The 144,179-nt window shown below is 45.2% G+C and overlaps 1 long non-coding RNA gene and 1 pseudogene across 1 annotated transcript; both read right to left on the minus strand.

The window, feature by feature from the left end:
- Window positions 1–9,271: 9,271 nt before the first annotated feature.
- Window positions 9,272–88,113, minus strand: LOC120846779 (annotated as a pseudogene).
- Window positions 88,114–124,997: 36,884 nt separating this feature from the next.
- On the minus strand, window positions 124,998–135,641 carry LOC120846773. Its single transcript, XR_005717103.1, has 5 exons — window positions 135,563–135,641; window positions 133,368–133,397; window positions 130,865–130,897; window positions 126,107–126,145; window positions 124,998–125,029 (listed from the first exon to the last, which is right to left on the minus strand). It is a non-coding gene; the product is annotated as an uncharacterized LOC120846773 (long non-coding RNA).
- Window positions 135,642–144,179: the final 8,538 nt, after the last annotated feature.

Here is a 144,179-nt window from a genome sequence, read left to right on the forward strand (position 1 = left end):
AGGCGCGTCCGCTTTGACCTTGAGCGCATCCTATGGCTTCAGTGACGAAGCATCTGCGTTGCTCTGCTTTTCTTCCTGTTTTATTTCTGAGGCGCGTCCGCTTTGACCTTGAGCGCATCCGCTGGCTTCAGTGACGAAGCATCTGCGTTGCTCTGCTTTTCTTCCTGTTTTATTTCTGAGGCGCGTCCGCTTTGACCTTGAGCGCATCCTGTGGCTTCAGTGACGAAGCATCTGCGTTGCTCTGCTTTTCTTCCTGTTTTATTTCTGAGGCGCGTCCGCTTTGACCTTGAGCGCATCCGCTGGCTTCAGTGACGAAGCATCTGCGTTGCTCTGCTTTTCTTCCTGTTTTATGTCTGAGGCGCGTCCGCTTTGACCTTGAGCGCATCCGCTGGCTTCAGTGACGAAGCATCTGCGTTGCTCTGCTTTTCTTCCTGTTTTATTTCTGAGGCGCGTCCGCTTTGACCTTGAGCGCATCCGCTGGCTTCAGTGACGAAGCATCTGCGTTGCTCTGCTTTTCTTCCTGTTTTATTTCTGAGGCGCGTCCGCTTTGACCTTGAGCGCATCCGCTGGTTTCAGTGACGAAGCATCTGCGTTGCTCTGCTTTTCTTCCTGTTTTATTTTTGAGGCGCGTCCGCTTTGACCTTGAGCGCATCCGCTGGCTTCAATGGCGAAGCATCTGCGTTGCTCTGCTTTTCTTCCTGTTTTATTTCTGAGGCGCGTCCGCTTTGACCTTGAGCGCATTCGCTGGCTTCAGTGACGAAGCATCTGCGTTGCTCTGCTTTTCTTCCTGTTTTATTTCTGAGGCGTGTCCGCTTTGACCTTGAGCGCATCCGCTGGCTTCAGTGACGAAGCATCTGCGTTGCTCTGCTTTTCTTCCTGTTTCATTTCTGAGGCGCGTCCGCTTTGACTTTGAGCGCATCCACTGGCTTTCGTGACGAAGCATCTGCGTTGCTGGGCATTTCTTTGTGTTTTATTGGGAATGGGAATTTAGGTGCCGTTTCATCAACCAATAGGAATTTAAGTGCGTTTTTGCCGGCGGCTTCACTCTATAAACCGTTTAATACTTTCGAGTAAAAAAAATACACTCTTCTATTTTAGCGGCGGAACTATACTTCGTTTCACCTTATGTTGTACCGCAGCGAAGGCTAGAAGCGCGAGCTCATAGCGTTGGTAGCTGCCCTTGGTGCACGAGAGCTTGTGCCGCCGAGATGTGCCTTAGAGCAAGGAGCTCGCGCTTGTAGCCTTTCCTGCGGTACATCATAAGGGGAAACAGAGTATAGCCGGTGCGCATATGCACGATCGCTGCTAGCGTCTTGAGCTTATTAAGGCGAAAGCCTTGGAAGTCTCATTGTTCAGCCGACCTTCAAAGTCCTTGAGCGAAAACACGTCGGGACACAAAAGTACAGTGTTCTAGACGGGGTTGTAGTGGCAAGAGCGGCGGCCGCTTTGTGAGGATTTTGCGCGTGGACGACACCATGGTGCTGGTGTTCTGTGCCCTAGGAGCGCGTCCCCGTCAGCCCCATCATCAGCGCTGTTAGGCGCTTACTACTGTGGTTTGACTGGAGCTTTTCGCGGTGCGAAACAACTGCTAATGTTGTTCTGTATGCTCTGTTTCACCTTATGATGTACTGCAGGAAAGGCTACAAGCGCGAGCTTTTTGCTCTGGGGCACATCTCGGTGGCACAGGCTCTCGTGAATTAAGAGCAGCTGCCAACGCTATGAGCTCGCGCTTCTAGCCTTTGCTGCGGTACAACATAAGGTGATACGAAGTATAGTAAATTGTAGTTCTGCCTTTGGACTAATGCCTCTAGAGTGTGTGCTATCCTCTACTTGAAATATTCCGTTGTTTTCAGGAAGATTATTTAATTAATATCGACTCCCCCCTTCCCCCCCCCCCCCCCCAAGTACTGACACATTAAAGTCCCTTGATAAAATTCACGCTTTCAAGTACCGCCAACCATTGTTGTAGGAACGCGCGAGACACGTGCCACGAGCGGGTGCTCCGCCGCCATTCGCTTCCAAGAGCCGTTCATTTCAGTGCTGCGCCGCCATTTGCTTCCAAGGGCCGCTCGAGACACAAGCCTCGTGCACTGGCGCATTTGACGCTACTTGCAAGACAAACACAAACACATCGAGGGGCTTTATGACACATCGTTCAGCAACGCCATCACTTGGGCTGCAGGCTTAATAGCTGCGAAAGAAGTTCTACGGTGCTACATTTCGGAGAAGCGTACCGCGTCACCCTCGTCGTCCTCTTCGTTCATTGCACACGTGCCATTAATTCTCCTAGGGCACAGAACTCCAGCGCCACTCGCGGTATCTACATCGACCGTCTTCACGCGCTTCATTGTAAGCGGGCGCCGCTCCTGCCACTACACCCTCTAGAACACTGTAACAAAAGGTACCAAAAAGTTTACGGGGCCACTCAGGCGAATCGGGCGCAATGAAACTAAGAAGGATGACAAAGCGAATTAAAAGGAATTTAAAGTGAATTACGAGGATTTAAAGCGAATTAAGTGTAAGTAAAGAGAAGTAAAAGTAATCAATGGGAATTAAGAAGGACTATAGAGCGAATTAAGAGGAATCAAAGTGAATTAAGACGAATCACAGAGAAGTATGAGTAGTCAAAGCTAATTAAGAAGGACGACAAAGCTAATTAGGAGAAATCGAAGTGAAATAAAAGGAGTCAAATTCATTTAAGAGGAGTGAAAGCGAATTAAGTGGATGACTAAGCGATTTGAGGGGATGACAAAGTGAGCTAAGGAGATGACAAAGTGAGCTAAGTAGATGACTAAGCGAATTAATATGATGACTCAGCACTTTGATAAGGATGACTCCACATATTCAGAAGGATGACTCAGCATATTAAGAAGGATGACTAAGCACATTAAGAAGGATGACTGAGCTAATTAGGCTGGCTAATTGAAGTGTTTAATCATTGTGGCTAATTAGTACAGATGACAAAGCGAATTAAGATGCTCGATCACTTGGTGTAGCGTAGAAGTGGGCGCCTAAATAGCGTTGGACGGCGAAATAGTCACGCCGAAAACGGAACGCCGACGTCGGAAGATATGTCGACGGTGTACGTGTATATAGCGCCGCTGGAAGGAGTAAACATGTGCAAAGACGCCAGCGCATCCAGACAACGTGTCCAAACAGGTGCACGCCTTGTGGGGAGTCATCGGAGGTGCCGTCAGCTGTTCGCGTAACGGGCATGTCATTTTTGTAGTTGCCTCACCGGCGGATAGAGGGCGCTGACGCACTCGCCACTTTAGGTTGCTTCAATTTAGTTGGTTTCGGTTTCAACGTGCACGCGGCTTTGTTTCTGTTTTACGTGATTTTTGCTTAATTTCGTGATACAATTATTTCCCTTGTAGCGCACAATCAATAAAACAGTGGCATTGAGCCACTTTGAGGACTACGAAGTGTTTTCGGCCCTGAATTGCGGGCTTTTTGTACAAACTCGTTTGATGTATCTTATTATGGTATCTGAGTAAGGTCGGTTGCGAAACGCCTGACTAATGTACATGGAAGATTGACATCGTCTTTGGCCGTATCCGATGATATTAGTTTCCAGAAAAATGAAATAATAAAGAGGCTAACACGTGAATGCAAAGAAGCATATCGATAGCTTGATTAGCAATGTGCTTAATCAAGCAGAACGGATGAACTCGCGAGCTTAATACTCACTGTTTGGTTTTCGTGGGCACTAAACTTTTAGTGAACTTCGCAGACTAAAAACGTATCGTGTAATGACGCCGATAATTGATATAAACAAGTAGTATAGTATCGACCTCTTTTATTTATTTAATTTAATTCTGTATTCGAGCCTATTTTGACAGGCCGAGTAGCAAATTTCTTAGAATGGATGCTCGGGCGAGTTGGGTATTCATATTGTGGGAGAAGCGCTAAGTAGATTCACTCACCCTCAAACTCACACTCACACTCACACCAGAAAAACGGTCATTCACGTCGCGCTGACTTTCAACTCAAATTGTATTTTCGTCTTCTTTCGTTTTTTTTTTTTTTTTACCCGTTTTAAAATTGTCATCTCACTTCGTTCTCTTCTGTACAAAACAATTAGCAATGTCTATCGCACATTACCTTCGAGAATCAAGAAAAAACAATTCTTTTTCCGTTAGCGTTATGGATGGACTGCTAACACAGGTGTCACTTCTTTTTATGATGTGAGCTGCCTCTATTATCTCACGTGTTAACTGATGATGGTTCTTTGCGATTATGGTGCTAATTTCGAAGTCCGCGGCGCACCCACAGTCACGGCAGTGAATGCCCAAAAGTCATGTTTAGCTAACTCAGGACTTTTGGGCATTCACTGCCGTGACTGTGGGTGCGCCGCGGACTTCGAAAATAGCACCATAATCGCAAAGAACCATCATCAGTTAACACGTAAGATAATAGAGGCAGCTCACGTCATAAAAAAAAGTGACACCTGTGTTAGCAGTCCATCCATAACGCTAACGAAAAAAATTTGTTTTTTCTTGATTCTCGAAGGTAATGTGCGATAGACATTGCTAATTGTTTTGTACAGAAGAGAACGAAGTGAGATGACAATTTTAAAACGGGTAAAAGAAAAACGAAAGAAGACGTAAATACAATTTGAGTTGAAAGTCAGCGTGACGTGAATGACCGTTTTTCTGGTGTGAGTGTGAGTGTGAGTTTGAGGGTCAGTGAATCTGCTTAGCGCTTCTCCCACAATACGAGTAGCAAAATTTTTAAATTACCAACCCTGCTAAAGTACTCATAACCAGCATTTCGCGATATTAGCCCTAGGAAGTAAATTATTTTCATACGAACATTTGCTTACTCAACATGTGATATAAGTCACCGGCCCGCCAAATTAAACCTTAATGTTCTTAGCCCGAGACTGAGGCAGGAAAAGACGAAATTTCAAAGTAGAAGAAAAATGAACAGTCGAGGACACGTCTCTAACACAGCTAAAGACAAGTTTATTTGGGCACCCTTTTACATACACTCCACGAACTTCACCACAGAACCTTCTCGACCTTCTCGGCCTCCGAGAAGGTCGCCTGTGCAATCACTACATTATCACAAATTAAACCTGTCGTTTGTCTTCGGCAAACTTGGCCAAGTAAAATGAAAGGGCGCAGGAGGAGAAATACCTCGGAAAGTTTGGCTGAATTTTAGCGCTAGGCACCACTTCACGGACCTGTGTGAACAAATATTTATTTGTTTGAACAGATTGGCTTTGTAAATCTCGGCGTCGCCAGCCACCAAAAGTAAACCTCTATTCTCCATCGACAATCCTGGACTCGGGTGATCGTTATGCAGACGGCGTTTCTTCGGATCTGTTTGTTTGTTTATTTTGGGGTAAAGAGAAAGGGGGGAGCCAGGAGATATGTGGGCCTCCAGTCAGGGGCAAGTCGCTACCTGGCTTTTTGGGAGATGGGTAAATAAAGGAAAGACGAAGAAGAAATGGTTATGTACAAGTTCGAACATCTGATGCATTGTCGTCCAAAAGCCAACGGCTTGTTTAGAATGGGGCTTGTGAGAAAATGACTCCACAGCGAGCAGGAAGATAGCATCCACTCCCATCGCAGTGCCGATCCGAGATGGCAAAGTCCGTCAATGTACCGCGGAGGTTCCCATCTCGGCTCCGCACCAGATCAGAATGTCGCTAACTTGCTGTGCTACCTATTCACTCGCATACGTGAATTTAAACGTTGAATACTTGTCCTAGATCCGTCGTGTAAGTTTTGTTTTGTGTCTGCGAACATCAGAGTCGATCGGAGAGCTCACTGTCCCGGCGATATTGGAGGAGAGCACGAAAGGAATTTTCAACTATTCCCCGCGTTCCACTGGGGTTCAAAAGCTCTTGGGCAGTGGAGTGGGGAAGTCCAACTGCAGCGTAGGATCGCAATAGCACTTTTCGGAGATCCTCATGGGTTGGACACAAAAGTAGTGCATGGGTTGTGTCTTCAGGATCACCACAAGTTGGGCATCCGGGATCTGTCTTGCGGCAGTACATATGGAGACGCTTTGCGGTATGCGGGCCGCCAGTTCGAAGTCTGTGAAGGAGTGATGCCTCTGAACGTGGGAGTTTGCGTGGGATGCTTGGAGGTGGCCTTCCTGTCGCAACCCCTGTGTGGGGGTGTTTTTTTGCGGATGGTATCCCGTATAAAACTGTGTGCTTCATTAAAGCGATCTAAAATGTATGTAGGGCCACCGTCATTATGAGCCCGCGCAGCTAGCTCGTCTGCTCTCTCGTTGCCGGGAATTCCAACATGGGAGGGAATCCACTGCAGAGCCAAACTCCAGCCAAGGTCTTCCACCGTTGCAGCTGTTAATGCTACTCTATTTAAAAGAGGGGTGGCCCTCTCGAGGCGTTGACGTTGTTGTAGTGCGCCTCTAGAGTCCGTGAGCACCACAGCTTTGGTTGGCGGGGTGATGTTTTTAATGGACTCAAGCACTGCCCAGTTAGCAACAAGTTCTGCAGTAGTTGATGATGCCTCGAAGTTAAGCCGGCCAGACACTTCGAAGTCTATTTCGGGAATAGTAATAGCAACAGTTGCTGTTTTCTTGATCGCATTAACAGAGGCGTCCACGTATACGTGGATCCAATCACCGTAAGCTTCCTCCAGGCGTTCGAACGCGATCGATCGGGCGACTAACGTGGGGACATTCGCCTTACTTTGGAAAATTGGTAGTGTTTCCTGTATCAACAGGGGCGCTCTCTTTGAATGTGGGGGAGGTGGATATAAATATTCCCCTGGTGCTCCAATCTCGTGCTGAATATTGGATGCCAGCTGTCCGAGGTGAGAATTTTTACGGGCCAACAGGTGGGAATTAATATTGTCCACCGCAGGAACACTGTTAATGCGAGCAATGTGACGCATAGCTCGCTCCTCAAGTCTTAACAATAGAGGCCATTCTTTTGCCGCAACAAGGGTCGGGGTGTTTGCTGACGATGGTGGAAGTCCGAGGCAGCAGCGCAGCGCCTTCCTGTGAAATGTGTCAATGTTCCGAATCTGGGCCCTTCCTATGTTTAGGAGGGGCAGGGAGTACAGGAGCCTCGACATTATAAGACCTTCGTAGAGTTGTAGGAGAGTACGTTGCGGCGCTCCCCACAAAGGGCCTCCGAGATGTCGTATGACTCGTAGTAGCTCAAGACATCACTCCAAAGTCCTCCGAACCTCAGGTCTCCAGGTCACGCGGTCATCCACCTGCACCCCAAGATAGAGATGACTACCAACTCTCTTAACAGGAGTTCCATCAATCATGAGCCGCAGTGCGTGCTCGGCTGCTCGTCCTATTGGTCGGTAAAGGAGCGACGCGGTTTTTTCTACTGATAGTGACAGGCCGAGTTTTGAAGTCATCAGAGCCGTAGCATCTAGGACTACTTGAAGTCGATTTCGGATAGCTACGGCACTTTCGGAGGGACCATCGCACCACATGGCAACGTCGTCGGCGTATATTGCCATGCCGACATGGAGGGTCTCGTTGTTGGTTGGAAGGCATTGAGGAAGCGATGCCATCACCACGTTGAAGAGTAAGGGGCTGAGTACAGCTGCCTTGGGGAACACCTTTGGTGATTGGACGTGAAGTGCTAGTTGCACCAGGGATCTTGACAGTGAAGCTCCGTCCAGTGAGGAACGACTCTATGAATGTGAGGATTCCACCACAGATACCAAAGTACTTGAGTCGCTGAATGATGATAGAATGAGGCAGTGTGTCGAACGCACGACTAATGTCTAGAAAGACACAGTGCACCATTCGGCCAGTGGATTTGGCTTCTTCTAAGGTCGACAGGAGGTCTCCTATCGCATCGGCTGTGCACCTCCTTGCTCGAAAGCCCGCCAACGAAGGTGGGAAAGCATTCACTCGATCTAGAAGCCACGCAAGGCGCCGGAGAACCATGCGTTCTAGGAGTTTTCCAAGGCAGCTTGTTAACGATACAGGCCTGTAGGATGAGATTTCGTCCAATGGTTTTCCTTGTTTAGGTATTGGAATGATTATTGACTCTTTCCATGTATTTGGGAGTGTCCCATCTTTCCAGATGGCGTTGAGTTTTTTCTAGAATGTCGGGGTGATAATCAGGGTCTATATTTCGGAGAGACTGATACGTTATACCGTAAGGACCTGGAGCACTCTTCCTTCTAGTGTAATTAAGTGCGTGCGCAAGCTCTGCCAACGTGAAGTCGGTGTAGCTGGCCAATGTGCTCTCGCTGTCTGGAGGGACACTGCTGAACTGCGGGGCATTCAATGTTTGCTGGTGTACAGGCTGTGTAGTAGAGGACCGAGCAAACTCGTCCGCCAGATGCTCCGCCGCTTCAATCATTATTTGACCTGTCTTGATTGCAAGTGTTGTAATGGGATGTCGCGGAATTTTGGCCCCTTTAAGAGCTCGAACGAGCCCCCACGCCCGTCTTCCTCCCCCAGGGCCACTCGGCGATGCACAGTCACTACTCCACTGCCACTTTTGCAGCTTTTTTGTGTGGCGACGGAAGCAAGCATCCATGCGGTTGTATCGTACCCAATCCCATAAGGCGTCCGTATGCAGTGCCCTTCGTTGGGCTTGTCGTCAAGTGGCTCAAACATTAAGCCACTCAAGGTCAGGTGTGGGACGTGTCGCTGGAATCTTAACAATGCGGGTTGCGCGTTGCAAACACTCCGCAATGCAAGTAGTGATGTCTGTATAGCTTTTACTATCTGCGGCGGAAGTGAAGTATTGGCGAAAAAGGTCCCAGTTAACCACCTTGCACTCCTTGATGGTCTTCGGAGCCGCTCTGGGGTGTATCACGTTGATTGGAAAATGGTCACTTCCGCCCGTGTCCGGCTCCACAGTCCAGAGAGCGTCGATTTCTGCCGAGACCAGCGTAATGTCCAGGGTGCTCGCCTTTGTGTGCCGTCGGGAGAATGTAGCCGATCCGTCGTTGAGAGCTCGGAGATTAAACGCTGCTGCCGTTGTCTCTATCTGACGTCCTCGCGTATCCGTGCAAGTGCCACCGCATATTTCATTGTGAGCATGAAAGTCTCCACAAAAAATTAAGTTTCCTCGGCTTCTGTTACTTATTTTTTCAAGTGGCTTTGTGTCCCAGAGGCCTTGTGGCGTGACGTACGCTGATACAATTCTCGTTTCATTCTTTCCCATTCTGATCGTCACTCCAACATACTCTTCAGATGGTGAACAGAGGTCCGAAAGGTCAAGCTCAGAGTGATGTACTTCATCTCGCACAAGTATAGAGACTCTTGATCTTCCATTTGGGTTTATAGCCGCGCTATGATATAACACCTAAGGTGATAAGCGTATCTCTCCGGGCATGACATTCGCTTCCTGAAGGGCCAGGACATCAATTTTCTTATCTGCGAGGAATTGCCGCAGTTCAGAAAGTCGAGTGCGTAGTCCGTTTACATTCCATTGAAGCAGCGAAGGAAACAATGGACCACGCCTGTGCCGTGCTGTGCCGCAGTGTTGGAATTCGCTTGAAGTTCCACACCTAGAGGCTTCTCTTCGTTGGTAACGATGCGCACTTGTGTTGAGTGATCCTACTGACAGCCTGCTAGAAGGTGAAGCATTGTCTGGATAATGAATGCAAGGGTACCCGCCCAGGAGGCTTCAATTTTTGCCAAAAGTGCAAGTGCTATACTGGCACCTGCCTTTATGATTGATATCCATCCAGGAGCTTCACTTTCCTGTGTCCCTTGGTTGCTAGCTTTGTCTTCTTTTTCAACTTGGTCTTTTTTGGCACAGGGGCGTGTCAAAGGTCCCGTGTTGGGTGATGGCTGATGTATAGATTTTTCTGACGAACCTTGCGTCAAGATATTGCCGCGCGCAGACTTGCAGAAGGTTCTCGTTTATTCTTGATGCGAACATAACTTCTATCGTTTCTGTTGTTCTAGAAAGTGCGTGTTCATTCTCGCCCCAAGCGCGCTACGCTCGAACCTTCCCCGCCGAATCTTCGAGATAGTGACTCATTCTAGATAAGAGGCCGCCCGCGACCTTGTCGAGTCAGTTTCGCCCCAGCGTTCGACTCTGCTGTAACGCCGATTTCGACGCCCGCGACGCTCTCTTATTATCTTTTGTACCCTTTTATTTTTGGCACAAGTTCGCCACATTAAACGTTCATTTATTCCTGTTTATTTCTTGTTTATTGGTCACCACCCGTGACATTTTGGTGGAGGTGCGGGGTAATCGCATGCCCGTGCAGCGCTCCCCTCCCAGTTCCCGCAGTGCAAGTACGAACCCAGCTTCCCGAGGACCGAGCCCGAGCGAAGACCAGATCGAGACCCGATCCAGTCGCCGCACCCAAGGTCTACCCCCGGAACACAGACTTCTGCCATCCCGGACCAGGCAGCCAACGAGGCCGACGATGGAAAACCAGTCGTCGCAGAACCCGTCCGCCGCCGCCGTCGTATACCTTCCGGTCTCACCCCGGACTCCGACACCATTCCACGGGGAGGTCCACGAGGATGTTGAAGATTGGCTGCAACATTACGAACGAGTTGCCCGCCATAACGCATGGACACCGGAGCAGTGCCTCCAGAACGTCTACTTCTCTCTGGGAGGCACGGCACGCACGTGGTTCGAGAACCACGAAGCGTCCATTGCGTCGTGGGAAGAATTCCAGGCCGAGCTGCGACGGACCTTTGCCAACCAGCACCGACGGCAGCGTGATGAAGAACTCCTGCGAGCGAGAACCCAGGGGCCGACCGAGAGCGTCACAAGCTTCGTCGAAGACGTTCTTCACCTCATGAATCGCGCCGACCCAACCGCTCCCGAAGAGAAAAAGCTGCGGGTCTTTAATGCGCGGTGTGAAGGAAAACATCTTCGGTGGCCTTGTGCGGAGCCCGCCTACCACCGTCGAAGCTTTCATCGCCGAAGCAACCAACATCGAGCGCGCGCTTCAGGCACGTGCTTCCCACTACCAGCGACATCCAGGCGTCGCTGCACCCACACTGCTTAACGGCGAAAACACCCTGGGTACACCGGACATCCGGGAAATTATCCGAGAGGTTGTCCGGGAGGAACTGCGAACGTTGCTGCCAACTACCAGCCGTCCGCCAACCCTTTCCATCGCCGAGGCTGTCCGAGAAGGAGTGCATCGGGCGCTCCAACCAGAGGTTCCCGTCACCACGGTGGCACCGGAGGAACCGACGTTGAGCTACGCTGCGATGGCCCGACGACCGCCGCAAGCTCCCTGCCAAGCCACGTCGCCACCCCGAAGAGACGCCCCAACGCCGCAGTACCCCCGACGAATGGAAGATCAGGCGCCGAGGAAGACAGACGTCTGGAGGACGGCCGACCGACGCCCGCTGTGTTACCACTGTGGGGAAGCTGAACATGTGTACCGCCGATGCCCATACCGACGACTCGGGCTGCGCGGGTTCCACCCGAACGAACCGCGACCCCGTTATGGTGAACGCCCTCGGGAAATCGACGAGTACCTCCGACGACCTTAGTCCCCCGAGCCTGCGTTCCGCCGAGAGTTCCGGTCACCTTCGCCACGACGTCCAGCTTCGCCGATGCACCGACCCCGACGTGAAAGCCTGTCGCCCCTCGCTCCACGCCGGGGAAACTAGGCGCGGCAACCCCTGGAGGTGGAGTTGCCGAAGACGACCGACGCCAAGATCCTCCACGCACGTCGGAGGGCCCCCACTCGAACGCTACCAGAGACCGAAACGACGCCCCTGCAGCGGTGTCCAATAACCTAAATGTCGTCATTGACGGCCACAACGCATCAGCACTCGTGGACACCGGAGCAGACTACTCGGTCTTGAGTGGAAGGCTCTCCCGCCGCCTTCGCAAAGTCATGACGCCGTGGGATGAACCCCAAATACGAACCGCAGGAGGACATCTCATCACCCCGTCGGAAGGTGCACTGCTCGCGTCGAAATTCACGGCGAGACGTGTCCGGTAAAGTTCGTCGTTCTACAAGACTGTTCCCGAGATGTCATTCTTGGCATGGACTTTCTGTGTGAATACGGCGCCGTCATCGACCTGGGTGAGAACAGACTGACGCTGCGGAAGCCTGTTCCGCCTTCAGAGAAACCCCAAACAGGGTCAGCCGCTGTCCGAGTCGCCACCGACCACGTGAACCTGCCGCCGCGATCAAGTATTGTCGTACCCGTCGTGGCAGATACAGCTACCTGCGGCGAAGTTGTCCTAGAAGGCAACCTTCAATTGCTCCTGGGAAGAGGAATAGGCGTCGCAAGAGGGGTAGCAGAACTCCAGAATGGCCGCACTGTGGTCCTCCTGACGAACTTCCGAAACGAAGCGCAACACCTCACGAAAGGGGCAGCCGTTGGCCACGTCGAGGAACTCCGAAACTCCGCGGAAATCGCCGCCATTGCTGACGAATCCTCGCCACCTCAGCAAGACAGTACATCGCCAGCGCAGCTCGACATTGACCCTAAACTTCCGGGCCCGAAACGACGTCAGCTGATTAACCTCCTCGCCGAATACCGCGACTGCTTTGCGACGTCGTCCAAGGTGCGCCAGACCGCCGTTGCGAAGCACCGCATCGTTACCGAGGACGAAGCGCGCCCTGTGCACCGATCTCCATACAGAGTGTCCGTCAAAGAAAGGCAGGTGATCCAGGAGCAAGTTCAAGAGATGCTGAACAACAACATGATTCAACCCTCAAGCAGTCCTTGGGCCTCCCCAGTCGTACTGGTTAAGAAGAAAGATGGGACGTTTAGGTTCTGCGTGGACTACCGGCAGCTGAACGCAGTGACGAGGAAAGACGTCTATCCACTCCCCCGCATCGACGACACGTTAGACCGGCTGCGCCATTCTCGATACTTTTCATCGATGGACCTGAAGAGCGGCTACTGGCAGATCGAAGTCGACGAACGGGACCGAGAGAAGACAGCCTTCGTCACACCGGATGGGCTGTACGTGATGCCCTTCGGACTAGGCACGGCGCCAGCAACTTTCCAGCGTGTCATGGACACCGTACTGGCAGGACTGAAGTGGCAGAGCTGTCTCGTCTACCTCGACGACGTCGTAGTGTTTTCCGGTGACTTCGACGAGCACTTGCGACGACTCCGAGCTGTTCTCCACGCCATACGGACCGCCGGACTCACCCTGAAGCCGTCAAAATGTCGGTTCGCCTATGACGAGCTTAAGTTCCTAGGTCACGTGGTTAGTAACGAAGGCATTCGTCCAGACCCAGAGAAGACTCGCGCCGTCGCAGCATTTCCAGCGCCAAGAGACAAGAAGGCCGTGCGAACGTTCCTTGGGCTATGTGCCTACTATCGGCGCTTCGTTCGAGATTTCGCAAAATTTCCGCACCGCTCACAAACCTCACGAAGGACGCCGAGAAGTTCGAATGGGTCGAGGAACAGCAGCAGGCATTCGACGAGCTGAAGCGACGATTGCAGACTCCTCCTGTCCTTGGACATTTCGACCAGGATGCGGAAACCGAGATTCACACGGACGCAAGTAACGCAGGACTTGGCGCGGTACTGGTTCCAGTACAAGAGGGCACCGAACGAGTCATCGCCTACGCAAGTCGGACATTGTCCAAGGCGGAGCGAAATTACTCTACGACTGAAAAAGAATGCCTTGCGGTCGTCTGGGCGATCACGAAGTTTCGTCCGTACTTATACGGAAGCCCGTTCCGCGTAGTCACAGACCACCATTCGCTCTGCTGGCTTGCGAACATCAAGGACCCGTCAGGACGCCTTGCGCGATGGAGTCTCCGACTACAAGAGTTCAACATGACCGTAGTCTACAAGTCAGGCCGCAAGCACAGCGACGCCGACTGCCTGTCCAGAGCTCCCATCGAAACACCTTCCGACAGCAGCGACGACGATAACGACGAGTGTTTCCTGGGCGCAGTGAACACCGACGACATGGCCCGACGTCAACGAGACGATCCTGAGCTGCGCGCACTAATGGAGCACCTGGAAGGGCGTGGGAGTGCCATACCACGTGTTTTTTCACGAGCCCTGCCGACCTTCGCCATTAGACAAGGAGTTCTCTACAAAGAGAACTTCGGCAACAAAAACATGACGTGGCTGCTGGTAATCCCGACCGACCTTCGAGAGGAGATCTTCCAAGCCTGCCACGACGACCCGACGTCCGGACACCTCGGTTACAGCCGGACACTGGCCCGTATTCGTGAAAAGTATTACTGGCCCAAGCTCCCTAAAACGAACCACCTATACACACGATCATGCCATGAATGCCAGCGACGAAAGAAACCTCCAACGAGGCCGGCCGGACTCCTGCAGTCAATTCCTCCGCAAACGGCACCCTTCCAGCAGATCGGAATGGATCTACTTGGCCCTTTTCCGCCGTCGACGTCGGGAAATCACTGGATCATCGTCGCCACAGATTATCTTACGCGGTACGCCGAAACAAAAGCCCTTCCTTCCGGATTTGGAGCCGGCACGCTTGGCGACATGCAGCTAACACTACTGTTGTTCACGCAGGTTCTTACGTCCCTCAGAGCAACTGCTCCGCTCGGCGCGGTCACTAAAGGGGATGCTTTTCCGTACGTACCCGAACCTTCTACGACGGTTATCACCGGACTGCACGTGCCGCCGGGCATCGCCGAAGAGGATCTGCCAGTCATCACCGACTGCGACGGCTCCTTCGATAAGTCGATCGTCGTACTGGATTTGCCAATCTTCTTCGAGCAAGGGACACCACGTGTCTTCGTCGATGGCTACATAGGCGCACGGCACTTTGACTGCGTGGGATTTGGAGCCGGCACGCTTGGCGACATGCAGCTAACACTACTGTTGTTCACGCAGGTTCTTACGTCCCTCAGAGCAACTGCTCCGCTCGGCGCGGTCACTAAAGGGGATGCTTTTCCGTACGTACCCGAACCTTCTACGACGGTTATCACCGGACTGCACGTGCCGCCGGGCATCGCCGAAGAGGATCTGCCAGTCATCACCGACTGCGACGGCTCCTTCGATAAGTCGATCGTCGTACTGGATTTGCCAATCTTCTTCGAGCAAGTGACACCACGTGTCTTCGTCGATGGCTACATAGGCGCACGGCACTTTGACTGCGTGGGATTTGGAGCCGGCACGCTTGGCGACATGCAGCTAACACTACTGTTGTTCACGCAGGTTAGTCCTTACAGTCCTATCTCTGTTCGAAAGTCCCTGTTTGCGTTGCCGGCTCCTCCCACGTCAGGTGCTGATACCTTCTGTGGCAGACGATTGAGACTGCGTATATCTCGCAAATATTTTCGCCTCTTTGCACATCGAGTACTTTACCTGTTTCTCTTGTTGCTACTTTCCGGGGATGTAGAACTTAACCCTGGCCCCCTTGACGCAGTAGAAATTGACCTTCTTAAAAGTTTGCAGAGCGGTCAGGCTTCCATTATGAGTAAGCTGGACGCTATCGACAGTAGGTTTAAGAAGCATGAAAACATGATCGAGGAAATAAATAAGAAGCTTGTTGGTACGGAGGGGAAAATCGGGGTCGTTAATCAATTAGTAACAGAACAAGCAAAGCTAATTGAGCTTTTGGCAAGACAAATTAACGAATTGGAAAACAGGAATGTTGATCTAGAAAACAGAAGTCGTAGGCAAAACCTTGTTTTCTATGGTGTGGATGACACGAATAACAAAGAAACATGGAATGAATCTGAAAATCTCATTAAAAGTATCTGTAAAGACAAGCTCGGTGTGGACCTAAAAACGGTGCAAAGGGCGCACCGTGTAGGTCGCTATAATGAGAACTTTAAACGACCAATCATCGTTAATTTTGCCTCCTACAAGGAAAAACAGGATATTCTGTCTAACGCCAAAAAGTTCAAGGGATCAAACTACAGTGTAGACCAAGATTACTCGCCGAAAACCCGTGAAATTCGAAAGAAACTTTGGGAATATGCTAAAACAAAAAAAGCGGATAGTGGCAACCGTGTAAAGCTAAACTTTGATAAGCTCATCGTAAATGATAAAGTGTTTACATGGGATACGGAAATAGAACAAGTTGTTCCTGTCAAAAAAGACTGACGCCCCACGAAAAAAGGAAAAAAAGAAAAGCGCGTTCATCGTGACCTAGTTGCTGTTGTAATAAACTGTAGAAGCATCGTAAATAAAGTTGACTAATTGGCAGGCTTAATCGACTCAGTAAAGGCTGATATCGTGTTCGGAACCGAATCATGGCTAGACGCTTCCATAAGTGATAGCGAAGTCTTTCCGAAAGGGTTTGTTTCTTATCGAAAAGATAGGTCACGCCTCGGCGGGGGCGTTTTCTTGTTGGTTCATTCATCGCTGAGATCATCCCCACTCGAACTTGGTCATGACGCTATTGAATCAATCTGGTGTACAGTCACGTTACCTGGTAGCTCTTCCTATGTTCTTGGATCGTATTACCGACCACCGAATTCGGATCTTAGTATAATCCGATCGCTATACGACATTGTTTCTGAGGCCTCAAACCAAATTATTCTCCTTGCGGGAGACTTTAATTTGCCTGACTTAGAGTGGAGGGATGGCACTTGTGTATGCACGATTGGTAGCCGAAATAATCTTGAAATGAAAAACATTGTGGATACGTTTGGGCTTCAGCAGTATGTGAGTGAACCAACAAGGAATAATCACATTTTAGACCTCTTGTTTTGTAGCTCTCCCTATCTTATTAACACCGTTAATATTATCCCTGGTATCAGTGACCATCACGCTGTTGTGGCAAATATCCAAACTGAAATCAAACGAGTAAATTCATGCGAATCGAGGAAAGTCTTTTTCTTTGAGAAGGGCAATTACACTGGGTTTTCTGAAGAGCTTCTTGACCGCCTTCCCGTATTTGAGTGTCTCTCTGAGGAATATGATGTCCATAATTTATGGGATGTTTTCAAGAAAATGTTGCTTCAATTAACGGATAAATATGTTCCCTGCATAGATTCTAGAAAGCTAAAAGAACGAAGAAAACCATGGGTAACTTCAAGTACTCTTAAGATAATTAAAAAGCGAAGGAGAGCATTTGATAGATATAAGAAGACCAAAAGTAGTAATCACCTTGAAAAACTGGCTGAGCTTACGCGTGAATATAAAAGGAGCATAAAGGGTGCTAAGGAACAATATCTTAATACACTCAATGACAGATTAAAAACCAACCCCAAGCTTTTCTGGAAGTATTTAAAGGGATGTGGATCGGATGCAGTAGGAATAAGTGAAATTACATATAATCAACAGACAGTTTCGGATGATACAGAAAAAGCAACGTGCTTCAATAATTACTTTCGGTCTGTCTTTTTGCCCAAACACAACTATGTTAATCCATCCACTGTTAGTACCGTGGAATCAATGCAGCCAGTTGAGCTTGGCATGAGTGGTATTGAGAAGGCGTTAAAGAACATAGATGAAACAAAAGCAACTGGACCGGATGGCATTTCTCCGCGTGTACTAAAGCGATGTGCTTACCCAATTTCGGTTTACCTTTATTTAATTTTTTCCAAGTCACTGGACACAGGACTTTTGCCAGATGACTGGAAGGTAGCTCATGTCGTCCCTATCCATAAGGGGGGGCCAAAAAAAGATGTCGTAAATTATAGGCCCATTTCATTAACTTTCGTCTCATGCAAAGTCATCGAACATATTTTATATTCAGAGGTAATCGGTCATATGATAAGAAACAACTTGCTGATTAATGAACAACATGGTTTCCGTAAGGGGTTTTCATGTACTACGCAACTTGTTGAATTTTATCATGACCTTGCATCTGATGTCGATGAGGGAGGGCAAATAGATTGTATATTCTTGGATTTTAGAAAAGCGTTTGACACGGTCTCACACTCACTTCTTCTCAACAAACTAAGAATGTTAAATCTAGACTCGGCTGTGCTTAGATGGATAGAAAATTACTTGTTCCAGCGTGGTCAATGTGTAGTACTGAATGGTAAGAAATCTGATTACGTTGATGTAACATCAGGAGTTCCACAGGGCTCTGTCCTGGGTCCACTTTTGTTTTTAATTTATATTAATGATATTTTTGTTGGAATTTCCTCTTGTATTCGACTTTTTGCTGATGATTGTGTAGTGTATAGAAAGATTAAGAGTTCAGATGATGTCGCCCAGTTGCAAGCAGACCTTGATCGTATTCAAAGTTGGTGCTCTACGTGGAAAATGAATTTAAATCACAAAAAGTGTGTTAACCTTTGTTTTACAAAGAAAAGGAAACAAATTGAATCTCAGTATTTTATAAATAATAACCCTATAACCAAGGAACTTACTTACAAATACTTGGGTGTCATATTGTCATCTGACTGTTCATGGAATGCCCACATAGAGGAAGTAGTCTTAAAAGCTGGCAGGGCAATGAATTTTATCCAACGTAACTTAAAATGCTCACAACCTAACTTAAAGACAACTGCTTATTTAGCATGTGTTAGACCCATTTTAGAGTATGCATGTGCTGTCTGGGATCCAGCCCAAAAAACGTTGATAGATAAGCTGGAGAAAATACAAAACAGGGCGGCTAGGTTTGTTCTTGGACGATACGGGAGGAAAGAAAGTTGTACAGAAATGAAAAAAATGTTAAACTGGGAACCACTTTCCGTACGTCGGGAAAAGCTGCGACTAAAATTTTTATACTGAATAGTTAAAAATAAAACGGGAATAAATAGCGAGACTTACTTAAAAGAACCCTATTATGTTTCTAGTCGTAATGATCATAGTCTTAAAATTAGAGAGTACCGCGCTAGGACATGCATGTTTGCAAACTCCTTTTTTGTACGAACAATTGCACAGTGGAATCGGCTGTCTGAAGAGCAAGTGTGCTGTTTCAATGAAGACGTGTTCTTTTCATCCTTGTAACCCTCCCTGCTGTAACGCCCTCGGGCACTGCGGGGTAATCATTGAATAAAGAATAAAGAATAAAGAACTGCTGTGGAAGTTGCCAAGTTTTTCATTGAATCCATCGTCCTCCGGCACGGCGCTCCCGAAGTCCTGATCTCAGACCGTGGATCCTCGTTCATGGCCCAGCTGACACAAGAAGTCCTTCGTCTCAGCCACACCAGCCATCGTCGCACCACGGCGTACCACCCTCAGACCAACGGGCTGACGGAAAGACTCAACAAGACCATCGCCGACATGAATTCTATGTACGTCGACGTGGAGCACAAGACATGGGACGAGGTGTTGCCGTACGTCACCTTTGCCTACAATACGGCCGTGCAAGAAACCACCGGGGTTACACCCTTTCAACTGGTTCATGGTCGCAAAGTGACGACAATGCTGGACGCAATGTTACCCCACGAACCGGCTGCCGACGGAAGCGACGACGCCCAGGTGGTTGCCCAACGGGCAGTAGAAGTCCGTCAGCTCGCCAGAATCCGGATTCAAGCCCAACAACGTATCGACACTGGCCGCTACAACCTTCGTCGCCGGGACGTCCACTTCCAGCCGGGAGACAGGGTGTGGGTCTGGACACCGATCCGCCGCCGTGGTCTCAGCGAGAAACTCCTGAAGCGCTACTTTGGACCCTACAAAGTGCTTCGTCGACTCGGGGATCTGAACTACGAGGTGATGCCCGATGGAACACGGACTTCATCACGCCGCCCTCCAAGACCAGAAGTCGTCCGCGTCGTGCGCATGAAGCCGTACTACACTCGATAGGACTGTGGACCTTATGTGTTCCAAATGACTCTTTAGTATACCGTTATTTCTGTTTGCTTTGTTTTCGGTTTGTGCTGCATCGGGACGATGCGCTTTTAAAGGGGGGGGGGGGGGGGGGGGATAATGCCGCGCTCAGACTTGCAGAAGGTTCTCGTTTATTCTTGATGCGAACATAACTTATATCGTTTCTGTTGTTCTAGAAAGTGCGTGTTCATTCTCGCCCCAAGCGCGCTACGCTCGAACCTTCCCCGCCGAATCTTCGAGATAGTGACTCATTCTAGATAAGAGGCCGCCCGCGACCTTGTCGAGTCAGTTTCGCCCCAGCGTTCGATTCTGCTGTTACGCCGACTTCGACGCCCGCGACGCTCTCTTATTATCTTTTGTACCCTTTTATTTTTGGCACAAGTTTGCCACATTAAACGTTTATTTATTCATGTTTATTTCTTGTTTATTGGTCACCACCCGTGACAATATGACTGATTGTGGGATTGGTGTTCATCTTTTCTTTGACGTTTTGGCCAGTTCTTTCGAGCGCTGAAGCATAAGTGTCCTTACCAGTTCCTTCTGACTTTGACTCTGCTCTTCTGGTGCCCTCGGTGGTGTCCCTGTTCGTTTTTTGACGGAAGATGGCGGATCTTGCTTCACGAAACCCTACGGTATTCATTTTTGAATATGTAGCTACAGAGTGTGCTTCCTTCCACTTCGGGCATATGTGCGATGTAGCCTCATGATTGCCGCTGCAATTTATGCATTTCACTGAACTGGACGTACATCCCTCAGCTGTCGGAACGTGGTTCTCGGCACATCGATTGCAAGCTTGGGCGCGTTAGCAGGCGATTTTTTTGTGTCCGAAACCGCCGCAGTGGTGGCATTGTATGGGCTTCTCTTTGAATGGGACAACAGAGTGTCGCACATATCCTAGTAAGACATGGCTCGGAAGGTGGCTGCCGCTGAAGACGACTTTGACGACTCGAGATTTTCCAAGTCGTCGCACATTGGCAATCTTGGCTTGTGATCGTAAGTGTTGTGCCAGTTCTTCATCGGTGACATCCGCATCAACGTCGTGAATTACTCCGACGCTTATTTTGCCTGACAACGGAGAGTATGGTCGAACTTGGATACCGCATAGTAGTGTATTGTTCATCAGAGCTTGTGCTCTATGTCCGTTTCGGACGTCAACTGCAATAAGGTTGAGTCGTTGATTGTAGCGCACTTGAAGAATGCATTCTGGACCTATCTTCTCGAGAGTCTGTGTGACCTTGAGACTGCTAAGGGAAGTTAATTTCTTCTCTGAGTTCGTCGGCGCATATACGACGGTGAGACTGTTGGAGACGTTGTTTGGCACACGTGTTGTGCCAGAATCGGAGAGTGAGTCATCACTTCGAACACGTTTCCGATTTCCAGAGATTCACCATTGTCCTCCAGAGTCGTTGTCCTGCTCCATGTCGGAATGTTCTAAGTTAGAAAATTCGGGTCAGGCGTTTGGAGTGGCAGCAGGCCTCGAGATCGATCTAGAGGTGGCGCTACTGTCGCGCTATCATCATCATCAAAGCGGGGATAGGACAACGGCCGCCCCATAGGCTCTCCACGTTCGCGCGCGAGACGGCGTAGATTCTTGCGTTTATTTTGTCGCATACTATAGGTGGGAAAACAATTCTAGCTGAAAAGGGTGCGGTACTGTTTGGTGCTTCAGTGAAGATCGAATCGTGTCGCCAGCGTGCGGCTTAAATTTAAATAATCGCTTCTGTGGGTGCTCTAGAGCCACTAAATGAGCTGCTCTTAGAGTATCGGCACTCCGTTCCCAGACATTGTTGTGGGCGCTGCCATTTTGGGGCTTGTGCAGAGCAGACGCAACTGCCGATCGTCTTGATTCAGAAGTGCGACTTCCTCAGCATTATATTCGGTGTCAGGAAGCTCTTGTAATATTGATTTGCTCTGTCGCGAACTGTTGAAACATTTGTGGAGGACCTAAAAGCGTTGCCTGTGATTTCAGATAGAGCTTCAGATAACTGGCAGCCACGATTTTAAGCCACAATATGGCTAAGTGTCGTTACTCTGAAGCGTAGCTTATTTAGTGGCACTAGTCTGCTCTAGGCTGACGTTGGAAAGCATGGATCACCACGACTGACGGATGTCTCCGGCTGAACTGGAATATTTATGTTAAACATTTCATTCTTTTAAAATGGATGTATCGGTAATACAAGGTGTCACAAAAAAAAATCACACGCTAAAATGGCTTGCAAAAACCAAAAACTTCACGGATCTTGTAGCAACTTTTCATGCCAATGCCTTTAACTGATCACATTGCTGCGTTTAAATTTCAAGTCGGAACGCCGAGTAAAACAGAAATAAGAATATACAACGTAATTGTTTCAACGGCGGAGTGGCAGCTGTCGGGGAGACACCGAATGACGGACATGTTTCCTTGCCTTATCTAGAGATGGCGCTACGGACTCACTGGACGCTGACTGGATGGGCCGAGTGATAAAAGCACGCTTTTTTATCCGAGTTTTTGGTTCCGAGGGATATTTGCCAAAATAAAGTTGTTTGGGTTTTCAGGTAAGTTTCACAGTGCAGAAAGTGTCACGCCATAAATATTACTTTATAAAACCGCCCAATCCTGCTCCAAAAATGACGTATCTTCGTCCGTGACGGTTCTTGTTTCGTGCATCGTCTGCGTTCGCAGTCTGACGTTTGAATGAGACACGAGAGGCCGCCAGGAGTGCGCCTGAAAAAGCAGCGATCTGGTGGCTCTGAAAAACGCCGCTGAAATCTGAGCAACGTTCTCCGTAGTTGCAGTCAAATGCCTCATGCACACTGGTCACTGGAAGCTGGTTACAGTATGTGGATAAGGCGTTTGACCGCAACTACGAAGACCGTAGCTCAGAATTCAGCGCCTCTTTTCAGAGCCACCAGATCGCTGCTTTTTCGGACGCACTCCTGGCGGCCTCTGGTGTCTCATTCAAACGTCAGACTGCGAAAGCAGACGATGCACGAAACAAGAACCGTCGCAGACAAAGGTACGTCATTTCTGGAGCGGCATTGGACGGTTTTATTAATTCATATTTATGGCGTGATGCTTTCTGCACCATGAAGCTTAACTGAAAACCAAAAGAACTACATTTTTGCAAATATCCCTCGGAACCAAAAACTCGGATAAAAACTCGGCGCGTCCAGTCAGCGTCCAGTGAATCCGTAGCGCCATCTCTGGATAAGGCAAAGAAACATGGCCGTCGTTCGGTGTCTCCCCGACAGCTGCCGCTCTGCACACGAAAAGACCTGGAAAAGACTAGAGTTCTTCGATAGGGGAGCAGTTGCGCATTTGTTTTCCCCGCGCCGCCACGCCGCTATTCGCCGAGATCCATCACGTGAGGAGCAAAGCATCCGGCGCCGTCCAAGAAAGCCACCTTTACGGTCGCTCCGCCGAGGTTGCTCGCGCCCCGACGTATGTTCCCCTGCTTTCGCCTCCTCCTCCTCTTTTTCTGTCTTCCATGCGCGGCGGCGCGCGCGGCGTCACTATTCGCCAAATTTAGTCACGTGAGGAGCAAAGCATCCAGGGCGTGCAGGAAAGCCGGCGCTACGACCACCCGCCGAGGCTGAATGCGCAACTGTGCTACCGTAGGTAGCTATATACAGGAACTCTAGAAAAGATCACTTTTGTTGTTTTCTCATTTTCTTTGTACTCGGAGTTCCGACTTGAAATTTTAGCACAAGAATGTGACCACGATGTATTCCAGAAAAGTTGCTACAGAATCCGCCCAGTTTTCTGTTCTTTTTTTTTTTTAATTGTGCAATTTTTTTTTCGAATATCATAGGAGGCCTTGCAACGGGGGCAATTGTGGGGCTGTTTGGATATATGCTCGTGCCAGCCCGAACGCTTTCTCAAAAAAAAAAAAGAAATACAGTGTTTTTTTTTGTTTTGTTTTTTTGTTACCGTGAAAATAAACTAGGCATCAGCGAACGCTCATTCTCCGCCAAATTGTAGCGCTAGAGGACATAACCAGATGCCAAAGTTTCAGCCCGATCCGATACCTTATTCAAAAGTTACAAGTAATTTTCTGAAATGTTCAATGAGAAAATGGAGCCCATTTTCGCCCGTTTTCGGTTTCTGGTTGCCACAGAGCCCCATGTATTCGAAAACTCCGTCGGCCGCCATTTTCCCATTGAACTTTTCAGAAAATCACTTATAACTCTTGAATAAGGTATTGGATCGAGCTGAAACTTTGGCATCTGGTTGTGAGGTCCAGCGCTACCTTTAGACGGAGAATGAGCGTTCGCCGATGCCAAGTTTATCTTTGCGGTAGAAAAAAAAAACCTGTAAATATTTTTGTAACATGTCCTGTATGTCTTGGTAGCGGCACGATTCATTCTCTCTTATCGTCAAAAGCTCAGAACACACACACACACACACACACACACACACACACACACACACACACACACACACACACACACACACACACACACACACACACACACACACAAACACACACACACAGAAACAAAATAATAATAAATCGAACGGAAAAGAGGGTTTTCGAATGCTCTGTTTATCTTTGCCTCTGCCTTCTCTGCGTTTTGAGACCACGAACTGTTAAACCAACATCAACTTCGTCTTCGCTTCTTGATAATTTCACGTACCGTACATCTGAACGTCACAATTCATAAAGCAGACGCTGGGGGCATGGCATATTCCCGGAAAGGTGTATTGCTTGCGGCAGACCGTGCTCATCTGGCTTCTCTCTCCATACGCAAACACTGTTCTGCTGCGAGGCGTTGATAAGACGTCCTTTTTCTTGGGAGACACTGTTAAAAATTCCGAGGACACTTCCAGAAAGCGTGTCTTCTATCATAGGATGAAGAAATTGATGGATGGTATTGGCTGCACCAAAGTCAGACGGGAGCTTGCGCCATTTTGCCTAGAATCATTTACACTTGAGCTGGGCGTCGATTCAAATTTTAACCCGATTAGTCACAACTTTTAAATCGATTCATTAATCGATTAATCTTTCTGGTTCATTTCCTTGATTTTTATATTAAAAAAAAGGCGGAATTTATATGTATTTTTGTTTTTGCTGAATGTGTAGTGAAGGGCTCAATATACAATTTTCATTATCAATCAACCTCCATGTGTAGTTAAGAACATGTTTAAATGCACTCGCACTCGAAGAATTCGTTCGCAAAAATCAGAAAGTAGCCGGATATTGTAGCAACTTATCTCAAGAATGTCTTTAACTGATCACAATGATGTTCTAAAAACCTGAGGTAGAAACTCCAAAAGCAAAGAGAAAAAAAAAAAAAAAGAAACATTTTCTTTTTTTAGCGGTTTGGCGGCAGCTGTCGCGGAGATAGCGAACTGCGGATATGTTTCGTTTCCTTCTCCAAAGAGGACAAGGAAACGAAACATATGTTTCGTTTCCTTGTCCAAGACGCGCCGGGCGAAGAAGCGCGCTTTTTATCCGAGTTTTCGTTCCGCGGGATATTTACCAAAATAAAGATATTTGGGTTTATAGTTCTCTTCACAATGGAGAAAGTGTCAAGTCATCAATATTAATAAATATAACAGCCAAATGCTGCTTCACAACAACCTTACCTTCGTCTGCGGCGGTTCTTGTTCCGTGCATCGTCTGCTTTCGTAATTTGACATTCTCATTTTTTGCTCAGTTCGTTAATTTCATTTATTATCGCTGTTTCTTTTTTTTTTTTTGTTCTTTTGTTCACGCCTCACCATGCGCCGACTGAGCTCCAAGGAGAGGTTGCAAGTTGTTCTTTGATGTACTTAGACAGGAAGCCTCCAGAAAGTGCGAACGAAGTGCCGGGCCCCGCTTTCCGCAGAAGACCACCCTTGCGGCCCTCTCTCATCAAGTGGGTGGGAAGGTTCCCTCAAGACGGGAACGTGGAAAACAACCCTCCGAACCGCATAGAAACGTCGCCGAAACAAAGACAGCAACAAGCCGTTCTGGAAGCTTTCGAAGCCGAGCCCCACCTCTCGATCAGGCGTGCTGCTCGTCAGCTCTGCGTAAGCTTCGTGTGGCGGGTGCTTCGCCTGTGGACGAGCCCGTTCAAAGCGCAGCTCCTGCACGAACTGAAGCCGGAAGACTACGCACGGCGAGTGCCGTTTTGTGAGGACGATCTGGTGCGGATTCAAGCCCACTGGAGCCACCTGCAGTTCCTCTTGTTCACGCACGAGTCTGTTTTCCATGTTGACGGCCGCTTCAAGACGCAGAGCTGCAGGTTGTGGTTTGTCACGAACCCGTACTGGTCGACCGAAGATGCTGTGGAGTCGCCGAGAGTAGACGTGGGGTGCGGCATCTGGAGAGAGGTTGTCGTTGGGCCGTTCTCTTTCCACTCGACGGTGACGAGTGACTCGTACCTGGAGGTGCTGGAGGAAGGGATCATACCATCTAGAGTACTAAAAGCGCTAAAAAGAAAACACGGACGAAAAAGAACACATACAATACGGACTGACGCTGACTTTCAATTGATTTGTTCAAAACAAAACACCCGCATCGTGATTTCTTTTTTGTATGGGAGCACGCAAAAGTGTTTAGATGTACGCCCGGCAATCGAGGACCATCATTCCGGAGCTCAAGGAACATATTGTAAACGCCTTTGTGGTCTTCAGTGAAGAAATGCGGGGATCGATATTCCAAGACTGTGAGAGGAGGCTGGAAAGATGTATCGAAGTTAGCGGCGGGCGCGCCAAGTTGGAAGACCAAGTGATTTTTTTTTTTCTTACGAGTGTTGGGTGTGCGAATGAGGAATTCGACCGCAGCTACGAAGACCGTACTTCACGTTTCAACGGTCCTTTTGAGAGCCACCAAATCGCCCCTTTTTCGGGCGCACTCCTGGCTGCACCTCGTGTCTCAGCATTCAAACGACAAACTGCGAAAGCAGAAGGTGCACGACACAAGAACCATCGCATACGAAGGTACGTTATTTCTGACGTAACATTTGGCTTTATTATTTACTACTCTTTATGGCGTCACACATTCTGAAATTGTGAAACTTAACTGAAACACAAGAAATTTTATTTTTGAGGGATATCTTGGGGAACCAAAACTCGAATAAATGCGCGCTTTTTCGCACAGCACGTCCAGTGTTCTGCATCCAGTGAATCGGTAGCGCCATCTCTGGATAAGGCAAAGAAACATAACCCTTGTTCGCCGTCTCCCCGACAGCCGCCGTTTCGTCCTCGAGACGCGGCCGAAAAAAGTGAAAAGGTAGAGCGCAGACAACGGATGAGAGGAGAGGCATGTAACGGGCGCCCCGCTGTGGCGAGACGCCGAAACACACTTCTCCCGAGCGATGGAATATCCGCTCAAACTCCTCGCGTTCCTCGCGCTACGGCTTCTTTTCTCGTCGGGTTTGAAAACCATGTTTTGGGGTCCTCGCCGCTGCAAAAGCTGTGCGTTGAATACCAGAAATGCTCTCTGCTCCCAGATCCTCGCGCTCCAAATCTGCGACCGGGCACTCTAGGGCTCCATCGTCGAACTGCCAGGATTTGTGAGTATAGAGTAGGCTATGGTCGTTGACAACCATCAGTTTTCTTTTCTTTTTTTTTTTTTTGTACTTGCAGTTTTGACTTGAATTTTTAGCGCACCAATGTGACCAGGTAAAGACATTTCTGAGAAAAGCTGCTGCAATATTGTCTAAACAATACTTCAATTCGCCTTATGTTGTACCGCAGCGAAGGCAAAAAGCGCGAGCCCATAGCGTTGGCAGCTGCCCTTGGTGCACTAGAGCTTGTGCCGCCGAGATGTACCCTAGAGCAAGGAGCTCGCGCTTATAGCCTTTCCTGCGGTACAACACAAGGTGAAACAGAGTATAGACTCTGCAGAGCGAACGGACAATTGAACGGCGTTGAAGTGGATGGGACAGGTGTAGCCTCGTACACCTTGCCAGGAGTTACAAATCTTGCACCTACAGTTTATTCTACTGTAAATTTTGGCCGAAATGTCTTCCCTGATGCATGTGTACTGGTCCACGTCTGCGCGTGTAAAATTTTAATTCTTCTGGTTCGTTAAAATTTTATCGATTATACGGTTGAAATGATTAATCGTGATTAAAGCATGAATGTATTAATGGGTAGGTTAATCGGTCAATCGCCCAGCCGTAATTTACACCCTTTACATTTTGATATAAATAAAGTATCTCGTTAAATCGCCTACCCCAACCTATTTCGTATTATCACGCTTCCTTCGACCTTCCCCCTTCTACCAGATTTATAACTATTCCGGGCTTATGAACTGCGTGCTTCGTTTTACGGCAGCAGCTACGCCACAGCACCCAGGTCAAGCATCGGAAAAGCAGCAGAATGTGTTCACCAGTGAGAACCTACGACAATGCTGACGATGCTCGCCAAATTGTCCAAAAGCACGTTTTCTTTTTGCGTTTTTTCTGGGTGATCTTATTTTTGTTGTGCTTGTTCAAAACGGTGAATATGGAAGTGCGTTGTACGCTGGAACGGCTAGATCTAATCGAAAATGAAAAAAATAAAACAATATTATGTGACTTTACGAGGCAACTATATCATATGGCAGGCGAATCGCAGGCCATGCAAACGGGACAATAAATTTACGGCGTAGAAAGTCGTTGCATACACGGAAACGAGAAACAATTAAGCCATGCTCGTCAGTTCGCCCCTCGTCAACGAGAGTGTTTGCATATAATTTGAGGTTCAATACCTTGTAAGTGTTGTATCTCTGGTTTCGCGAAACTTGTGGCGAGGAACCAAATGTTCAAGTTCTCTTCTCCGTGGACGAGCAGCGATGGGATTAATGGATTAAAGAAAAACCGCATAAACGTTTTCAAATGACAAGGTCTTCGAGGGTATATCACGCGGTTTTGCAGCATTCTATTATCGCTGCCGTTTCATATTGATATTGTGACCCGCACGTTTACGTACTGCTAAAACATTCCGATTTTTTCTGCATAGACTCATTTCGACAATCACACGCCGAATGTTAGAAGGCTGGAACCAAGTGCTGCACAATGGCGGAACAACTTGCATCAAGGAACGTGGAAGTCACTCCCTAAGATAGCGAACATCGGAGCGCGGTCAACGCTAGGAGTCGATTAGCCAATCAGACGGCTTCAAAAGTGCAACGTCATTGCGCTCGTCAGATTTTTATTTGGGTGGGGTTTTGCCTTGTAATCCATCCAAACGCTTGTAAGTGTGCAGTGACGATGCGGTTGTAGTCCGCCATTGTGCAGGAATTCTTCAGCTGCCAAATGAGGGCAGTCTTCAGTAAGGGTTCTATTCACAAGCAGGCATTGTAGGCCGATGTGTTTTCAAGCATTTTGCTGGTTTTAACATTCGAGCTTCCTGCTCAGAATAATGTGCTTTGTGTTCACTTTGTCTAAAGCCGGGATCACACGGCTTATGCATCATACAAATGACAGTCAGCAAACGCGGGTCACAGCATTATCCGTGGTTTGAATGCCGCGTGCTAAGTTTCTCCTTGAACTTGTTGCCATGAGGCATTCGAAGCACGCATCTCGTGGTGATTGCGTTGAAATCTGTTTGAAGACCCTGTTTCATGATGTATTAAGCAGTGTGACCCCGGCTTAAGGATGTCATGTAACTATCTTTCTACCTTCCCTAAATATTACTTGTACCCTATATAGTTACACTAGCCATCTCAAATGTCTTTAAGCCAAAAATCGTTGGTATTTCCTAACTGTCATTGAGCTCAACTAAGCTGTCTGATGTTGCGTGGTACATATGCCTAAAGCCTCATTTGAGATGCCCATTCAGGGACACCATTGAAACCGAAAGGAACTCAAAACTGATGTCACATTATCTGTTTTTCTAAAAAACGTTGCAAATGAAATATACGCATACTTTTCATTCATTATAGACGAATAAAATAAGATAATATAAACTTATTTTTGCAGCTAGGCTGTATATGACTTGTTGGTCGGGTTTTGCTCGTGTTCGTCGACAGAACAGTAGTCGACAGAAAACTCGTGCTCACCTCATCAGCGTTCGCGCGTGACTTGAATTGAATTGAATTGAAGTCTTTATTTCTTTCGGATCAACCGAAAGGGGAACAGAGACTAAAGGCAGAAAATGCCTGACGAAGGTCTCTCTCCCCTTTGCAGTTCGTACATACGGTACACTGTATAGTAAACACTCATGTAGTTGTAGAACAATCAGCAATTCAAATAATGTCATAGCTTTATAATACATCATCATGAGGATCGCAAATAGTAATATAGATTGTGAAAGACACTTTTTCACAAGTTCAAAAAATAAGAACCATCAAATTGTACATGTATAAAAATGGCTATAAAACAGTGTCACTGCACACCAAGAGTGTCCTCAGCTCTTTTTTAAATTTAGAAAAGGAGTTATTAAAATCCACGAAGGTCCCAATTGAATTTAATAATTTGGTCACCTGATAATCTTTAGTTTGCTTTCCGTAATTTGTTCGAATCTGTGGGGGTCGTCTTAAAGAGTGCCGAAAGGTGTATCTGTGCTCTACATCACTTGTATTTTTATCATAAAGTTTCTCAGTTTTGATACGTTGCATTAACTTGAAATCATAAATTTGGTTAGCCTTGAGTATACCATGTTTTTTAAAGAGTGGCTCAGTTGGAAGGTCTTTCATATTTCCCGTGTAACTTTCAAATAACCGCAAAATTTTCTTCTGTAATTTAAGAATCTTATTGTAGTTTGTGAGAGTGGTGGTGCCCCATACTAAAATACAGTAGCATAACTTTGAGTAAAAAAGAGAGTAATAAATTTGTTTTTTTAACCATGTAGGAATCAGGTTTCTTATTTTATACAAACATCCAACTGCCTGAGAAAGCTCAGCAGTCAACTTATTTACATGTGCATTCCAGCTAAGCTCCTGGTTAAACCAAACGCCTAAAAGTTTTTGTTTGGGGACTTGCTCTATAATCGTGTTTTCGAAATACAGAGTTATTGGAGTATTATCATGTTTGTTTATTGGAGCAAAAATTATATACTTGGTTTTCTTAGAATTTAGTTGCAGTTTATTTTTATTGAGCCACACTGCTAATTCAGCGAGATAGCTATTTGCCATTTGCTCTAGGGATGCTTTGGAGGCAGAGGCGAAAAATGCGTTCGTATCATCTGCGTATATAATCAGTTCTGGAGATCTAGGAATAGCAGTAATGTCGTTTATGTAAAGGAGGAACAACAAGGGGCCTAGGATAGAACCTTGGGGGACACCATATTTTACTTCCAACGTGGTTGAGAGAGAGTTGTTAACTTTGACAAATTGAAGGCGATTTGTTAGATAATGTTTTATTAAAGCCAAAGCTACTCCTCGTATTCCGTACAGTTGAAGTTTACTTAACAAAATTTGGTGTTGAATCGTGTCGAATGCTTTTTTAAAGTCTAAAAAAACTCCCAGTGTGTATAATTTATTTTCCATGTTATATATTATCACGTGGTTTTGACTCTTGTTTCAGTAAAAAAAAACTAGAAAACAAGTATCAAAACCACATGATCGATGATAAGGCGCGGGCGAACAATGTGAAGCACGTAGCGTTCCCCGCATGCGTTTGGCGGTAAAGATTGCGGTTGCATAGGCTGCCGCGGCAACAGCAGCGTACGAAGGCCTATAGTGGCTGCAAGCACGGCCGTTAATTTTGTATACTGTAATGAAAATATTTGATTTTTCTCTTGTGCGTTACCGATTGTCGAATAGTGAGTTTTACAATAGCGTACTCAAGCGGTTTGCGTACACAAAGAAATAGCGTCGTCGCTATGCGCCAATCAAAGACGCGGTTGGGACTCGAGTAAGCGCAGTGCCGAAGGCAATATCTATTTGCATACGCGAAGGTATTGCGTACGCTATAAAAAAAATCGGGAATGAGTTATTTTAGAGCTTCAGAATGTAAAACCACTTGAAGATATCTTCAGACTTTCGTGAGCTCCCAGTGAGAATTGATTCGTTTATCAAATGGATACAGAACAAAGTGAGGACAGCGTTCCATGGCTTGGCTTGCTTTTTATGTTTATTTAGCCTTCATGGAGATACGCCTCAACGGGTGATCGGTCTCTTAGCTGTAGATGGAAAAGTTAGCCAGTGAAGTACAACCGCTAAAGGGGTGTCCAAAGAGGACACTACAAAACGCACGACTTCGACAAATCGTGAAAATGGAAGCGGGCTTGAAGCGCGCGCGTCCGCTTTAATTTTCACGATTTGTCGGAGTCGTGCGTTTTGTAGTGTCCTGTTTGGACACCCCTTAACATGCGGGTTTTAACGTTCATCACGCAGTAGTGATTATACGAACGCGTGCCGGTACGAGACTTATCCAGATCAAAACGGGCGGGAGTGGCAGGGATCGAACCCAGGAGGTTCTTAGCGAAAGCTTTCGCTCCACGCTCCGAGCTGAGATGCGTTCGCCCACTCGGCCACTTCCTCCCTGACAGCGTTCTATGACGATTCGAGAGCAGAAATGCAACTTGTTAAAAATAAAGAAGAAGAAACCCTTTGATAAGAAAAATGCAAAGATGCTGGGCCATGAAAAAAAAAATGATATCATTATTTGCGCGTACGAACAAGTCTACAGAAAAAAAATGAACTGGTTCCTTTATCTTGAATGTTTCATGTCGAGTATTTCGTTTCCAAAATCGGGGTGGTTTCTTGCCGCGCTTTATTAGTATAAAAATTGTTTTAGTTTGCTCGGTTTAATTTTTCTAACTAATAAAAGTGTCCAGATAGATTGTTGCACAAGTCTTCAGCAGAAATAAATAGTGCATAGAATTGTCTCGCCGTCTTGCTGGAAACTTTAAACGTTGATAAATTTGTTCTTACCTTTTGGTAAACAGAATAATTCGTTTTTCCCTCCACGAGAGGCGCCAACAATGGCTTCGACGTTGCCGCCATTGTTTAGAATTTAGCTGTGAGAGATTCAACATGAGAGTTATAGCTGAATACAAAGAAAAGTGTTTTCCACAACTGTAATCCTTTTTTACCCGTACAATGTAACGTGTTTTTACAGAAGAAGAATCGCTGTTTTCGCTTGGATATGAAATGCAGGTGCATGAGTTTCTTATTACGTAGGTATGCTAGGTGCAGATCAAGGAAATAACATGCACGCTCTCCAACAGTTGTATTATTCTTCGACTTGAGTTTGAACATTTCTGCACCACAGTTTCAGTTTTTGCATAATATATAGGCTTAGTTTAAATTTGGCTAATTATTGTGTTAATATACCCCTTCCGGAATATATATTACCACATAATTTTGGCATATTTTTCATCAGCTAGGACAGCTGAACGCAACGCTCGCACACAAGCACCCACGGACACACACACACACATATGGGTAGCCCAAGTTAGGCGCGCCCACGCTGTGCCAAGGTTCACCCTGCATATCCGAGTTGGGACTCACCGCGGCACTGCGAAGGCAGTCCATGTTGGGCATGCCCACGCTGCGCCCACGTGGGACCAACATATGGGTTTCACATGGGCTGTCCGAGCCTCCATTATCCACGTACGGCCCTCCTAGGCCAAGCGTATTGTGTTAATTGGGCAAATATGTAGGTGCTAGAACAGTCACCTTAATCTAATCTTGGGGGATAAAGTAGCCGCAAGGGCCCCCTTCCCTCTATAATATTAGTCTGTATACTTTTTGAAAACATAATTTTTTTGGCCGCCATTTGTGTTGCTTTGATAGTTTAATAGCAAGCTTAATAATAGCCCACTTAAACGGTTTGCATACACAAAAAATATCTGCGTAGCCATGAACCAAAACAAAGGGCGTTTTGGGCTCTGTGCAAGCGCAGTAGCGATACCGCTATTTCTTTGCGTACCCAAAGCTTTTGCTTAGCCTATTCTAACATTCGTTAATGAGGGGTTTAGGAATGTATAACGTTCAACCGCTTGATATATGGGCTGAGAATGTAGGCTGTCGTACCCTTAGAGTGAGAATTAATCCGTTTGATATTAGGAGGTAGGGAAAGAAAACGATAACGTTGTACAACTATTCGACAGCTGATTTGCAAATTGTGAAAATAAGAAAATGAAATTTCGAACACGTGAAACGGAAAAAAAAAACACTTCATCCATAAAAACCAATTGTTATTTGTTTTTGCACTTAGGAACACATAAGCGGGAATAAACAAAACTAATGCAATGTTTTTCCTTTATCTTGAAACTTGTAGGTTGACGATTTCTTTACAGATATTTGGATGACGTGGGCAGTAGCGTGCTAGAATGGGAAAAGTTTTAAATTTGCTTTACTTTATTTTTTTCACTAACCAATGATGATGTTCGCATAAATTGATACAGTATTTCGCCGGAGAAGTGAATTTTGCATAAGATTATCTCGCTGTCTCTGTGGAAATGCGAATAATTTTGTTTCACCCTTTCGCAAAAAGGAAAAATTCTTTGGTTCACCTCCAGGTGCAGTGTGAAGGTGCATGACTGCGTTGGACCTTGCGACGATTGTTTTCGCTTTATCTTACCGACGTTCCTTTCACACGTGCCTTTTTTATGATTGTTTATTACAAGTTGAATCAGCATAAAACGAAAGTATGAATAAGTAACAAAGTGTTTTCAGCGACTGTCAAGATTCTTTACACGTGGAACGTATTGTATTTAACCAGATGGAACAATGGCTGTTTTCGGTTGAAAACGAACCTGAGGTGCACGATCTTTTACAATACTTGGACTCGCTAGGCTGTTTTACTGGTTTTAATTTACCGTATGTTTCTGTTAAAATATATCTTTCTGAAGAGAGCAGCACGGCGATTTTAAACTTTCTCTTATTAGCTAGGACTAAAGAGAGGGGATCCTGAGAAATACAGCCCAATTGCGTTCCTTACCAGCCACACGGATACAAAAAAGTACTAACATAAAGACGAAAAAAGGGAGTAAGATGATTGGCCGTTCTCAGTTGCCATGGCAGTCTCCATTTGGCTCCATTCAAACCTGCGTAGCTTCGAAAAGCTCGTTCTGTACCAGTCCGATATTAGTATGAAGCATCATGGTAATGAGAGCGTTTCAATACAACGTTTTTGGCAGAGGCTCATCTCTGCAGACCATTTATAAATAACATTTGGTTCAAGCCAGGGAACTAATTTTTTCAATGCCTCCAAGCACCGACGCCGCATGTGGTGGCGGAAAGGAGATGTACAATTTTTTTCGCCGGTGAGTGGATAGCGCACTCTAGGTATGGAAGAAGTATCTCTATAAAGCTCCATGTCACCAGCGTATTTCGATCGCCTCACTATGAATGGAGAGGTCAAGGATAGGCTGCTCTTTCCATGAATCAAAGCGGTCACAAAAAGGGACTGAGTAATCCACGGACGAAACCTACATGTTCACGGTCATCAGCGAGGCCGGGTCCCTCGTATGCACAGGCGATGGAAGGGTAATAATCCTGGAACAATATTGAGGTAGAGCCGAACAAAATGTCGCTAGAATAGTATGACATCGTCTTGCGCTATATTTGTGAGTTTTTTTATAAAATAAATGCCATTATTAAGTTCATACATTCTGAAGTATCAATACTCTGCGTGAAAAATACCACCCAGCGTAAAACGACATTCTAAAACATACGCGCTGAATAATAATGTGGTAATAAAGTTTACCAACCGTATAATTTCTTACTCACGCTCAAAATTAAAATCCTCAGTGTTTTGGTACCATATTAAAGCGATATGTTTTGATGAATTTTCACAAGGTGCAATAGATATCATTAATATTAACGGAAAGTGCAGTGTTGGGAGTGGTAAAGGTAGTCCAAGATGGGCCTTCCCACGCTTTGCCCCCTTGGAAACCACATTTATGCTAACCTCGCCCCCTTATAACAGAGGTTCTACCCACCGGCATTCATGGGTAGCCCAAGTTGGTATGCACACGCGGTGCCCTCATGGAGCCCACATATTTGCTGACTCTGTTCCCCAATAACCGAGGTAGAACCGACGTAGGCACTGCAGAGGCGGTCCAAGTTGGGCATGCCCACGCTTTCACACCGCGGAGAAGACATCAATACTGAGTTGGCCCCTGCACAACCGAGATGTGACCCACGAGGGTTTCACTCAGGCAGCTCAAGTCGGGCATGCCACACTTTGACACCGTGAAGCTCGCAACATTACTAACATGGCCCATGCATAGCGCAGGTGGAACCCACGATGGTTTCAGTTAGGCAGCCCAACAACTCGAAAGTACAACAACAACAACACCAAGCAACATCAACAACAACAACGGGCGTCATTTCCCGCGATGGGAAGAACCAACAAAAGCTAACTCTGTAAAAGCGCCATTATGAGACCTCGCAGGTTACGTGTGTCAATTTTGTTATATCGTAAAAATATCAGATCTTACAGATAAAAAAAACAAAACAATTATTGCAGCTTTCGTTTTAAGAATCAACGAATGAATCAAGAGGGCTTATTCTATTGTTAGGTGGGTGAAAACGACTACGGGGAAGGAGCGAATGACTATCTCGCGCCAGGCCTGAAAGGGCCAGCTTGGCCTCTATAAACCGTTCTATCTTCTGCCATCACCTGTCCTGTCCTCTATGCTGCCAACAGCATGATCCTGACACTATGTTACAGCCCCATTATAAATGTTCTGGACAGCACAAGCATTGCTATAAACAAAGGTGTTGTTTTTCTTAGCAACCGATTCAAATAATCGTACTGTCAACTCTCACATCTTCAATTGAACGTTTTATCACTCTGACTCTTATATTACGTTGCACTTAAAACTACCTCTTCTTCAAAATCACCATTTAGTCTTCAGCTGAACGCTGTTTGTTTGTTTGTTTTTAACAAACAAACATGAGTCAATCTTGGTGAATTATTTCTCCAACGGTATCAGTTACCGTCACTTTAGGTGCCCCCAGAGGCAGTGTTCTCTATCCCCTCCTTTTTTAATATATATAAACGATCTTCCATTGTAAATTAATTCATATATTAAAATGTTTGCAGGGGACTGCGTTATTAATGGAAAAACGTTTAGACCCATAAGCCATCACATCTATCAAAATAACTACCACGCTATAAGTGCATGGTGCTCACAATGGCACTGGAACATTAACCGTACAAAATGTAAGCTAATGAGCATTGCTGCAATTTAAGGAAAATTCTTCACTCATTATTCATTCCTAACGCAGCAACTAGAATTGGTACCAATATACAAATACCTGGGTGTTCATTTTTCAGAAACATTAGCATGGAATAAACACATCCGCAGTAAAATCAACAGCTCACGAAAATCACTAGGTTTTGTTTTAGGACAGAACTTATATCTGGACCGAATAGCAATAAAATTACTTGCTTATAGAACACTAATTCGAACCTAAACCAGAATATGCAAGGATTCGGCAAACACATATTGAATGCATTGCTAATAATGCTAACCGCATGCTCGGTTTCCTTCGTCGTAATTTCTCTCTCGTTCCGATTTCTTCGAAACTGTCATTATATAATACACTTGTGCGCTCCAAAATTGAGTGTGCTTCGTCTGTATGGGATCCAGATATCAACTCGCTTGTTCCATTCCTTGAATCTATCTAGAATCCCTCTGCCCGTTTTATTTTGTCCAACTACACCCGTTTATCTAACGTTTCTCAAATGAAACAAACATTAAATCTCCCCGAACTCTCTATCCAACGTCGCATCTCCAGACTATGCCTCTTTCATAAAATCTATTTCACCACGACAGCCTTTGTCAGTCACTTTTTACAGCCCCCTTTTATGTGTCATCCCGTTCCGATCATCAATTCAAAGTTGGCGTACACAGTTGTAGGACTAACCTGTACTTCGACTCCTTTGTCCCAAAGACCAGGGTGGACTGGAACCACCTTCCTGCCTCCGTCGTCTCCATCAGCGACCACATTGCCTTCAAGTCTGCCGTGTTTCATCACTTGACATCATAGCTATTCTTTGCTCTACATGTTTTAGTTTTCCACCACTCCTCTCTGTAACGCCTAACGGCCCTTAGAGTAAACGAATAAATAAATAAATAAATAAATAAATTATATGATAATCATATCAAAATTACCTAACTTCTAAGTTAGAGCCGGTTCAAAACAAGGCTGTCCCAATTTCTATTAAACAATTTCTCGCCTGAAATGGTGTATTCACTCCAAAATTCAATATTAGTCTCCCGTCTCCCTTTATTATCCAACAGGCGCAAAATCAACCGAATGCGGTTTTTACGTGCGATCTAACTCACACTTCAAAAACACTTATCGCCATTTTGTGCATTACAGTTTTCCTCAAACCGATAAATCGTGGGAAGTTCAGTAATTCCCTCTCAACTTAATTCTTCTTTTTATTTGCTCCCCTCATAACGTAGGTTACAAAATTTAATGACTTGCCAGGCTAGAGGGTTTCTAACACTAATCATGAGTCGTTTAAGGAAATGTGCGAGCGCATGTTTCCCGAGCTGTGTCGGGCATGGCCTAGCTAAACCGCCGCGGAGCCCTCATCTTCCTAAACTTGGCTCACTGGCCCGCGCACAGCCGAGGTGGGACCCACAGGGTTTTTCCATGGGGAGCTTTTCTCGGTCACTTCCAGGCTTAGCCGCAGTAAAGCCCACATCATTAAATTTGGCCCCCGTAGAGCCGAGGTGGGTCCAACGAGATTTTATATGGGTGGCCGATGTTGGGCATGCCCACGCTTTGCCGCCGTATATGCAGCCTACTCCTTCGCTGACTTGGCCCCCGCAAAGCCGAATATGCAGCCACAGGATTTTTACATGGGCAGCCCAAGTCCGGTATGTCTACACTTCGCCAGCGTACAGCACGTATCAACCCAATTTCGTCCCCGCACAGCCGAAATGGGACCCACTGGGGTTTTGCATTGGCAGCCCAAGTTGGGCATGTCCGCTCTTTGTCACCGTGGAGCCCCCATATTCGGAAACGTGGCCCCCTCAGGACCGAGGAGAGACGCAAGTGGGTTTTACATGGGCAGCCCAAGTCGGGTATGCACACGCTTCGCCGCCGTGGAGCCCACATCATCGCAAGTTGGCCCCCGTACGGCCGAGGTAGGACATAAGGGGTCTACATGGGCAAAGTAACTCTGGCGTGCCCACGCTTAATCCGTATCTTCGCTAACACTGCCCCCGCACTGCCGACGTGGGACGAACAGCAGCATGGGCTGCCCGAATTCGGCGTGCACTCGCGTAGACTAGATGAGACCCATGAAGGTATCGCATGGGCAGCCCAAGTTAAACACGCCCACGCTGTGCCAAGCTTTCCCCTGGGATATCCAAGGTGGGACCAAACGCGGCAATGCGAAGGCAGCCCATGTTTGGCTGGCCACGCTACGCCTACGTGGAACCAACGTGGGTTTCGCAGGGGCTGCCCCAGTCTAAAGTTTCCACGTGGGCCCCCACATGGCCCACACATCTTGTGCTAATTAGGTCCATAGCTAGGTGCTAGAAAAGTCACCTCAATGTACTCTTGGGTGCAAAAGTAGCCGCAAGTACACCCGTCCTTTTATAAAATTACTCTCTACCCTTTTTACAAATATTTTTAACCATTATTTGTGTTGCTTTGATGATTTAATAGGGAGTTGTAGAAGACCGTTTCCGGAGCCCGCGAAACACCTGGATAGCGCTCCGTAATCCGCCACAAGACCTTGAACTATGCAGACAAGGCTGGCGGCGCGCATGCGCAGCTGCGGTGTTTTCTTTACGGATACCGTAGCGGAGGAGACAAACAATCTACTACAACCCCCTAATAGCAAGTTTAATAATAGCGTACTTAAACGGTTTGCATAGGCAAAAATTATCTGCGTAGGCAGGGTCCAAATAAAAACGCGTTTTGGGCTCTCCGCAAGTGGAGTGGAGACAACGCTATTTCTTTGCGCGCCCAAAGCGTTTGTGTACCCTATTCTAACCCTCCCTAACGTGTGGTTTAGAAATGTACAACGTTGAACCACTTGATAGATGGGCTCAGAACGTAAGTTGTCGTAAGGTTACGGTGATAATTATTCCGTTCGATATTAGGAGGCGGGAAAAAAAAAAGCAATGCTGTACAACAATTTGACAGCAAATTTGCAAATTGTGAAAATAAGAGGGAGTTTTCGTAGACCGTTTTCGCCGTCCCGCAACGGTCTCGGCAACCGGCTACGATACCCGGAACTGTACAGCCAAGGCTATCGGCGCGCAGGCGCAGTAGCGGCTTCTTCGTTGCGGTGGGCTTAGCGGAGGGAAAACGCGGTCTACGAAAACTCCCTAAGGAGATGAACTTTCGAACACGTGAAACGTAAAGACACTTAATCCTAAAAAAACTATTCTGTTTTTGCCCTGACGCACATATAAGCGGGAATAAACAAACTAATGCAATGTTTTTCTTTATCTCGAAACGTGTAGGTCTACGATTTTGTTAATGATTTTTGGATGGTGTGCGCAGTAGTGTTGCAAAATATAAAAAAAGATTTAAATTGGTTTATTTAATTTTTTTTCCCTTAACCAATAATGATGTCCGCATAAAATGTTTTTCAGAATTTTTTCGGAGAAGTGAATGTTTCACGAGATTATATCGCTCTCTCAGTGGCAATGCGAATAATTCTGTTTCGACCTTTTCGCAAGAAAACAAAAAAACGTTTCTTTTGTCCACCTCCAGGTGCAGTGTGAAAATGCATGACTGCGTTGGACCTTGCGACGATTGTTTTCGCTTTATCTCACCGTCGTTGCACTTTACACGTGCCTCTTTTTTATGATTTTTTTATTATAATTTGACTCAAAATAAAACGAAAGTATGAATACGGAACAAAGTGTCTTCAGTGACTGTCAAGGTGCTTTAAAGGGAAAACGTATTGTGTTTTACTAGATGAAAAATGGCTGTTTTCGCTTGAAAGTGAACCTGAGGTGAACGAGCTTTTAGAATACTTCGACTCGCTAGGCTCAGTTTTACTGGTTTTACTTTAGAGCATATGTCTCGGTTAAAATATATCTTTCTGAAGAGAGCAGCACGGCGATTTTAAACTTTCTCTCATTAGCTCATATTAAAGTCAGTAGATCCTGAGAAATATAGCCCGATTGCCTTCCCTTCCAGCTACATGGACAAAAACAAATACTAATATAAAGACGACAAGACCGCGTAAGATGATTGGCTCTTCTCAGTTGCCTTGCCAATCTCCATTTGGCTTCATTTAAACCTGCGTAGCTTCGAAAAGCTCGTTCTGAACCAGTTCAATATTAGTATGGAGCATCATCGTACTGAAAGCGTTCCTCGCCAATAAAAGTGTTTTTGGAGCATGCGTATCTCTACAGACCTCTCATAATGATGTCATATGGTTCAATACGGGGAACTAATTGTTTCAATGTCCCCAAGCACTGATCCCGAATGTGGTGGCTGCACGGAGATGTACGCTTCTTTCACTGGTGAGTGGATAGCCCACTCTCGGTATGAAAGAAACTTCTCTATGAAGCTCGATGTCTCGATGTCACCAGCGTATTTCGATCGCCTCACTATGGATGGAAAGGTTAATGAGAACCTGCTCTTTCCAGGAACCAAGAGGGTGACCATACGGGGAGCTTGGTGCTACTTTTCAGGATTTTGTGATTTTAGCTACGACAGCTGAGAGCAACGGACGCACACACACGCGTTTCACGCCTACACATACACGCTCACAGACGCAGGCACGCACACGCAGATACCTACGGAGGAACACGCAGGCGCAAGTGCACGGCTATGCGCGCGGACGCATGAACACACACTGATACCCAAACGCACACACGTGCACTGTTAGCACGTCCCGTGTATTTGGTGAATGTTTGGGGTAAAAAAAAACGCTATTTACACAAATTACCATAAATTTACACGTTGAATAATGTATAATTCGTTCAAAAATCATGCGAGGTTGTAAAAAACGTGTTTTGGTTCGGTGATACACGCATAGCCGTGTAGCCGACCTCGAAAACACGCATCACACCCGGCGACGACCGCAGCACTGCCGGCTATCGAAGCACCGGAATGCTTGGGGACACACCTGAAAGGACATTGAGACAAATGCCGCGGAAAGAAACATGTCTCGGAGACAGACGTGCACCAAAAGCAATTACGGCATGTCGCGGGACGGGGCGAACCCAGCTCTTACTCCACTCACCGCCTTTCGTGCCATTGATTCTGGTCGGTAGCAATGCGGCTTCCCACTTATCGCCCACGTTTGTATTTATTTTAGGGGTCTTGACAATAGTTTCTTCGACACCACAAATAAAGATATGGGTCTAATTACTCGTTCTAAACAGTTAAGATGGATATAAAAAGCGTGCCCTCAATCTGAACACGTGACATTGCAGTTGGTTTCATTTCGGCTTCAACCCTTGAACTCCAAGCGAAGGTGCCGCCGCTTTCCATGCGCTCTCCTCAGAATTTATGTCGCTCCGCGGTGGCCGCCATATTAAAACTTTATGCCAGTGTTGCTGCATCTGTAGGTCATCTTTAAAGCATCTTTAAAGCAGAGCAAATATGGCCACGGCGCAACGCCGATGTACACTGGAAGCTAGAGCCGGTTTGCTTTCGTTGTCTTTGTGTGGTCGGAGAAAATCATGCAACAGCGCACGTTTAACATGGCGCCGGTATTGTTTTGGTTCGTCGAGACGCGAGAAGCTCGTCGGTTTGCAAGCACATATTGCGAAGACGTGACCGAAGAAGTGCCCCTGTGATGTTCCCGGAAGACGGAAAGTATCAATCTTAATCGTCGTGTGTGCTTTGAAAGCGAAGGGAGTCACAGGGTCAATGAGTGCGCAACCACAAGCCAAGGTTCACGACAGAGCTGCGTTGACTTCAGCGATCTCGTTCTGTTTGGTGGAATACGGCGATGCGAAAAAGAGCTGAAACGTTCGTTGTGTCTGGTGCGGTGCTTGGAGGTAGAAACACACACTAAAACGGAGCGCAAATTGGTTGTTGTGGGGTTGAGGTTAAACGGGTTCAGTCCCGTCGTCGTCAGCTGATCCAGTCCAGCTGGTGCGGGAGAACGCAGCGAGCGTTTTTAAAAGTAAATCTTCCTTCGTTCCGTTTCAGAATGTGGAAGTATCCCGACGCCTACCATCAGTAAAACGCTGCGGGCATTTTCAACAAAATTACGTCGTTTTAATTGAACAATGGATTTCGGATTGTTGTCCTAAACCTGTCGTTTTTATGCTTCGAGTTGGACTGCGTTTGCACAGCGACGTGTTTGCACAGCGACGCGCGCCGCTCGAGTAAGATGATTCGGTCCTGCAAACGACCGGTTATACGGAATTTCAGGGGAAGCTTAAGTCACCATCAATATTTTCCTGTAAATCGCGTGCGAGTTTGTTGCGCTCATCATGCGGTGTGAATAAATTAGGGCAAGATTTCCTTCCTGCCCACAGATGCATGAACTGAGACAATTTTTTGCGTAGTTAACGTACTGCTTTTCATTTATTTTGGGAAGAGACGTTGGTGCATTTATTATGGTACAATCACTTGAGAGTTGAGAAATTGGAGAGAGCGAGCAAGCTTTCCCAACTTTGTCTCTTTTGTCTCTGGCACTTCCCTGTTTTAGTTTCACTAGGCATATCTACTAGCAGGTACAAACTGCTCTAAAGCAGGTAAAAGACAGGGGAAGTTTAGGACGGTGCAGACTCCATGTTTCGCGCTTTTCGCGAGGTGACTGGGTAAATGCTTTTGCGAGGTATGCGGAATATGCAAGCGATTTTGTTATGCCCGTCGTTTGCGTCTCTTCAGCACAACGAATAAGATCATCCACAATGGCGCAATCACAAGCCAAGATTTACGATAGCAGTGCGTTTGCTTCGGTGGTCCGAGTAGTTGTATTTCACCCTGCTCTCTCCAACACCGTGTCATGACAAAAAGCTGGAACGGTCACGGTTTGTGCTGGCCTCCCGGTTGACAGAAGCCCGCATCGCCTGCTTCGGCACCGATTGCGCTTGGGCTGTTGATGCTCAAGCCTTTCATCCGCGGCTTGTCGCCATCTGATCCTGCCGCTCAACGGTGAGGAAGCAGCGAGAGTGACCTCTGAAGTAAATATAAATCCTCGTTTATCCAGTTATCCTGTGTCGAAGTGTGCAAAATGTCCAACGTGTACTAAGGGCGAGAACTACGAGCGTTTTGCGTTGCTTTAATAACCGAAACCAGAGCAACGAGATAACTGCCTTGCGTAATCCCAAATGACGGAAGCAATAAGTTTCAACAGGTTGAGTACGTCACCGGGGATGTAGGCGAAACGGTGCACACTGTTTAAACGCTTGCAGTATCCACGAGTGGTACCAGGAAAACGACGTCAACAGAGAAGGAGCTCGCGATTCAGCATAATACAGTGGTACGGGCCCGTGAATCTTCAAAGCTCGGGGTGGTGGCAGTATAAAAAAAAAAAAAAGGCGCATCAGCGCCACATCAGTGATCACGAATAACACCGGTCACAAACTGCCAAGCCGCACCGCCCCACTTGACACGGACACGACATACGACAACAAACTGCATCGAAACGCCCCAAAAGTGAAGGCGTCTGCTCCCGTGCTGCAACTAGTGGAAGTGATGTGTTGGGCGGATGTCCTTCACAAAAATATATAAAAATGCTTTGTTTAAGGATCATTTCCATTTATTATTCTATAGTTATTGACAAAATCCCAATAATTTGTTTTTCTGATTCAGGCTAGTCGGAGTGCTCATAATAGTGGGCAAGCAAGAAAATAACAAAAATTTGAACTTTTTCACGACCGGCTTCAAATTTATTGTTAATATATCGTTATTTGTCGCAGCGGCATAACATTATAGATTTTGCCTCCAGACTTTTTATATGCAAGCAGTTCTAACACACAGCTGTCCATTGCGCCTTGTTTTGTGTCTTATTCTATAAATCTGAAACGCTCAGCGACCAAAGAGCTCACCCGCACATGTCTAGCTTATATGCGCCGCGGGGTAAAATGAATGTCGAGTAGGAAGTGTCGGGCGCAGTGTCGGTTGTTGTGTTTGTGTACATGTCGGTGCGGTGTAATACCTCGTGCTGTCTGCGATCAATGTAGAGTTGCTGTCTAGTCGTGATCGTTCGCAGCGTATTAACAGACTCGTTTCTTTTTGTATAGGCTGCTAGAAATCTCGCTAGATGGCGCAAGTTACCGCCCGATTCCAAATAGTTCGCTCGAGTTATTTATCCTTGTGAATTCGGCATTCCTTTTTCAGTCTAGCGGCTCCGCCGTAGCTACCGACACCGCCGACGACGCACGTACGTATATTTGCACGTAGCTACGTCCGCCGCTTGGAGACTGTTTACTGTGTATAAAAGACATCGAATGAGAACAAACGCGTCCTGTGTGCTTTCAATTCGGTTGAAAGGCACGCGGCTCGCTGGGCCTGTCTCTCGCCTGTTCTCGGCTGCTGGCCGCCATGTTTCATAAGGAACACGCTCAAACCGTGTTTTGCGGAAGGCAGACACGGTGTAGCGTGTTAAAGGCCGCTGTACAAACGGGACGTTCTGCAGGGAAGAACCTTCTCTCCCGAAGCTGGAGACGGGGAGGGAAAGGGCCAGCGTTGGGTGGAAAGGGCGTCTAGAGAATGGGATTAGCCTCGGGGCGAGCCATCCTCTCGAGAGGGAGTGGGGACGGAACAAAGCTGCCGTGGGTAGGGAGCCTTCATGTCCGCATTGCTGGGGGTTCCGGCTACCAGGTGGAAGATGAGCTTGTCAAACGGCTACCTCGGTTGCGAGGACGGGCACGTCAGAGAATTTGAAAATAGCTGCTTGATTAGCCGGAGGACCCAGTGCGGTCTACTGGCTCTAGAAGGTGATTCGGATGAAGAAAACTCGTTTTGCTCCAAAACTCTAAAAGCATTCTGGAACGTGAACTCTTGCCACAAATAAAAATAACACATACATGAAAAACTACGAAGGCACCTAAGCTTTCTCCTATGATGTGGAAATGCGTGAGCATTACGGGCAGAGTTATGTTGGCGCAACTTGCAAGAAAGAAAGAAAAAAAAAAGTTATGTTGGCGCAACTAGGCGCAACGAATAGCGCGCTAGTTTCACGATCAAGAGGGCCTAGCTTCGAAACCGGGCAGGGGATGGTTTTTTTCTAGTGTTTTTTTTTTATTTCGTTTATCTTTTTTTTGTTCGGTCACGTGATAATAAAAGGCACATGAGCAGAATTTTTTTTTGGCCACGTCACCAGAGATTTTTTTTTTCTTATTTCTCCTTTTCTTCTGTTTTTTTTTTACCCCTTTTTTCGGTTCACGCTCTCTTTTGCAAAACTCTTTGCACCTATTTCGCGTTACTTTGGCGTCAGCCAAATAATTTCATTTATGGCAAGGAATTCTGCCGTACGTATCATATGTTACTATTACCAATCCTGGCTTGCAATACGCATAGAGAATTTCGTCCGGCCACCAGTTTGGGAATGACGAGGCCAAATTTGTGTTATAATTGTTTTGAGGCATAAGCATAATTTCGGCCTCGTTATCCGTCGGTTTCTATGATTGGCTCTTCAAGTATCTTTTGGGAAGGCAGACGACTGGCATTTTTAGAGTGCACGTGTGTCGACCAGAGTGAACGTTGCTGAAGCGCCTCCAGTGTGATTTTGGCCGTAAATAACTGGAGGCCCCGGGCAAACCCACCCAATGTAGAAAAGTATCTACCTTTCTGGTTTCATAGAGAGCTATGAAAGGGACAAATCCCAGCCGAGTCAAACTACCGGCTTGCAAACGCAATCGTGTTGACAATAGCTACAAGGAGTTTGTATGACTCTCTCTGGCGGTGTGCAGAGGGCAAAGGCAGGGAGGTAATATACGCTTTCGCCTAGTCACCTCGCAAACGGTTGGGTATTGGCTGCAGAGATCCATTTCGCTTTGTTTCATCACCGGGATTACAGCTTGATTTCCGTGTTCCTAATTTCCCAGACAGAACGAAATCGTTTTTTCTCGTGTGGCGTCACGGCGGTGAGATAGCAATCAATCAGTGTAGTGGAATTCGACGCTTGTGCTCGTTCTATAGCGCTTCTAAAAACCGTGCGATCACGGCTGTGCAACGTCAACAGTGCATAAACTGCAGTTACTTGTACTCGTATTGCATCGTGAGGGAACGACTATGACTGGGTAAACAGGAATAGGGAGAATGGGTGCGTGTGATTTATTGAAGTTCGAATCAACAAATCAAGCTTCAACGAATGCGATAGTATTGCATTCACTCAACCAGCCATATGAGTTTTCAGACGGTATATACCTTCCAAGTGTGCGATTCGTGTTCTGCCAGTGGTACCTCAGCTAAATTAGAAAGCAAAATCCACGTTGAAAAAAAAAAAAAAAAGTTTACGGTGGCTCGAGTTGCTCCCACGCAGAATCATGTTTCACGTAAGCGTAATCTTGGGGTCTATGCACGACGAGGGGTCTTCATAAAAATAGTTTGATTACGATTATTGGCAACGCTAAAAATTTGAAAGCCAAGCAGTGAAGACAACGGTGTTCTTATAAATATTATATACATTTTATTTTACACTGTTTGAATACGCTGCCGTCGTTATGTTCTTGAATTATTGGCTAGCTTGTGGCGGACAGGGAAGTCTTGCAGGACCATTTGATAGGACCTACACTAAGCCAGCCGCGCTTCGAAAAATGTTAGTCCAATGCATACCAGCTTAGCGCAATCGGTCGCTGCCCGCGGCGGTTTTCTTTTTTTTTTTTTTCGGGCAGCGAAATAATTTTTGGTCAAGCAGCAGGCCCCCTCTTCGGCGGGTTAGGCCGGATTAACGGAGGCGTCTCCTAATCCATTCTCCGTGTTGTCCCCCCGGGGGGGAGGGCGGTAAACAAGGGGGGGGGGGGGGGGGGGGAGGGCGGGGTAGGAAGGAAAGGAGGGCAGGAGAGGAGGAAACGCAGAAAAAGTGGAAAGCGCGAACTGTACGGCGGCCTTTAAGTTTACACGGCACTTCGTGTGTAGACTAATAAAACACATGGGTGCGTGTAAAACGAACACGTTTTGACGTGTCCGCGCTATGGGACAACGGTTTACACGTCTGGGCGTGGTATTTTTGCTAACAGTGTGCACGTTTACGCACTCAAGCTCAGAGAAGTGGGCTGCAAATAATGGCTGCTTCGTTACACGTTGCAAAGACTGAATTGAGTATATGCAACTGAGAGATGATGTACGTCTTAACGGTGTTACTTCCTTGGTGTAGCAAATCCTGCAATTTGTTTTTACATCTTATTCGTCATAAATTGAAACCTGCTTAAAAGAATTGTGTTCAGAACTGCAGTTTGTGCATGAAGGCTTCAGAAGTCACATAACCCGCTCTCTTAAAAAAAAACAATCGGTTTCAGCTTGAATGACAACTCCAGGCCCAGGGACATTTCCATGCACTATAGTCACAAGAATTAATTTACTTTGAAGTATATTCGTTCTGTCTGAAGTACCGTTTGCAAAACAAACGAGAACAGAAATGTCAATCTTTTTTTTTACATATTGGCGTTGACGCGCTTATGTGCAGTAATATTAACTAGTGTTAGATTTTTAGCGCTTTATTTATTATTAGAACGTACGTTTCAAATACAGCTTACAAAACAATTATAATGCTAGCACAGTGTGAACAATGCGCAGTATTAACCGCGAGGCATATTTTCGCTTGTGGCCCGCGATGACGCTCAGTTGGGGATCTACAATAGTCAGCACTAAATAATGTTTGTTTGTGAGGCTCATGTTTACTACTTCGGTTTTATATGTTTTACCGGAAAGGTTCTTCCGGAATGTGAGCATTGCCAAGTGTTATAAATTAGAGATATTCTTAATATTCAAATTACGAAAGCACGCGAAGTCTGGGGAGGTACAAGGACCTCACAGGAGGGTTCAAAGAGGCAGTATGAAATTTTTAAAACATTTCAGAGAAAAAGCAGGGATCCAGCCTGAGGGGTCAATACGGGTAAAAAATACATACGCTGAAACGACAGGAACGCTTCAGCGAGACACAAGCAGAACGAACATCTCTAAGCCCGGCGAGCTCAGCTCCGGACCCGGCCGCAGGTGTCGTTATGTTAGTTTTATGTAAATAGAGTAAATAAATTAGTTGAAGATTAACTGTTTTTTCATACAGTCTAAATATACGTTCTTGGCAGGCATATCAAATATTAGATCAATAATCTACTCCATCTAAATATATTTTGAAATTGTAATACTTTTCACTGAAATTACACCAAGGTGGAATCTCCGCTTGCTGTAATTTGAGTGTTAATAAAATTTGCCCTTGACCCGAATTTAGGTTTAGTAATTGAAACTGTTTTTAAACATTATACCTTTTCCAATGTCCACAATTCATGCATTGTTTCACGCAACACATGAAAACGAAGTTCAGGAAAATGTCAATTTTTCTGTTTGTATCTGACGCTGGACGCAATTAATCCAGCGTCAAATGTCTTCAAGAAAAATAAATGTAAACGTTGTTAAAACAAATTTAGACAAACAATCTTCCCGTGACGTAGAACTTGCGGTATCTACAACGTGTTAATCTTGTCGAACCTGGAGATCGGAGTCCAAACAATAACACGCACTGTTATTTTATATTAACAAAACGCTTCGCATTTGAATGAAATGTAGCCTTAGAAACTACCTTGTTGTATAGAGATTTTTTTATATTTTAATTCAAAATATAGCAAACAAAAAGTCAGTTGAGACAAACCAATACGTACAACGTCCTCAAGGTGAACCCTGCTAAATTTTGTCACGTATGACGCACTATTTACAATTCAATATACACAGAACAATATAGGTATACATATATATTTTTTTACAAACATACAGCGAGATATTGTTAACAATGTTTCCCATTTCAAACTAACCTTGACAACAAAAGGCGCAGGGGGTGTTGCTCTGTCTTGAATAAAGTAAAGAAAAATTTAAAATAGAGACTTTCTTTACTAACGGACAAGTATATAAGAGCATCCCCCTCCTCCCAATGGCATCGTCGACGCCTATCGTCAAAGATGAAAGCAACCATTGCAGTTCTTTGCCTATTCGTTGCTGTAGCGTTCGCTAGTGTGGCAGGTGTGTATACGGGTAAGTGTGCCTTTTCATGGCTGATACGTTAAATTTCTCATGTGTGCAAATAACTTATCTAGGAGTTACCATAAATTCTAGCGATTTTTCACTCGAAAGCGATTGTTCCCACACAAGCAGTAACGCACGCGGCAAGTTACTAAAAAAATAAATGCCCACAGAAAATGGTTCCATCCTTTACAGCAGGATGATGAAATCTGGTGACGCAAAGAAAACATAATACTGTAGCATAGTAAGAAATCCAATTTTTTGAAATGTTACTCAGCACTTTATTTGTAGCTTTTGTTTTAAACCTGCCTAAGTGCAACAAAGAAACGTGTTTCTGCTTTCGGGTAAAAACACTGGCCTTTTTGGGTAGTACCTATGACCGCGCAATCGGCTTCTATCAATCTTACTTTCTGTGTACTAAAGAGGCATATGATAATAATAGGAGCGTCTTAGAAAGTCACTTGCTGATACGGGATATAGCCAACAATAAATAACATCTATACATTGCAGTACACAGCCTAATCCGTCTAGCGGACTGTTTTTTACTTACCTGCAGAGGTTCGTTTTTTGATAGCGTGCTAATACTGCCAATCAAGTTCATTAGTTTTGTTTATTTTTAAAGATACTTTATTGTTCTTTTAAAAGTAACTGATATATCGAGTTTTCTCCAGGAGAGCCGATTACATCACGATTATTAGGTGGCAGAAGACGCATAACACCTGGTTTTAAAAATATCCAAGGAGAAGTGTGTGGGTGTATTCATCTAGGACAGCTCAACAAATGTGCCACAAAACAAAGCAAAAAACACCCAGAACCAGACTCGTGTTCAATTTCAATTGAGACATCGCCACTACATTTTATTTATTATGTCCTAACATAGTACTTCTAGGGGTTACCACATATAGCGAATATTTACTCAAGAGCGATTGTTTTGACTCAAGCTGGAGACGGCAGTAACACGTTGTGGGTTATTCAATACACGTCCGGAGCAAAGCGGCCTATATCTGCGGCAGAATAACTCATTCAGTCGCCGAGACGAAACAATAATGCGATGGTGTTACAGTGAGAAATCTTAGTTTTTGAACGACAAATCAGAGTTTGATTGAACCTTTTGGCGCTAAATCTGAATTTGAAAATAAATTGCGTATTTGGTGCCCTCCAGTATAGGCTTGGTGATGTGGCAGGAAACGCAAAACAGCTGGCTTTAATAATACTGGAGGGGAACTGTTCGGATATTCATGTAGGTCAGCTCAAAACTAAAACAAACATATCGTTCACAAGCATTATTTTTTAGAGTAGGCAAACAGCAGAGGTGAAATAATTACCTTAGTTTCAAATTGTAAATTACAATTCTTATAAAATGAATTAAAATAACCTACACAAAAACATACAAACAAAAAGTGATATAACTTTCCAAAAAATATTAGGTTGTCCTACATTATGGTACTAACGAAACTGATTTATTTTTGTTTAGAAATGCAGATTTACCAGAGATGTATTTGCTATTTCTAACCCAAAATATTTCCAATTTTGACCCAGGAAATGTTTTGTTGAAATCAGTGTTGTGCCTTTCAGTTGCATTGAATTGCGTTTTTACTAAGGAGTTCTCATAACGTGTGCTCGTTTCGAGCTCCGCAGTTTTCGTTTTAAGGATATATAATTTATGTGGCTGATAAAACGTGAAAGCCCTTTTATTTAAACTGTTTTGGAGATATATTAATGAAGGCATCAGTAAATAAGACCAAAACTAAACAAATACGCGGTTGCTGCTGAACATAGTTTCTTATTTGTTGCCAATATTTTTGCTGATTACTTCAGTAGTTGTTATTCAACCTGTCAGCACTCAGCCGAGAGAAATAAAAGCCAACTGCCATGATTTCTTGTCTGGTATTAGGGTAGGTGCCGTTGAAATTGCGGAAACAATAAAAAAAAATAAAACCGAAGCTATCTATAGGACCTGACTCTATTCCATCCTTTATTTTTAAGGGATGTAGCGAATTATTTATACCTATTTTGTTGCACATCTTCAACCTCCCTCTTACTTCTGGTGTTTTTCCCTCCCTTTGAAAAAAAAAGCGGTTGTTGTACCAGTTTTGAAAAAAAGGTGACAGCTCTGTGAAAAGCAACTTCCGCCCAATATTTTTGCTATCTGGATTTTCTAAAGTTTTTGATCGGTTCATGTATTCCCGGACTCTTTTTTTTTATTTTCGGCATAAGTTTGTAGAGTGTCAGCATGGTTTTTTGATGGGACGTTCGGTTGAAACAAATCTTTGCTCTTTCTTAAATTACTCTGCCCCTGTTGTTACAAACAGAGGACAAGTTCATTGTATCTTTTTTGACATCTCTAAAGCCTTCGATAAAGTAAACCATGAATTGCTGTTACACAAATTATAGTCATATGGTTGTTGCCCAGAGCTATGTAACTTGTTCCGTGGTTATTTATCATCTCGACGGAACACAGGTCGTGAACAAAACACTCATTCTGACCACTTCTTTTCCACATCTGGTGTCCCTCAAGGCTCCATCCTTGCCCCGTTGTTGTTTTTGAAATTCATCAACGACTTGCCGTCATATGTTGATAACGCTCAAATTTTGTTGTTAGCCGATGACATCAAGCTTTTTATGAATATTCACTCTTCTATCGACTGCAACGCTCTACAGCATGATGATTCACAGATTGCTATTTGGTGAACAGCGAATAACTTATCTCTGAATCCATTGAAAACAAAAGTCATATCTTTCTCAAGGCCTCACACTATAATAGACTGCGATTATGTTTTAGAGGGGATGCCTATCAAACGTCTTTCTGTTATAAAAGACCTTGGCGTATACCTTGATAATGTTCTAACGTTTACTGCCCATACGTCACTTGTCGTTGCCAGTGCAACAAGAATGCCTGGTGTTATATCTTGTATTACGAAGCACTTTAATAACCCGGCTTCCTTGGTTCGGTTATTTTGTGCCCTAGTCAGGTCTAGATTTGAATTTGCTTCAGTACCTTGGAATGCGTTAAATAAAACTCAGGCATTGAACATTGAATATGTACGGAAGAGGTTAATACGCATTGTGTATGATCGATACTCTCATCGTCGCTTCTATTTTGATTATGAATTTCTTCTTAAAAAAGTTTCGTTGACAAACTTGTCCGATAGAATAGCGGAACGTGACTTAGTCTTTTTTCATAAGTTAGTAAACGGTGTATCTGATTGTGGCTCGCTTTTAAGTGATGTTAATTTACATGTTCCCTCCCGACCCACTAGAAATCATTGTACTTTTTACATTAATACTGTCTGTGATCTCTCGCCTTTATCACGCTGCCAACTGCTTTTTAACCGCATCAACAATACTGAAGTGGATATATTTAACGACTCTCGGGTGTTCGCGATGAAAATGAAAGTACTTGTTGCCAATTTGTAACGTTTGTGTATTTTTGCCATGTCTCTGTTATCTTAATTCCTCATTTATTACGTGTACCAAAGAAACGACCTGTTGGTTGTTTTAGAGCGCAGCTCTTAGGCGCCCGTTTCCGGCTTGAGCGGCGTCGCCGTCGGCGTCGCCGTAACCAAGGTCATCCCAAGGTCACGTGTCCCCCAAGGTGACCCCAAGGGGGACCTCCCAAGGTCACGTGACCTCCCGAGGTCACGTGACTCCTCCCAAGATCACCTCAAGGTCACGTGATCCCCAAGGTGACCCCCACGTGACCCCCTGAAGGTCACGTGACCGTCAGGTCTCGTTACCCCTCCGAGGTCACGTGACCCACGAGGTCACGTGGTCCTTTTCCCAAGGTCACGTGACACCCGAGGTCACGTGACACCCTGAGGTCACGTGACCCCCTGAGGCCACGTGACCCCTCCCAAGGTCACCTCAAGGTCACGTGACCCCCAAGGTGACCCCCACGCGACACCCCAAGGTCACGTGACCCCCTAAGGTCACCCCAGGTTACGCCTCCCCGAGGTCACGTGACCCCCCTCCCCGAAGTCACGTGACACCCCCCCTGAGGTCACCTGACCCCCCCCCCCCCCCGGAGCATATCAAAGAATGAGGGGAGGAGGAGGAGGAGGGGTCTACCCTCCCCTCAGTACCCTTCACTCCTCCTCCTCAAGAGCTGCGCTCCAATTCGGCGTTACAGGGAGTTGTAAACGGCTTTCACTTTTTTGGGCATTTGAAAATAAATATTTATTATTATTATTATAAATCACATTACATTAGTTTGTCTCGAAACGTTTCCTATCGTAAAGAGACTAAGTCGTAACAATGCGACTTCTGAAACGTTGAGAATTCCTGTTTTCGGTGCACTCCATCATGCATGAAAATGTATCTACAGACCTTTACAGACCTTTACGGTCGATTTTTTGAACGCAAGTCCACTACAGGATTCACATATCTAGAATTCTCCGTGGTGCAAGTCTATTGTGCGGGGCAACATTAGTGCGTGTGCCTGAGGATAAAAAAAAAATGAAGCCCATGCAAAAAAGTAAGAAAATCAGGGTCTTATAAAAACCTGTATAGCCCCTTCACAATTGTTTTATTTGTTTACTTAGATAATTTTTTATCCGCTGGAATTGACATTAAAGAAGGCAAAAGATATGCCCCGAACATGATTCCGGTACAAGGATTACAGTCACGCAGTATGCTATTACGAGGCCTGACTCGATCTGGCACTGATGCATTTGTTCTAAGCAGGGTGTCGAACCGGAACCGAACCGAACCGAAAACCGGAACAGAACCGTTATTTTTAGCCGAACCGGAACTGAACCGAACCGAAATCTTCGCCGCCATCTTGGAACTGAACCGGAACTGAACCGGAGAAAAATATAACGGTAACCGGTTCGAAACGGTTCGCGGTATTTTTTTTTTTTTGTTAGTATTACAAATTTATTATTTGGGAATAAAAAAACTGGCAGCTGTGTTTCTTTATTGATCAAATCGTCATATACAAAATTGCAATGTATAATAAATCCTGGTTTTCTGCGGCGCTTTCTTATTGGCACTGTGATTAGCCATGTGTCACATCGTGACGTGACGTCATGATGTCAAGACATGCTGTCAAATAATGTCACATCACGTGACCCCGTGACGTCACGTGACTCACCGCGTAGATTCAAATTAAGGACATCGCTAGATCTATTAACGTTGTTGATACCGTGACGTCACATGCCATCACAACTTCGCACTGAGAGTCGTGTGACACCATGATGTACCCGATTGTCATGATCCCGAGTCGAATGCTATGGTTCATGACAACCAGCATCGCCAAACATTCGGGTGACGGCTCGTGTTCAACTCAAAGATTATGATGGGCCCGAGTCCCACTAGAACTAGAAACAGAAACAAACGACAGCGACAAGCCTCAGACACATGCAGCATATTCGCGATGGTACCTTTATACGGCTTTGAGTTGTTCGGCGCTCGAGAAGTTAGCACGAGCGTTTACAAGCCTGCAAATGGTACCATCGTGTGCATGATACTCATGTTTGAGCATAGCCTTCTTTATTCTACGAAGCCTGTCAAATCGCGAAATACTCTGGTTTAAGGCTAGCCGCTGTCGTTTGTTTCTGTTTGTCGCTTTAGTGGGGCTCGGACATTGTAGCCCAACTAAAACTATATCTGAAGATCAGCCCATGCTCTCTGCTTTGCCAACCCTGCGTATGACTATGATAAACACTGACGGTGTGTATATTAGGATCAGATCACGTGGCTGATAGTTCTAATTGCGAGTTGAGGAGGGGAAAGCAATTTCATTTCTTTCTTTCGACTGTCTGCCATTTCGCGGACGGGCAAACTAATGGATGCTTTTGTAAGTTATCAACGTGAGGGATTACATCTTAGCGGTATTTATTGAACTTAAGGTAAAAAAAATGCTGCACGACCCATTTTACATGTATGCACACCCTTGAGGCTCCCAAACATGTTTTCGTTATTGCTGAACTGCCTCAAAAAGTTGTCCCGAGAATAGAAGTGATAAAGGGTCTAAATGTGACGTATTAGACCGACGTTACATGAAACTATTAGTGTGTACGGGAGGGATACCTGAAAAGAAAGATCCTAGTGGCCTCAGGGGGATAGCAGCCGCTCTAAGTATCACAGGAGTGTCGTTCTCAAGTTCTCCAAGTTTCGACCGCCCTGTATTTTGTTTAAACTTCACAGTGTGGTGCAAAGTAAAAGCAAGGAAGAATTACTGTTAACAAGTGACACAAATATAATTGTCGAGTGAACACCACTCAATACGGAGCAGGCAATCCCTGAGGAACAAAAAGTATCTTGAGGAACAACTAAAAAAAAAAAGGAGTGGGGAGGGGGGTAGTTTTAAAGCATACTGTGTCGTAAAGATTCCTCTGCCCCGCATTTTCGGCGCAGACTACAAAGCGTGGCCTGGAAACGGTAATGACAGATGGGTAGTTGGTAAAACTTTTATTTGTAAAAACACTCTTGCCAGAAAGTACGTTTTCGTCGTGCGAGTTACTCGCGCCGTGCCTAACGCCGATGCACCAACAAGAAAAATGTGTGCCTCTCAAATACACAGCTTGCACTGAGCGCGAAACTTTTGCAGCGTGCATTTTGCCCCACCGAATTTGATATTCTCAGCAAGAACAACTCGCAATGACAACCACTATCTAGTGCGATTACGTCACGTGCAAACCATGTTAAATACTTCAGCTTTCTGGTGAAGTGCGACGTTCGCAACACCAGCAGTAGACGTCCAAGGTGTAAAGTTGTGTAGTATTTATAGCAGTCTCGCGATGATATACGGCAGCCTAATGAGATGTTGGAGCACATGACTGATAAAGAACAGAGTCGTGAAGTAAGGTTCCAAAACAAGTGCACGTAAAACCTAAGATAATATTAGCCTCCCGAGGTAGTATCTCGCGGCGTTTCGAGCTGAGGTAAGCTGATGCCCAAAAGTGATTTATATTAGGATTTATAAAATCTTCGTTTGCCCTGCGCGGAATCTATGTTTAATTAGGAATATCATTTTATGCATTTCTATGCATCTCTTTTTGCAGTAAAGCGTTGTGTAAGGGATTATTTAGAAAAAAATGCGTGTCATCTCCTTATTTCTGCCCATTTCGTGTATTTGCCTTCCGATATATCATGTGACCACGGTGTTTTTTGGCATACCCTGCAACCCAGTATTTTACACTGCAAAAGAGCTAACAAAAGCACGTTGCCGAAGACTCAACAGCTGGCGTATTTTCGAGTATCGTCCTTCCGTGTCGGTCTCAGGCGGTTATGTGAACTTCATAAAGTCAAATTTATCGATGATAATAAAAATATACTTAATTCCTGTCTGAATATTTGGCAGCATAAATAGAAGATCCTCACCTCAAAGACATATAAGTAAATGCACCTTTAAATTATCTGAAAGATGTTCTGCAAATCTTTTTCGGCGCTTTTATCCTCTATAGACACGTTATATGTGATTTGGAAAAGGTTTAAATATTTTTTTTTTATTTCGAAGCTAATTTAAATACCTATATGTTCCTCACGCATATATAACTTCTCAAATATATAGAAGTTTATTATCGCCTTTTTTATGCGTTTTTATTATCGCGTTTTTTTACTGGAACGAATGGTGGAACTATGACGATTGCACACTTAAACTCTCAGAAAGTGTCCGATTAAGTAGCTTCCGAATTGAGTAGAGCACGAAATACCACTCTGTTCTATTTAACAAAAATCATCAATTAGCGAGGGTGATGCTCATTTGCAAATTAAATTGACCGGCATTTTGTCAAGAGCAAACCACAACATCCAGGCTATGCCAGTTTATCCAATATAAGAAAATGTACACATGGGTAAGCACTGTTTTAGGTCAGATTCGATCTGAGTACGAAGGTGCTCATATATTAGAGTGAACAATTTCAGCCACTCCTTTTCGCATGATTCGTCGCCCGCATCATGGTGCTGAGAGCAAACCATGCTAGTTAGAAAAACAAGCATTGCGATTGTCGCTTAGTGTTTCTATAAAATATAGACTGGAAGGACATTTTGAAAATTATATTGCCTTAAGCTCAGTCGTCTCGTCATCATCATATATTGTGAAACGTATTCCGTAAAACACATTTTATGGTATATATGGCGACGAGGTGCCCATTTCATGATTTTATTCACTGTAATTAATTACTTAGTTCAAGGGCAAAACCACGATTCAACATCTGATACTGCGATACAAAGTTGTACCAATCACGGGTATTTTAGGCAACCTACTTCACTTCGCGAAAATATTTCGATTCAGGTACAATGTATGTGACTCTGGTAAACGAAGGGATGTTGAGTCGTATAAACTCGACGTTTTGTATGTTAATGTAGATTTTCTTTTCTTGTTGTGCAGGAATAAATAACAGAATTTTATAATTTTTGTACCTGAAAATAAAACTGGATTGAACAAACGATAAAAAAAGAAAAGAAAACTATATACTGTAAACGACTTATTTTTCGTGGGCTCAATATTTCGCGATTTAGGTCAAAGCTGAAGTTTTGGAATAATTCCCGGGTTGTAATTTTCTCGACCACGGTGGAATCTCAATATAAATTTCAATGTGTTTACATTTTACCGAAATTGTTCGCGGGACCCATTTTTCGCGAATTGTAGGCGATTCGCGAAATTCTCAAAAATGGGTTCTCGCAAAAATCAGATCGTTTACAGCAGTTAGTTTCACGGCCTAAATATTGACAGAACAACGCGGAAAATATATTCTCAATTTAGCGGTTCAAACCGGTTCGAACCGGTTCAAACCGGTTTGAACCGTTATTTTTTGCGCCCGGAACTGAACCGGAACTGAACCGAAAGCCGTGAACCCGAACCCGAACCGAACCGATAAAAATATCGGTTCGACACTCTGGTTCTAAGTACAGGCTGAGCGCTGTTGTGTCCAGTCCATAAGCCGAACACTATGAACTCACCCCGGGGAGATCACCACAGCTATGGCAAGAGCGTTGCAGCATTAACTTCCATCTTTGGAAAGAAAACACAAAAAAGCACACAAAAAACAAAAAACAAAAAAACAAAAAAAACACGCATCTGCCCGTGAAAAAATGCAGTGGACGAAAAACGTCATTGGTAGATGTGTAGCGTTTTGAGGTAGAATCAATAGGTAGTATGGCTGTGTGAAGTGCATAAAATAATCTTTAACATAATTTCACGGCCAACTTACGCAATTAATAAATCTGCCTTGAGTATGAATTCATACATCTCAAAAAATATTTCAGCTTAAGGTGTGGAACGGACCGGAGTGTGCAAACTTATAATTCGCTTTTAGTGACAAAGCCTTTTGCATACTTTATCACTGGTGCCTGTTAATTTGATATACCGCACACAAAACATGACGTTAAAGCTGTATATACCTGGCGTCTTCAGCTTCCTGTTAATATATTTTCTTGTTTCAAGCTATTGCGGACAGCTGAGTCTACACGGGCCAGAGCTTAATTTAGGTACTTGCTCCCGCCACACGAACATTGGCGCAGATGGTCCAAGAACTCACCAAATTTATATATATACACTACAGTGCCCCTAAATGTAGTGCCGTCATGTAGTAGAAAAAAATCTTTAGGCCTATTGTTGGGTATAGTACTGTTAATATATGTTCTTGTTTCAAGCTATTGCAGATAACTGAGTGTACAAGAGCCAGAGCTTATTTTAGGCACGTGCTCCCACCCCGCACGAACATTGGCGCAGGTGGTGGGCATTATCAATCCAAGAACTCACCAGATTTATATACGTACTACAGTGCCGCTAAATGTAGTGCGGCCTCTAAAACCTAAAGCTGTGCCCTCTTGTAGTAGAAGAAAAAATAATTAGGCCTTTTGTTGGGTATAGTAAAACTGAGACTTTAATGCGATAATCGAATACCGATTTTCTTTTGTGCTGAACATCCTAAACGTCTTTGAGATTTATATTTGTTTATATTTATGCAGGGCACCCCATTGACAATGGCCATTTGTATCCAAAATGCCAAACGCCGCACCCAGACTGCCTTGGAACTGCATTTACTCGTTACGCTTACAATCGAACTGCGGGATGTGTGTCATTTAGAGTTAAGGAAGAGTGTCGAATGCATAATTACGAGACTTTAAATGAATGCCTGATAAGATGTCCACCTCCGCCAGGTAAGTATAGATGCACGCAGTCGTGAGAATCACATACCGGAAAGTTTGTGGCGACGATCAATAAACGTTTCTTACGCCTACTCGGAGAGATCCAATCAACATCTGTTGGGGTCTGAAATAATGAAATATTGAGTTGACGAGTGTATATCAGCTACACCCTTTTTGATGAATTTACGAACAGAAAAGCTCTTAAACCTAACGATTCACACCAAACTTGTTTTATTCAAGTCAGCACAATTAATGTTACGGCTCACAACCCTTGTGTGTACGGGAACACTGAATTCAGTTTTTATTACTACGGGTTCTTTGTTCTGAAACGATACGGTGGAGTCATATAGCCGTATCAGAAACAACTGTATCGATGGCTATGAAAGGAAAACACTGACGAATCTGCACTGCTTATTCCAATCTCACAATTAATTTCGATGCCCCAATTTTAACATTTGCAGTTTTATGCATACATTTTTCAAATAGAAATTCCATGGGGCAAAAATCAAACGCAACAATATACAAGGTTTTTTCGTAAACGCAAGATAAATCGTTCCTCCCGAAAACCACGCATAGCGGAGAAAAATGTCGATGCCGTAGTGGTCTGTGGCAAACGGCCCATTGAGGAAAATTATTAGCGTTCAATATAGATGGGTAATATTTAATTTTGGGTCTATTATTTTTTATTTAACATCAGCACCCACGTGAAAAAGGCAAACATCATGAACAGGCCGGAGGCTTTCTTATATAGCCTCTTCTACGTGCGATCCGTGGCGTTGCACGCACGTTGTGCGTTTTAGACAGGGGAGGGAGGGGGGGGGGGGGGGTGGGCTAGATTTCTGCCGCAGAAATGTGATCCGATAAAAATCGAAGCCAAAAAACGCGCCCAAATTGAGCATCGCCTTCGGAACGCCGTAAAATGCTGGGCGTGCCTTAAATCATACTGATGTGGGTCTATCTAGTAGTTTTCGATAATGCCCAGCCAGATTCTAATTGAAACCATCGCTTTAGGTTATATGAGTAACAGTTTAATTACTCAAAATTAATTGATTCCCAATTATATCGAAAGCGAATAATTTTCCTCAACGGGACATATCCCGCAGACCACTATGGCAGCAACATTTTTCTGTTTGATGAGCGGTTTCGCGGGAACGATTTTGTCCGCGTTTCCGGAGGCACCCTCTGTATATAGTACTAAGCTCAAGAACCATATAAAAATAATACCTACAGCTGGGATAAAAAAAAAAAAAGCTGTAGATGTAAAAGCGTACGACGCAATCTATCGGTGTATTAAGCTTAAGAAATCAAGGTACTTGTCAGCCTGAGGCAGCAGAACTGCCAGTTGGTGAAGCCTAGTTTAATTCGTCAAATGATCAAATAAATCCAATTTCCAAGAGCACCTGATGGTTTCTGCCTCCGGCGCAATTGTTCCTTATTATGTTTTGGTTATCGCATGTTGACATTTTTTTGGCAGATCGTTTCCTTCCAGACAACTTTGCAATTCCCACCAAAGCCAAACTATTCATTTATTTTGGACCGTTACTGCAAATTCCAGGTTTAGCCCAGATTTCTAAGCTTTATAGGTTGAAAAGCGCATTAATGCTTAAACAAATCACATTTGTTTATACAATTTCATTATTTTACCAAACAAATATTGAAAAATGAATTTTTTTAATTCAAGCTATGCTGCAGTACCAGGAACACTTCAACTTTTGTGCTTCTCGTCCTAGACTCCCCCCCCCCCCCCCCCCCCTCCTTCCCCCCCGCCCCCGGTCAACCACTCGTCCATATTGATCGCAGATTCCCCAAAACGACATCGCTCCGCATCATCTTTTGTAAATAGCGTGAACTAACAAGCCTGACCGGGAATATTTAAAGAGTAGAAGGTTGAACCTTCTTTTGTTTCACCTTAAACCGACGTAACAAACCGATAAGGCCAACCGCGAAGTGCCGGAAGCGCAAGGTCACGCCGATTCTAAAACTGCTAGAGGAGCACTGTCATCGGCTAAACCTATGGCTGGCTGGCTAGCAGACACTCACGCATAGGGGTCCTTACCTCACTACCTAGCCTTGTGAGCCACCCAGTGCACCTTGCCTCGCAAATAAAGATTATAATTATAATTATTTTTATTATCAGATATGTAAACTCGTCGTGACCTCACGCCTCTATTATGCCTGTTCCTGTTTATATTCAGTACTTTCCCTTCACCTCGAATTGACTTAGGGTGCTGCAAGGTAGAATTGATTCAGCTCATATCGCTGGTGTACATCAACAGTGTTCCTCAAATACCGGTACTGGCTTGCCCTCTGTGCAAATATTTAAAATGATAGTCGCACAAAGGGAATATATAGCTTTGAGCACGTTAAAAGTTTTAAATTGTTTCCCCAATCCTTCCGCAGTTATCGCGGTCCATAATTCTCTATTCGCGACTCCAGCAACCTATAGGTGGCGCCACCACCAAACAAACATGGCGGCTGAGTCCAGGTCGCGTCGACTCGACCGGGCTACTCGGGCCGCCTGAACAGGTGGAGCGGTCAATTTAACAGCTTTTCTTGTGTTTAATGACCAATTTTATGGGTATTTGAACTAAGACGGTTAAGTGTAACCGGTGCACATAAACTTGCGAACCGTAGTTTTGGTTTCCCGGTGTTTTTTTGTTTTTTTGTTCTTTTCATGTTAAACTTTCGTTTCGGAGGTTTCGTTTAAAACCGAAAGTATAGGCTCCGGCGAGACGCTAATATACTAATCAGTTTTGATCATCTAAGAAAAGCGGCGATGACTACAGAATTGTTCCACCGAGAGTAATTTTCAGCTAACTCGCATGCCTCGACCATGCGACTTATCAGTCCGCGAAATCGAGCTTTTGTGTGTATCCGCGTTTAAGAAACAGCTCCAGTCGTCTGCTCGGTCACCATCACAGGCTGCAGGAAAATTACGAAAATTAAGCAAGCGCTTCTTGAGCCACGGACCATGTTAACCCGCCGGCGCCCCACTAAGCAGCTGATACTCGTATCTCAATTCAGGTTTTAGTAGCAATCGAGAAGTCATTTTGATGAGCAGGTTATGTATTATATTGTCCCACTAAAGCAATATTAGTATATTCTTCGGGTTGAAATATGAGCTTAGTTGACTAGCTATTAGGTGAACTACTGAATAAAAGTATGACCATGATGTAGAAAACCCGACACTGTGGTAAAAGCAGGAAAATCAAATAGTTCTAGCCGGCAGCACGGAGGCAAACTGAAGGGAGTCTTCATCTGAGATTCACACAGAACCTTTCTGCATTGAACTTTGCTTCGAATTCTGAACGGAGACAATGCGTATTTTTGCGGCCGGTCAACCTGAGCAATGTAGACGTATATTGCTGCTGGCTTCGACGGGGGTGTAATATAAATATTGGAGGCGCGATAGATCATCATGCCGTGACAGCTTCTAACTTTGCGAGACGCCCCCCCCTCCCCTTCTTTTTTTTTTTTTTTAAAGCAGATAATGTCTTTCATTCATCATTTGCAACGAGCAGGTTTTCCTGAATCAAGTAATTGCGAAATCAACCCAACTCCTTCATTGTGGTACAGAGGCTTTTTTGGTGAAAAGCAGCCAAGATTACTAGCCAACACAACCACCGGCATGGGAGGCTCAAACTTGAAGCTAACCGAACATAACCAAACTCAAGAAAAGCAGCTATCGAACCTTCCCATTCACTTGACTTCAACATTGGTGTTCCCTCCAGTGAAATGCCTCGTCTGTCGTCCTCAGTCCACTGTTCTACATTCGTATAAAGAAACCACTTATCATTTACGAATCAGTCGTCACTTTGAATGTGATTCGAGACAGACAAGAAATCAAAACGCTTTTCCGTGATTCCTCCCCATCCAAGACATCGAAAGCACGCGACCGTGTGTTGTGGAGTAAACGGGCTTTCAGACACGTGATGGAAAGAGACAATCTACTGAGGCTTCACCAGATTAATGAACACTCAGGCAAACTTAAGAAATTTTCGGACCTTCGTCAATTTACATTGTTCGCCACCGCGCCGACAACACGCGTCCGCGAAAGCCACCAGAGACGCGGAGGGGCGCGGAGCGACCTGGTCCGGCTGGTTCCCGGTTTTCCCGCTTGGCGGCGTCCGTTTTGCTGGAGTCGCGAATACAGTCAGAGTGTACCCCCAAGAATCAATAAACTGCACTGATTTTTATTACTGCAACGATACCAGCGTGTCTTGAAACACTTAAGCTTACACTAAATCAAGAACCCAAATGCTAAGCTCGAACTAGTGTTGTTTTCAGGAGCAATGCTTTGTTTCTTTTCAAGTCCTGCCTATAAGCAAAGTTTGATTTATCCACACCACCTGCGTCGCTGTAGATGCGGCGCACTTGGGAATTCTATAGCTTATCTTAAATCCCACAGAAAAAGGTCACAACGTTATACCAAACCTAGCTGTGGATTACGCGGGTTTTAGTGACTAAAACGCGGCTGATATTCTAAAGAGTTGCTAGTTTTAACCTACCTCATACTTTCAGCTATACAACGTCCCCAAAACATCTGATCCTGTAGACGATGCCTGCAGCTGCTGCTGGAAGACACTTCAGACAAGGCACTTAGACTAAATAAAGTATTGCATTGAGATAAGTTATATATAATGCTTATATGTCTTTTGTTGACCGCTTGTGACCTTGAGTTCATGGACAGCATTCCGTTTAACCATGTGTTCTTTTCTAAGGGGCCCGTGGTGTCCGCTGCAACTTGTTATATTACACAAAATTAGACACCTGCCTGGTTGACCTGACATTGAAAAACGTTTCACTTGGCCCCAAGACTCACGTCACACTTAAACCGTACCGACGGCAAGAACAAAAAAAAAAAAAAGATATATGTACAGATTAAAAGAAAACTGACACGAAGTAAGACACACTATAAAGACATTGTTTGAATAGACTCCTGATAAGATTGTCGTTATTTAAATAGTTGAAACTACAGTTAAAAATTATGACTTCTTCTAGGCGATAAAATAAATCTAATTTATCTTATATAGTTCCTGCCATCATAAAAACACTGCACGAGAAATTATTTCTGCAAATTTCCAGTTTTAAAATACAGCTAAATAGACAACTTTTTATTGACGCAATCCTGTGTGATTGGGGGGGGGGGGGGGGGTGCAAGCTACATAAAAAAAGCGTGATTATTTGTTAGCAAATATCTATTCAATTTTTATTTAATTTTGAGATTTTCTTGTAATAGGATAGTACTTTAATTTTTTTTTTGTTTCTTCAACGTTTTCATTTTGTCTGCATTAGATCATTATGTAACTGACAAATAAATTGGGAGCTAAATAAAGCCGAACGCTCTAACGTGTCCGCAAGGCTATCAAATGGTAGCCATGGCGTACATAAAATAATTGGTGGATAATTTTTGCGTTAAAGGTTTTATTTACATCAACTTACAAAAAAAAAAACTGGTCTAATTTAATTCACGTTATAAATAAAAATAAGGGTTGTTGTGTAGCTGTATAATAACTCCGCGAGTACGTACTCCGGAGCACTCTCCTATGTCCCCAGGAACAGGGGATTTTGTCTCCTACCGGAACCTCATGTTGATTATCTTCCGGACCGCGACGGTAGTATTCCTTTACGTCAGCGGTGTGAACCGGGCCAGAATCCTCGTTTATATCTTACCGAGTAAGCATAGAAGTAAGACACGACGCTCGCGTCTTTCTCTCGTCGGGTCCTTCTCAACTAAGAAAAAGCGATGCGGCAAAGCCAGTAGCTTCGTTTCTCAGAGCTTGAGTTCCTTTCAAGACTAGGCATTGAAGGCTTAAACCCAGTCGAGCTGTTGCAAGAGCGAAAAGCTCCAAATCCCGTGGCGGGGTGGCCGTACCATACCCGCGCAACGGCCGCGCATACCGTGCGCAACTCGATGTAAGCGTCGGTGTTCCGTCCCCTCCACTTGCCTCCAGGCTTTAGGGACTCATCGGCCCCGGAGGGGGCGGCAGCTTAGCGAGCAAGCCCGCTTGAACCGTTGGCGCCTCAAGGCAAGCAGGACAGCTACACTGTAGAAACTTTCCGTAATTTTTCAAACACTTTGTCGTAATTCTGCCGGAATATCTGTCCGTTTGTTAGTTGACTAAAATAGTAACGGACAAAAAACTCGTTTTTTTGTAAGGTTGAGTAAAATATTATATAGCTGTGTGGCAAAAGAGTATCATAGTAGAGGATAAGAGCATTAAAAGTGATTTTATCGTTCAATCTTTCTAAAAAAATTCCTTATAGTAAAAAAACCAAAGGCTACCATGAAGCTGCAGTACCCTGCAAAAGGAACCAAAAAAAAAAGGGGGGGGAGGGGTAAACACTGAACAAAAATTAAGTAAAAGTCCATAATTCGCAGTAAAGCACATAAGCACCGCTCTACCTCACTGGGGGTGAAGGTGACGAGTTGCATGTCTACAGAAGTTTTCGAGCTTGTAATGATTGTTAGGGGGGTTCAGTGTGACTGCACATAAACAGGTTGCGAGAAGAGCGAAGACCAGACCAAGAAGAAATGCTGTTGCTCCACGGTACGAAACAGCTGAAAGCCACCGGCAGAATTCTTGCAAACAACTCCCTTCAGTGCTGTCTCGTGACCTTGCAGTTCCACAATGTTGTCTAGGAGGCATAATAAGACGACCCACTAAAGGGCCATACTTTAGTTCACCTCTGGCTCACCAGTGAAAGGTAAGAATTCTAGCCAATGTCAGTGAGTTATCCGGAGCGAGATTGGCTGCCGATGGATAGTGTAAGCTGCCCCCCTTTGCTGAACACTTTCAATTTATCTTACAAGTTCAACCTCATAGGAGTCTCATATGGAGATGCGATACTCTAGCTGTGACAGGACCAGGGCTGTGAAAGGCACCTAAGTGTGCTATGGCCTGTTCCACTGAACACGCAAAGTACAAAACCCAGTGTTCCACACGTTTTGGACAAAACTCCCGACATGCTGTGTGAAGAAGCATAGCTGGTTATTTATAGTAGACCCTGTCGATGCTGTTCTGCAAACCTTCGTGGTGTCTGGGGTCACCTGATAAGTGGAACCAGCATTAGGTCCTCCGTAACAGCAGTGGAGTCGTTTGCAGGGAGGCATTATCACCATTAATAAGCAGGTTGAGAACAATTGGACTGAGCACACTGTCCCACCAATCTACAGAACACTTGGGCCACTGGAAATAGTTCGATGGTATGCATTGCACTCTGAGCGACTCAACTTGAAGGCTTCTAGTATGCACACATTTAATTAATTGTAAAGTTAATGAGTACCAGTGGCTAGCTAAGCAAGTCGCAGTACTCAGCTTTCACGGAAGCCGAACAGCACACACGGCATAGCGGCACCTTGCCATGCTTGTGGGAGGTTCCAGCTCCAGGTTACGGCGTCGCCAAAAGGTAATCGGAAAGGTACCACGACCGGCACAAATCTAGAGTTTTTAGCACGATCCTTTCCGTAAGTGGCGTACTCCACTGTATCAATCGACAAGGTCAAGTTGTCTCAACTATAACGACCCCTAGGGTAAAAATGACGACTCCACACGTAGTCAAAAAGCAGGTAGTCAAATCTGACTACCCCCAAAGTAACATGGCGGCCGATTAGCGAGGCTCGGATTTCCCGGTAAGGCCTAGCGAATTTTCAGCCGAGTGAGAGAATAGGGCGCATACGCCTATTCGACGTCTTCCAAGCGCCATCAGACACCCTAAACATCCGTCCTTAGACACCGGTACCGTACCAATTAGCCGGGAAGACGGCAGCGTGCTTGCCGAAATCGCCGCGATTGCACCCGACGGCATCTCGCTAGATTGACGGTATTTTTACCGCCGGCGGAGAACGCTCAAAAAAGAAATCGTAACGCGAGGAATGGGTGAAGTGACTTCATTGAAGACGACGTACCCTTGTCGTATGCGGGGATGAATCCCTGGGCACCTTCGTGAACACCGACGGGAGGCGTTCAACTCGCGCCAACACCCCGCAACTCGCACGCTAGCTTTCTTTTTTTTTTTCTATCTATTCTTGTTGGTGCCTACCTCAACCGACGTGGTTATCCGTTGCTGCCTTCACTTCGCAGCGCTTCGACACAGAACAATAATTTAGGTGGCTGAGTGGCACAATTATTACGATTGTTATCAAGCTGAGAGGCACGTTGGAGCCCAGTGGACCGCACGCCAGCTGTTCGTAATCAATAGCTTCAGGCTTGCACGACACTTAGCTTATTGAATCAGGCGGCAGCTTGCGCCACCTAGGAAGTGTGGCAGCAACCGCTAGATGGCACTAAAAAAATGCTCATTCACCGACTCCTACTGCTGAACTGCGCACTGCACGCACAGCAACTCATGCACCAACACACACACCAACCACGACACCGAACACTGTAGGCACAACATATCAACAGTACAACAAGGCACAAGCAACTGCAACACAACACCTCCGCGACTCTCTACTCTTAACTCTACTCTACTCCACCGACCCGAATCATATATATGCCCTACCATGTTCTGACAAGGATTAGGCAAGTGACTCCCGCTGTTCACTAAATGGATACAAAGAGTGTCTGCAAGTACTATTAGTATACAGGTACTATGTGTATTTAAATTGGCACGCTAGACACCTCCCTTAATCTAGCGCTTCGAGGGGCAACATGATATGAAAGTAATCGGCTAAAGTAACGCCGTACGGCATGCTTCCGATCAGTTTCGGTTTCAGATTCACGCAGTGATAAGCTTACTAAAGCCATGCTGCCCATGCTCGTTTCGCGCGTGTAATAGCAGCAAAAATTTCAATAATATCTGCATTCCTAGTCAGTAATCGGCTAAAGATAACATAGTTCTTAGGCTTGTGTTGTTTAATTCGTTTTTTTTTTCATTTAAATTTAGTGCTTGAGAAAAGGTGAGAATTGTAGCCGGCAAACGCTGGTGGCACGCTTTCTCGTGTTGGTCGAGTGACGGATGAGTCGCTTTACTCGCTCCACTTTAAAAACCCCAAAATTAAACTTAAAAAAAGAAAAAGTATTGGGGTACAATTTTATATATAAAAAAGTAGCAAAGCCGAGATTTTTTTTTATGTGCTGCATTTGGAGAACATATACACCCCTATGAAATTATTTTAAATCTTTTATTTTTGTGATGACAACAAAAGGTTGGCACTTGTAAAGCATGGGGACACTTCATAAAAACAATGTACTAAGCTTAAAACATTAGGGGATTACAACCAAAACTATACTCTATATAAAGTTGCTATAATGGAGACAAAGTGTTCAGGTGGCAATTGTTTGTATTCTTTTATTTTCCAAACCTGATATGCAATCTTATATTGAAAATATTTTCATTGAAAAAATAATTAAACGCTTTAAAACAACCTTGTAGGTATTTTTGAATCATTGTTCAAATGGAAACCTGAAATCGTTTTCCAGCACTGGTCTATCAAACTATAGTAATTATAGAAATGATACTTTCTAAAGCCAGAAACAACCTCGCAGCCTTCTTAATGGCGCCTTTGAATATGAAACAAACCAGAAAACTTAAATGAAAACAGGGAACATTTAACCAAAAAACAATGTTATGTATGCATTACAAACATATCAAATCATCAATATATGCAACATCACAGTAATTTCACCACCCTAAAAGATACCTGAAAATATGTATAACACAAAAAGGAATATGATTTACACCAAGCAATATTCTGGGCCATAGAACCAAAGTTTCGACAATAAAAAAATAATGAGGGGGTACCCAAAAGTAACTGGAATCAATATCAGGAGGCCATACGTTCGTAGTACCAGCATCCGCCTGGTGTCGTCTGCTAATGATCTAGCCGCATGTTGTGAATTTTTTCCTCAAGTGCTTAAAATCATTTTTTTTTTTGTTTTTTGCAATGTCTGATTTGAAAGATCTTACACATTCACAAAACAATTTCCTTTCAAGACTTTTCATACGAGCGAAAAGATAAAAAGTCATACGGGCGAGCGAGGTTCTGAGAATACGGGAGGTGGAGAAGCGGTGTCATGCCATTTTTGCTAAAAAAATTGTTGCACTGACAGGGCAGTGTGTGCTGGGGCATTGTTGTGATGGGACCATCATTCCCCCTTTCCCTCACATCGGGGTATTTGTGCCTTCCTGAGCTTCGCAAGTGTCGCAAAATTCCCAGGTAAACACCTGATTAGCAGGTTCACCAACAAGAACAAATTCGGAGTGAACAATGCCCAACATGTTCTGTGTTTTCTTCAGTTGAGGAGGTTGAAGGTCGCCCTGAACGAGGTTATTCGTCGATCAATAATTCACTGGCCTAAACGGATACTACTACAACATGTTGGTGCTCATTTTTCGGTCTATATGTGTTCAAAAAAGCAGTATCGCATCGAACACACCAATATCTTGTTAAAAAAGTCACGAAAGGGAATTTTAAAATGAATTAAACAATTCGCAAAGAGCACCTGGTGGATGTCGCTGACGTCTCATTTGTAATGCCCGTCTAGGAACCTTGAGAGCTAGTGACGGTAACTGTCTCGCCTCCCGCTAAGACGAGAGAAGAGGGGAAGGAGGAACTTCCCTCTTCCCGAGAATCCCTTTTGTATGTCCCAGAAGTCGCTATTGTCCCCCTACAAGATTATAGAAAATTAACCCTTCGCTCAAAATTCGTACAAGAGCAGCCGCTTCGGTGGCTGGAATGACTAGGCCCTCCTCTCGACGTCAGCCTCGACGTAGCTTTGCTCGTCCCGGGACGAACTACGTCACGATTGCGTTCGATGTCACATGCCCTCCGCTGGATGTTCTCCGAGCGCTTGCCAGAGTGGGCCGTTTATAACGAAAAATACAGCCAACAGGCTCAAAATACAAACGTGTGATTGTCATTTATGGATATTATGGATCATATTCATCCTATTTTTCAACACAACAGGTATATTTCGAATTTCGTTGAGTAGAAAAGCACTAATAGACTTGAGATTTCTTATTAGCATCTTTTTTGTAAGCTCTCCGAAACATTACAAGAGTTTCCGGCAGTTTTTCCTTGATGATGTTCCTTGATATCAGACATTCCAAAAAGAAACGAGAAATGATTTTGATGCGCTTGGAAAAAAAAATTATAGCAGGCAATGCCAGTCGGTAAACTCACTCAGAAGGGTTGCTGCTAAGCGCTGCTAGCTGGGGAAGCTGGTACTACAAACGGGCCGCCTTTCAGAAATTCATTCCGGTAACTTTTGCATCCACCCTGGTATGATTCACTGTGCCAAAGGCTTTCGATATGTGCCGTGTCTTAAAGAAAAGATGGCAACCAATCAAATAGGCTCAAGAAACCTTATGCAACATTGCTTGGTGATCTGACAACACTGAGAGCGTCGCTATTTTAATGTTGGCAAGCCTCGTCGGTACCAAAGCACGGTGGAGGCATCGGAGAGAGCCGTACGGGCAGTGTACGATAGCGCAGCAGCTGTTTTCCGCCTTCTGACCATAAAATGTCGACAAACAGTTTAAACAACCTACTGCAACTGTCTCATGAAGCTCCAAGAGGCCTTTGCACGCTGGCAACAACCTCGCCGAAGCAGTGCAGCAAGTCCTACGCCTTCACTGTGGATGCTTACACACTGTAGGTTGTCGCCGGCGTGTGCATAGGCCTCCGAAAGTTTCGTCAGACAGTTGCAGTAAGTTGTTTAAACTGTTTGTCCACGTTCTATGGTCGGAAGGCGAAAAACACAGCTGCCGCGCCATCGCACACTGCCCGTATGGTTGTTTCCAATCCCTGTACCGTGCTTCAGTACCGACAACGCTTGTTAACATTAATATACCGACGCTCTTAGTGTTGTCTTACCAACAAGCAATTTCGCATCAGGTTTTTTTTAGATGAGGCAATTCTCTCTGTAACATCAAGCAACACTGTCCAGAGAGTGTGCCCAAACAACGGCGGACTTCGGTATTTTGTGCTTGCAGCTACCATGCTCCGTTCACCTCTAAGCTGAGAGTGTGGTGGAAGCTACGTCCTCGTTAAAAACGTTCTGTTTCTGTTTCGCTACGTCATCACGCTTCCAACCATGCCCATACTCACGTGCAAAGAGCGGGGTCAGGTGACAAGAGCAGTGATGTGATTGGCCGTAGTCATTTTGGAGCAGCTATTGGAGCAGCCAAAAGTTCATTTTGTAGAAGCAAAAAGAGATTTGGAGCATAACCGCACACTTCATTTTCATTTATATCACTGCAAACGTGAGGAGGAGAGACGGCAAATATTAGGAGAACAAACACTGGCTGTTTAGTTGCATGTGGAAGTACCAGACACGGTAACAAGACGGCTGATAAAGGACAGCGGAAACTGCCGTGAATGATTATTTTGGGTACGAAATCCCACTGAACAAACGTTAAAATACAATCATTTTGAATACCCAGATTCATGTGTCCTTCTAGTTATAGGGGGGGTTGGAACAAAACTGGAATTCTTAGATCAGACAAAAAACAAAGCATAAAAAATAAACCGACAAAAGAGTCCATATATAGTATACCTTCTTGCACCACGTCTCGCTCTGGAGGAGTACCTTCCACCCAGCACGCGGGTGCACTGCGGTGAAGAAAGACACGCAACAGCGCCACGCCTAGTCCGCAATTGTCGCTTCACTGCAATACACCAATATGTGGTGAGAAGCGCACTCAACAAAGCTAACCAACCCACCACAACAGACCACGAGACTTATTGCGAAACTTCCAAGTACTGTCAGTGCTCGGTGCGAAATCAAATCGAATTGTATGTTATCTGACGCATTATCGGAAGTGCTGAGAATCTGCCCGAGCCTACTCTAACCATCTGGCCAGGTAGCGAGGTCTGCAGCTGTTATATTCGGCACAAATTGCACAGCAATCACATGACTGGGTGATAAAAGGGAGGCAGCTGATTGGTCCGACAGGCACTGTAGCTTAAGGGTGAACAGAGTATAGATAGTGCACACTTTTGAAAAGGGTCTATTCGACGGTAGCTGACATGCTGTCGGTGGCTGCAATACAAATAGCAAAAGCGCATACTGCAATGTTCGCTTGTCTCCTATCATTTTTATATAGCCTTTGTTCTTTCCATGGGCAACGCTGGATCCCACCCCTGCCGGCATGTTGTGGTCAAGACAGGTTAACGACGACAACTGGATTATTGCATACAATACGTTGTCTTGTGGGCTGTTGGGCTGTTTGGCTGGTGGCATTGATTACATGATGGGCCTTGTCTGCTAACCCTCTTTCGCATCTTTTTGCTGGTGCTTGCCGCATGAGGTGCTGGGCTCGGCCGTGGGCTCCGGTGTTGCAAACAGCAGTTCTAAATCACTATAAAAGAAAAGAAAAAAAAAGGAACAGAGTGACAAACCTGTAACAATGTAGCAAAATGAGATGCTTTACGCTGGCTTCACACGAAAAACCTTTTTGAACATTTTGGCATTGCAAGGCAAACACACTTTTGGAAGTTTCACGGTCTAAACCAACAAGCACGCCAAAGAATTGAGGATTCATTTTACGGCCTGGCCCTGATCTTACGAGCAGCTGAAATCTCGTTACATTTTGAAGTCGCAATAGCTCCAATTCCAGACTCTTAAGTTCACCAGCAGCAACCGCTGAAATAACAACATGATGCTATTTTTGGTATGATCACCATCCAAAAATACAGTTAGTTTATGCTATATAGACCCAAACTTTTTGAGTGATAACATGCAACTATGCCTATGTCTTTTGCTGATGCACCTGGAACCATAAATTACAAAATCAGAAAAAATAAAACCATCAAATTTTGTTGTCAATGAACCTTCTGACCCTGCAGTGATAATGAAATTTAACTACAAGAATACACAGATTCATTAAAAAAATATGTTTAATATCTATCTTGAATGAACTGCTATATTTTTATTGTAAATGTCCCACTCATGATAGCACACCAAACGCAATGACTGAAATGTGACAGCGGCATCTTGGGACATTTCGGATGCGAGTCAACTCACCATGGCCATCGCTAGCCTGGCTGCAAGCATGCCGGTTGACAGTGTCACCATGTACTTTACCAGAAAAAAATACATTTGTCACCATTAATTTATGCCAGTGCACCCACAGAGACAAATGTTGCTCTCCTAGTGGTGTAGACACCACGCATTTGAGAGAATACATGAGGATCCCACCGCCCACACTGTACAGCATTGGTGCGGCATGACAGCAGTCATGCCGCGCCAAGGGAGAGGGCTGCCATGGGCACACCGGGATTCCGGGTTTGCCGAGACAGTAGAGGCAGCTGTCTCGACAAGTGCTCCAGGTGTCCTTAACCATAGATGGCAACAGCCATCTATTGTTGCCATCAATCGTCCCAATCGACAGATCTCACTAAGCGTTCCACGCATGCGTGATGCCGCAATAACTTTAGTTCACAGGGGGCAGGAGACAGTGCTTGAGACGGCTCGTGTCGTCTCGTCACATACGAAGCTCCAGCGGGGTTCTCCCACATGCGAAAAGACTAAAGTTCCTTTGATGCATTGTGGCAGCGGCGGCTTAAAGAAACTGGCTGGTCAGATTGCTCTATTTCAAAGGCAAAAACCCTCAGGCTGCTGCACATCCAGTCGTTCCAACCACACAAAGCCTGTTCGTGCCAAGGCCATTAGATTCTCATGGGGTGGGACATTTTCATAGTAAAGCATATGGTGTCGATATGTCACACCTTGGTGGTTTTCAACACTGAAGGGCTATATAATTCCTCTTCGCTTTCACAGAATTCTGTTACATCAGAAAGATGAGAGGTTGGAAACAGGGATGGAGAAGAACGTCAGAAGAAAGGAGAGGTGAAGCAAAGCGACTGACCGAATTGTCCTGGGCGAGCCAACGCAGGACACCTGTTTGTGCGGAGCGCGGGCTGGGGTGGTGTGTTGCCTTTGAAGAAAACCTAGCCCGAACTTGGCTCAACTGGCAAGACCCCAGTTTCATCAGACACAGGGACACCTAGCACAGCCAGGCATGCAGGGGGTCTGAACCCACGCTCGGCTCGGGGCTCATGGTGATTGGTGACACCACTCACCAAACACCCACAAGCGCACAGGTCTCCTGTGGCAACGGAACCCTGTAAAAAAGCATTCAGTACATAAAGTAGATACTGATCAAGCCAAGCAAAAGATACACTTCAACTGGAAAAAAAAATAAAGGCTCAGCTTAGACATATGATAGATGCCCAAGTGCAGTTGTCAGTCAAAGCCAATGTATTTTACATACTTCAAGTGAACTAATAGTTATCATAGATAAAGTCAAAGCTACAAAGCAAAATGTGCTCAAAATACTGAGAGCTGAGCGTAAGTATGCACAGCTTTCTTAACCGAAATACTAATAATGATTTTGTTTCACTTGTCTTTCTCATTAAGTGACACCTCTTTTTCAACTACAAATGAAATGTGCTCATGTGAAACCTATAACCTCATGCTAAATCTGGGTCATTCCTCCTCTGCAGTGTGCTGGGTTGCTCAAAAATAAAGTTAGGTGGCCTTATCTCGGTCTCAAGAAAAAAATTGTCAAGGCTACTCGTGCCCTAGCAAAGCTTTTTCTTGAGGTTTTCTTAGATAGACCGACTGAGTTACTTTCGAACAAACCAGCTAATAAATAGATTATGGACGAACAGAATCAAGATTAGATATTCCACTGAAACGAGTAGCCAAGTGAAATCACCAATTAGCTGAATGCTCAGGCAGTCGTAACGTATCAACTCGGTAGCCTTCAACAAAAACTCTTTTCATTGCATCAGTTGGCAAAGTAGATGTGAAACACGTGCACGACAAAGACATGCATTGTATGATGGTTCCACCATCAATTGTAGCTGGCGTCCTACGACACTGTGACATGGCACGTCCCGATGTCCCATTGTGGGGAGCTGGCCGACGCAAGCAAAAATTGCAACCGCATAGTTTGGTCATTTCACTCCAGTGTCAGGTGTATGCAGTTTGAATGTTTTCGTGTTCTGCGAAGCTACTGCAAGCACCATGAGTGACAAAGAAGATGTTGTGATATCACCATCTCAACTACAAACAAACAAAGCATTGCAACAACGACAATGATGCCGAGGAGCGGTGCTAAAATGCTAAAAGGTAGTGCATGCTTTGGTTTTGCTGCATAATTGGTTTTGCTTTAAAGTTCAGAAGGTGAAGAGGGATTGCAAAGGCCAGGGTCCTCTGGGGTAACAACCACTACGAAATTATGTAAGCACTGTCGAAGGTGTTAGCTGTGCCGGGGCTCATGTTTCGTAATGACGCACTGTGCCTGTTGTCAGGCGCCCGTCACTACATACCTCGAGCAGTGCGAGAAAGATGTGCGTAGATAAACAGTGACGGCCAGTCAAGCAGCACCAAAACAGGACCTGGAAGTGTACATGGGCTCATCCAGCTTTGACACCAGAGAGGCCAAGCTAGGCTTTGAGTGGAGCCTGAGCAGAATGCACGAAGGAGGACCAGACAGGCCTTCATTTATGTACATCACAAAAAGGTGCCTACCGCACACTATTTAGTGTGCGGTAGGCACCTTTTGGGACGCAGTCTTTCCTCAAAATAAGCTTTTGGCACTTTCCATGATCCCGGGTGTTGCTTGGGGTCTCGTGAATTGACAGCCTTGGCAAGTTCTTGCCCACAGGTACCACGACAAATGCCAAAAATAGCACCAAGAATAGAAGAACGCACCAAGAGAGGCTTATTTTCATTCACATTTTCTGCCTTGTATTACAGTTCCTGTATATGCTATCCCCCTTCGGGGGAGCTATACAGGAACTCTATCTTGTATAGGAAAGCGACGCACCCTTGTGGTGATAGCCGGCACTTGAGCAGGCATTATCAGTATACAGGAGGCTATGCTCTATGACCATTAAAATCTTAATCCTACCTATGCTCCATGACACCTATCCAGACAGGTCAGTCTTGAAAAGCTTGGCACGCACTATCTTCTGGTACCAGAGTGTTGACAAAGACATTTAAGACCATGTAAGAAGGCGCGAAACATGTGCCCAGTCCTGTTAAATGCCCCTGGTGCAGGTTCGGGTCAGCTGATTGGATACCAAGCAACGCTGAACATGGCTTATATTATGCCGTACTGCTGGAGAGTTACGTAGTACTGATCGTGGTCCACTCGGATACAAAGCACATAGAAGCATCGGCCGAGACCACAGTGAAAGCCCAGTGCGACATCTTTGATTGATTTGGACAGCCAAGGACACTTGTGTTTGACAACGGACCCAGATTAATAGTACTGTTTTCAAACAGTTTTTCCAATGGTCATGTACATCACCCCACCACCACTTTGCATCACCCGCAGTTCATCGGGTTATCCAAGCATGCAATCTGTGGAAACAAGGGGCATTTATGAGGTTCAACCTCACAGTCTTGGAACCAGGCTTGCAAGCACTTCTCCACTGTTGTTGAAGTTCCACTGCTGCAGAACCTCAGCAAAAGATAGGAAGTATTCTTCTTAACTGTTATTCGGCAATCACATCAGATCCCAACCGCGGCTAAAGTTAGCCGCAGTACCTAGGAGAGGTATTTTGAAATCACGTGACTGGCTCGAGATCCGGGGAAACATGGCGGTGCCCCGCGGTCAGTGAACGCCGCTCGCTTTAAAACTAATACGTCATTGCAGCTGCATTATCGGGCGCGTTAGGCAGCAACGCCTTGCCTTACCTAACTTAAGCCGCAAAGCATGAGCAATAACCTCGCCGCATTTTTAAGTAGTTTTTCGATTCTGGCCATACCTAAGCCTAAAGGAATGCGATAATTGTCGCCATGGCGACGTCTTTGGAAAGTGGATTGCCTTGCACGTGCTGGCGTCTGCAGTAGTAATTGTTCTAAAGCAAAAAGTCTACAACAAAGTTTGCCTTACACGTGCGTTCGTCAAAGCCTTATTATAATTATTTACTTCGAATTTTTTTATAAGAGGGAGGCCAGCGCGCGCGGACCGTAGAATTACACTTCCAGCGTTCTCCATGCTTGGGTAAATTAGAAAAATGTCTATTGGGACGCTGTCTGCTTTTGTGTGCTATCAATAACCGGCCGACTGAGTCAAGACAATCCGCTCTCCAAAGACCTTGCCATGCCGACAATTATCGCATTCATTTAGGCTTAGGAATGACCAGAATCAAAAGACTATCTAAAAAATACGGCAAGGTCATTGCTTATGCATTCCGATTAAGTGAGGTAAAGCAAGGTGAAAGCCTCCTGCACCATTCGTTGCTGACTAACGCGCCCGATATTGCAGCTACAACGACATATTAGTTCCAAAGCGAGCGGCGGTCACTCCCCGCGGCACTGCCATGTTTCCCCGCATCCCTACAGAGCCAGTCACGTGATTTCAAGATCCCTCTCCTAGGTACTGCGGCTAACTTTAGCCGCGGTTAGTGTTTCGAGCAAACGGGCCCAGACTGATTTTTGTCTATACGCATTTGGACTCGTCCCCACACATGGGAGGCAATCATCGTTTTGGTGTGGGACAGGCTGTGCGGGCACGCAGTTTAGGCCTATGGTGGATTCCTGAAATTGTCTGCTCACTTGAGCAGACAATTTCGAATGACAACAGTAGGCACTTCAAGAGGACGCACCAACAGCAGGCGGAGCAGCTCTGGAAACAGCTTCCCCACAAGTGGACTGGACTGCCTGTAGTAATTTTGTTGACGGAAAGGCAACAATGTTGGAAATTCGGTGGTTCAATGATCAGGCTGCTCCTTGGCAGCAGGAGACATCCAAAAGGGACTGGTAGGGCGGCCAGTTGATAGGGTACCCTGGTGGGAGGCAAGTAGTAGGCGGGGTTCACAGTCAGCACGAACCCTGCCGGCGACAAAGCAGAGGTGATTGACTTTTAGGTTTAGGTTTAATTTATTATAGAGCAGAACATCAGAACTGAAGAACAAGAATGGCATAAGAGGCGCAAGCTCGGGCTCAGACTCGCACTCATAATAGTACAAACAGTGTCTTAACGACGGAACAAACTAGTAAAAGCCAATTATTAGATTCTCCTTTTCTTATATCTTTTTTAAACAAAACCCCAAGAAAGACATTAAGGGGGTGCAGAATCAAAACTTGGAATATCCCCGGAAGACTTAGAAATGGGTAAAATATGATCCATGATATCCGTAAATGATAATCACATGCTTGTATTTTCAGCAAATGGCTATATTTTTTGTTCTAACCGACAGTATCTGGCGAGCGCTTCAAAATCAGCCATCGAGTCGGCATGACGCATCTCGAGATATTTGCCCGTGACGTCACGCTCACAACGTCACGGGCCCATACGAGGCCAAGGGTATAGTAATTACGATCATTGTCACTAGGTGGCGCCAGCTTTATCGTCAGCGCGTTACAATTCTGCTAAGTGGGAATGCTCGAGGTAGGGTGTTCTAGACCCACTGATCTCTATGTCTATTTGCTCGATCGCGTTTGACCAGCTCCGGCTATGGACGGGAATGCGGCCATGGTCGGTCATCTTTTTGTTAGAGTTACATTATCTCTAGCCATTATAGTAATATGGCGGACAGCGCTATGGCGGCAGGCTGCCATAAAATAGCCGTGGATCTAGTACCGTGGGTGATATTTCATGCTTGATTGAAGTTGCTCGAATGACAACTGTTTGTGAGCTGCGGTCATGAAGCAGACCATGTCTACACAAAGAAATAGGCGCTAAAATTTTGCTTCCGTACCCCATTAAAGCAGAACGAAGAACTACTACTCTCCCACTCTTAATATTTTTTTTAACAGTAGCTATAGGGATAATACAGTAATAAAAATACCCCCAGAACACGACACTTATCTTCCAATACACACAAGTAGTCAATGAGAAATGATTATAATGCAATTAAATGCAAAGGTGCAAGCGAGCTGGACAAGAATGACGAAAGTAAACCCTGGAGAAAGGGAACAAGAGGGACAAAGGACAAACATAAATCTCCAAACACAGCTAGGTGACTGGTGAGCGACCGAAAAAATCCGCCTGGTCCGGGTATCGAACCCGGGACCTCTCTATTACAAGTGGAGCGCTCTACCAACTGAGCTAACCAGGGGTTAGACGTCAGTAGAGCAAACGGGTTTGCTCTACTGACCCGGACCAGGCGGATTTTTTCGGTCGCTCACCAGTCACCTAGCTGTGTTTGGAGATTTATGTTTGTCCTTTGTCTCTCTTGTTCCCTTTCTCCAGGGTTTACTTTCGTCATTCTTGTCCAGCTCGCTTGCACCTTTGCATTTAATTGCATTATAATTATAACCTTAAATTGCAAGCTTCACCCTTGTTGGTGTTCGACTGGTGGCAGCTGATAACACCCGTTTGCTCTACTGACGTCTAACCCCTGGTTAGCTCAGTTGGTAGAGCGCTCCACTTGTAATGGAGAGGTCCCGGGTTCGATACCCGGACCAGGCGGATTTTTTCGGTCGCTCACCAGTCACCTAGCTGTGTTTGGAGATTTATGTTTGTCCTTTGTCCCTCTTGTTCCCTTTCTCCAGGGTTTACTTTCGTCGAGAAATGATATTGGAAAAACTTCATATCCGAGGAAAGTTAGTCATATTTGAGATAGTTGCAGTCAGAGGAAAATGTCGGCTTAACGGCTGCTGTTGAGGTCACAAGCCTTTATGACAAAAATGTTTTCTTAGAAGAAAAACCGAAAGAGAAACATTTAATTTCACAGCACTGCGATTCACCGAAAGCACCCGTCTTGAATGGAGCAGATGCTAGCTCCTCCGCGTACGATAAAGCTTTGTGTCGCGTGCTGGTGCACGCTGGTTCTTCGACATAGGGTTTCGAGCGAGGAGGCCAATGAAGACAGCGGCCGTCTTGTAAACACCAACTTCTTGGGAGGCCAGAGCTAGGTGGCCATCTTGAGCGCTGATTATATTCCATTCATCCCTAAGCTGAGACTGCGTTGAAAGCTACGTCCTCAATGGACCAGTCACACCCCCCTCTTTCACCACGTGATCACGCTCCCGCTCATTCCCACACACCGAGGACAGGGTCAGGTGATGAAAGGGAGGCAGCTGATTGGTTCGGCGGGCACGTAGTTCCCACTGCAGTCTCAGCCCATAGCCGTGTATAGAGAGTGTTTGGTCAATGGGAGGCGCGGGCAGAGCCTGGGCGTGTACCAGAAGCAGAAAGTGGGCTTGACATTCACTCTTGGCCAACCAGAAGCCTAAAAGAATCCCTAGCGGTAGTAGCGAGAAACTGTTTTAATTATAGGTATATGTTGGTATATGGTTTCAATAAGCACATAAATGTGAAGTGTAGTGACCCTTCATGGCCGAAAGTAGGGTGCCCGTGATGTTACGATCATGATCATGCAGAAAGATGTAAGAAACAAATGTGCCGCTCAACTCTGTTCTGCTCGGGAGAGTGCGACCACTCAGACGGTAAATTCCCGGCCCTCGGTTCACAGATTATGTCGATTGTTCCGCCAGTCGCACTCTTTCACCATAATTTTGGATGATTGTGATTGAAACATCACGTGCACCACATTTTCAGTCACTGAGAGTTACTCTGACGCACTTATTAAGTTTGTTCCTCGCAACCACTGCCAGGGTATTATTTCCAGCCTGTGATTGGAGACACTCGAATTTGTGAAGACGCCCTGGAACACGCCCAGCCTGCTTTCGGCCAATGGCGCCTCCTCATTTGTCTCCTATACTTCCCAACGTATGGCCAAACTTTCTACATATATGGCTCTGTCTCAGCTTAGGGGTGAACAGAGTATAGGGCAGCATGTCTCAATGCAATGAAATTTCGTGAAGTCCAAAACCGGATGCAGCAGAGCGACCGGCCAAGGGGAAAAGATCAGAAGGTTTGAAAGGCCACGTCTCTCAGGGCAGACTGGCAAACTGAACGATCACGAGTGTTCGAACACTGTGAAGAACATCAGGGGCTTATTTACTGTCCTGAAAGAACTGAAGGAACACTGCAAAAAACCTCAGAAGCTTATATACTGCCCTAAAAAAAAACTGCAAGAGCATGAGCACAAGTCCTTTGTGAAAAACCGCAGGGGCTCTTTTTGTGCCCAAAAAAGAGTTTAACAGTCGAAAAAAACGGGATGGGCCGATAGGCTCGACCGACGCACCAAAACATAGCCGTAGCTGACGCGCCGAAATGTAGTGATCCTCTGGTGGAGAGGCGACGATGGTGGTGGTGCGACGACCCGGCTGCTACTTGGCAGCAGGAGACATCCAGGAAGGGCCGGTAGAGCGACAGCGCTATGGGGTGCCGTGACGGGTGACGAGGCAAAGGTGATTGACTTTTAGGTTGAGGTTTAATAAATCAGAGCAGAACATCAAAACTGAAGAAAGCAAACGGCGAAAGAGGCGCAAGTTCGGGCTTGCGCTGGCGCTTGTAAAAGCACCAATAGCGCCCGTGACGACGTAACGATCTACTGGGTGATATCAAGGAGCGGCCAGGGTCTTTAATTCGACCTCGAAATTCGGTTTCTTAACCTATCGCGTTCCGATTTTATACAGCGTTGGCCACAGGTAGTGCATTTTTTGTATAAAATTCGCAAAGAGCGAGCTTGCCTAAGGAAAAGGTAAAAAAAAAAAGGCTTAGCTTTTATGGAAACGCAGCGAAGACACCGGTCTTCGGCTTCGCTGCGTTTCTATTAAAGTTAGGCCTTTCTTTTTTTTTTACGTGTTCCTTAGGTAAGCTCGCTCTTTTCGAATTTTATACAAAAACTGCACCACCTGTGGCCAATGCTGTACAAAATTGGAACGCGATAGGTTAAGAAACCGAATTTTGAGGTCGATTTAAAGAGCCTGGTCGCTCCTTGAATCACCCGATAGTAAAAGCCAATTACTGCGCTGCCACTGAATTTCAACCAGCTACTGAATTTGAAAGTTCGCGCACTTCGTACGTAGTGTACAGCCAGGAGATAACAACCACGACGGGTGCAGCTCAGGAATTCAACCAGTCCGAGATTGATGAAAACAGTACGGGCGACAGTCACATACTCTCTGAGCATGCTTACCCTGCCGATCCTCGGTGTCAGTGGTCAATGGTTGAACACGATCCGATATACAACTAATCCTTTTTTTTAATATTCTTGGCAATAAAATACGGCAAAAGGATATCCTCACCTGAGTTCGGCAAACAGTCACGCCGTTTGTTGTTGTTATGATGCCACAGCCAAACCATACCACGGTCCACGGCTGTCGTCGAGACCAGTGTTGCTGCTCGAGCTGACAAAATGTTTATTCCACCAATCTACGCGAACTGCACAACAGATGTGATCTTGGCGAATCTTAAAGGATCACGAAAGCTAAGGAAGAATATAACTTATAGTCTCTCTGTAGTTATCTAAGTTACTAATATCATTTACGACTGCCCGCATGTGAATATCGGATCCGCAAGTGACCACCCCCGTGTCGTCACCTGCAGAAAAGTGGTCATTCCACAGCGGTTTGGTGTCGTCACTTTGCCCAAAGGCTAGTAACTCGCCTTTTGGGGTAGTCAAAGCCTCCAAAGCGCCATTTGACTACCCAGGGTAGTCATTTTTTCTTAGAGTGTAGACTCCTATCTTGATGAGCAAGAAAGATGTCACTAAGGACTGGAGCAATGCTGGATCCTATGCATACTCCCGTCTTTTGTAGGTAGGCATTAGGTGGACTTCGAATAGGTCTTCAGTAAGTCCAGAAACTGACTTTGGGACAGACCCGCCGCGTTCATAAAGGGTATGACGCCATAGGCGTCAATGCTTTCTTCCACACATTTTAGGAGACGTTCTTGGGGTAAGGAATAATATAGGTTCTTGATATCGATGGAAAATATCTTGAGCTCTTCCTGACGATGTTCTTCTAGAAAGCTGAATACCTCGTAGGAACTTCGAACCAGGTAGGGATCGTCAATCTTTAGCAGATTTAGCCTTTCCTGAAGGAATATTGCCACCGATTTTTGCCATGTTCCTCTTTCTGAGACAATGACTCTAAGGGGACATCCTGGTTTATGGGTTTTTGGCGCTGAAGAATAATTCAAGGTTTTGATTTCTGCTGCGATCAATAGAAGAGCAGAGCTTTTTTAATTCAAGGGACTGACAAAATTGTCTTGCCTCTCTTTTTATCTTGTTCAATGCGACCCCTTTGTGGCAGTGGAAGACTGAGGCGATGGCTTCTAATGCCTTAGCACCGTACGTTTCTTTGTTCATGATCACAAAACCACCTTCTTTATCCGCTGGCAAAAGAAAGAGCGAGTTTTTCTTTAAGTAAGTCTCTACTTTCTTGATGGAAAGAGGTGAGAATGGCGGTATGTATCTAACAAGTAAGTCCACTCCTTCTGAAGTGCATCTATCGACCTCAGACTCCGGAGCGCGTCTCGACACTTGTCTGACGATGGAAAGCTTCTCCGATGCTGACCAGCTTTGGTTCTACTGCAAACTTTGGTCCGAGATTGAGGACATCCCTCACATCTTCTGGCAGATGGATGTTGCTGCCAATCGTGTGGACTGGGTTGCTCGAAGCACACTATTTCTTTGGTGTACTTGCTCTGAGGTGCCTTAAGGTGAGCCGCCAGAAACATTCTGTCGTTCTTTCACTTAAGGAAGCGTAATCTCTTCATTTTCTTTTGCCTAAGTAAGGAGGAACGTTCACATTCAACTGTATGTAGAGGCTGTTTCTGTAGTGTCGTGCCTGTCGATGCCATTCAGACTGGGGAATCTTGCAAAACCTCTTACCGTGGCCGACTGATGGCGCGAAGCCTCCAAAGAGGGACCAGATTTCCGGTGGCAACATCTGTAGTCGAACGCAGTACCCGAAGGAGCGTGCTTGGCAGGTGGATATGGCGATCATAGTGACCAGGGGGGCTATGTTCTGCTTTTTGCACTCCCAGGAGCCTATGGAGAAGGAAGTGACGTCATCAACGCAGCAAATGCAGATTGGATGTTGATTTTGTTTTCTTCTGTCAGCATCCAATATGCGTTTCCTCTAGTCGTTGGCGTCACTTCCTTCTTCCAAGTCTCCTGGGAGTGCAAAAAGCGCAGCAGAGCACCCCAGCTCTCCTGGGGTCAACGGAAGGTGCTTAAAAGGACCCGATGTATTAGAAATAAAACCTGTTAATACTGCAGATTGGGCGAGTTGGTAAGGCATCATTACGAACCAGCGCACAAGTAGACAGTTATTCAAAATCCAAAACACACAAAAAATAAACTCACACAGCGCTGAACGATCAACCCCCCCCCCCCCCCCCCCCCCCCCGATTTGTGTTTCAAACTTCCTCTTCTTCGACCCCAAGGAATAGGTTGCCAAGGAAGAAAAGGGGAAAGACAAGGCAAAGGGGGGGAGGTGAAAGAAAAAGAAAAGGAAAACAGATGAATAGAAAAGGAAAAATATAAGTCAAAGAAAAGGAAAATAAAGGAGAATAATACTAATACAAAAAGAGTCCAAGAGTTACAAGAATTACAAAAATAATTACAAAATGAATCACGAACAGGTATAAACCAGGTGATATGCTGGCTTGCTGTCGACTACACTCTTGGCGTAAATAATTTGAGTGATGCAAAAAATCGAAGGGTTACAAAAATTAGTTGTTAAATAATATCAGATGTAAACAGAGACCAGTGGTTATACTGGGTTACTGTCTTAAACACCTTCTGTGTAAATAATGCAGTTGTTTCTCCGATAGAGCTAAGGACGGAGTGCTAACGCACTGGGCTTCCCGTCTTGCAATGTTCTCCGCTTCTATAATTTCTCGGGTGAGCTGGTTTTCACTCCTGCCTAACACAGCACAGTTGTCCAGTCGCGCAAAACAGCCACAATCCCTACAGTGATTACCTAGGTGACCGGAGCAGGCAGTGGCAATGTTGTTGTTGTGCTCTCGCAGGCGGTCGTTTAAACACCCTGTGGAAAAGAGTACATTGGACAGACGGGGCGTCTGTCCAATGTACTCTTTTCCACAGGAAAGGGGAAACGAATAAACTACGCCTTCAACACATGGGACAAAGTTGGATCTGTGTTTCTTTGCGCAGCTGACGGTGCTGATTGAGGAGGTGTTTACTTTTTTGCTGACGCTGTAAAGTTATGTGGTGCTGAAAACACTACATTCACAGTTACTCTGTTTGCTATTTTCTTTAGACCATGATATAGATTATGCATATATGGCACGACTACCGGTCTGGTTGTCCTGTCTCTGGGTGTTTTTGCGGCGCTACCGAGCTTGATTTCTCTGAGGAGAACCTCGGTTACCGACGTCAGTATGGGTAGAGGATATCCAGCGGACCTTAGCCTTGATACCTGTACGTCGAAGCTCGTCTGCATTGAATGTAAACATGACTTGCTAATAGAGTTCTTAAGACATGAACTCACTATACCTCTTCTTGCAAGCTTGTAATGTGGAGGGTTCTATCTCATGGTCTAAAGAAAATAGCAAACAGAGTAAATGTGAATGTAGTGTTTTCAGCACCACACAAACTTCACAGCCTCTGCAAAAAAGTAAACACCTCCTCAATCAGCACCGTCAGCTGCGCAAAGAAACACAGATCCAAGTTTGTCCCATGTGTTGAAGGGGTAGTCTATTCGTTTCCCCTTTCCTGTGGAAAAGAGAACGTTGGACAGACGGGCGGTGTTTAAACGACCGCCTGCGAGAGCACAACAACAACATTGCCAATGCCAACTCCGGCCACCTATAAGTATTCACTGTAGGGATTGTGGCTGTTTTGCGCGACTGGACAACTGTGCTGTGTTAGGCAGGAGTAAAAACCAGCTCACCCGAGAAATTATAGAAGCGGAGAACATTGCAAGACGAGAAGCCCAGTTCGTTAGCACTCCGTCCTTAGCTTTATCGGAGAAAGAACTACATTATTAAGACAGAAGGTGTCTAAGACAGTAAGCCAGTATAGCCACTGATTTTTGTTTACATCTGATTTTATTTAAAAACTAATTTTTGTAACCCTTGGACTTTTTGCATCCCTCAAACTGTTTACGCCAAGAGTGTAGTCGACAGCAGGCCAGCATATCACCTGGTTTATACCCGTTCGTGATTAATTTTGTAATTATTTTTGTAATTTTTGTAACTCTTGGACTCAGTTGTATTAGTATTATTCTCCTTTATTTTCCTTTTCTTTGACTTCTATTTTTCCTTTTCCATTCATCTGTTTTCCTTTTCTTTTTCTTTCGCCTCCCCCCCCCCCCCCTCCCTTGCCTCGTCTTTCCTCTTTTCTTCCTTGGCAACCTATTCCTTGTGGTCGAAGAAGAGGAAGTTTGAAATACAAATCAGGGGGTTGATAGTTCAGCGCTGTGTGAGTGTATTTTTTGTGTGTTTGGATTTTAAATAACTGTCTACTTGTGCGCTGGTTCGTAATCATGCCTTACCAACTCGCCCAATCTGCAGTATTAACTAGGTTGAGGTGGCACGGATTGTTAGACTTCTTTGCTTTTTTAAAGAGTTTGCGCTTCTGTCGAGAGAGCTGTACGATGGTTTCAGTGATCCAGGGGGACCTCTGTCTTCCTGTCGAAACTTTGATGGGGACGCACTCCTTCTCGATTGCAGTGATTAGATCCAGCCGGATGTCATAGGCATCGTCCACAGACGGTTCATCGGTAGCAATTACCTAAGGTGCCAGGTGCACAAGACTGCTGAGGTGAGCTACGTCAGTTTGTGAGAACAGTTGGACCCTTCTTGCATACCTGCCGAACTTGGGCAGCGACAGGAGGCTCTCGAGGTATATGGCCTTATGGTCAGACCCATCAAGGCTGGGTTCCAAGGAGCAGGCAGAGATGAATGCAGGGTTCGTAGTGAAGGCCAAGTCCAGGAAAGACGCCTTCTGTGTGCTTTAGGTACGATGGTTTGTCACAAACTTGAATAAATTCAACTGACTCCATTACGTCCAGGAGCATGTCATCATGCGGTGCTGATGAAAGGGGGGCCGAGATATCTGTCCGATCAACATGGGCATTAAAATGCCCAACGATGTTAACATTCAGGTATGAATTCGCAGCAGTGCGCTCCAAAGAGTCGTTGAGCAGGGTGTAAGATGCGACTCGGGTAGCCGGCGGACAGTAGACGCAGCCAAAGAGCACTTTCCCACGCTTGTGAGAGATTTCAATAAACAAAGCCTCAAGACCAGCAGCCTCGAAATCTTGACGCCTTCGGCACGGCAAGTGTCGGGGGACGACGAACATAACCCCGCCTCCACTACAACCCTCGCGGTCTTTCCTGTACACAACATGACGAGCAGTGTCGACCATGAGTTCATCTGGCACTGAGGCGTCAAGCCACGTCTCGCAAAGGGCAAACACCATCTCTGGGGAGGAGGCAACGAGCACCTGGAAGTGGAGCAACTTGTTCTTTATGGAGCGGACGTTGGAAAACCAAAGTGCAAGATCAGAGTGAGCATGTGTATGCCGCGCAGCGCAAGCAGCCACTGGGTCGAGGGGAGGGGTGGAGCACCGAGGAGCGGGCATAGGGAACAGGGTATCGTCGAAGTCCGGAAGCTGGCAAGTGGCGCAGTACTATTCTTCCGACGTCAACGACAGGCGTCTGTAGGTGCGGAGAAAGAGCGATTCACACTTCCGGTGGGCATTGTACTTGTCGCACTGTAAAGCGGCGACACTGTCGTAGACGGCTCGGTCGCAACGGGGCAATTGGGACGCGGGCTGGGGTTCGGTGACACGTCACCGGCAAGCAGGAGGAGCAGCAGAGTCTGCGACTGACGGATCCGGGTGGAGAGGATCAGCGTCCCCTTAGGCTTAGTGCTCAGCCAGTAGCCGAGCGAGTCCCGAGCACTGGCGGCGTCGGGCATCCGTGCGACCAACGCAGCACGGGCGCCGGTATAGTCCAGGCGATCACCATCTCCTGATGTGACGGGCGAGAGGCTATGAAGTTGGAGGATGCCCACAGTGCAAATAAAAGGCGGAGGAGCGCAAAAACGTGTGTGGCCGCCATGTTGCGGCGTCGCCAGCAGCCGAAAACAGGCGAGAGACGAGCCCAGCGAGCCGCGCGCCTTTCAGCTGAATTGAAAGCACACTGGACGCGTTTGTTTTCGTTCGATATCTTTTATACACAGTAAACAGTCTCCAAGCGGCGGACGTAGCTACGTGCAAAGCAACGAGGTAGAGGGGCTTAGAGCGATAAACCGGGGTTCCGGTCTGCACTCGAAAGTGACCCCCATAAGGCGGCTGCCATTGTACGCAAATTTGACCACACGTCACATGACCAAACCAAATACGTGACGTCACAGGAAAGATGGCAGCGCCCATGCAGCGGCTGGCCCCAGCTGGGCCGGAGCTTGTCGGATGCTTTGTTGGTTGTCGTTCGTCTCGGCGAGTTGATTTCAGACGCGGAAGCCGTCATATGAAGCCGGTCGAAAGCGAGTTCAGAGTTCAGCGTGGTGTTTGGCGTAGGTATAACGTGAAAATACGGAGGAACGGTGTGCATTTCGCTGGTGACCGACCGGGATATTGCCACGGAAGAGACAATTAGGGAGTTTTAGAATAGCGCACGCTAAAGCTTTGCGTATGCAAAGAATAGCGTCGTCGCCACTGCGCATGCTCCGAACGCAAACCAGGTTTTGCGCTTTGCGTGCGCAATTTTAGCGTGCGCTATTTCTCGGAAATAGCGTGCGTACGCAAAGAGTCTTTGCGCTTCTCCTAGGAGGATTCGTGATGAGAAGTTGGCTAAATCCAAGACGAGCACAGTTAAAAAAACATGGCGGCTTCCAGGATTATGACGGCGGCTGCTTTCGCGGCGTCGTGAGTGCGACGTCGGCGGTATCCTCGCGACTGCAATTTTCAATACGGGACGACATTGTACTCGGTTTGGCAGCGATTACCGCCAACTTGATGCTTGCGACGCGCGAACATTTCACGGCGAAGGTATGATGTGCGAAGGTCAGTACACGAGACCTCTCTTGCCGAGGCGACGCAAGCGGACACGACCGCTCAACCAAGCGGAGACGACCGCTCAACCGCTCGCGTCGCGTTCTCATATTTTAACAAAATAAAATGCTACTCTGGACCAAAAAACTCGTTTTTTTTCTAAAGTTACAGCATTTCGTGTGTGAAATAATTTTTTTTTTACTGTATCTTGGTGGCGCCGCAAGCGCGAGATGCTTGGGCTTTTGCGTCGCGGCGGAGAAACGCTTATCTAAAACTCTCTTGCGTCGCGTGCGCTAATACAAGCGCTAAATTTAGCGCTAGCGTGCGCTGAAATTGCGTACGTTATTCTAAAACTCCCTAATCTGACCTACGTTGCTCGGACCTCGGATTGATTCGGATACCGCTAGGATAAAATTTAAGGCGACGTTTCTGTGCTCTCGTTGATCATCGGAATCTTCGAGGTTTGCAGTGAAGCGTGTGCAACATATTTGGATACACAGTTTAGCGACGGAAATTGCGTGAGTCGTGCTTGGCGGTGTGCAATCGTGGTGCAGCTTCGATCAAATGACCGAGGGCTCACTTCGGTTGTGCGGCGCACCAGAAGGCTGCCTTGAAGCTGGTAGTTCCCGTGCTGTGCTGAATGATGCTGTGCTGCTTACAAATTGTTCCGGCGTAGAATGCACTTTCACGGAGCACAGGTGTGCGGCGCACCGAAGAGCTGCCTTCAAGCTGGTAGTTCCTGTGCCATGCTTAGGTGATGCTGTGCTGCTTCCGAAATTGTTCCGGCGTAGACGTGCACTTTCACGGAGCACAGGTGTTGCAGTTAATATTAATCCCGCTGGTCTGTTGCACGTTTCGTCAACACAAACGTTTCATCCACACTCGTTACGCGAATTGCAAGCTGTCCGGACATTTCATCGAGCGTGTTACGTACCCAGCTCTCGCCGCTTTGTGGCAACAGTCTGCAGTGGCTCATTACCAGAAAAGTGGTCCCACATCCATTTCAGTTCAGTTCGTCCACGGCAGTCGCCAAACCCCGAAGGAGAGGATTTATTCGGACAGAATGCCACTAAAGCAATGCAGCTTCTTTAGTTTTCAGGATAGATTCTCTTCTGCGAGTTTTGTTTTACTGTCACGGATCCTTGTTCCAGTCCTATCTTCTATCAATATTCACTATTCTGGGACACTGCAGGTCATGCTCAGCTGTAATCGTATGTTCTGGTGGAGGTGCTGGGCACCCATAGCCCTTCACTCTGTGTGAACCCGGCGGCTCTTCAGCCGAGTTACTCGATAATGGGACACGGCTGGCGGACTATCCTGCGTCTTATACCCCCGTCGAGCCGTAAGCAAAGTCCTGACCCGAGCCTGGCAGAACAACCGCAAGACGACCGAATACCACAAGGAGTAACCTCGGAAATACACCACGAAGCACCTGAAATCCGAGCCAGTTGCTGCTACCAGGAAAAACCACCGGAATTCGGTCTCCTGTCAGAAAATCCGAAGCTGACGAAGCCAACAATGACAAACCTGTAGCAGCAAACCGTGTCCCCTCCCACCATTGTTTGCATGCCTGTCGCAAATCACACTCCGACGCTTTTTCACGCAAGCTGTATGAAGACGTCAAGGACTGGATTGAACAATATGACAGTGTCGCCCGCCACATTGGGTGGACAGACAACCAGCTCCTGCAGAACCTATGCTTCTTGTGGAAGTATAGGTTCTGCGCTGGTCTGAGAACCATGGATCCTCCTTAACGCCAGGGGAAGTTTGCAAGATCGAGCTCAAGCGCGCATTCGTCAGCCACCATCAACGAGAGAGAGCCGCATTCTTGATTCTGTCCAGGACACTGCCCCAACGAGAGCGCCACCGCACTCGTGGAGGATGTTTTGCGCTTGATCGAGCTCCCACGCCCACGCCGACCTTGATGCTACAGAAGACAAGAACCTAAGAATCCCATAACCGTCACGTGAGGGACAACACCTTCGGCAGCCCTGTCCGCAACCCCCAACAACAGTCGAAGTGTTCATATCACCAAGGCTTCCAACATGGAATGTGCACTGCATGCCCGAGCCTGCCACTATGAACAACTTCCCGGCGTCTCGACACTCGAGTTGTCCAGCTACTACTTCGACGCCAGCCTCCCAGGCATCCACGACATCATCCACGACGTTGTCTGGGAGGAGATCAGGAAGCTACTTCCTGCCATCAGTTGCCCGGGTTTTATTTTGATTGCCGAGATTGTTTCGGAACAAGTTTGACAGGTATTTCAACCGAGACTTCTGCGAGCGAAGCGGCATCTCACAAACGAAGGGCAACTTACGCCACAATGGCACGACGACCGCCACCGGCTGCCCCTTAGTATTCAATGCCAATTCAATGAGACACTCTAACGCCGAATCATTCCCGAAATCGTGTGTAGGTCTGTGCTCAACAAAGTACACCGAGGAAAACGTAGGTGATGCGAATGTGCGACCGAAAACCACTTTGCTACCACTGCATGAAGCCGACCATGTCTACCAAAGCAGCCCGCACCAATGAATTGGTCTGCGAGGGTTCGTGCCAAACGACCCTCGATTACGTCTCGAGGAGCGACCACGGGAGATTAAGGATTACCTTCGGCGACCTTTGTCCCTGATGCCGAAGGTGCTGAATCGAAGATTCTGAATCCCTGATTACCCCGAAGCTCCTCATGTCCATTACCTCAACAACAGGTAAGCACGACAAAGCAGGCGAGCGGCGGTGCAGTGACAGTGGATTTGGTGTTGGTTGTCGTCCAAGGACAATACCTAAAAATTTGCTGACATCAATTTTCTGTGTCCACTCCACGAAGCACACAATTTCCAACTTTGAGGGAGAATGCCCCTGAGTGACTTGAAGGAATAGAATGGTTGGTTGCTCTCAAAAGTGAACTGCAAGCATCACCAGACTTGGATAGCAAACAAAAATTGTTGCCAGCTATCAAGTCAACGGTACAGCAAAAGGCACAGCCACGTAAGCAATACATGCCCGAGCTTGCTGCATTGATGCCGCAAACTACCAGGAAAATTTTCGGATTAGAAGCCAGCCCTGCAGCTTCAGTGCATCATACATCAGTGGCCGCAGATGACGTATGATTACAAGACAGCATCAGTCGGTCAAAGTTGCCACTCGACCAAACTGAACACCGACGTGCCAGGAGCGTCATCCGACAACAAGGTCCACAGGTACTACGACTGAACGCCTGACACGAGATTGTCGCAGAAAGAACTCGTTATGGAACCATTTCCTAAGAATCAATAATTATGTAATCAAGTGCAAATAAACATATTTGATACACTAACCAGATAAACATATTTCCGCTTGCCTTCATGCCTTGAGAGTTTACGCACAAAGAATTGTGTTCACCACAGGCGCAGGTCCTTTTGAGGACACTCGAATCTCTGACCCTTCAATATTAATTAAGGGGTCATACCAGACTGGCAGACTTCTTGCAAGGGGCTGCACTCGTTCAACCTTTCCTGAACATGTGGTGCATCCGAAAACCAATTCCAGTGATGTGAAAATGTTATTTATTCATTTATTCCTTCCAGGGGCCTTCGTAGGCATTGCAGAGAGGATACTTAAAACTACACACATGATAATAGCATTAAAGCACACTGCTGTAACTTGTTAATTGGAAAAACAAACACACCTCTGAGCATATAGTTTAATAGTATGTGTTGATGCATTGTTATATAGCATGACACTTCCTATATGTATGACACAATAGACCCTTTGCAGAACCTTATCAAGCAACACAACTGTCACCATGTTTTTTCGGCGTAAAGCACACGAATGGGCCCCAGTTCACGTCGAATGCTAATGCAGCATTCGAGTTCAATACGTGCTGAGCCGAATTCACAGGGATGGCAGACATAACATTCTTGTCGAACAAATGCCCAAAGTCTAAAAGCTTGGGGTAATTACAGTAGTAGCTACTGTAATTTTTTTCATCAGAATTCGGCAGACGGCAAAGGCTATGGTCTCGGTGAGTCAATACACACATTGGAGAGAGGCACATGACAACATATCACCAGAGTGCTCGTCTGCACAGATTTGTCACACACCTTCGCTCCGTCTCTCTGATTGGCTCGAGGGGGCTGTGGCGGTTGGCCTTTTCAAAGTTACGGTGATGCGAAGTATAGACAGCCCACACTTTTAAAAAGAGTCTATTGAAGAGACCGAAAGGAATGGTAGTCAACATTTTTCAACAAGACTGCTCTCCAGCAAGGGATGAACACAAATATGAATCATCTTATCCAGGTAATTAGAACAATTAAATAATTGACCGACTAATACAATGCACTCTTGATGGAAAAGAGTATAGCTGCAATAAATCCTACAAAACAGAAAAAATGCGCAGTTAATCTATGCATGCACCAAAACAGTTGTTCTTATAGCAAGTTGAATAGCTTTGAAGCAGGTGCCTTCAACGATTTATTCTTCCCCATACTCAATAAAACGCCATCCTCGTAGCTGAAAATAAGGGTGCACTTCGCACTCACACATACACAAAAAAAAAAGGAAGAAAAGCGATCGAATGTAGAATTGTGGATTAGCACAAAAGAATCGCAGGAGCTTCCTCGCTAAAAGTTGATATGGTTGTTCGGTTACGGAGGCCTGAAACAACTTCCCTTAGGCCCTAACGCGACGTCTACATTTCGCGTAGATTCTCAGATATTTCAACGTTCAAACAAAGCTAAGAGAATGCGAAAATTTCATGTTAAAAGCACTCAAAGTTCTATCGGTTCTCGGACACATCCCGCAATCCGAGCACCGGTACGGCGATGCAGAGCTGATGCTGCCTCACAGGCGTTAATATCCAGATGATCCAGAGCGATCTTGCGCAAAAACGGTATAAAGTCTCATTCCTTCATATTTTCACATTATACCTGCGTCAGCGAGCACGAAGAAGCCCGAAGTCGTCGGAAAGCAGCTGCACATCACGGCTACCGCGCACCGAACAAACTCGCATTCGCCAGCTCTGGGCGCAGCCATCTTACCTGTGACGTCACGGCTCTTGGGAGGTCACGTGACGAGTGGTCACATTTGCGTAAAACATGGCGCCAACCGGGGGGGTGCCACTTCCGAACTTCCGGTTTATCACTCTAAGCCCCTCTACCTCGTTGGTGCAAAGGCACGTAGCTATGACGGACAGAGCCGCTAGACAGAAAAACGAACGCTGAACTCACATTGATAAATAACTCGAGCAAACTATTTGGAATTGGGCGGCAACTTGCGCCACCTAGCGAGATTTTTAGCAGCCAATAGATAAAAAAAACGAGTCTGTTTAATACGCTGCGAACGACCACGACTAGACAGCAACATTACATACATCGCAGACAACACGAGTACCACGTACTACACAGCACCAACATATGCAGAAACACAACAACGACACTGCGTCCGACATTTGCTACACGACGTTCGTTTCCCCCCGCGGCGCATATAAGCTTGACATGTGCGCGTGAGCTCTTTGGTCGCTGACCGTTACAGATTTATAGAAGAAGACACAAACACGGCGCAATGGACAGCCTGTGTTAGAACAGTTTGCATTTAAAAAGTCTGGAGGCAAAATCTATAATGTTAGTTCGTTGCGACAAATAACGATATATCACCAACAAATCTTAAACCGGTCATGAAAAAGTTCGAATTTTTGTTATTTTCTTGGTTGACCAGGGCTATGAGCACTACGACTAGCTTGAATCAGATAGAAAAACGAATTACAGGGATTCTGTCATTATGTATACCATAATAAATGGAAATGATCCTTGCGCAAAGCATTTTTTTATATATTTTTGTGAAGGACATCCGCCCAACACTTCACTTCAGCTATTTGCAGTACGGAAAAGACGCCTTCACTTTTGGGGCGTTTTGATGCAGTTTGTTGTCGTATGTTGTGTCGGTGTCGAGTGGAGCGGTGGGGCTTGGGAGTTTGTGACTTGAGTTATTCGTGATCACTGGTGTGGCGCTGATGCGTCTTTTTTTTTTTTTTTATACTGCCATTACCCCGAACTTTGAAGATTCACGGGCCCGTAGCACTGCATTATGCTGAATCGCGAGCTCGCTCTCTGTTGACGTCGTTTACCTGGTACCACTCGTGGATACTGCAAGTGTTTAAACAGTGTGGACCGCCTCGCCTACATCCCCGGTGACGTTCTCGACCTGCTGAAACTTATTGCTTCCATCATTTTGGAGTACGCAAGGCAGTGATCTCGTTGCTCTGGTTTCCGTTATAAAAGCAAGGCAAAACGCTCGTAGTTCTTTCCCTCAGTAGACGTTGGACATCTTCCACACCTCAAAACCTGATAACTGGATGAACGCGGATTCACATTTACTTCAGAGGTCACTCTCACCGTCTCACCGCTTCCTCACCGTTGAGCAGCAGGATCAGCTGGCGACAAGCCGCGGATATGAAAGGCTTGAGCATCAACAGCCCAAGTGCACTCGGTGCCGGTGCGGGCGATGCGGGTTTCTGTCAACAGGGAGGCCAGCATAAACCGTGACCGTTCCAGCTCTTCGTGTGCACGGTGTTGCAGAGAGCAGGGTAAAATACAACTACACGGACCACCGAAGCAAACGCTCATCTATTGTAAATCTTGTCTTGTGACTGCGTCTTTGCAGATCATCTTATTCGTTTTGCTGGAGAGACGCAAACGACGGGCATAACAAAATCGCTAATGGGGGGTCCAGGGTTCGATACACGGATAAGGCGGATTTTTTCGGTCGCGCAGCAGTCACCTAGCTGTGTCATGAGTTTCGTGTTTGACCCCTGTCCCTCTGGTTCCCCTTCTCTGCACCGTTACTAGATCAACTCAGTTATGGAACTTCCCATAGACGCTGTACATTGGAGGGGGTCCGAAACCGTGTCCGATTTTTTTGCAGCCAGGTGGCGCTGCCGGCGCATTAATCCGCGCATTTTCGTCTGCTACTGCGCTGCGGCTGCGAACCGCTGCAACTGTTTGCGAGTCCCAACCCGACTCCTCGGCGACCAGCCTGGTTTACGGTTGGTTTTCGCCCTTTCGACCGTAAAAATACAACTTGAGCATGATAACCGGTAGGACCATGATGGCATACCCTTTGTATTATTTCGAAACGCCGCCGCCTTAGCTGTGCTGACAGCGCGAAACGTTTCGAACAACTAAAATTCGTCGGCGCCACAATCCGGTGGCTACAATCACGGCAAGTTTGTACATACTGTAATAGTAGATGTGCCGTCTTACCAAGGCAATTCCATTGCTGGCCGTGATCGCAGCACACCAATACGAGCGTAAGTATCCGAACGCTTCGATTGCGTTCGGGGCATTGCTTTCGTTCTGTCGCCGTTTATTACCTTGTGCACGCTGATTTGATGGACGAGCTAAGTTCAGCACGCCTGATTCTCTGCCTACCTGGAGCTTTTGGGGTGGTATTTTTGATGAGAGAAGCAGTGCGCGATCATTATTTTGCGCCGACAGCAGACGACACTTGGAATGTGATTCAGAGTCGACAGGAACACAGATTCAATGTGTTATTGGTTAAAACAAGTATCGAAATTTCTCATATGTGACTACCAACTGCAGCAGAAACAATTTGAAAGTCGTCTGCTACTCTTAGAAAAAGCGCCACGAACATCCGTAAGCTCAGTAGGCCAGATGCAACGGCTACAAGCGCGCCGTCAATGATGATGATAGCGAGTATTAATGCGGAGCGCGCGCCCTCTAACAGGCGGCACAAAGAGGGACCCCCCCCCCCCCCCCCCCGCCCCCCCCCGGAGCGGAGTTCCAGAACTGAGTTGTTCTAATAACGTTGCTTCCCCATGGATTATTAGATGCGGAGCATCTCTTGCTCGGGTCTATGTCCCGCGGCGTCGTAGTCCGCGCTCACGCAACGCATGCGCAACTCTCCTCCTTCCCTCTCTCCAACAGCTGCGCGTTACTCTCTCCGCTCTCTCTCTCTCCACCATCTGCGTGCACTTCGCGTGCGTTCGCTTCTACTCACACCGCGCGCGCATGCGCAACTCTCCTCCTCTAGTCTCCTCGCCTTCTAGTGTGAATATAAGCAGCGGTAGCGCGCTGCGCGCGTTCAAGGAGAGGAAGTGGCCGAGTGGGCTAACGCGTCTGAGCTCGGAGCGTGGCGCGAAAGCTTGCGCTGGGGACCTGCTGGGTTCGAGTCCCCGCCGCCCCCGCCCGTTCCGATCTGGATGAGTTTCGTACCGGCACGCGTTCGTGTGACAACTACTGCGTGACGCACGTTAAAAACCCCAGGTTAGCGGTTGTACTGCACTGGCTAAATTTCTCATCTAAAGCTAAGAGACCGATTACCCGTTGAGGTGCATCTTCATCAAGGCTGTATAAACATAAAGAGCAAACCTATTTCTGCGCGCGTTCAGTTCACCACTGTTGAATCCACTTCCCTCCGTTCTTCCGATGACGTGTGATGGAACGATGCTCCGCATCACCCCATGATTCCCCTCGGGAAGATGGTGTAATTTTTTTTTTCGACGTCGTCGTCAGGGCTGTCGCACCGTTGCTTTGCAGCAGAGCAGACTTCATCGAAACGCAATATCATTTGGCCATTTCTTTTTATAAAGACCACATTTTCACTGTGTGGGACAAACCTCGTCCCACTCTTAAAACCTTAAAACAAGGTGTCACAAAAAAAAAAATTCACACGCTAAAATGGCTTGTAAAAAGCAAAAACTTCACGGACCTTGTAGCAACTTTTCATGCCAATGCCTTTAACTGATCACATTGCTGAGCTAAAATTTCAAGTCGGAACTCCGAGTACAACAGAAATAGGAAAATAAAACGTAATTTTTCCAACGGCGGAGCGGCAGCTGTCGGGGATACACCGAATGACGGACATGTTTCCTTGCCTAATCTAGAGATGGCGCTACGGACTCACTGGACGCAGAGCCGTATATAGGGAGAGTTTGGACAGTCTATGATCTCGCCGCCGTAAAGCGCGATCCAAACCAACGCTTCTTTTTGCGCCTGTAGGTCGTGCGGCTGCGGATGTGACGCATTTCGTGGCGTTTTTGCTGTTTCCGGGCGCGCTTTCTGAGTCAGAACCGTGCGCTTTGGTTCGGACGGGCAAAACTTCGGGCGAGCGCGCACGCGCGCACGCAGGCACGAGCGCACAAGCAAGGTGCAACTGCGACAGACTGGCCGGCCAGACGGCGAGAGAAAGAGAGAGAGAGAGGTTGCGTTGTCATGTTGGAAGAGAATAAAAGGGGGGAGGAGAGGGCAGCCAGACGGCGAGAAACGCGGAGCCGGAACTAGCTTGCCCTCCACCGATTGGCCGGGACACGGGAGCGTCCTACTACGTCACCGCGCGTTTTTGTGCGCGTTGAGAAGAAGTTGAAATGAACCAACTTTTTTATGCGCGCCCGGAAGGAGCGAAGAAGCGGCGCGACGTCACGAAAATGCATCACATCCGCAGCCGCACGACCTACAGGCGCAAAAAGAAGCGTTGGTTTGGATCGCGCTTAACGCTCTCCTCCCAAGTGAGCCAATCAGCACGCGGCGTAGAGCGAGAGGCATGAGCGCATGCGCGGACCTCCCGGCTGCTCCCACCTGAGTGGGGAGGGCCGCCATCTTCGATCATTCTCCCGGCGGAATGCGTGGGATAGGCATCTAAATCTCGATTATTGCCTTTTATATCGCTGGCTTTGGCAAGAAAATGACATTCTGTTATTCCTCGGTGGGTTAAAAAGCTAATGAATGAAGATTTTTCGGCGTCTGGCCACAAACTTTTATTCAGGCGAAAAAGAAGTCGGCCCGTAGCAGACGACGCGTTGCCTCAGCAGTGCTCTTCTCCGACCAGTCTCCGACAGCGTTGCTAAAAAATGGCGGTCGTCTCCTCTCTGCTCCCTTCTTTCTCTCTCGCTCCTTCGGCGCTCTCCTCCCTTTCATTTACTTTACTCCTCTCCGGCGCCTTCGTCCAACACCTCCTAGAAGACAAGGCCGTAGTGCTCTTCTCGTGACGTCGCAAAGGAAGGCCATCGGAGGCGCGCGTCGAAGCGAACGCAACGCGCGTAGATCGACCGTCGTAACGCGTTTTTAGTCACATACGCGTGTCATAATAGCTAGAATGAAAGCTGAACATAGCAACGGGTCTAGAAAGCATTTTATTACACGAGCAAAATATTACACCGCTAAATAATCGGTACGAAATGGCACGAGGTACGCGTACAAGACGTCTATAGAAAAATGTGATTGTTTTAAGTCGAAAACATTGATTCATGCAATTATTGTTGTAGGAATGCATATTTTATACAGAAATACTTCGACAAAATGGCGAGACACGCAGTGATTTGGAAACAGCAAAACAGAACAGTTAAAAATCAGGTAAACGTAGTCAACAGGGACAAGGCAAGACAAGTGTTTCTCACGGTCGTGTGAGCGACGTTATCGCGTGCAGTCACTGAATTCTTGCATCATACCCCGGCCACATGGCAAAACTAATGTAATTTCGATCGAATGACATTATGGGGTGGACAAATCCGCTGGCGGCGCTCGTATAATCACTGAAGACCGCGAGCTGATTAAATCCTATATCACTGAATGAAAATATATTAACTTTTCCGTGTGGCAGGGGTACTAAACTTACTACTTAGTCTACTAATTTACTTCTTCCTATGGGGCTGGAGCTGCCTTAGAACAAAACATAACTTATTTTGTATATAATAATACTATTACTTTAATACAGTTAACATTCTAGTATAAACGCGGAAAAGGCAATAAAATAATTTTAGTTTAAATAAACACAGAACCACAAACAACGCACTTTCAATAATCACACAAACTTGCTTTTCACCTTCCAGTGAAAACTAGATTAGCGCGCATATTTACAAATGTCGACGCAACTGCACACGAATAATGACAAAGAACAAAATTGCAATCTATCATGCGATTAAAAAAAACGATTGCAGCATCTTACTTGCGTCCTACATGACCAAGAAAGCCCGTAAATAAGTTGTTTCTCACCTGTCGATCGTATCCATACGTCCCACAATATCCGTGACGAACACATTTGAACACGAACTCCAAGAAGCCTCTCTCTGTCGAGAGAGAGAGGTCTATCGATTAATCGACCAGTCTTCCTTGGCTAGTTGTCACACATGTCACTCAAGCCGTAGCAGGACTTTTTTCACGAATCCACGTAAATGCCGTAGTATCAAGCGAACACAAAAAACTACCCGAGACTACGGTGATGACAGAAATACGACGGGAAACAAGTCTCAAAAGTACCACACACGAGAGCAGCGGCGACGAAGGGCTTGACGTTGTCGACCCATCTCTTGCTCGTGTGCTCTCCCTGCGACAATGACTGGATTTCTTTTCGGTTTCCTTCCCTTCTGAGATGTCTCAGGGTTCCTTTTCAGACAGTCAGCAGCTCACACACAACGTATATTTACCAGAATCGGAGCCATGTGGCATCGGCAGCATCGCAGCCGGTCCTTTCGAAAAGTGTGGGGTGCTGCGGAACTGCACGTAGTCCCGCGGTTACGGGGATACTCATAAATATAAATTTGGTACTCTCAACCTTGGTAACGCGTTGTATATTACGTTTATATTATATATATAATAAAGTGTACAAGACTGCGCCTTTAAAACGTATAGTAATGTCGGATAAACGCGCATGAACACCACCGGGCCGCTTATCAATGTACATTTTTTAACGTCGATAGCGTATTCTCACGTAGTTGCGCCATGGACTTCCTTCCTCCACCATTGTGATGTAACCTCTCAGAGCGCTCTGGCCTTCTTCTCTAGGAGGTGTTGCTTCGTCGCCACACCCACTGACCAAACTCTCCCAATATACGATTCTGACTGGACGCGGCTCTGACTGGACGCAGAGCCGTGCAGAGCCGTGTAAACAGAGAGGTTGGCCAATGGGAGGCGCGGGCAGAGCCAGGGCGTGCGTCAGACTCGGAAAGAGGGCTTGGCATGCTCTCTTGACCAACCAGAAGCCGAAAAGAATCCCCTAGCGGTTGTAGCGAGAAACAGTTCTGATCAAAGGTATATGTTCGTATATGGTTTTAATAAGCGCGTAATAATGAAGTGTAGTAACTCTTTGAGGTTGCAAATAGGCTGCGTGTGTTGTTTTGATCGTGATCATGAAGAAAGATGTAAGAAACGAATGCGCCGCTGAACTCTGTTTCGCTCGGAAAGTGTGTGACCGCACGGACGGCAGATTTCCGGCCCTCGGCGCTTGGCGTACGGATTATGTCGATCGTTCCGCTAGTCGCACTCTCCCACCATCATTTTGGATGAGCGTAATTAAAACATGACGTGTACCATATTTTCAGTCACCGAGAGTTACTCCGATGCAGTTATCAGGTTTGTTTCTTGCGACCACCGCCAGGGTATTATTTCCGGCTTCTGGTTGGTCACATTCGAATTTCCTGTGTAAATATTTTCTCAGTATTAGAACCATGGTCACAATCACGACGGTTGCACAATTCGCACAGCAGCGGGGCCCCCTTTTAAGGGAACCAACATTTTTGTTTACCATGAACACACGCAAAGAAATAAATCAAGCCAGATCGATCAATATAGCTGATCTGAGATGCTAGGCTTAGAACCCCACATAATGTAAGCTGATGAGCATTGCCAAAATCTAAAACAAAAATGCTTCACTCATTATTCAATACTAACGCTGTAAATAGAACCGGTTCCATTATATAAATACCTGGGTGTTCATCTTTCAGAAACATTAGCATGAAATGAACACATCGACAGCATAATCAACGGCTTACTAAAATCACTAGGTTCTTTTTTAAGACAGAACATATATCTGGACCCAACAGCAATAAAATTACTTGCTTATAAAACATTAATTCAACTTAAACTAGCATATGGAAGCATTATATGACATTTATATAAAAATTACCTAACTTCTAAGCCTGTTCAAATCAAGGCTGTCCCGATTTCTATTAAAGGATTTCTCGCCTGAAATGGTGTACCCGCTCTAAAATTCAATCGTAGTTTTTCTTTATTATCTAACAGGCGCAAAATCAACGGAATACGGTTTTTACGTGCGATCTATCATTGTAAAACACACTTCAGAGACATTTATTGCCATTTTGTTCATTACGTTTCTCCTCGCAGCAATAATTCATGTGTAGTTCAGTGACCCCCCTCTCACCCAAATTCTTTTTTATTTCCTCCCCTCATACTGTCGATTACAAAATGAAATTATTTGCCAGGCCAGAGGGTTTCTAACAGTAATAATGAATTATTTAAAGAAATGTGCGAGCGCCTGCTTGCCGAGTAGAACGTGCATAGTTTACTATGCTTTATGTTTCTTGTGTCCTTCATTGTTTTAAGTTGAAAATAAGTTTTGTGTAACACGTTAACCTGATTTCGCGACTTGTTCTTTGTTAATTAGATATGAGTAGATCATGATGTCGCCGAGGTGGAACTTATGGGGTTTTAGTTAGGCGTTTTAGTTAGGCAGACAAACTCGGGCATGCCCATGTTTTGTCGCCATGGAACCCGAGTCTTTGTATACTTGGCGCCCGCAAAGCCGAGGTGAGCCCCACGGCAGATTAAAATAGGCAGTCCATCTCGGGCACGCCCTGGTTTAGCCGCCGCGGAGCCCTCATCTTCAAAAACTTGGCCCACTGGCCCACACAGAGGCGAGTCGGGACCCGCAGGGTTTTTCCATGGACAGCTTTTCTCGGCCACGCCCAGGTTTAGCCGCAATAAAGCTCACGTAATTAAATTCGGCCCCCCTAGAGCCGAGGCGGGTCCCAGGAGATTTTATATGGGTGGCCCAAGTTGGGCATGCCCACGCTTTGCTGCCGTCTATGGATCCTACAGCTTTGCTAGCTTGCTTCCCCCCCCCCCCCCCCCAAAAAAAAAAAAAAAAAAAAACAATATGCAGCCACGGGATTTTTACTAGGGCAGCCTAAGTCGGGCATGTCTACGCTTCGCCAACGTAAAGCACCGTATCACCCCAACTTCGCCCCCGCATAGCCGAAATGTGACCTAGCTGGGTTTCGCAAAGGCGGACCAACTCGGAACGTCCACGCTTTGCCGCCGTGAAGACCCCATATACGCAAACGTGGCCCTCTCAGGACCAAGGAGGGACGCACGTGGGTTTTACATGGGCAGGCCAAGTCGGGTATGCACGCGCTCCGCCGCCGTGGAGCTCACATCATCGTAACTCGGCCCCCGTACGGCCGAGGGAGGACCTACGAAGGCTCTACATGGGCAGCCCCACTCAGGCATGCCCACGCTTAGTCCGTATCTTCGCTAACACTGCCCGTGCAATGCCGAAGTGGGACGAACAGCTGTATTGCACGGGCTGCCCAAATTGGGCGCGCCCTCACGTAGACGAGGTGAGACCCGCAAGGGTATCATATGGGTACCCAAGTTAGGCACGCCCACGCTGTGCCAAAGTTCGCCCTCGCATATCCGAGTTGGGACTCACCGCGGCACTACGAAGGCAGCCCATGTTGGGCATGCCTAAGCTGCGCCCATGTAGGACCAACACGGGTTTCACATGGGCTGCCCGAGCCTTCATTATCCACGTAGGGCCCTCATAGGCCACACGTATTGTATTAATTGGGCAAATATCTAGGTACTAGAACAGTCACCTTAATCTAATCTTGGGGGATAAAGTAGCCCGCAAGGGCCCCCTTCCTTCTATAATATTAGTCTGTATAATTTTTGAAAACATATTTTTTCTGGCCGCCATTTCTGTTGCTTTGGTAGTTTAATAGCAAGTTTAATAATAGCGCACTTAAGCGGTTTGCATACACAAAAATATCTGCGTAGCCATGAACCTAAACAAAGCGCGTTTTTGACTGTGCAAGCGCAGTGGCGATACCGCGATTTCTTTGCGTGCCCAAAGCTTTTGCGTAGCCTATTCTAACATTCGTTAATGAGGGGTTTAGGAATGTATAACGTTGAACCGCTTGATAGATGGGCTGAGAATGTAGGTTGTCGTAGCCTTACAGTGAGAAACAATCCGTTTGATATTAGGAGGTGGGGGAAAAAACGACAACGTTGTAAAGCTATTCGACAGCTGACTGGCAAATTGTGAAAATAAGAAAATAAAATTTTGAACACGTGAAACGGAAAAACACTTCCTCCATAAAAACCAATTGCTATCTGTTTTTGACTTAGGAACAGATAAGCGGGAATAAACAAAATAATGCAACGTTTTTCTTTATATTGAAACTTGTAGGTTGACGATTCTTTGCAGATTTTTGGATGGTGTGGGCAGTAGTGCGCTAGAATTGGAAAAGTTTTAAATTTGCTTTATTTTCTTTTCACTAACCAATAATGATGTTCGCATAAATTGTTACAGAATTTCGCCGGAGAAGTGAATTTTGCATAAGACTATCTCGCTGTCTCCGTGGCTACGCGAATAAGTCTGTTCCCACCTTTTCGCAAAACGAAAAAATTTCTTTTGTTCACCTCCAGGTAGAGTGAGAAGAGGCATGACTGCGTTGGACCATGCGACAATTGTTTTCGCTTTATCTTAGGTGACGTTGAGCTTTACAAGTGCCTTTTTTATGATTGTGTATTACAATTTGAATCAGCATGAAACGAAAGTATGAATACGTAACAAAGTGTTTTTAGCGACTGTCAAGTTTTTTGAAAGGTAAAATATATTGTATTTTGCTAGATGAACAATAGCTGTTTTCGGTCCAAAACGAACGGCAGGTGCACGATCTTTTACAATACTTGGACTCGGTAGGCTGTTTTACTGGTTTTACTTTACAGCATGTTTCTGTTAAAATATACCTTTCTGAAGAGAGCAGACCGGCGATTTTAAACTTTCTCTTATTAGCTATGACTAAAGGCAGGGGATCCTGAGAAACACAGCCCAATTGCGTTCCTTGCCAGCTACATGGATACAAAAAATACAAACATAAAGACTACAAGACCGCGTAAGACGATTGACCGTTCTCCGTTGCCATGGCAGTTGCCCATTTGGCTTCATTCAAACTTGCGTAGCTTCGAAGAGCTCGTTCTGTACCTGTCCGATATTAGTATGAAGCATTATTGGTAATGAGAGCGTTTCATTACAAAGGTTTTGGCAGATGCTCGTCTCTACAGACGTCTTATAAATAACATCTGGTTCAAGACAGGGAACTAATTTTTTCAATGCCTCCGAGCACCGACACTTATGTGGTGGCGGAAAGGAGATGTACGATTTTGTTTCGCCGGTGAGTGGATAGCAGAATCTAGGTATGGAAAAAGTATCTCTATAAAGCTCCGTGTCACCAGCATATTTCGACCGCCTCGCTATAAATGGAGAGGTCAAGGAGAAGCTTTTCTTTCCAAGAATCAAAATAGTGACCGTACTGGGAGCTCAATTGACCTTTTTCGGAGAATTTTGTGCGCATGCCCGAACTTGAGGAGAGAGTAGGAAAGGGAAAGGCGCCATCTTTGCGGGCTCTCCTCGTACGCTGCCTGGCTTCGCTCGCATTGCTAGGCGCGTCTGTCCGGCACTGTCGCGATGGCTCACCGCTGCTCGGCTGTTGGATGTACAAACAGCAAGAAAAACACGCCGAACGTGAGCTTCTTTAGATTCCCGAAAGCTACCGCGCACCTCAAGAAGAGAGAAAAATGGATTCAAGCGCTGCGACGCCAGAACTCCGACGGGACGCCTTGGCAGCCATCTGCGAACTCGCGTGTTTGCAGCGTCCACTTCATTGGAGGTTGGTTCATTCATATTTGTTTGAACTCAGGATATACCCGTCATACTCCGTGCAGGCTAGTCATTCATAGCAAGGTTTTTGTTCCTGATTTTGACGACGCAGGGGTATCTTCAAGAGACCAGAATCACCCAGACTTCGCTCCCTCGTTGTTTACATATAAGCCGACACCTGTCTCCGCACCGAGTTTGCTTGCACGGTACAGCAGGGCAGCGAAGAGGCGCGACGCCAAGCCGTTGTCACGGAAAACAGATCTTTACACTGTCGCATAGTGCAAAGAGCACGCCAGCTATGTGCTGGCATGTTCCGCTCAACCTGCAAAGTATATATGTACGCTTGAAACTCATTAAAATATTGAATAAAAAAATGTCCTACTACAGAATTTTATATCAACACGTCACCTAGTTCGATAAGTAGATCGATGACATAGCTTGGCCCTTTTTAGTTGCATGCTGAAGTACCACAAAAAAGACGAAGACGACAAATCATGTTTTTTTTTTTTTTTTTAGATAACTTATCGCGTCACGCATAAAATATGATCAAAGGACTGGCACACACGGATCTTGATACAAATCTGCCGAAAGGATAGCGACTATGGGGCTCACGCCTTGCAAATATTGACACATCTTGTAATCCTTAAGACACATTATTACATCGCCACGGGTTTTACCGAAGAAATAAACTCACACTGCAACGCAGTCGCAAGACGCTTGAACGATATCGGCCCTTTTGGAAAGCGATATCAGTTGCCTGTAATGTCCCGGCTTCATAGACGTGCTCCTTACACGTGCTCCTTACAAGGTGAACGGTGTGGTCGGGATCAAAGTGGGTTCACCATGACCTTCTTGACGTAGGCTTCTTTGAAGGCCCATCCTTTCCGGAGTTGTCTGCAGTCCTTCGCCAAGTACCGATCGACGTACGCTGTGTTGACGACCGGTACCGATGCAGCATCGGCACTCCATCCGTCTTGAAAAGCGTACAGACGGATAAAGTCCGAAGTGTCGAAGACGGTTGCTTTACTCGATCCTCCGGGATCGTCATCAGCCATTTGTAGAGAACGACAGCCGGAAAACAGCAAGAAAAACTTTCCACAACGAACGCACCAAAACGATCGCGTCTAGGAAGCGAACGGGGTAACGGGAGGACGGACTGAGCCCGCAAACGTTTTGAATTATCTCCACGAGGGTGCGCCACGGTCGCTTCAACGAACTCTGAAAAAGGTCAATTGGTGCTACTTTTCAGGATCCGGCAATTTTAGCTGCGACAGCTGAATGAAACGGAAACACACACACGCATGCTCACGCTTGCACGTGAACGCTCACAGACGCAGGCACGCACACGAAAATACCTACATCCGAACACGCAGGCGTACGTGCACGGCCACGCGCACGTGCATGGCGCAGACGCACGAACACACACACAGATGCCTAAACCCACACACAAGTTCACGCACTCAAGCTCTGAGACTTGGGCCGCGTACAATCCCTTAGCGAAAACTAAGACGTTTGAAATATACCACATTCTAATTTGAGTGTATTTGAAGTACAGTTCATAATTGTAAGTACACAATAAATAGACCGAAAATATACACTTCTTTTTTTTGACTTAGTACTAAAATATATTTCTGAAAATCTTTTAAAAATACCTTTATGTTAACTACATTTGAAGTTCCCGTCATGTGTTCTGAAATATGTAAATACTAAATTAGTAGGTCCAAAATACCTTTCACATAGATTTTTTTAAATATGTATTTTTTCATGCAAAATATACTCCGACCATAATAAAAATTCAGCGATGAAACATATGTGCAGAATGCTCTTAAAATAACTGGAAATCGTAAATACTGTTGTGTTATGCTCTAAGTATCTTTTGAGTGCCATACTTTGGTAATCTGACTTTGCGGGCATCTTCTAGCTCCGATTCCCTCAGACCCTGTCTCCGGATGAATATGACACTGCAATACTTCGCTCTCGGCAAAAGGGTTTATTCACTCACTCATTGCCTTGGGGGGTTTCGGGATCGGGGGACGGTCATCAGCGAGGCCGGGGGAGAGTCCGCTGCCACAGCAGCTTCTCCGAGTCCCAGCGGTGGTCGTCCACACCGCGTCATGGGGACGTCGTCGTCCAGGGTCGCTGTCCGGTCCGTTTGTCGAGTACGCCACTCGACGTAGTGCCCGCACTCCCTGCGCCAGCGTCCAGCGCCGTCCGAGCTCGCATCCATGACCGGTCCCTTGTGAAGTCGGCAGCCCAAGCCCCCTTCCTTTGTCTCCGTTGCCCTCTTAAGACCTTCCCAAGTCCTTGTCCCGCCGACCGTCCAATCGGGAACCTTGCTGCGAGCCGACCCTCCGACGTCAGCGCTGGGTGAGGGGGCGCTTGCCCCGTTCCTCCCGGAGAGCTCGGACGTTCCGCGACAGGACGGCGACTGGAAACGGGAAGGTCACAGGGAGCGAAGGAGCGCCCGACAGAAAGGCGGCGGGGACCGGCAAGGTCACGGAGAGCGGAGGAGCCAGGGAGAGGGTTCTCACACCTCCCCTCCCTCAAGGCTCGGACCCCGGGGGGCTTGAGGAAGCGTGGTCCCCAGGACCCTTGGCAGGGAGCTCGTTCAGCTGAGTGTCACCGATGACGACGAGCACCCTCGATGATGATGATGGCATCAAACCAAGCAGGTCAGCGGTGAACGTCCATTCACTGGGAAGCTCGTCACCGACGGAGCACGGTCCACGAACTGGTCCGGAGCACCACAGCTCACAACACGGACGGGCGCTCAGGCACACACAACACGCCGGCTCTTAAAGTTCGCTTCCGTCCCTAATGTAGCAGACAGCGAATCGCGCAAAAACGAATACCGGCACGCTATATCAGACAGCGCGACGAAACCAAAATCTTTCGATCGTTGGACATGCCACGAGATAAAAACAAAACTCTTCATTTCAATACCAACAGGCAGGCAATCATCAAAAACGTCACGCTACACGTTCAAGAGGTACATAAGAGGAAATCTATTCCTGAACTAAAAAGCGTGAGCACTCATTGTATGCTCAAATCGTACATACGCCCACTATACAACATTTGCTCCTATCAAACTCAACCGCATTCTTTTCAAACAGTAAGCAATCTACCAGAGCGTCAGAACCGCACACCTCTGACAACAATATTAATCTCCAACACACTCGCGAAGTACGCACAAAACCTCAAAAACTAAGAGTAACCTTCCGTAAAACAGAAACGGTCACAAATCCAGTCCCGTTCGCGAGGTGCGACTCGAAAAAACACGCTGCCAACAACCCATGACGGGCACTCATGCACTCGGCGTTCACGCTACCCGAGCTACAAACACGCTACAGCCAAGCTACGCAGCACGCCATCATCAGAGGGGGTAATCACCTAACTGAGAGGCCGTTGTTCCGTGGTACCGGCCACTTACACCACTACAAAGGGAACAGTACCTGGATCGTGCGAACAGCAGATCTCATTGGACAGCCTATTTACAAAGCTATTTTCTGTAACGTTTGGGCATGTACCAGACGTTACCGCTTCACTGCTCGGAGGCGACCACCCAACAGGAGCGACGAGCGCGTAACGGCGGTCCGCACCGAACCCCGCACGGGCTCGACAACCGCGACAAGCGCATCGACGCACGTTAGAGTTCTCCCTCGGCCAAACACCGACACCGCATAACTAAAAAGTCTTCCAGCTGATGAAAAGGCCGGCCGGGATCGAGCAATAAAGGTACGCCGTCAACGCGTCTCGCGACTCTTCGACGTTCTCGAATCGAGCAACGTATCCACATACAAACGCAGTAGGTTACGCACAAAGCTCGCCCCCAGCCAAGTCAACACGCCGCATGACTGAAAAGTCTTCTTGCGACTGTGAGGACAGGCAGGGTTCGAACAATGTATGTATCCCACACGCGCACCTTTCAACTTCCACGCAACGAGCGCGATACCGAAATGCCAAATAATCTAACCGGCCGGTCTTGGAAATGGACGAGCTAATAAACTATATTTGCTCTGCATAAACAGTTTCCGCAGCGTCGAAGTGTCTACAGCATTTACCGCCGCATTCCAACACCCGCTACCCATTCATGCAAAGGCTGCAGTTAGTACAGCGACGGGCTGACCCAACGCACAACAGTTATAGGCCGCCGACGGCCATGCCGCTGCCATAATTTCTAGGCTTCCCGGGCACGTACCCGCCGACGTGAACCGTACGTTTTCCCGGGCCAACCGCGCATCTGTACAGGATAAAACTCTGAACCACTCGTCACATCATCGCAAGACCGCCACTCCCCTCGTGCAGGTTTTCACTGCACGAGCCCAGCTCTTTCCTCACCTAGCTGTCTTTTCTCCCCTAAAACTATAATTTAGCTCTATTCCAGCTCTCTGCACTACCAATTACGCTCTCTACGCCCTCGCGTCCCAACGCGAACCAAAGCACGGCTGAAAACCGTACTGTATCCGGCGGCAGCGCAAAGCGCGCGCTAGCCGCCGCTCGACAGAGGAAACGAAATTAAAGAGTAACTCCCGCCACGAGGCTCAACCATCGATATGGCGGTGTGAGGATCCGGAACCAACTGTGCGCACAATCAAACGGGATCAACCTCACGACTCTACAACCAGATACGCACGGGTCATGCCCATCGCGTCACACTGGACTCCACGGAGCATTACACACGCACATCCACTGATAAGTGAACACGGAAACTCTGTGGCTTTCGGGATTTCGATGTCTACGCACCAGACATCGCGTACCCGGCACGATTTAGTGGGCTCAGCCCCTAAATGTAGCCTCTGGCCACAAGGTACTCGTTCAAAGCGATCTTGGTCGGAACCACAAGAGCGCATCCGTACCTTAAAACGCTGTCAACTAACGACGCTCAAAACCGCGCCGACAGCTCAAGCAAGGCCAACTGGGAGCTAGCATGCGATCAAACCGAGACGCTAGTCTCCTCCCGGGCAAAATGCAATGCGGGAATAATTTCCAAACACAGTCCATGCAACCACCATCCGCAATGGGTGCGTTCTCCACCCGGAGCGATGCCTCTTTAACGCGTCCGATCGGTAACAAGCGTTACAAACCATTACATCGATACGCGAACAAAGGCGGTTAGGCGCGTCACATCCCCCAAACCGTGAGCCGGTATCTTTCCCAGCAGACGTGAACGGCCGGAGGCGTAGGTGGGGGGACGCCCGACACTACAGGCCTCGAGGGGTGCGGTATTTTCGACGCACACAGCGCGCTTGCGCAGCAGGATCAACCTGCCAGCATCCAACGGTGCGCTGGACAGCAAATACTCATGGCGCTTCTCGTAACGGGGGATAAGTAAATTCCTGACAGGCTGGGCAAAAGGGTTAATCCCTTAAAACAGCGGTCAAAATCCGCCTCCTAGTCAGGCAGGCGATAATGTCAGGGCCTCCGTGCGGCGCTCCCGCAACGAAACTTCGTGCGGCGCTCCCGCGACAAAGATGACCCCCAAAAAGAGCGCGAAACAGTGCCCCAATTCAACCGGAAACAGGTTAGGAATCGGAATGCCTGCCTGATCAAAAATCAGGCCCCACGTTGCGGCGCCAGTTTATGCGGGCATCTTCTAGCTCCGATTCCCTCAGACCCTGTCTCCGGATAAATATGACACTGCAATACTTCGCTCTCGGCAAAAGGGTTTATTCACTCACTCATTGCCTTGGGGGGTTTCGGGATCGGGGGACGGTCATCAGCGAGGCCGGGGGAGAGTCCGCTGCCACAGCAGCTTCTCCGAGTCCCAGCGGTGGTCGTCCACACCGCGTCATGGGGACGTCGTCGTCCAGGGTCGCTGTCCGGTCCGTTTGTCGAGTACGCCACTCGACGTAGTGCCCGCACTCCCTGCGCCAGCGTCCAGCGCCGTCCGAGCTCGCCTCCATGAACGGTCCCTTGTGAAGTCGGCAGCCCAAGCCCCCTTCCTTTGTCTCCGTTGCCCTCTTAAGACCTTCCCAAGTCCTTGTCCCGCCGACCGTTCAATCGGGAACCTTGCTGCGAGCCGACCCTCCGACGTCAGCGCTGGGTGAGGGGGCGCTTGCCCCGTTCCTCCCGGAGAGCTCGGACGTTCCGCGACAGGACGGCGACTGGAAACGGGAAGGTCACAGGGAACGAAGGAGCGCCCGACAGAAAGGCGGCGGGGACCGGCAAGGTCACGGAGAGCGGAGGAGCCAGGGAGAGGGTTCCCACAACTTAAACTACCAAAGTATTGAAAAGCTCGCCTATCAGAAGTTCACTTCAAGCAGATGTGGAGTACACCGAAGCGCCTAAACACAACATTTGATTAATTTGTCAATTGAGTTCTGCAGCATCGCACTGATAAATCACCGCAGTTTATGTTATTGTTTCCTTTTTTCTATCAAGAACAGACCTGATGAGTTTTCTGCGCACCAATCACAAACGGGGTTCCGGAACTACAACCACAACAATTGCTGATGCTGGAAAGCAAGTGCTGTGAGCAGATATGTTTGGCGTGTGATTGTGTTAGCAAAATGTTAGTTCACTGAATGCGTATACTCACCATTGTACGTGATGTGAGCAGTGACTTTAATATAGTGACGCTAATGACTATATTAAATAGTCAACTAGTAAAGAAAAGCAAAATAACTATTTTAAAGTGAAGAAACTAGCTTGACTCGCTTCATCCTGGGGGGTGCTACCCAGAGAAACAATAAATTTTTTTTCTGGGAGCCGTTTTTATGGATATTTTTTTAGCGACTGTGCCGAATTATTATTAGCTGTATTAGTGCTTGTAGTAAAAGATCTCGTCCACGAACATCAAAACACTGTTTCCCCTTTGACAGACTCCCGAGGAGAATATCGAATACTTGGAATCTTAATAAGTGCAGAGCTGGTCACCAGCCAAATGATTACCTTCAATTTGTAGTCTAATATATGGCTCTAGAGCAGTCAACGGGACTGTCATTCAGGTGTTCAGTGCGTCATGGCGTTTGTGTTTGTGTTCGTTTCTAATGGTTATTTGAAGGATGTATTTAGCAGTCCCTTCAAATACAACACGGACATATTTACTAACAAAATCCTCCCTAAAATGTGTAGGTGGTTTTTAGTGCGCAAATTGCATCTTGGGGTCAAGGAATTATATTTTTGGTATATCTAAACTTTTTATGATTAACATTTATGATATATTTTGAATACCTTTCGCACGTATTTCGAATAGGGACAAAATAATACATAATGATTACAAAATGAATATTCGTATTCAATATATTTCAAGTTCGTTTCAAGTACGGCCTCTTTTTGCTAAGGGATGGCTGCTGCATTACACGTTGCAAGGATTGTATAGAGCATACACAACTGGAAGATGGTGTACGTCTTTACAGTGAATTACTTCCCTGGAGTTGCAAAACCTGTAATTTTTACATTTTTATTTGTCATGAAATGAAACCTAGTTAAAAAAAATGTGTTCACAACTACAGTTCATACATAAAGGATTCACTCGCAAAATAATTCGCTCTTTTTAAAAAAATCGCAATCTGTTTCAGCTTGAATGCCCACTCCAGGCGCAGGGACATTTCCCTGCCCTATATTCGCGAGACTTAATTTACTTCGAAGTATATTCGTTCTGTCTAAACTACCGTTTGTAAATCAAATCCGGAAAGAAATGTAAATCTTTTTTTTTACCTATTGTCGCTGACGCGTTTATGTGCAGTTATGCTGACTAGTGTTAGATTTTGTAGCACTTTATTTATCATTCAAACTTAAGTTTCAGATATAGCTGACAAAACAGTTATAATATTAACTCAGCGTAAACAATGCGCAGTATTAACCACGAGGCTTATTTTCACTTATGGCCCGCGATGACCCTTAGTGAATGATGTACAATATTCAGAACTACAATACGTGTGTTCGTGAGGTTTGTGTATGTTACTTAGTTATGCAGCCCAAATCACGTATTCCCATGCTTTGCCGCCATGGAACCCACGTTTTACAGCTCGGGATCCTGTCCCTCGCAAAGAAATGAAGACACCGAGCTCTGGACACCTACCTCCATCTATGAGCGACGGCGGCAAGCCAGGTATCTGGTTGCGGCCGTCGCTCATAGATGGCGGCAGCGTTTCCACTCTGGCTTGCAGACTTGCGGCCGGCCATTATACAGTCTTCCTTCTTCACCAGAGTGGAAAAGCTGAAAGTTTTGTAAAAGAGAGCTTTTTGTAGACTTGGCGCTCGCAAAGCCGATATGAAACCCACGGGAGTTCTACATAAGCAGCCCATCTCGGGCACGCGCAAGCTTAGCCGCCGCGGAGCCCTTATCTTCGTAATCTTGGCCCACTGGCCCACGCAGAGCCGAGGTGGGACCCATAGAGTTCTTACACAAACATCTTTTCCCGGGCACATCCAGGCTTAGCCGCCATAAAGCCCACTCTCTTTTGGGAAAAAAATAGCGGCAAAAAAAAGGAACAAAATACTTGGACAGAGTAAAAAACTACACGGCAGGATGGCGCTGAACAGGACAGCGTCGTCCCGTCGTGCACGTTTCGTTACTCTTCTCTAAGTTTTTTTTTTTTTTTGTCGTTGTTTCTTTTTAAGACGTTGACCTCAAACCAACTAGCCCAACACGTAACATTGTCCCACATTATTGCTGCCCCCCGTAGGGCCGAGGTGGGCCCCACGAGAATTCATATAGGTGTCCCAAGTTGGGCATGCCCAGGCTTTGCTGCAGCTTATGGAGCCTACAGCTTTGCTGACTTGGCCCCCGCAAAACCGACTATGTAGCCACGGTATTTTTACATGGGAAGCCCAGGTCGGGTACGCACACGCTTCGCCGCCGTGGAGCGCGCATCATCGCACCCTTGCCCCCACACGGCCGTGGTGGGACCCATGCGTTTTTTTTTTTTATGGGCTGCCCATCTCGGAAGCTCCCACGCTTAGTCCATATCTCGCGAACTCTGCCCCCGCACGTTTGACGTGGGGCCCATATCGGTATTGCACGGGCTGTCAAAATCGTGTTTGCACTCGCGTAGACGAAGTGGGACCCCCAAATGTATCGCATGGGCAGCCCAGGTTAGGCACGCACACGCTGTGCCAGACTCTGCCCACGCATATCCGTGGTGGGACCCACCGCGGCACCAGGTGTGCAGCCCATGTTGGGCATGCCCATGCTGCGAACACGTGGGACCAACGTGGGTTTCTGACGTGGGTCCCCGAGCCTCCATTTTCTACGTGGGCCCTACATGGGCCACACCTCTTGTGCTAATTTGGCAAATATCTAGGTGCTAGAACAGACACCTCAATGTAATCTTGGGGGATAGAGTAGGTACAACTACCCCCGCCCTTTTATATTATTACTCTTTATACTTTTTGAAAAAATTTTCTTCTGGCCAACATTTGTGTTGTTTTGATGATTTAACTGCAAGTTTAATAATAGCCTACTTAAACGGTTTGTATACGCAAAAAATATCCGCGTAGCGATGATCCCATTCAAAACGTGGTTTGCTCTCTGCGGGAGCGCGGCGGAGATAACTATTTATTTTCGTGCCCAAAGCTTTTGGGTACCCTATTCTAACACTCGCTAATGAGAGTTTTAGTAATGTATAACTAGGGCTCCGTGTTTTGGGATAAATCCGAAAAACTCCAAACAACACCCGCCGTTAAAATTTTTGGTAATTCGGATTTATCCGATAAATTCCGAATTGTTATGTGCCCATGCCACCCCCCCCCTCCCCCCCCTGAAAAAAAAAGTTTTAGTTTTTCTTTTTTTTTTTACATTTTCAGCAGCGCAGGCTTAATGGTCCTGGGAAAATGACAACATAACTATTTTTCATGCCTCGGACCGTTGTCAAAACGGGTCTTACGGGTTATCTCGTCAAGGTTGGTTCAGGGAAACAGGTCATCGTACCATTCGTGTCACGACAAAAGCCACTCTTTTGGTTTCCAGTTTGGGCCATGGGATTTGGGATTTAGAGAAAGGAAAGAGCATGTTTCTGGGGGGTAACACTGAAAGCTATGGACCAAAGAGATTGTGTAAAATTGGGAAGAGGGGCAGTTCAAACTTCTCTATTACATTCACCTCGCGCGGCAGCGGGATAGATTGATGGGATGACTACGAGCTTTCTTGCGGCTACCTACGGCACTTTAGTGATTTTAAGGTATCGACGTTTATCGAAGCCACACTTGTGTGCGACTTTTGTCGTGGGACAAATTAGTACTGCCAGTGACACCAACGCCAAATTCATCTGAAGAAATCATAATAGATACAAGCGCGTTTTATTTTTCATCTGGAATACGTTTGCATCCAGTAATTATTTATTATTTTAATTGGAAACACTGCGAAATTAATCTCCGAATTTCGGAGAATTGGAGATTTATGAAAAATAAGCTCCGATAAACACCGAATTTTTGCTAAAAAAAAACTCCGTAAAACACCCTCCGATTTTCACGAAAAATAAACTCCGAAAACACGGAGCCATATGCATAGCATAGGACCACTTGATACATAAGCTCAGAATGTAGGTTGTCCTGAGCTTACAGTGAGAATTAATCCGTCCGATATTAGGAGGTGGAAAAAAAAACAGCAATTATATACAACAATTTGACAGCAGATGTGCAAATTGAGATGTTAAGAAGATGAACATTCCAACACGTGAAACATAAAAAAAACACTCCGTCCTTGAAAGAAAGATCCTTATCTATTTTGGCACTTAGAAACACAGAAGCGGGAATAAGCAAAATAGTACCATGTTCTTCTATACCTTGAAACTTATAGGTCGACGATATGGTTACGAATTTTTTATTGGTGTTGGAATTATTCTGTAGAATGGTAAATGTTTTAAATTGATTTATTTTGTTTTTTCCTGTAACCAAAAATGATGTTCTCATAAATAGTTGAAGTTGGCCAGAGAAGTGAAGCTTGCATACGATTATCTCGTTGCCTCCGTAGCAATGCGAATTATTCTGTTTCCACCTTTTCGACAAGAAATAAAAGCCATTTTTTTGTTCACCTCCAGGTGCCGTGTGAACAGGCAGGACTGCGTTGTACCTTGCGACGATTGTTTTCGCATTATCTAGCTTACCGACGTTGCCCTTTACACGTGCATTTTTAATTACTTTTTTACTATTTGAATCAGCATAAAACAAAAATATGAATACAATAGAAAGAGTTTTCAGCGACTGTCAAGTTTCTTTAAAGGTAAAATTGCCTCCATACACCGACACCGCATGTTGTGGTGGTACGAAGATTTACGCTAGTTTCGCCGGTTTGTGAACAGCAAAAATCTTGATGTACAAGAAACGTCTCTATAAACCTACGTGTCACTCCCGAATTTCGATCGCATTCCCATGAAGAGAGAGGTCAAAGGGAAAGAGCTTATTCCATGAACCAAAACGGTGACCCCAAGGGGGTCGTTGTGCTACTTTTTCAGCATCCTGTGACTTTGGCTACGACAACTGAAAGCATCGGACGCACGCACGCACGCACGCACGCACGCACGCGCACACACACGCGCACACACACACAAAGACACAGGCACCCACATGCACGTACCTACGCGCGACAACGCAGATACACGTGCACGGTCACCCGGGCGCACGCACGAACATATACATGCACTGCCAAGCTCACCCACACGTACACGTGCACATACGTTAACGCACTGAAGCTCAGAGACGTGTGCTGCAGACATTGACTGCTGGATTACAGGTTGCAAGGATCGTATACAATATATATACCTGAGACATGATGTACGTCTTCACAGTGTCGCTTCGCTGATAGAGCAAAACCCGTTGTTATTACATTTTAGTTGTCATGAAATAAAACCTGGTTTAGGGAAAGTGTAAACAACCGTATTTTGCGCATGAACGCTTCACGCGCAAAATGAATCGCTTTCTTAAAAAATAACAATCCCGGTTTTAGTTACCGCTGGGATAACAATTCCGTAATATACCACGCAGTTCGCGTGGTCTAGATATGATCGCCGCGGTGGTTAACTAACGCGCGTTGCTAATATGGCAAATTAGTGGAACGGGGGAAGCTTGAAGCGTCCATCGGAAACTTAAGAGGCGTTACGTGGGGGCGCTAAATTTGTTTTATGTTTTCCGACTACCTCGCTCTCACTTGTATTGGGGAGTGCGGTTGCTAAACAAAAATATACTTTACGTAAAACGTCTTAAACTTCATTATTTATTATTATAATGCAATTAAATGCAAAGGTGCAAGCGAGCTGGACAAGAATGACGAAAGTAATCCCTGGAGAAGGGGAACAAGGGGGACAAAGGACAAACATAAATCTCCAAACACAGCTAGGTGACTGGTGAGCGACCGAAAAAATCCGCCTGGTCCGGGTATCGAACCCGGGGCCTCTTCATCATATATAATTTAGATTTAACACTTTATATCGTTCGTAAGTTCTGACAAAGTATAAGAAATTAGTAAAATTTGTATTAATTTTTTCTTTTAAAACTCCTGCCTGTGAAATTGTACACTAACGCTTATTCCTGGTAGCGCAAATGCGAGCGCTACTTTGGCTCCTGAATGCCTTTGCTACGAGCACACTGCATAGTGATATATATTTTCACATCAAGCAGAAAGTGCGCTAGCTTAATTGATACTGTTCAGAGACAGTCATACTAGTCTAATCTTGAGCTCGTTCACATTATGTGCAACACAAGCCATGAGCATTTTTATGTGTTACGAAAATCTCAACTTAAACTACCGAGGGTTGTCTATCAGAACAGTATAAGGACCGCATAAGGACCAGATTGCAAAACTTACGTATTTGGTGGTGTCTCTCGCTTTTAGAGTGCATCGTTAAAAGAAGTTTGTTTTTCATTCTTTGGCTTATACCTCTGTGTTTTGAGACATTATCACCGTTGGACACCGATTGAACATTGAACCAGCTCCGTTCGTAAATACTTCGAAAGCATAAGCATAAGTTAGTCAAGTATGCTCCTTGCGTTTCTCCAGTGTTTAGGTTAAGATGTTTCCTTAACAGCTCGGCTGCATACTTTGGCTTTTTGTAACGTTTATTTTTGTATGCCGATAACGATACGACCTAATATATTTGCAAAGAGGTTTTTGTTTGCAATATGTTCATTGAAGCCGGTTGAGAGTTCATTGGGAACTAGGTCAATTGTTAAGCGCGCTTAGGAAAAGTGATTGCAGCAAAAGTAATACGTTCATTACAACAGAACGAAAATCGTTTGCTTGATAACAAAATATTCAAACCATTATATTTTATCCAGCTGCAAAACGCTGTCATTTCATTTTTTTTTCAAATTCATTCTAAGTTGCTGTAATATATAAAATGTTTAATATAACCAAAACAACTTTCTAGTGACTCCCATTTATTTCAGGATGCACGTGCCGTATTTTTATAAGATAACAAAGCTAGTTTTCATTTGAATAAGAATTGTAGGTACACGAACTTGCCCACGACGTAGGTTACTAAGCCGTGTACAAGGTGTGGAAACTATTTTTCCCATTCATGCGAAAAGAAGCATTTTTATACACTATACTCTATGCGCTCACGAGTAAGCAAATGCACATCACATGAGCGTTGGCGTGCGGGCAGGAACCGCAAAGTCTCTACTAAAATACCGACTCACCTCCCTAGCCGGTGCTATCCGTGAACTCCTGGAACATGTCGTACGACAAAATTATTGTCTTCAAATACCAGCACGACTTCCGCCGGAATTATTCGTGCGACACCCAACCTGCCGGTTTCGTTCAGGACCTACGCTCATGTGTAGATAGATGCTGACCTTCAGTTTCATGAAATTTGCTTGACCTTTGACCACGTTTCTAACAACCGGTTTCTACTAAACTAGCCTAACTTAGTATTCCCCCTCTTTTTCAGACATAGACTGAATACTTTTTTTTTTCTAAAGTTCACGTCACTTCTGAAAATAATTAAAGTTCTTCGCATGTCCACGTTACGTCAGAAGTTTCCCGGGGGAGCGTGCTTGGTCCGTTTCTTTTTCCGGTCTATATTTATGAATTATCCACTTGCGTGTCATCGAGAGTTTGGCTATTTGCAGGTTATTGCGCCATTTATCGTAACATTTAAAATAACACTGACAGCCAAGCTCTTCAATCAGCCTTGATCTCAATAAGCTCATGGTGTTCATCCAGGCCAATGACAATAAACATCCCCAAAGCAAAGAGGAAGTCATTTACTGATTGTCTTGACCCCATTTTTAGATTTATACTTTCTATATAACAATGTGATCAAAGCCACCTCTACATATAATAAGTGCATAGGTGTGAATTTTCGATTTGATTTGAAATGGCACAACCACATTATTCACTTAGTCGAATGATACCAAGGACACCTAACCGTTCACTTGGTATCATCAGGCGTAAGCTTAAACGAACTCCTGCATATATAAAAAAGAATTGTCCACATCCAAAAAATACGGCTAAAACTGAATATTCTTTTGCCATATGGCATTATGACCAAGCTTACATCATTAATAACATTGAGTTCCTGCAAAACCGAGCTTTTCGTTTCGTTCTCTTTTAAGATTATTTGTCTTTTCCAGTTTTAAAGGCCTAGAAAATCGTTCCCGCCCTGCAAGACTTAACCTATCTAAAGAATACCTTGCTCATCTAAAACTGTTTCACAAACTTTATCATTGTGCAACGATCCACGATGGTTTCTTTCAGGCACCTAGTTGACGTGTCACTTGTACGTCGCGATCACAGATATAAATAAAAACACATCGCATGACACTCATTTCTTTTTGCAGAGTCATTCATACCACGACCAATCGTTGATCGGAATAACCCGCCGGTTTAGACAGCCAACGAATATGATGTAACAAAATTGCATGGACTCACGTAGCGATAACAACATCTAGTTTTTTTCTTGTCTACTCATCTGCATGCTACTTCTATTTTGGTTTTACATCATTAAATTTTGTTCTTGCATTTCTTGTTTTGCTGTCTTGTTTTAAATTTTGTTATTTAATATAGTTGTATGTACTCCCACGCTATGTAAAATTTAAAATACCATTAGGGGGTATTCCATCCTTGCCATTACATCCTACACCAAAAATTTAGCCACTATTTCGGTAACGGAAACATCGGCAATTACGGAGATTGTGAGTACATTTTTCAACAAAATGAAATGTATTATGAGGGCACATGACCTCGCTAAAGTGAATGCGTATTCTCATCTCTAGGAGCATATATAGTTTCTTTAGCGTTTAAGGGGAGCATATACAATCACTAGACTTTGAGGTAATCGTATAGCTCCGACATTCAGTTTATCCAGGAAGCTCTAACGTAATGAAAGTACTTGAATATTCGCGAGTCCACTCGCTCCGCTAGTCCAATTTATTTCGTTGGGCATGGTACGTTCTGTTGCTTTTTACATTTCGATTAATGCATAGCATCTCTTTCGTATAAGGCCTAGTAGCATTAGTCGCTTTCCGTAGTAGGAAAGACTATATCCGCTAAAGCTGCAGCAAACCCTTTGTGCAACCATCAATATTGGAGTAGATTCCATGTAACAAGACCCCATAGTGACATAATGAAGGATACAGTGCTCGAAATAAACTTACTCAATAGGCACGCCTAGTTTGACTAACGAGGAGTATAACCACACTAAAACGTCTCACACCCATAAGGATGTAAAACTATCTGGTCTGGTTATAATCCCGACATTGGTAATGGCACCATGGAGGTGTGATGTGCAAGATAAAACAACTGTTGTGGCATTTTGCTTCGTCTCCGCAAAAGAGTACACCATGGATGCTGAGTGCTAATCAAAAATGTCTCTTTATGTTGCGTTTGTTTCTCTTCATCTAAAGTTTTTAACGGGCTCGGTATTTATTTCCATTGTGCAGACATATAACAAACAACTTCGTTTTAAACTAATGTAGTGTAAAAATAATCAACAACAGGTTTTTACGCATATTTATTATTGTTTTACAGCGCAGCTCTTAGGCGCCCGTTTCCGGCTTGAGCGGCGTCGCCGTCGCCGTCGGCGTCGGCGTGACGCATCGGCGTCGCCAAAACCGTAACGCGTCGGCGTAGCGTATTGGCGTGACGCGTCGGCGTAACCGTAATACGTCGGCGTAACGCATCGGCGTGACGCGTCGGCGTAGCCGTAACCGTAACGCGTCGGCGTAACGCGTCCGCGTAACGCATCGGCGTGACGCGTCGGCGTCGCCGTAACCTTAACGCGTCGGCGTAACGCATCGGCGTGACGCGTCCGCGTCGCCGTCCGCGTAACCGCGCGGTGCATTATGGGAAACATCCCATAATGCACCGCGCGGGAGGGAGGAGGGGGAGGAGGGAGAGGCAGGAGAAGAGGGGGGCGAGGCGACGAAAACGGGAGGAGTAGATGAGGAGGGAGGAGGAGAAGGTACGGATGAGGAGGACTGGTATACCGTCCCCTCCGTACCTTCCCCTCCTCTTCCTCAGGAGCTGCGCTCTAATTCGGCGTTACAGGGAGTTGTAAACGTGTTTCATTTTTTAAGCGTATTTTTCCGGTTTTTGGGAAACGCTAAACCGGTGATTGGCACTGTGCAACCGCCAAAGCAGAAAACCTAAACGAATCCGGTTTTATACCTATAACGGTGGATGTAGTCATAATTAACCTATTCGTTAATGTTTTCGCTTGACTTATTTGACCAATCGGCAGGCGTCGCTTACGGGTAAATTTGTGACAGAAATTAAGTTTCGGGAGAGAGTGACACAATTCAAAATAACAGTAATAATAATAATACCAAAAAAATTGAATATGAAGATTTACATACACAAAATGTAGTAAGGAGAAAATAAATAACATTGCGAGATGGGTTTTATAATGCAGAGTTTTATTCAGAGAATTTGGAGCGCCACGAAAATATTCTTTCCGCCGTCGCAGGTCTCTGGGGGCCACCGCCAACAGGTCACTCTGAAAGTGAAACGTTGACTTAACTATACAACATACATTCCAGCTTCAGAAGCGATCATTCACCATCTCCTGGATAACAATGCATAAAACTCTATCAATCACCAGCTCCGAGATAACAATACTATTATTAGAACCATTGTCGTTTAACCTGTTTATTAAATACATATTTACTATTGCAAGTAATACTGTATTTGTAGTTTACGGTCATGATAGTAGTTGTTTTTAAATAGTAATATTGATAAGCTGCTTTCTGATTAAATCTTTTTTTTTAATTTTTCACAGGTGAACTGCCTGAAATTATTTATTAATAAAAGAAATTCAAACAAAATCAGTTGTTTCCAATCCAACGGTACGGTGTGTCATGCCGCAGCAAAATTAATATTGAACTGAGTTTAAATTCGTAACTACCGTTAAATCTTTAGGCGTGATTTTTCACGAACATATGTCATGGGATCCTTATATTCAGAACTTAACTCTTAAACTCGCGAATATCATTGGTCCTCTATACAAGCACAGCCGCACTTTTCTAGATGATGGAAAACCTGTCATTTATAACGGCTTATTCAATTCAGGTTTACCTCACTATCTCCTCGACTTCAACAAGTACCGATCTGAATTAATTGCATATGTTTCAGGGGTTTCTCAGAGTTTAATCTCCGCTGAACATTCGAAATTATTGAAGTTTATTCCTGCTAGATTTGTAAATCTCTGAAATGCAAACATTATTTCACTATGTACTCATTTTTTTAAACACAAATAAAAATGTAATTGTCCCGCCACAAATCTACGTTAAATTTACCAGGGCCTACTTGTATCAAAATGTCCTTCTTCAGCGGCAATTGGCACTGTGGCATCCATGCCAGTTTGAAAGCTAACTACGACAATTATCGCAATGAAGTGCTGCCTCAACAACTGTTGATACTTTGAAATAACTAAACTCCTGGACGTAGTCGTAAGCTTCCATTCACATGCATTGAATGATATGGGTTCCTGGCTTTCACTGCTTTCGAAATACTCCATCCTCTAAGAGCCACAGATGTTATGGTTCAAGCTGGAAGTCTAGACAATTGCATTTGTTGTGACTAAGAGGCGCTGAATCAATCTTGATGAGAGGAAAAGCAAACCGTCTTTTTTCAGTAATCTAAAATTTGAACGGAAGCTGAAATGGCCTCTCCCAAGAATCACTGATCCTCAGCTATTATAAAAATTCAGTTGTAAAACACACTATTTTTTTCCCTCATGACCTCGATTTTTTTTTTTATAAATCCTAATTCACACAACCTTTACTGGCTAGTGTTTTTCCGATCGTTTTCGCATTTATCCGAAAATACAGAACACTAAATATAGCACACACTTAACACGGACTAAATTGCTTTTTGCGAGTATATTTTATATTTATATGCTCAGTTTCAAAATTAGCGATAACAGTGAAAAAGAATGCCTCACAACGGTATCGCCATATACCTATTGCTTACTGAACTCGCCATGTCATATTGCGATCTCTTTGGAGCACCCGGAGGCCGGAGTTATTATACAACAGAAAAGAGCCTGATTTCAGTAAAAACCAAACAATTAGGTGTCCGAATACTTCCGCATTCTCATTGAAACTGAATGGGCGAGCTAGTATTTTATTTCGTTTTATAGATGTGAAATGCTGGGCAAATATCGAAGCCAGACAGGGGGACCACAGTGACCAAATAGTTTCGCAACAGAGGCATAGTTCAAAACTCTTGAACTATATTTTAAACACACGCATTTAGTATAAACATAACAGGACGCCTTTTTTTTTTGCCTGATGAACGGTCATACACAGCCCACATGTCGACTGCAGTCACTGACAATGTATGAACGGCAGGGCGCCTCCAGCACGCCCTGATTGCCTTCCGTCGTGCTTTCGCTCCGCTTGCATGATATTGGCACGCGAGACGCCGAACTATGATTGAAGAAAGGAAGCTCGCACTGTAGACTGCTCCCTGCCCTTTTGATTCTGTCCATGGCTATAGTATCAGAGGGAAGGTTTTCTTAAGTGCTCGTGCGCTTTACTTACTTCTGCCGGGCGCGCTGTTGTCTCCTGTGGGAAAGCAAACACACAGATAGGAGTGAAAATCAGTATAAAGAACGTTTGTTTTGATTTTATTTGTTAAAAGTTTTCTATGAAAAAGTAGAATGTGATGATCGGAGTCACATCAATAAATATTTGCGAGTTGGCCGAGTTAACTTTGCAATTACCCTGATGATGATCATCTTACTTTGGGTTCATCGCCAAAATGGCCGCGTTATAACGTCTATTAACCAGCAGGTTTAATATTTATTTTCAATATATTTTTGTTTTAGTAGGTACACAACTTTAAATGACCAGATAGCTTACCTCACCATACTATGCGGTTAATTACAGGCAATATTGGCGTGTATACAGTTTTTTGTACATTTACATTATTTTTGAAAGTTAGGCACCTTGAGTTCATTAGCAACCGTGTACACTAGTTCAAGAATAGTAGACCCTCTAAATGTTGGTTTTTAGCTGATTTAATGTGCAAGGTGCACCCGACAATAAAAATGTGTGTTTTAATGAAAGATGCCTGCTGCGATGCTCGCAGAGCAAGCTATTCATCAGCAAAAATAGCAAAAGATAACCGTGTTTGATTATAGGGAGTGGTAAACATTAGCCTAGAGTCTGTTATCCCTCAATTGATATGTTTAAAGAAATGAATGTCTCAGCATTAAAATAACACAATATTTGGGATAGTTGAAATTTTCCTGGATCTACTTATACGCTCTTTTGCGGCGCTTCGAGAGTGAAAGCTGATGTCCAGCTAACAACTGGACATCAGGCAGCTACAAAGCTCCGACTCGAACATTGCTGAACATTTTTGTAGCCCAATGAAGTCAACACGTTGCACTTTGCTTGAATCTGGGGCATCCGCAGGCCAGGGTTTTGCATTATTGCTGGAAATGTTTCAGTATGATTTCCAATGTAATGCTAAAAATTAGACTTTCGATTACTAGTTGAGCCTCTCTAAATCGTTCTGCACAAATATCGCCTCACAAATTGTTGGCTTTCTGATGCACGGTCACAAACAGCCGACGAGGCGGCTAGTATCACTCTTAGCTTTCGTTTATCGCTGGGCATGAATTGAATTTTACTTACTTGGGGGTTGTGGGGAGGGCTGTTGGTTTTGGGAGGGTCCTATGGATACACAAACACACACAGAGAAGGTTCTTAATGAATGGCTAAAAATGATAATAAATGCAATGTTGGTAACAATTGGCTTTTTAAAAAGCCAATTTTTAGCCACTTTGCACTCCGGTTATTAACAGGACATTCTTGACATGTCTGTCAACATTTTGGCGTGTTATACAAGCAAAACATGAGGATACGATCACTTTAGTTTACAGCACCGGAAGCATTATTCCTTCTCGCCAATGTGCATTGGTGCTGAATAAAGTATTTTCATGCAACTTTTTTGTAACTTCAGGTGTCCCGATACCCGATACTTGTGGCTTTGGCTATCTTGTGATGTCTCCGATACTCATTTAACATATTGGTATAGAAAGCCTCATTAGATCACTTAAACCATCTTCGTCTCCTGGATGCGATTCAATTAATCCCAAGTCTCTGAAAAGTAAAAGTGCCTATTCTTCTATAATACTTTCGAAGATTTTTCAGCAGTCACTTCACAACGGTTATCTCCCTGGTGAATGGAAGGTCGGATAGGTGATTCCATTTCAAAAATCAGCCAGCAAGTTTTCTCCTTTCAATTACCGACCCATTTCGTTAACCAGCATTCCTTGTAAACTTCTTGAGCACATTCGGTTTTCGCATCTCGTTACATTTCTTGAGTCAAACTGCTTTTTCACACCTTCACACCATGACTTCCGCAAAACTTAATCCAGTGAAACTCAATTAGTATCATGTACGCATAAACTAAACCTGATTCTTGACCATTCTTCATTTGCCGATTGCATTATTTTAGACTTCTCTAAAGCATTTGATAGGGTATGCCACAAACTCTTACTATATAAACTACACCAACTGAACCTATTTCACAACCTTCTCGCATGGATTGAATGTTTTCTTCTTAACCGTTCACAGTTTGTTTCAGCTAACAACTCTAACTCGCAGTCAACTGGTGTTCACTCCGGTGTGCCACAGGGTTCTGCTTTTGGTCCTCTCCTTTTCCTTATCTACACAAATGATCTACCTAATTCTTGCGTTTCTTCTAAAATTCTCTTGTTTGCCGATGACTGCGTAATTTTTTGTGAAATAACTTGTGATGACGATATAATTCACCTTCAGTCGAACCTTAATACCATCTCTGAGTGGTGAAAAGCATGGTTGATGAACCTAAACGCTAATAAATGCAAATATATGCGCGTATCTAGAAAAATTAATAGTTTTCCCACCTACTTTCTAAATCAAAATACCCTTGATGCCGTCACTTCTTACAAAAACGTAGGTATTCACATTACAGCCGATCTCACCGGGACCGCTCATATCTCGTATGTTATCAACAACGCTAAGCGAATAATTTGATACATCCGACGTAACTTATCAAAAGCCCATTCGTCCTTAAATCGCTTGTAATATAAAACACTAATCCGTTCAAAACTTGTATATGCTTCATCTGTGTGGGATCCTTACAAAGAAAACTTAATAGGTTCACTTGAAATGGTTCAAAATAATTCAGTTCATTTTATCCTATCTAACTATAACAGAACTGCCAGCATAAGCTCAATGACATATAGCCTCAACCTACCAACTCAAGCATCTCGCAGTAAATTATTTTGACTATGTCTATTTCACAAGCTCTTTCATCACCCATATCTGTACCACGATTTTAGTTTACCTGTTTGGTATATCTCATTCAGGTTGGATAATGCTCTTAAGGCTGGAATTCCACACTGCAAAAGTAACTTTTTTTTTTTCAGTCCTTTTATCCACACACATCAGATGAGTGGAATCGCCTTTCCACACCTACGGCGGCCATCGAAGACCACAATCTCTTTAAGAGCGCCTTAGAGCTTATTGTATGATTAGGAGCCTCTTATTTGTCTATATTAATAACTGAACAATGTTGTAATATGTTATGAAATGTAATCTACTCCCCTCTATAATACCTCAGAAATCAGGCCTCGAGGGGAAATAAATAAATAAATAAACATGACTACAAACCACGAAACAATTATGCAACCAGCTTCGGGTCACAGGTGATGCCTGTTATAAGCCATTTTTTTATAATGTGATATTATATTGACGACATATTGATGTAGTACACGGACACAAGCAAACTGGTACGAGAGTTTCACAGACGATCTTTGTTCCTGCTTTTTGGTAGGTAATTTCAAACGTCATGTACACTCCCGTGTATCCCACTGAAGTAAGTGTGGTTAAAAAATGAAAGCCGTTTACAACTCCCTGTAACGCCGAATTAGAGCGCAGCTCTTGAGGAGGAGGAGGGAAGGGTACTGGGGGGTGGGTCAAGTGACCTCGGGGGGCGGGGGGTCACGTGACCTTGGGGGTCACGTGACCTTGTGGGTCACGTGACCTTGTGGGAGTCACGTGACCTTGGGGCGTCACGTGACGTCGGGGGGTCACGTGACCTGGGGCCACGTGACGATACCGATGACGTCATCAGTAGCGTCACTGATGATGCCATCAGTGATGATGATGACGATGCGGATGCCGGTGACGTCATCAGTGACGTCACTAATGACGTCATCAGTGATGATGACGATGACGATGCGGATGCCGGTGACGTCATCAGTGACGTCACTGACGACGTCATCAGTGCCTATGACGTCAACGGGGGGTCACGTGACCTCGGGGGGTATCCCCAGGTCACGTGACCCCAGGGGGGGTCACGACCTGGGTAACCATCGTGACCCTCGTGAGGGTAACCCTAGTAACCCTTGTGAGGGCAACTCTCGTGACCCTCGTGAGGGTAACTCTCGTGACCCTCGTAAGGGTAACTCTCATAACCCTCGTGACCCTCGTGAGGGTAACTAACCCTCGTAACTCTCGTGAGGGTTACGAGGGTGAGTAACCCTCGTGAGGGTAACTCTCATAACCCTCGTGACCCTCGTGAGGGTAACCCTCGTGAAGGTTACCCTCACGAGGGTTACTAACCCTCGTAACCCTCAAAAGGGTTACCTTCACGAGGGTTACCCTCACGAGGGTTACTAACCCTCGTAACCCTCGTGAGGGTTACAAGGGTAAGTAACCCTCGTGAGGGTAACCCTCGTGAAGGTAACCCTTTTGAGGGTAACTAACCCTCGTAACCCTCGTGAGGGTTACGAGGGTAAGTAACCCTCGTGGCCCTCGTGATCCTCGTGAGGGTAACCCTCATGAGATTAACCCTCGTAACCCTCACAAGGGTTACGAGGGTTGCGGTTACACCGACGCCGACGGCGACGGCGACGGCGACGCCGACGCCGACGGCGACGCCGCTCAAGCCGGGAACGGGCCCCTAAGAGCTGCGCTCTAAAAGAAGTGTTTTGTGTCGCAAATGAAGCTCCTTATATTGAAAATAAGATTTACCCGATTGGGGAAAATAGCACAAAATGGCGTATTTTATGGACCGGTTAACATTACCCTGATATTTTTCAGTACTTGATTGATGGGGTAAAAATTAACGTCATCAATATTAAAATATACAAATTTTACAATATTTGGTACCGTGATTTTTCAAGGGTAACTATAATCGCACTAGCCGCAGTAGCTACAAATCTTCTTGACTCGAACCTCCGCGTTTGAGTGGCCATGGGTTAAACAGGATACAGATATAAAGAGTATTTCTCCTACTAGGAAGGCTTAAAAAAGGGCATCTGAAGTAAGCAATTGTCTCCTTCAGAATAACGTCCTCTGCCGAGGTAGATGCCAGGCATAAAGGGTAAAGTGATGGCGGAAACATAATTACCGAAGATGTACTGATTACTTTTGGGCAGATGAACTGACACATTTTAACTTGAAGTTGGCTGCCGGTTGTCAAAATATATTACAGCTGTTGTTGAGTTATGATTACTTAAATCTGGTTCGCGTTGTACTCTGACGAACTTAGGCGGTCACTAGGGTCCGTCATACCCAAACTAAGGGGCAGATAGCGCTGAAAGCTGAGTGCTCGAGGAAATAGGAGGGCAGGGTGCGCTTTTTCTACAGCGACGGGGCGATTATCTACTTTCAATGACCCGCTACATAGGACCACTTCGCAGACTGACGTTGCTTCCGGGTTGAACTTACGCCGCTGTTCAGTTACGTTTAGTTTCGGTTTCACGCCTCCTCACGTCTTAAATTTACTAAAGCATAGTGGCGAGCAGGAGTTAGTTGCGGCATATTTTCAAGACGGGCAACGATTCTTTTTACTGAAATGCACCAGCTAAGATGAGCATTAGGAAGCTTAGTGAATTAATTTTCTAATTATCTGTTTACACGGTTACCCTAAATTCCTCCGCGGTCGAAAACACTATCTCAAAGAATAGCTTATTTGTTTCAAGCGCTTTAAAAAGTATACATTCTTTTTCGCTGGTGACACAATTTGTATGTTCTTGGATCTGGGGCATGCGCAGGTGGGGGCTTTTCGTATCACAGAAAGCTCAAAATTGTTCAACCCAATTTAAAGTGTTCATCGAAACATTCTACGCTGGATTACAATACAGTATATGCAATCTCGAAGATCATGTTTGCCTCATGCTTCACATTTTCGGTATGTAGTTTAGAATCGCACTCTTCTAGCTTCACAGTAGTGAAAAAAAACCTCCGAATCCGGAAGCATAATAACATAAACCTCTTTAAACCTGGCGTCACTGTCTGCTGCCTTCTGATGCTTGGTCATGAATATCTGGCATGACGGCTGTTGTTACATACAAGTTTTTATCTTCTGTTACAAGTTTTTTGTTCAACATAACTCACCCTGCGGGCCTTCTCCGGACGTGCAAGGTTGTCCTGTTGGAATAAACACAAACGTACGTGTGTTAAGCAGTATAATATTAAGTTCATTTGTATATATCTAAAAATTGAAGAATACGATAATCAGATGATTATTGGCAAACAATAATAAGAATGTCCCGTTGAACTTTCCAATAAAATTGTTAATGATTCCCCAACTTGGGGTTGCTCGTCACAGTGACCTATTTAAAACCTTGGCTTCCTTTGTTATTCCCAATATATTATTGATAAATATGTACTTTGCAATAACTAGAAACCATTTGTAATTTACAAGAACCTGGAGTCACGTATAATGTTTCTGACGAGCCATTATTATCATTTGATAAACATTGCCGACACATTAAAGCAGTAGGCACTCTCAAATCAGTGGCATCTGCACCGTGATAAAAAAAGTTGACACCCGCTCTTGGTTTTGGCTTTTTTCTCTCTGTGGTCTAAGATTTAATGTGCGACCCGCTCTTACACCGATTATATATATAGGCTATTAGAGGCACGAAAATACTGAAATGCATAGTATTTTAAGAAGGTATTAACCCCAACGACATGGGTTTAAGCCACAGAATACTATCAGAGTTTAAAGGAAATCATTTGTGATACAAGGAACGAAAGCATGTAGGCGAGCTGGTTAGGTTTAGGAAACATAATAACCTAAACCCATTATTTCATTTCTTCTTTTATCGGGGTTTGGATTGTGCCATTTCCGACATTCTGCTTTTCTCGACTTTGTACTACATTAATTTGCGGCGTTTTAAGAGATCAGCTACAAAACTCTGACACCAACTTAGACTCACTGTTCTTTGACCTAATGAAGTCAACACGATAAACTCTGCTGGGATCAGGGGAATCCGCAGGCATGGGTTTTGCATTACCCTTCAACATTATTTATCAGTGCGATGTGGCTAAATATTGACCGCAATAATTATCTTAATAATAAACAATCTTGGGGTCGCTTGTTCACATGTCATCCCAGGGTAAATTAAGTAATAACAGTGAGAGCGCAGGTTGGCTGGTGTAGCATTGCCATTTCTTTAAATTACCCAAGACGGGGATGAGAAAACTACGTAGCATCAAAACCTGGAGGAGAAAGGGAAAATGATAAAAAGACAACGTCTCAAACACAGCTAAAAGGTTTATTCAGTTATCTCTCCTATATCCCCCCCTCTCAAGGTCGCCAGCTTCCGCACACTCCAGTCTCTGGAGAGTGCGGAATTAAAATTAAAGTTAGGAAAATTAAACGTTAGGATGCACATGTATCTCCCACAGGGTCGAGGAAGATACATGCGTTGCCTAATGTTTTTTTTTTTTTTTTGCGGGTCTTCACGGTGTCTGTGTCCTTAATGAAGTGCAGGCTCTGTGTGCGGAGGCTGGCGACCTTGGGAGTTGGGGTTTACAGGAGAGAGAACTAAATAAACCTTTTAGCTGTGTTCGAGACGTTGTCTTCCTATCACTATCTTCCACGTTTTGATGTTACATAATTTTCTCGCCCTAGTCTCGGATATTTTAAAGAAATGCTAAATTAAGTACTCGGTTTGATTAATTATTCCCAAAATAGTTATAGATATATTGCTCGCAATCTCCAGAAAATATGCAATCATTATACCAATTATACACTCAACGTCGGATCACAGACGATGTTTTCTATGAGTCAGTATTTTTTTATATTGTATTATATTAGCGACAAATTAAAGTAGTAGAGACGCTCAATTCACTGAAAGCAGCACACTGGTAGAGGAATTTCAATACCGCCCTGGGTTGCCACTTTTTCCAGTAGGTAATTTTATATTTAATATGCACTCTCGAGTACATCACTGAAGTAAGTGCGGTTATATAGAAGGTTCATATAAGGTGCAAACAAAGCTACTAATAGGTCAGTGATAATAGCGCTTCAAGAGGCATAGTATTTGATAAAGCTGCTAACATTAAACAAATATATTTTAACATCTAATAGATATTTTTAAAATCCTCATGGCTTGTCCGACTCAATATAACGTACGCCTCTCCATAAAAAAATCGCCCATCGGCGGTCTGGGGGGGGGGGGGGGGGGGGGGAGAGAGAGAAGGGGGGGGGGGGCGTGATCATGCGTTCCTCTCCCTCCTCTCCCTCTTGAATTTTCTACTGTACTGCTGTCTTCGAATTGCACCTAAAATATTTCAGCCTGATTTGCAGCGTTCAACGAACATTTCGGCGCTCCGCTACGAACAGCGTTTTTAGGAGGCGAAGTTCATTTTAGTGCTTTGTTCTTTCACCCTTTCCTTGTGTTATTTAAGAATACCATTCTTCTAGTGTCACTGTAGTCAACAAAGCCCCCGAACATTGAAGTATAGCAATGTCAGCCTGCCTAAGTATCGCGTCAAAATTCGTGCTTTCGTGATGGTTGGTCGTGAAGAGCCATCAAGGCGGGTAATGCTACATAAGCGTTTTTTATTTTTTTTGTGTGTTAATAATTATTTGTTAAACTTTACTTACCGGGCGGACTCGGGCAGGGCGTGGGGCTTCCTGGGAGTGCACAGGCACAGACACAATATATAATAAATGTTAAAAAAACGTATTTTTTATTCAATTTATCAAATCTAGAATTTGGAAATCCGAGTAATATTCTTAGATATATGTGAGATGGACACGCATTATTTTATAACTAATCTTCTCATCGACCGAGTTCTGATAGATTGGTTATCAATAAACCCTAGGCTAGCGACTTGTGGTTGCTCGGTTAAAGAGCAACCACAATCATAAGGATATCATGCTAGGGGAGCTATCATGACGTCCTTATGTCGTGAATTAAACCAGTCGGCTTACATTCTTAGTCGAAAAATAGTTTAACAAATATGCAACTTGCAATGTCCGGAAACCATAATAGCATAAATTCATTCACCCTGCGTTCACATAATTTTTTCTACATGCCAGTTTTTATTATTTGTCATAAATTGCTGAATTCTTTGGAACCTTCACAGTAATAAACGAAGTAATATTAGCTCTTGTTTAGTGCCGTTTTTTTTTGGTGGTTTAATATCTAATGCGTGACCCACGAACAGACCAATGAAATGTATCTGATTTATGCAAGGCTATTTATGGTGTGAGTAGGAAGCAAAATGGGAATACCGGAATATACAGAGTATTCCACGTAAAGTTAGGCAAGGTTTAAGAAAATTTTGGTACATTTCAGAAAGGCGAAACCAAACGAATAAGTCCATTATTTGTTTGGAGCAACTCAGGCTATGTTTGTGCTTTGCCCTATTAACTCATTACTTCAGGTTAATTAATGAACGTTGAAATATTTAATTTAGAGCAAAATTTTCAATGACATTGTTGTAGAGGGCACTGAGAAACGTCCAATTAAGTGTTTTTATTAAGAAACCTCTAAAGCGGTTCCTTTTTCCGGGCTTGAAATTAGTGCCCAAATTATTAAAAAAAAAAAAACGAATTTGTATAGAGCTCCGAATAAGCAGAGCGCTGCAATACAAGGTGCACATGCGCAAAGTCACATTCTTTTTTTCATAATCCGCAAATTATTTTTGATGCCCATAAAAAAAGTGTTAAGGTTTCTTTATAAAAATCACTGAGTTGGATATTTCTGAGGTCGCGCTACAACTTTGACATTGGGCCTTTTTGCTCTATATTAATCCTTTTTCAGTATAATTAATTAATCTTCATTAATTATCAATTGTGCGAAATACAAAAAAAATATCCTGACTTGCTCCAGACAATTAACAAAATTATTCGCTCATTTTGGTCGTCCTAAAATTCCGCAAAATATTTTTCAACCTTGGCTCAAGTTACATGGAGTACTCTGTATGGTGCTACTGAAAAGTTTTAATTCTGAAGAGCAGTTATCTAAACTTTATATCTTTTGACACTTGAGTGGTTTGCTTGAACCCGTAATTGTAATTGGTGTTAAAATAAAACATACATTTGTAAACTTTTAATCTACTTTAGCTTACATTGTTTTAAGGTAACTACAACAATGAAAGACAAGGGAATTACTAAGCTCTGATCCAAGCGTACTACCATATTTCGATCAATTTAGGGACTTAACATGTCATGTTTTGCTTTGATCTACAGCGTCGACAGCCAGTGAATTTAACCTTGCGCATCAAAATGCTTCCCTATGATGCGCATTTTTCAGCGAAGAAATACATGTTCGATGACTAACGGAGGCTCTTTGATTCTGAAAGATTTGAGAGGTGTCATGCTTCTATATAGTTTTTGCGATGTTAGTGGAGGATCTCAGGCTCTCAGCATCACTGTAGTGACCAAGCCCTCCAAGTCCGAAAGCAGATTAACATCTCTAATTAGCGCTAACATTATTTCACGAATTTTTTGTCTTTTCTGATGGACTACGAGAAGTGCCCACAAGGCGGCTGGTATTACATAGTAGTTTTGTTTTGTTGTATATATTTTACATTTGTGAAAAAAAAAAAAAGTTTCTTGTCTTTAAGCAGATTGTGCAATAACAAAGTGCAGCGGACTAGGAGTAGTCGTAGTTGATTTGACGTAGTAATAAGACATAATTCATTGTCTCTTGCATCTCGTATAAAGTCCACATATAAAAAAAAACACTGAAGCGCAATGCGTTTGCGTAAAATAAAGGAGGTTAATTCCGAGCAAAGATATTTTTAAGATCGCAAGAAACAAAGTATAACGCTGAAAAATCATGGCCTTACCATACGTGTTTCCCATGCAGAAAGTTACTGCAGCGAGGAAGCAAAAGGCTACGAGAGTTGCCTTCATCTTGGACGGTAGATGTCGACTATGCCGATACATATTTCGGTACGGGTTTATATAGTGCTCCGAGAGCAAGGGGTTGTTTGTTTTTCACATTTTTGTTTTTAATATTGACGCAAATTCAATGACGCATACGAACATTGTTTTCTGAACGTGTCTACTAAAACGAAAAGACAAAAAGAAATATTTTTTTCCTCGAGTCATCCTGTTGGCAATTGTTTCTGCATTCGTCGTTGCAAGGATTGTTTGAGATGAACAAAGAGGATTTTGATCCTTTGCTTTGTGTTTCTGCTGGTCTCTCTTCCACGTGTATACTTTGAATATTCTGAAATTAAATCCTGAGCACGACGAAAATATATTTGAGAACCACACATAGCATTCAGGCGAAACGTTTTTCTTTTAATAAAAAATCGAGAGTTGTTTTCGCGTTCAATAAAGCATAAGTTCGGGACTTTAGTCTTGGTGTACACTCCGTATGGCTATACGCTTTGAATAAAGAAATTTATATATCATATGTCGCCGCGTGCATGGCCGAGAGGAAACGTTTCTCCGTACTTCAGGAAGATTTTCGTTTACTCGTAACCGAACTGATTCGACGTTCCATTCGAATGCTCGAGATACCAAGTGTAATAGGTAAGGAGACCGACTCTGCCGAGTCACTAGTTCGAGTGTTCGATGTTTGAACATTCTAGGTGGAATGTCTGAGATAGAAAGTGTAATAGATATGTAGCAGCAAGGCCTTGCCGACTCTCTTCCGACGACGACAGACTCTCGCACAATCGCGTAGTCCAAACTTGCCAGGTGTCACACCGACGTCTCGACGCTATCTTCTGCCGCCTTCAACACTCACTCTTGTTTTTCCGGAGGTCGGTTTTTTCTCTTGTTTCTCGGACAAGTTTGCCGATTAAACCTTCATTTTTGGGGTTTACGCTTGTAGATCATTTTCCGTCCACAACATTTCTGTTGGAGGTACGGGGTAACTTTCTTTTCTCCATCCGCGCATGCCTGCAAAGAGCCGACGAACCAGGTTGATTTTAGGCCCCGGAGAACGTTTTTGTGAAGCCAGACGAAGCCCAAGCAAGGCCAGCAGCCGGAACTTGGTCTATTTGTAAAGCAGCTAAGAAAAAAGTTGACGAGCCATGAGATATTTTCCCAAGGCGAACCGACGGAGACCCCTGCTTCTGCATGTCTCTCCGTGTTCCTTCCCATCGCATCTCGTACGCCAACTCCCTTCAACGACGACGTTGACATAGACGTCGTCGACTGGATACAGTAGTGCCAACAGGCGGCATGTCAGAACTAATGGACAGCAGAGCAGAGCGCCCCAACATAGATTTCTCACTGGATGAGACGGCCCGCCGGCTCTGGTTTGAAAACTGCCAAACGTCAATCCCCTCCTGTGTCATGTGCGAAAAGCAGTTACCTTATGTCTATGCGAGGCAAAAACGTAAGGAACGCTCCGAAGAACTACACCAGGCCAGAATTCAAGGATCGAATGAAATCATTGTCGGTATGGTCGAAAACGTCCTCTGACTTTTCAAACGCGCGGATCCCAAAGCGCCGGAAGTAAAGAAGCTCAAGATTCTGATGCGAGGAGTAAATGAAAGCATCATCGGTGCCGCCTGCTAAACCCGCCTGCTACCGTCGAGGCATCCGTGGTGGAGGCCACAAACATCGAGCAAGCCCTCCAAGCGCGAGACACCCAGCGGAAGACTCTAGCCTTCCGCTGCGGTTCAACAGAATTTGAAATGATGTTTAATGAGGAGGAGAGTACGAGGCTAACGTGATCAGTGCTTTGGACTGATGGACTGTCACAGCCGGTTTAATATCGGTAAGAAGCTACGTCTAGGACATCGTTACCAGTCGTATACGTCGTACCGTTAGAGTGACCTCGCCTACTTCGGTTAGACAATTTCCTCCATAATAAGTGATTCAGACTCCACCTCCCCTCAACTATCGCCACGCTTCGCGTCCAGGAAATGACGATCGCCAATGTTACCTTATAGACTCTTGAAAATAGAGTGTTGAGACGAACCTTGTTCCCTCCTTTAGTCCTTGGTTGTAGCACAACGATCCGGCCATTCTTCTCTGGCACTAGCCAAACACTGCACCTCTTTTGGGCTGTCGAGAGAGAACAGCCGAAAGAGAACTGTTCATTTAGGCCGCCGAAAGACACGATACATCGCTTTAGAACTGTTATGTACGGTCATTCTGACGGCAGTATTTACAGACCATTTTAGCAGTAAGCTTTGTAGCGACGGGCGCGGGGGTGGCGTTGAAGTCAGATCGCTCGGCGCTCGAAACTAGGCAGTTCTCGTAGGCTAATCTTTCCATTTCCACGAGGAGGACGCCGCTGCCTACCTCGCATGCGCAGCATCAGTGGCGTAGCCAGAAATTGTTTTTAGGGGGTGTTCTTCTTTGATTGAACAGTTAAAAAAAGAGAGGAAAAGAATTTTCACTAACACAAATTTAGTTACTTTTTTCTGTTTCTTAGAAGACAATATTCAACCTTTTTTTTACCAGATCTCGTTCCGGCAATCTTTAAAGATGAATAATTTAATGCTGAAGAACGAAAACACGCAATCATAAAATGTAGTAAGGGGCTTTGAATAAAAAAGTCCAGACAGGCCCACAAAAAATTCCGGTGCATTTTCTTCTCTGTGGAACACTCAGGTATCCAATGACTAAAAAACTACAAAATATTGACAGAGAATAGTGAAGTTTAGAATATAATTAAAGTTTAAACATAAAAGTTACAAGGCGCGATGCGGCAATGAGCTAACGAAGCGTCACGCTAATTGTTCCTGCACGAATCACATTTTTCAGAAATGATCATGCTATGGTCATGCTTTGGGTTCTTTTCGTTCTTCGATGTCATTTTACGAGAAAGGGGCAGAAAAAAGTACCAGTTTCTATCATTCCGTGGGGTCTAGACATTCAAGCCGCCGTCGGTCGATAGAACGAAGCGAGAGAACACTTTCGGTGCTGACTTGGATGTTCCGGTAAATGTTCAGAAGCCAACCCCTAGCAAGTGCTAATGGGACGTTGAAGCCCTCAGTTGCGACTTGAGTCTTCACAGTCTCGAGAACGAACGTTCCGTTTCAGCGGTGCTAACGGGCATGGTAACCAGGATTTGCAGCAGGCGGTTTACATTAGGATACAAGGCATCCTGGCAAAGACAGGTTGCCTGTACCACTGAGACACGCTAAGGGGTGCGATCCTTCCACATCTGTGTTTAAACCAGAACATCCCCACACTCTAAAACTGGGTCCTCTTGAAACTCCCAAGCCCTCTTATGTTATGAGGGATATGGGCGAGATAAAAGGGACCTTTTTTTTAGGAGCGCACCCAAAAAAAGGCGGGGTTTCTTAGGGGGACAATAGCTGAGTTAAGAGGGACATAATTAGATTTAACAAACACAGACGAAAAAAGGCAACCATCCCTCATAAACATTGAGCAACGTTCCCCTGTTATTTTTTTTCCCCTCATAAACATTGAGCAACGTCCCCCTGATATTTTTTTTTCCTCCGAGGAGCCGAATGAAGTGACCTTGAAATGGCATGTAGTCCGGCATCGAGTACGCGAGAATTCTGTATAGGTGCGCTGCAAAAAGGCTCAATTATCTCGCACTAAAGTTCTCGGAGCAAGAAATGGGTACCGCGGTTTCCCGCTTTTCACCAAGAAGTTTACTCCAGAGAGTCATTGAGTCGTTGTTTGTCCTGGTAGAACTGAGATGCCATTGCTGTTTGTCTTGGCTCCTGCTGATACTAAAACGGATCACCGAATCGTAGGTGAGTTATTCAATTATGTGCATTTCCGTGAGGAGAGCCGCGAGCTTTATTAATTTTTTTGCTGTTGCATAGTAGTTCAACGGGAATGAGATGCAGCGACGGAACTTCTTTGCCGCCGCTCTTCGCTTTGTGTCCGTTCTTTGACGCGCCTCCCGTCGTAACACACCGCTCTCGCGCGCTTTTGGTGTTTCTGAAGCCGTGCGCTCTTTGCGGTTTGAATATCGTTAGTTTTTTGGTTTTCTACATTGACGCGCCTCCGCTAACGGCTCTCACGCGCTTTTGGTAGTTTGAAAAACCGCGATCTTTGCTGTTTGGATGCCGCGAGGTTTTCGTTTTTCCAGAGCGGAGCGCTCCTGGCAGTTTGTAAGCGTGTTCGTGTCTGTTTCTTTTGTTTTTATCCTATTTTTTTGGCATGTTATTGCAGATATTAGCTACATGCACATGTCGATGAACTCAAGTCGTCCAGCGTGGATATCCGGGGAATATGTCGTGGCGCTTGACACTACTGTTCCTGTACGATGTTTGAGAGAAGGAACCAGTAGGAGTCAGCACCCCGATTGGTGTGCTTACTGGGGACATCCTCCAACTTCACACAATGAAATAGGTAAGTTCCGCTCAGTGTTTCATATGAAATTGTCATGTCTGCTGTTCTCTAACGAAGTATCTAAACCGCAAAAAAAAGAGCCTTTGCCAGGCTTCATGTTCAAAGTTCGCGCATATGGCGCGTGGTTTGCACGCTTTTCAAAGCCGCGAATATGTGCATGCTGGACTGTGGATTTGTAAACATTACATTGGTGCATTGAGGAAAAGTTTTAGAACGCGGTTCAAAAGAGTTTCGGGCAACAAATGCTTAGGTATACGTGAACAAATAGATAGGGTTGGAAAACTTCCAGGTAGAGTGTGAGTCATGTTTCTTGCGTCAACCCTTGTAACGGTTGCATGTGGTCTGCGTGAACGGCGCTGAATCACATTGTTCATTGTGTAATGTCTCGCAGTCTCTTAGAGCACATATGTTCAGGACTACAAAACAAGGAAATTTTTTTACTAAGTGGTTGTTTCCTTCATTCGAAATGCGCGTTATTGTGTTCTTTTTTGTTTCGTGTTTTTGGTTGAAACTAAAAATACCTTTTTGTTCTGTAATAAAACAAACTAACTAAAATAAACCTAGGTGCAAAACAGTCTATGACCAGAGCTGCTAGGCGTAAATTTAATTTCAGGTACATTTTGTATGCAATATATTTTCTTATACAGGCCGCGATTTCAGCCTTTATTGTTTTCTAAAAGCAATGCTGGATGTAATAAATATGATGATCTTTTTATGTTTTGAGTTCAATATATTGCAACATTTTAAGATATTCTTTTGATTAACACGTCAAATATAGGGGATAGTTCAAGACAACGCTTGAGTAGAGCGCACCTCATTCTGCTTATTTGTATAAAACGCTTCAAATGGCGTTGATGCGCGCGCGTTTATAAAATAAACGTAAATAATCAAGCCAGATTAAGCCTAATTCACGGAAGTCCAACTCATTAAAAAAATACAGTTGCTCTTATAGACACAATCATCCAAACAAAGCGCTCGCATTGTGCTAGCGAAATTAGTATATTTAAATTCCTCCGGGACAGAACAAGTACCTAATACAGTCGCGTTAGGAAAGATATGAGGCCTTGTTGGGTATGGCAATTTCGAGACGTAGAGTGAGGTTATGTTATGAAGGAAAAAGCAAGAAAAAATCAAAATTTATATTTTCTTACCTGTGTAGGTATCGCTCGGTCTTAAACCATGGTTGCAATCACGACGGTTGCACAATTTAAGTAAATGGTCAGCTGGAACGTGTATGTACCAACTAGCTCAACTTCAACCTGTTATTCGGTTGCACAATTTATGAAGCAGCGGGGCCACTTTTAGGAGAGCCGACATCTTTGTTCAGCAGCAACACACGCAAAGAAATATATCAAGTCAGATCGATCAAAATATACCGGGTGTATCAAATAGCGGCCAGAATCTTTAGATCGATCGCAAAACTCGGTTTCTTAACCTATCGCGCTACGATATTGTATAGCATTGCCCACAGGTGGTGCATTGTTTCTCTATAGTTTGCAAAGAGGGAATTTACCTGAGGAAAAAGTAAGAAAAGAAAAGGCCATAACTCCTATGGAAAGGCAGTGAAGCCACCGATCTTCAAACAATATGGCGCCATATTGTTTGAAGACTGGTGGCTTCGTTGCGTTCTCATAGGAGTTAAGCCATTTTCTTTTGTTATTTTTTTCCTCGTGTAAGTTTGCTCTTCGCAAATTTTATAGAAAACAAAAATGCAGCACCTGTGGGTAACGCAGCACAAATTCGTAGCGCGATAGTTTAAGAAACCGATTTTTGCGGTCAATTTAAAGAGCCTGGCCGCTATTTGAGACAGACGATAGTTGATCTGGAACGCTAGGCTTAGGTCAGTCCCGCTACGAGAACAAGCCTCCGCACAGCGCTTTTACAGGCGCGTACTTGCGGCAGTGTTTTGTTGAAAACTACGTCGGTTGAGGAGATCTTCCTCTCTCCGTGAACTCAAAACCACTCGCACTCATTAAGATTAGGGGGTTCAACGAGTTTCGCTCGTTCAGCACTCCGCAGACACCGGCAGTCATCTTTGTTAACATTTCAGACCAAAGTGGGTAGAAGCAATCTCGGAATGCATTTGAAAACAGTAGCAACTATATCTTCATTAGTCTTTTTCTCATAAGAAAAAACCCATTAAAATGCTATTACCGCACGAAGATGCAAATTTACAACCGACCCTCCGCACGTCAATTATCCCTCCAGCCACTTAGATATGTAGCACCTTGTAAGCACGGGTTGGGGTTACGGCGCCTGCGGCGGGTCCTACACTGGTGTTTTTAGCGTCCTACGCTGCACATACATCGCCTACCTCAAAATTGATTGCAACCATGGCGATGTAGTGAGTAACGACGACGAACGCCATACATCGCCAACGACAACAACAGAAAAAACAACAACAGCAGCAACAGTGCACAGTTCGACGAGCCAATAACAGCTACGTGTGTAAAAGAGTCAAGTAAAACCTCGCAGGCCACGTATACCGTTTTCATTAAATCGTAAAAATCAAATCTTACAGGTAAAAAAAAATGCTCGCGGCATTTGTTTTAAGATTATGCGAGTGAATCTACAGGCTTTATTATAATGTTAGAAAGATGAGGACAACTACAGGGCAGGCGCGAACGACCATCCCGCGCCAGGCCCCACGAGCCAGCTTGGCCTCCATAAGCCATTTTATATTTAGTCATCACCTGTACTGTCTTCTATGCTGGCAACAGCATTATCCTGACACTATATAACAGCCCCATTGTAAAGTTTCTGGACTGCACAAGGATTGCGATTAATAAAGGTGTTGAAGTGATAATTGGTTTTCTCTGTAACCGAGATACATATTCTTTCTATCATATATGTATCTTGAATTGAACGTTTTATTGTTCTGACTCTTATATAAGGTTTCTTTTAAAACTATTTATTCTTCAGATTGACAATTTAGCATTTAGCTCGATAACTTTGACTTAACAAACAGACAGGAGTCTGTCTCGGTTTACAATTCTTCATCAGTATCAGTCCCCGTCACCTCCGTTGTACCCCAAGGCAATGCCTCGGTCCCCTACTTTTTGATATATATAAAGGATCTTCCATCGCAAATTAAATCAACTATTAGGCTATTTGCAGACGACTGTTTTAATCACCAAAAAAAAATGTCTAGTCCCATGACCCATCACATCTGTCAATTAACCTCTACGCTCTAAGTGCATGATGCTCAAAATGACAGATGAGCATTAACCCCACAAAATGTGTGCTAATGAACGTTGACACAATCTCATAGAAATCCTTCATTCAATATTCATGACTAACGCAGTAACTAGAACCGGTTCTATTGCACAAACTCCTGGGTGTTCATTTTTCAGAAAAATTAGCATGCAATGAACACAGCGGCAGCATAATGAACAACTCACTAAAATCACTTGGTTTCTTTAAGATGGAACCTATATATGAACCAAATAGCAATAAAAATACTTGATTATAAAACATTAGTCCAAAATAAACTGGAATATGCAAGCATTATTTCACATTCAGATCAAAACTGCCAAACTTCTCAATTAGAGCCTGTTCAAAATAAGGCTGCCCCAATTTCCATCAAACGATTCCTCGTCTGAAGTGGCGTATCCGCTCTAAATTCAATCTTAGACTTTCTTTATTATGAAACAGGCGCAAGTTCATCTTAATGCATTTTTTACGTGCGATGTACCATTGCAACTCATACTTTGGAAACGCTTATGGCCATTTTGTTTATTACATTTCTCCCAGAACTGATAATTCATGTACAAACATAAGACTTCTCGAGTTTCTTCCCTTTTTCGAGCCTCCGACTTGGGTTTTAAAAATGTTTAATTGATGTGACGTTTACTAATTTCCTCTCACCCTAACTATTTTTTTAAATTTTATCTTTTCATATTGATGATTACAAAATGGAATGACTTGCCAGGCCAGAGGGTTTCTAACACTGCTCACAAGTCATTTATAGAAATATGGGAGCCCCTGTGTCCCGAGTGGAACTTGTATAATTTCCTATGCTTTAATTTCCTTATTTCCTTTTTGTCTTAATTTGAAAATTAATTCTGTGTAACGTGTTAACCTGATTTCGCTACTTTTTTTTTGTTAATTACATGTGATAAGGTAATGTTGTTATGAATACATTTTACCGCATGTACTCGA

Source organism: Ixodes scapularis, unplaced genomic scaffold (genome assembly GCF_016920785.2).
Source record: "Ixodes scapularis isolate PalLabHiFi unplaced genomic scaffold, ASM1692078v2 PGA_scaffold10__122_contigs__length_95168666, whole genome shotgun sequence".
Taxonomy (NCBI): domain Eukaryota; kingdom Metazoa; phylum Arthropoda; class Arachnida; order Ixodida; family Ixodidae; genus Ixodes; species Ixodes scapularis.